Source organism: Danio rerio, chromosome 6 (assembly GCF_052040795.2).
Source record: "Danio rerio strain M-AB ecotype USA chromosome 6, GRCz13ab, whole genome shotgun sequence".
Taxonomy (NCBI): Eukaryota; Metazoa; Chordata; class Actinopteri; order Cypriniformes; family Danionidae; genus Danio; species Danio rerio.
This window is the reverse complement of record NC_141026.1, coordinates 26,495,686-26,616,713: the sequence shown is the minus strand read 5'-3', so window position 1 is coordinate 26,616,713 and position 121,028 is coordinate 26,495,686. Positions and strand designations below refer to the sequence as shown.

The following is a 121,028-nucleotide window of genomic DNA, read 5'->3' as shown; positions in this document are numbered from 1 at the left end:
AGAAAAATAAAAACAACAGCATCGACAACAAAATTAATAAAATAAATAAACAGGACATAATCAGGCTGAAGGTGAAAGTTTTATCACGTTTTTTAATTCCTTACAGTAGAATATCATCATTTAAACACTGATATATGTATCTGAACCACATCAACATTGAACTTGCTTGATTTAAAAAACTGTTTCTGACTTTCTGCCATTGTTAAACTTGTTTAAAAGCGATAAAACTTTACAACTGTTACTGATATTTGATTGTGCTTGAATTAGCATTGTGAAAAGCGGTGATAAAGGTGACTTGACTTGACTTCTAATTTTTGTTTTATGTATGTATTTAATTTCAAATGTATTTATTTAATTTAATCATTTTTATAATGTTGTATATTGTTCATTTATCTACTTTAATTAATTAATTAACCTAAATTATTAGTATTTTTTTATTTCATTTTTAAAACTTTAACCCACATACCCCTTCTCTCAACTTGTCATGGTCTGATCTCTCTCGATCTGTAGCTGTGACAGTGTTTTCTTGTATAACACTTTCTCATTTATGAGAAGTGACCCGTGTGGAATGTGGGGTTCTGAACTCTTGACCTTGGAGCCACATGGCATGATGAAGCCTTTCATCTGAAATATGAGCAAATACAAGGCATGTTTATGTATGGCTACTTAGAGATTCCCTTAAAGCTGTCTTGAACACAAAAATGAAGATGTGTCAACATGTATGACACGTTGTCATGCTGCTCTCTCTCTATAAATATTTATAAAAGCAAAGTTTAGCAGAGGACAGTGCTCCACCGTTATTTGGTGAAATGGGCAATTGTATGTAGTTACTTACATGCATTTTTGTAAGTTGTGTATGGCAGCACTGAAAGGTAGAAATCGATATTATGAAAGTTTTTATTTAATCCAACATTGGTCATTTGCTGCCCTCTTGTGGAAAGTTTGCTTTAAAACAAGTTACTTAAAGCAAATAAATGGATTGAGTATACTAGATTTGTGTTTAGTGATGCCTTTATTAATGTTTAGATGATATAATTTGCTTGCTTTTTGTACATAATTCTTCGAATATATTATATGTAAACACAATAATGCTGGTAACATACATTTACAGCACTCAATTAAGATTCTGATTTCATCTCCCTAGTTCAAAGTTAATTAAAATAATTAGTCTCCATTCACTTTTGATTGCTAATGAGTGGCTAAAAGTTTTTTTTTTTTTTTTTTTTGTATGATGCACAAAAAAAAATCTCAAATCTCAGGTTCAATCTCTGAGGTGTTAAAATATGAAGAAATATACAGTCCATTTTTTTCTGCTCATAAAAGTACTAGAAAGTGCAAATAGGAAATGGTTCAACCAAAAATATAATAATTTAATTGACTTCCCCTCAAGAGGTTCCATACCTTTGTGAGGTTCTTAAAACAGAAACTTTGAAGAATATGTTAATGTTTTAAGACAATCGATTTTTTGTTATTTTAGGTTTACTCACATTTATGAATGTAGCATTTGCAAATAATATAACTTAAATATTTACTAAAGCAAGCACTGTATTTATTACTGTTACAGATGCCTAAAACAATACCTTAAGACAACAAGTTTTGAATACATATTGCTAAACAGTATTATTAATCTATATAGTTTCAACGTGGATTTGAAAATCTTGTGTGATGATCTGTATGTCTGTACAGATATTTTTTCTTTAATTGTTTTTTTTTTTTTTAACAACAGCAAATTTACAATTTAAACCAGACATCCAAATAATACAAACGCAAATAACATAAAATTAACTAAAAATAATTACACAATCAAAATAAATAAAAACACAACTTCGGTATAGAAACTTTTACAATGACCAAGGAATTAACCTACAAAAATTGAAAGAAAGTTTACTATTCAATTAACTCAACTCCTTTGCAACTCGACCTGTATCTGGACATTTTTTTATTTATTTATGTATTTGCTATTAATATACTGGAGGGAGTCTATATGTTGAAAACCTTTAAACAAGGTTTAGGATTATTCAATTGAAATTTATAAATATGAATTTTGTAAGTAATATCAAAAGATTGATTATAAATTCCACAGATAAATTGTTTAAGTCAAAATAAAATACATCTTTGTGGGCAAATTACAGCTAAAACCTGATTTATTTTTGGACAACGATAAGTCATCCCAAAACTTCTTTAAATCAAATGTTGACATTCACAAAAAGATGAACCAAAGACTCTGGATGATCTACACAGAATGAGCAATTTCCATCAGTCTGCATGAATTTAGATAATGTATAATGGCTAACGCAAATGTTATCAAGTATTTTAAAACGTCTGTACAGAGATTCAGAACACAAAAGATGAGGACGGCGTCAGAAAAACGTCAACCATGTGGCCAATCACTGTCGAGAAAGTGCGCGTGCGCATTAGTTCATTTTCACCTCCCCTCAGCCCTGCTCAGTGCTTTATCATTTCATAGTTGTCTTAGTGAGAATTTTCAAGCTGCAGAGATGACCGATGTTCAACTCTCGTCAGAAGCTGTCAACCAAAGCCACGGAAAAGAGACAAAATGTAACCATTTAGCAGACACTAAAGAGAAGAATTGAGCTGTGGCGATCGACAGAATGTTCTAGAAGGGTCATGTGATGTCCGGAGACCAGTTATGTCGCACTTTTAAAAAAAATACTCTGACGTACGTCTGTGGAGTTCGACCGCCGTCGTACAAATAAACGTGATCAATTGTAAAACACCGTTTCGGGTCGAAGTCAGGTATAAAACGGGAATGTTACTAAGGGGTACGTTTTAAAACAATGTTTTCTCGGTTTTAAAGGTGCGAGGGGAAGAAGGGAGCACGTGAGGGGTCTTGTCCAATGGGACTGGGCGCTTTCAGCAGGAGGGTATAAATACCAGGCGGTTGCCGTGAGAGACGTCCGCCATTGATGACTAACCTTTCACAGAAACGAGAGTTATTTCAAACGTATACATGTTTATGGTGTTAATTTGGTCTGCTGGCTAAGAAGGCTTAGCTTAAAATCTTTAAATCGTTTTTCAGAGAGGTTTTTTTCGGGCTCAAAACATCAACAAGATCCTTCGGTTGGTGAAGTTTTCCAGCTGAGCTCCTTCTGCACTGCAGCGTCTGTCTCAGTTCGGCCGTTTAAACTTTCTTTGTTTGTGCTCGAGACGGAAAGGTAAATTTTGGGTCCAAGTTGAGCTAGCTTCATTTAGCTGGCGGAATGGCTATGGGAGGGACTGTTAGCTGAGCTCAATGTCAGCATCTGACGGGGCGGGGTAATGTGTGGCTAGCTATGCTAGCGTTAGCCGGGCGCCATTTTGTGGCTCAAGGCTTGCTAACACCATTATCGGTGAATTCGTGTAAACTGATCTCTAATTACTTGAAATGTGTTATATGGATGTATACGTTGCAAAGTGTCCATAAAGATGACGGTTTATGCAGAGGCGACACTTTTGTGGGGTTTTTTTTTGTCGAAACGGAAGTTGGTGTTGCGTCATCCAATGAGGTCGTCGAAATTATGTAACACGCGTTGTCCAGGATTGAGTAAAGGAACAAGCTAAATGTTGCGTGTAAACGCACCATATGGCATAACGTTATCTATCTCAAATGAGTGTATGGAGCCGTCTCTGATTGTATATTATCATATGCGTTAGCCGTTTTGTTGATAAACAGAATTTCTCTCTGCCTGATTTGTTCAAAGTTAGACGAATGTCATTCTCCTTTGTGCAGTATTCCATTTGTCCAATTTGCATGCGTTTGACTACAACAAAACAAATATAAATAGTCACTGCGTCAATACATTTGTCTAGACCAAATGCAAAAGGTTAAAAACAAACATGAACTTCTATTGTTTTTTTTCTCCAAATGAACATTGTCAAAGAAAATTTACAACCTTGCTTTCTCCCCTGTCCTCCTAAAAACATTCCCTCCCCATTCATAATCAGACCAGTGTGGAACGAAATGTTTTACGTTATAGCATTCAAAAATAAAATAAAAAAAAATGCATCTTTACGTTTTATTTTTCATAGTTTTTCTTGTATTAAATTTGTAAGTCTTTAGCCTTCTTGTACAATGTTTTTGTTTGTTTCTAAAACTTTTATATAAATAAAGTGCACTTAATGATCAATTTAACTTTTGTAAATGTTTTTGATTATGAGCAAAAGTATATTTTACTGAACAAGATGATGACCTTTTAGTTTGGGGTAAGTAAGAAAAGTATAACCTCTGTTGGTAAGCTAAATAAAGCTTGCTCACGAGTACATTAAAGAATGTCCCTTATCAGTTAGATGTATTGTGTTAAAGCATTGTCAAAGGTAAGTTAACGTATAAATGAAACTGAAATCCCAAGTATTTGAAAAGTAGTGAATTTTATTTGTGGATTATATTTATTGTGTTTAATTGACAAGTGGATTTGACACTAGTTTCAAAAGTAATATCTAGAATTTTTAATTTATTTTGAAAATGTTAAGTTGACAATTTAATTTGAAAGCACAAGTTAATTTTATATTGCAATAGATAAGTCATCTGTACTGTATAATTTGTACATAATTGCCATCATGTTTAGACTTGAATTTATGGGATTTTAGTTGACAAGTAATTTATACATTTGGTTATCTTTTATTATAATTTTCTATATTCAGTAAATGATTCGGATTAAACTCTAAAAGGTTTTTTTATTTTATTTCAAGAGTGAAGCTAAAAAGCATTATAGCAGTGTGCTTTTATTAGGCAATAGAGGGCAGTGCATACCACAAAACCTGCAGTAGTCCTGCATACTAGACTACTGTATGAGATTGACTGATTTGGCACTTGTGCATTACTAAAAAGAATTTGTATTTGATATGAGCTCCTACGTATATGCTTATCACAAAACGACTTGTGATTAAAACAGGCTTGTGCTCTGCTGTATTTTTCTGCTTTGCCTTTGATAATAAACAGCAGTGCAGAATGGTATGAGAATGTTGACACTGCTCTCCCTGTTTACAGTGGCACAGACAGTGGATCTGTAATGCTCGCTGAGCTGCCTAGGTGTAGCGGCGAAAACCCTTTTCACACCGATCAGCATCACTCCCAGGATCAGCTCAGGCTATGTCTGATGTGAAACCCCCACAGCATTTCACCATGAATGGGAATCCCCCTCCCCCAGAGTTCAAGAACCCCAAAAAGCCTGGCCGCCTCACCAATCATTTGCAATATATAGAAAAAGTGGTGATTAGGGCCCTGTGGAAACATCATTTCTCCTGGCCATTCAGACAGCCAGTGGATGCGGTCAGACTCAATTTGCCAGTAAGTATTAAGGTGCTTTGTCATTAGATTTTTTTTTCCCTGTTTATAGTTGTTTTACTGATTTATTTATTTTTTTTACTTTAAAAACAATAATAATATGCTGAAAATTATCTGTGATCTCATGATTTCTACTTTGATTTTTAGGATTATTATACAATCATCAAAAACCCAATGGATTTGACCACCATTAGAAAGCGTCTTGAGAACAATTACTACTGGAAAGCGATGGAGTGTGTTGAAGACTTTAACACCATGTTTACAAATTGTTATGTCTACAATCGGGTTAGTAATATGATGATACCCCCTTTCCCACAAACCCTTTGAAATTGGGGTTTCAATTAAAAAATTAGAATGCACTTGGTGTCTTGACATTATTTTGTGCATGTGTGTGATTCCAGCCTGGGGATGACATTGTTCTGATGGCTCAAGTGCTTGAGAAGCTTTTTTTGGAGAAGGTGGCAGAGATGCCTGAGGAGGAGTATGAGATTTCTGCTCTGACAACTAAAGGTCCAGTAAAAGGCGCAAGAAAGTCTACAATAGGTATATTTATCATAAGGATTGAAGGACTGATTGAATTTTATACGTACAGGTACACTATATAATTCAGACAGTTTACCTCGGAAGTAAACTTTGCATTTGCATATTTATGCAGGGTTAAAGAAGAGGCCACCGTCTCCAATGTCTGAGGTTGTTTTCCAGCAAACCGTGACCGTCATCCCTCCGGATGCTCTTCACACAATTCCTTCTGCTCCCCTGTCTGCACAGCTCACAGCAAAAGTAGGTTTCCCTCAAAAAGGACTGTCAAACACGTTGTCACAGCAGTATTCTGTTTTATAGTGAATTTGGATCAATTTACAAGTTAAATATTGTGTAATGGACACATGTTAATAACTGGTTTGATTTAAAAATCCCTTTGCTTCCTGATTTTAATGAAAAATATGATGAAATCCACAGCCAGTGTTTTTGTTGGTAGCTTTCTGACTTTGACTTCCTGCTCATAATGAGCTGAATTAGCAGATTTTTCTATTGTGCATGCTGGTCATGTGAATTTGCAATATAGAGACACAAAAACCTGTTAATTTTGAAGTTGTTAATTGTATGTTGTTACTTTATCAAATTGCCTATACATTTAAAATTAAATATAGATTTTTTTTTTTTTAAACCACTTCACAGATTTATTGTGATCATTCTCAGGTATAAATGCTTAGTTAAGGAGTAATGTTTGTTTGAAAAGGTTAGTCAATAGCTATGTTTCCATTCAAAAGTTCTAATTATTTATAGTTTTCATGCATAAAACTAGATTATCGCATTAAAGATGTGCAAATAAAGCATTGTTACCATCCAGTGAGTCAAACCGAACAAAATTGTCACTTCCTGATTAACTGGCCCCAAAAATCAATGGAATTTACTGAGGTAGGAGAAGCTGCATGAATCTTTTCTTCATTGATTTAAATGACTTTCACCTTTTGAAGGCAATCCTGACCAGCAGTGAACGCGGGGTGGTGTTTGAAGGCGTGAGACACGGAGCACAGACGCTCTTGACAGTTCTGGAGGTCATTAATAATATAATAACACTAATAAACAGTTAAATTGTTTTAGAATGACCAAACAACATTTCAGATGTTTTACAGTGTGCTCAGCCTGCTGGTTTATCCATTTTCACATTTTTTTTTTTTATCATCACATGATCTCTTATAAAAAAAATCAAATGACCTTTTTTAATGCACATACTGGACTTTGTTCAGTAAAAGTGTTTCCATTGGAGTTTATGCACATCTTTTTCTTATCAAATAAAGTTTATCCTACTCCGTTATGTGTATATGTTTTTTATGCGCATTTTCAAATTGTATGCACATCTTGGCGTTACCATCAACAGTTTTTTTTTTTTTTTTTATGCGCATAACAATAGATGGATGGAAACATAGTTATTGAAAGGTGTATGCTAAGGGTGGAATGCTTAGGCAAAAAAAAAAGTTTCTTCTGTTGATTACAAAAGAAGATATTTTGAAGAAAGCTTAAAATCTGTAACTATTGACTGCTGCAGTAAGAAAAGCAAATACTATGAAAGTGACTGATTGCAGTTTTTCATAATATATCCTACTGTGTTAAATTGATGAACAATGTGAACGGGCTTGCCATGAGTAAATGAGAGAAATCAAAAATTTTTTTAACCATCACAGGGCCAACTTGCATATTAATTTATGGTTTTGTTCTCTTATAGTTAAAAAATGGCGTGAAAAGAAAAGCAGACACTACGACACCTTCTGCCTCTTCCATCCCCAGCTGCGAGTCGTCACCTTGTGTAACAGAACCAAAAGTCCTTAAGTTATTCTCCAGACGAGGCAGTGGACGACCCATCAAACCTCCATGCAAAGACCTTCCTGAATCCCCACCACAGCATCAGGTGGGCCGAAGGACCAAACTCTCAGAGAGACTCAAATACTGCAATGCCATCCTAAAAGAGATGTTTTCCAAAAAGCATTCAGCTTATGCCTGGCCCTTTTATAAACCTGTGGATGCTGAGACACTTGGTCTTCTTGATTATCATGAAATCATCCACCAACCCATGGATATGAGCACCATCAAAGTTAGTAGCACTGTTGTCTTCATGTTTCTGGATTATCTTATGCTGACTATTATAATAATTTTTTTATTTTTTTTTTACAGAAAAAAATGGAAGCTCGCGAATACACAGATGCACTGCAGTTTGCTGCAGATATGCGGCTCATGTTCTCAAACTGCTACAAATACAATCCACCCGGCCATGAGGTAGTGAGCATGGCAAGGAAACTCCAGGTTTGTAATTAGGTGGTTTATCTTCCTTCAGAGTTTTTGTTTAACTCTTCCTGTTACTTTTATAAATAAAATATTTTTTTAAATAGTCAGTGACAATGTTTTTTTACATGATTTTTGAAGAAACTATAATTATATGCATCTAGCTTGATTTTTTTTTTTTATGTTTGAGAAAATATAATGGGTTACAATCTTACTATCAATTCTTTTATTTTATTTCTTTCTTTCTTTCTTCATTTTCTTTCTAACTGTAACTTAAAGGTTCAGTGAAGTACTTTGAAATGTGCTTTTTTTTATTCAATGTTTGACTTAATCTCAACTGATAAACAAAGAGAGGGTGGGACAGAGTAACTCCTATCCTTAAAAAAAAAAACAGCTAATAGCGTTCTGTTTTGTAACTGCTCTGTCAGTGAGTGGTTGAGCTCAAGCGCATCAAATGAAAAGCATATGAGAAGGTTCTTTAAGGGGGCAGTGCATGTCAGATACTAGGGAGCATTTGATTGGTCAAGGTTTAACAAGGAAAAATAAAGTATGTGGTGACAGAAAAAAAATGGTTTCCATTTAGGCAGAAGTGACAAGCTACAAGCTTTACATGTTACATTGCTTTTTAAAATTTCTAAATACAAACTTTGTCATCGTTTTTGTATTACACTAGCTTATAGATATCCTTAAAAGCTAACATACTGATACTAACTTCTAAAAAAAATTATTTTAATTTCACTGGACCTGTAACTTTTAATATCAGACCATTTATATAAAAAAACCAACTCTATAATTAGCAAATAGTGTAAGTGAATTTTTATTATTTTTTATTTATTTGTTGCTGTTTGTTGTGAATTTTTATTTTTTGATGGACAGTTATCTTCATATAGGGCTATTTATTTTAATAATAAAAAAAAACTATGACTTCAAAACAGGGTTGTCAATCACATCACAGCACAACAAATTTAAGCTTTTTGTAGGGGTTCCAAAAAAAAAAAGGTTTTACCATTTTGTTGCATTTTTAGGTCAATACTAATTATAATTATTGCCATGTTTGACAGTGAAAAATGCAACATAGTATCAACTATTCATATAGATTTCAGGATGTTCTAACTTTCCTAGCAGAGTAAATATTTAGTTTAAGGTTTGTTTTTAATTATTTTTATTTTTTTTGCCCAGGATGTTTTTGAGTTTCGCTTCTCCAAGATTCCTGATGAGCCGAAGAATGCAAACCCAGTCTCTAGTCACAACAGAGTAAAGAAAGAAAGAGCACGCAGACCATCCAGCTCTGAAAGCAGTGACAGTGAATCATCGTCTCCTGAAAACTCCTCTGACACTGAAGAGGAGGATGAAGAGGAGAGAGCGCACAGGCTTGCCAGTCTGGAAGAACAGGTAACTTTTGCAGTGCTTGAGTCCCATACACACATTTGCTGCTTAATGGCATCATATCTCCTGATGTGTCAACATCTCTAAAAAGCTTTAATTTTATGATCTCTTTTAGTAGTTTCGTTATCTATACTTTACAGTGGAAAAAGTCCTCTGTTCTTAGCCAACATAAAAATGGCATTTATAAAATTATGTAATTTGTTGGACTAGATAAAAGAAAATGTTTTGTGTACAATAATTAAATGAATTATTTTTTTTTGTAGCAATGTGGAAACACCCAAACAGACCCTCCATTATTTCATGATTCTGCATTTTTAATGCAAAATCAAGCAAATGTTGCTAAAAAAAAATTTATTTATTTTTTTTGCTGCAAATTTCCCACATATTTTGGAGAGTTGGGACCCTTTTCGATTTCCTGCTGCTCTACCAAGCACCATCTGCATATTTTTTTATGTTAAAAAACGCGAACAATGTGCTCGCCTGGTGTGCAAAGCCTGAAGTTGTTAATGCAAACGTCTCATCCTCTGTGTGATTCGAATTGCGACATTATCACAATGCCCATTCAAAGCATCTTTGCTTTATAGACTTCTACATATTGCAGATATGCATCATGTGGTCATATGCATATCCGAATTAAGATGTGTACATTTGTGTATATTTTCACAGCAACAAATTGGCTCAACACATAGGCATTCACCACATCAAGCATTTTAGTTACAAAAAAAAAAAAAATTTGGGGGACTGCCTAGGTCTATCGAATTCTTCGTTAAATATTTGGGTTTGTAAATTGCCCAGTTGTACAGTAGTTAGTGGTTTTAAACTTTTTATTTAATAGTATAACAGTCAGTGTTGACATATTTATTCTTATATAATGCCATTTTTTATTTATTTATTTATTTATTTTCTATTTGTCAGCTGAAAGCAGTACGAGAGCAGCTGCAGTTACTGACCCAGACACCTCTATTGAAACCAAAGAAAAAAGAAAAATCCAAGAAGAAGAAAAAGAAAGAGAGGGAGTCCAGTAAACGAAAAGGTGAAGAAATGAAGAAACCAGCAAAAATACTGAAGCGCTCAAGCAGCAGCAAGTCATCAGGGTAAGAACATTTTCTGTGTATGTGTGCGTGTGTGTTTTATATTTAAAGTTTGTACTATGATGAATTCTTTGGAGAAACCAAAGTTTAACTCTGTTCTTAGGCGGAAAGAGAGTAGAGCATGTGACTCTGAGGAGGAGATGAACACTTTACCTATGTCTTATGAAGAGAAACGCCAACTAAGTCTAGACATTAACAAGCTTCCTGGAGACAAACTTGGGAAAGTAGTGAACATCATCAAGGCACGAGAACCCCTGTTAAGGGACACAGACCCTGAAGAGATCGAAATCGACTTTGAGACTCTCAAACCATCAACTCTTCGAGCTCTTGAGTGCTATGTTGTGGGTTGTCTCCGGAAAAAAACTAAAGAAACCAACAGTGAGTAATGTTAAATAACATATCATATATTAACAGGATATATTAACAACTCTTTTTTTTTTTTTTTTTTTTTTTAAACTTTTTTGAAATATGTAAACAAAATGATCAGACGTACAAAAAAATTAAATTGCCCATGTATAAATAATTTTAAACATTAACTTTTGTCATTCTATGAAGAATTAGTATTGTAGTATATCATACTACAATGATTGATTGTAATATGATATACTATTGAGTATTGTCTGTATGTATATGAGTTCAATGAAGTGTATCATGAAGAGTATTGTAGTATATAATCTAAAGCAGGTGTGTCAAACCCTACATGATTTAGTTTCAACCCTGCTTCAATACGCTTCTCTGTCGATTTCAAATAAGCCTGAAGGACTTTGTTTTGATCAGGTGTTTAAAGGGCCATGACACCCCCCATTTTCAGTTAAAGTCTACTTCAGAATTTTTTCAAAAGATGCATGATTAATGGGCGTGGAGCTCCGCGAGCATCGGGCAGGAGTGGGCGTAGTTAGCAGGGGAGAACGTGAGCGAACAACTGTTGTCAGTTAGCTCACAAAATGAAACAAACCGTGAGGAGACGCATGCGTTTATAGTTTACAAAGTTAAAATGCAAAGAAATGAACAGTGATTTAATGCCCTGCTACACTTGTTATTCGTAATTTCATATACACATAACCACATTTTATATCATTATAAAGATAAGTGTGTTCATGTAAACCCTATAAATGAGGACTTCTCCCTCAATCCCCGTATCCAGCAGACTCAGTGCAGTTTTAATCAGTTTTAACCATTAGTCCTGCTGGTAATCTAGAGGATTTAGGCAAACACAGCAGCACAGTGATGTGTCTGAATGTGAACGAACTCCTGATAAAAGACAGCGTCCGCCATTCTCTAATTCTCGTGCTGCTCTCCCGACAAAAATGCTAGCAGCACACACACAGCTTTGCTGTATGATTGGCCCTGACAAGATCGCGGGGAAAAACATGCAGCAAACCCTGTGGATCATGGAAACAAACGCATATGAGCCTTCATGAACGGCTAAATTCTGTGTGCCGTGGGTCCTTGTCTCACAGCTCGGACTTGACTCTGGCAGGTCTCATGAATAATTAAGCAGCCGGCTCTTCTCATAGGATAAGAAAACTCCGCTATGAATAATAATGAAAAACCGACGCGTCATCATTGCACTTGCAGTACTGCGCTACGTCGCCGATTTTGATCCCGCCCCAAAAATCATTTTAAACCCGGAAGCTGAAATTAGCTGACAAAAGCTCAAAATTATCCAGTTTTCCCCACAATTAAAGCTGACAGGTGCTAACATTGTCTTAACTGATGCTCAACACACACAAATCTGTTAATATAAAAAAAAAAGTTATCCAGGGTGTCCTGAACCTTTAATTAGGGTTGGAAGTAATGCTGCAGTCACACTAGAGTTTGAGCATGCGAAATTCTGTCATACGACACTGTGAAAAGGGGCAAGATTACACAAGATGATTAGAGATTTAAAAAATCAAGCGATTGGTCCATATCTAAAATTTTCTGTCCAGAGAGGTCATGTTTTTATCTTTGATTGGTCTCACGCAGTCATGTGATGTGATTTCGCAGGTCAGAGTTCACCAAGCTTGAACTTTGCAATGCAGCGAACTACGAAACTTGTTTCACGAGCTTGTATTTTTGGTCTCGCATTCTCACACGTATGAATGGAAGTCACAGTTACAATTCTGTTATTTTTTACTCATCCTTTACCCGTTTCATACAAGTTAGAGTTATTATTTTTGTTAAACACAAAATTATATATATTGAAAAAAATTGGAAACTTGTAACCATTGACTTCCATAGTATTTAATTTTTTTAATCTACTCAGGGCGTCAATGGTTACAGGTTTCAACATTGGTTAGTATATTTTTTTTTGTGCTCAAAAAAAAAAAAACACTATGGAACCAAGTAAATGGTGTGTAGATGATGACAGTTTTTGATTTTCATGTATCCCTTTTATTATGACAGGGTCTCTTCTGTAGTTTCGGTTTTCGCCACTTAAACTCTTGTACCAAAAAATATTTAAGTTAATGTATAAAAGCGGAAAATGTAACTGATTTATGGGTGTTTCTTTATAGAAAACAAGCCCCCAAAGAAGTCTAAAATCAAGGAAAAGGATAAAGACCTACAACACGCAACTGGAGAACAAAACTCTCATAAAAAGACCAAAAGTAAGTATATACAGTTACATATATTCTTCGGGGAAGAAAATAAAATCTAGATGTAGTGTAAATGGATTTTCTTTCTTTCTTTGTGTGTGCAGTTGAAACTGATGGGGAGATTAAAGACACGACCCATCCATCTCGTCTGAGTGACAGCAGCAGCAGCTCGTCCAGCTCTGACAGCAGTAGTAGTGACTCTAGCTCCTCTGATAGCTGTGACTCTGATTCAGGTTAGCTGCTTTACACATACCCACCAACCCTTTTATTCACTTATTGCCTCTCAGGCCTTCGCTATCTATGTGGCCACTGAAGCAGAAACCAAAAACTGTAAAGCTTATTTGGAACTCCTTCACGATTTCACTTTTAACACCTACAGGACATCAAAACACACTACTGAGATCACCTTTTTTCCTTAAACCATAAAATAAAAGTGGGAGTATTTTTCTTTTCTTTTTTTTTTTTTCACAATCTGTCCCTATTCTCTTTTATTGTACTTCTAAAATAAATGTGCACTTTTGGCTTCAGTTGAGTAAATTGATTAGTCAACCAAGTCTGTCTCGCACTTTTTTTCTGTAGTTTTATTTGGGTGCTGTTCGTTTTATTTTTGTTTGTTTTCCAATGTTTAATATTTTGTTCATATTTTTTCTTTCATCATCACAGTCACTTATTTATGTTGGTGATGTAGTTTAAAACAAGTTTGAGACCAGCTGGCTCTTGGTGGGTTTTTTTTTAGTTGTTTTATATTCTTTAAAGTAAAATTGACTCTGTGGTAAGGTTTAAAGTATCAGAGCACAACAGTTTGTGTTGTTCTTTTGTCCCTGCTAAGAGATACAGCTGCTCTGTTTTAAACTGCTGCACTGATTCATTGCTTTGTGCTTCTCTTATTGAATTACTTTGTAACTTCACCCTTTGTACTTGTGTGATAGGTTATGCAGAAATGTGTATGTAATGGTAATCTACAATAGATTGTAAAAGCATACATCAATATGGTGTATGTGAGTTTCTCGGATTGTAAACTATAGTCGGAATATGGAAAGTATGACCAAAAGCAGCTGTCATAAGAGGCAACCTACTTGAAATATATTGTGTGCGTTTTATTTGTCTTAAAAGGTATACAGATCACACTTTGAGCTCGGTGTTTGACACCCCAATTTTAATAAATAATAATAATAAAGAACATTTTCATAGACTACTGTTGTTCAAATTTAGTGTTGTGTTTTCTTTTCTTTTTGTTTTGTCATTTCACGTTTACTCATCACCAAAACACTTTCCCACAAATAATGCATGTTTTACTGAGTAATACACAAATTTTGATCACTTGTATAAATGTATTTAGAATTATTCATGCCCCTGGGGTATAAATGATTTCAGGCTTTACGGTGTATATATAATTTGTATTTATTTTACAGTTATTGTGCCTGTTAAATTGCACACCATAGATCATATGTTAATTACAGAGCTTCCGATGAGCTGGAATTTCCACAGAAATGATCATGGGATGGGTTTGGCCTTTCCCACAGCCATGACTGAAGTGAAATGACCTCAGTGTGCGTTGTGCATGTCTTACAGAACAGAAAACTAAGAGGAAGCAAAGCAAAGGCCCTGGTCATGCCAACAAAATTAAAAAGAAGGTAAAGCACACAAGCTGTTTAGAAACATGCAATATTAAATGGCCCACTCCTGTTTTCTTAAATGGCACATGGAGCATTTCACTTCGTGTAGTGACAGATATTTCCTGAGTGAAATATTACCCCGTTGTCCCCCTCCCTGAACAGGCATTGCGGCAGGCCAATGCTGAGGTAAAGGACTCTTCTTCTGCCTCAGGCGTGATGTGCCAGTCTCGCCCATCCTTACTAGTCTCAGAGACAGTCTCCAAAGACCTGTTTGCATCACAACACGCAAAGCATCCTGTCGAGGACATCACAGCAATCACAGGTTAGGCTCAATGCCATTGTTCGTACTTCTGTTCACCTAAATGTTTTTTTTTTGTGGTCGCATAGAAATGACCTCCAGAAATAATTTTTTAATGCCTCGTGTAATTTTAAATCTACATGTGGAGGCTAATGGAGGTTGGCTACTTTCATATAACAATTGAATGCGTTTTTTGTCCATCCCTCTGTCCTCCTTCCATGGCAGCGTTGCACAGTCGGCTGCCTCCTCAGCCCTCCAGACCCAGCGGCAAAGCTGCCGCGCTACCTCGTAAAATCTGGACTACCCCTTCACCACTCAGCCTACCTCCAGACCAAGCCCTCAGCCCTTTATATAATGCTTCCGCCACCTCTCCCTGTAAAGACCACACAATCATCCCAGCTAAAAGTTCCCCTGAGTCAGTCACCCCAGATTCACCCAACTCACTCCCTAAAGACCCTTTGTTCCCATGTAGTCCCTTGCTCCCCCCTCCTGACCTGCAAGTATCTCAGGTTGGCCCCCCATCATCTGTTGCTGCAGAGATACCTCCACAAGAGTCTGAGAAGGAAGGTAAGAGGCCGATGTATCGACTCGTCGCCTGCTCGTCTGCCCCTCCCTTGCTCAACCTCCGTACATTAACATTGAGCATCTGCAGCCTCTTCTATTGTGGGTTGACTTTGTTTGTCTTAAGGCTGAATTATACTTCTGCGTCGAGTGCATATGGATGGTCTGGTGCAGCTTCCACACAGCAGCATACCGTTCGCACCCTTCACCAAAAAATAAAAGCAACTACATGACAATGCATAGCGCAAACTCTGTGATTGGTTGGCATTGTAGCATTGACGAGTGTGGATGGGGCCGAGAACCACAAGCCCGATGGAGAGAGTGTTTAACAAGCGTCAAGACTTGTTTATTTTGATTAAAGTTGTTCCTGTCTGTGAATAAGTGAATTTAATTACTTGTGCAGTAAGGTAGCATTACAGGTATTTTCTGTGCACAAAACATGTGTAGAAACTTGACTCAGAGGAATCTAAAACCCCACTGTCAGCGTTTTGGAAGTGTTATTGCAGACCAATGCAAACAAAATGCAGAAATATAAATGCACCGCTACACAACCATGTACCGTGAGTTTTGGCAATCTCTCGAGACACAAATATAATTCAGCCTTTAACTCGTGGTTTTTGTTTTTTATTTGGTTGGCTTGTGTTTTCCCCCAGCTGCATGTCATTGTCATCTTTCACTAATAGCTTTGATTTACATATCAAGCAGGATCTCATTGAAGGTAAACCCATCTCTTTTTCTTCTTCTCTCTTACTCTTTCTACCCCTCAACATTGCAGGCATCCCACCACTTCTGTCACCTTTGACCTCACCTTCTGCAGCCATGCCTGCCACAGGATCCCAGTCTACCTCCAGTTCCCAGTTTGAGGTAATTCTGCTGAACTTGTTTCTCTTCTTATGAGAAGAAACCCATTTGTACAGTTGAACATGCACAAGTGAACTTTGTAATGGAGCTGTAGTTTTGCTTCATTTTTTTTAAATACTTGCAAACAAAATAGATTATTAGATTATCAGAGATATTTGCACAAGCGAGTCCCACCATTGAGAGTAACAAGTACAGTGAAAATGGTACTAAACTCTGCTTTATGGTTTCTCTGAGTGCGTGACAAGTTCGGGTGTCCCTTTGTAAAATTATAAAACTGTTTACTGTCCTTTTTGGGTGTGGAAAAACACAATTGGTTTTTGTCTGCACTAGTCCTTTGGTGTCAGCTTGGTGTGTCTTGGGCCTAAAATCAATAACAGACCTGAAAGAATAAACTTTTTTTTAGTTGATTTAGGTATTTTTATACACCAGCACCACTTAATGTTTATTATGGTTTTCTATGAACCCTCTTCACATTTTCGGGTTTCTGAGAAGCGGAAGTCATCATGGATGGGTAAGCACAGTGAATAGTAGAGTTCAACATAATATATTTACAGTCCTGTTTGCTGAAAAAATAAAGAAAATCTCCATGATAGTGTTATCAATTTTCAGAAAAAATTTATTGTGCAAGACTGATAACAGCAGGGGCGATGCAGTAAGTAGTGCTGTCACCTCACAGCAAGAAAGTCGCTGGTTCGAGCCTCGTGTGTGGAGTTTGCATGTTCTCCCTGCTTTCGCTCCGGTTTCCCCCAGGTGCTCCGGTTTCCCCCCACTGTCCAAAGACATGTGCTACAGGTGAATTGGGTAGGCTAAATTGTCCGTAGTGTATAAATGTGTCTCTGTCTATGTTTCCCAGAGATGGGTTGTGGCTGGAAGGGCATCCGCTGCGTAAATACGTGCTGGATAAGTTGGGGGTTCATTCTGCTGTGGCGACCCCGGGTTAATAAAGGGAATAAGCCAACAAGAAAATGAATGAATGATAACAGCAGCCAGAAAAGAGAACAATTTTAAATTTACTGTCCTGCCCTTACACTCAGCAGTTCAAACAACTTAGACAAGGGGTAATTCGTTTTTTGTAAGGATAATACAATACATGCATGTAATACTTTTTTTTTTTATCAAAATATTTAAAACTTTTAAGGAATTAAGATATTTATGTCTGTTAAACGCATTATAACAGTCTTGTGAAAAGGGTCCAATAAAAGAGTCAGTGCTTGCTGTATTGACTATATAGGGGGAAAAGGTTCCCTAATCCATTCTAAAATAGTGCTGTCTGGAAACTAGGGCTACACAATTCCAATGGTGACCCAAAAATTGGAATATTGTCAAGCTGTGAGTACTTTGTGTGCAATAATTTTTTAAGCTTCCTCTCCTCTGTTTCTTTATAAGGCACGTGTTCACATGTTATAATTGGTTGCGCCTCTGAAATATAACCTAGGATGTGCCTGTGCTTTGTTTTAAACGAAGTAAGATGCTTGTTAGGCATCTAGAGATAAAGGTAACTTCACCATGCTCATAAACACTACATGCATAATATACTGACACTGAGGAGAAAAGGTTGTGATCAAAACTAAAAGTCTTGAATAAAGTTAATTTCTATGAATGAATATATTGACTCAAACCTAGTATAAGGAACAACTATTTATATGAAACGAGCACAATGTAAAAGGCCTACACAAATGTTTCACTTCATATAAAGCACATCATACAAATAACTGTATTGAGTAATAAGTGCATACAAGTATTGATTACAGAGAAAAATGTTTTTAACACTTACTCACACACAATATTGCTTTTTTCTCACCAATAACTTGACATCATAGTCTGATCACATTAAAAAAACCAATAGCTAAAAATTTAAACGGGCATTTTTCACACCAGTAAAATTTGAAAATGAACCATCCAAAAGAGCTCAATGCTATCAAGTTTACAGTTCATCAGACTCGTTCAATTCCCCACATGAACTGATGGCGGTGTTGAGCTAACGCACTGGTTACTAAAGTAACCCTCGTTCTGCAAGGGGGTAAACAGAAATGATATGTGGGTGAAACTTCCACTGTGAGGATTTCGTTCAGAAAGCCAATCATCTGAAAGATTGTGCAAACGGGCCAATGAAATGCCAATGAGTTGGCAGCTTCAGCTTGCACAGCTGATCCTTGTTGCAATCAATTTGGCAATATAAGCAGAGCGCATGTAAAGCTAAGCATCTCTTTTTTTAGCTGAAGAGACTTTCACCTCAACAGCTAAGGGGCCATCATTATGGCAAAGGAACATAGCATTTCCGTTCCCCCTTTATACTTTAGTAACCCGAGCGTTCCCTTTCGGGAGGGAAACTTCAATGCTATGTGTAAAAAACTTCCACTATGGGGAAATGTATGGAAAACGCCATAATGATTGAACCTTAACTTTGCCCCCAATGAGAGGTTTGCCAGGCAAAAGAGCGTGAGTGCACCTGCATGAGGTGTGGTCTTCCAACATGTTCCCTGGCCCTTACTTATCCCACTTCAACAGAAGACTAACGAATTTAGAAATATTTTTTTGGGAGCCACAAAGTGTTTAGGTAGTTCTAGGAATTTAAATACGACAGTACGTTGGGAAAGCGTCCAGTCCCGATAGAGGAGACACTGCGGAGTCCACCTGCTACCTAAGTGCGTAGAAATGTTGGCAAAAGAGCATATGGACTAGACCTGAGAAGGGGAGTACGCATATAAATATAAGATGGTTAGCGGTAAAGGAAGACATGATTCCGCCTGTAAGGGGGGACTGCACTGTGGCTGTATAAGCATATGGGATCATGCATCCAATACCTAGAACGCAGGCTGACCAGCCAGCAGAGTCACGAGTCATTGACTGAAAATGCCTCCTGGTCCCCGACCCTCTTAATTGATGCCAATGCGACCAGCAGAGCTGTCTTCAGGTACAGAAATCTTAAAGATACTGAGTCGAGTGGTTCGAATGGATCTGTACGCATGCTCATGAGAACGAGGGCGAGATCCCAAGGGGGCATGAGAGAGGGGTGGATTAATTCACCTCTGAGGAGCCAATTGATGAGGTTATGCCTTCCCACGGTGCTGCCAGCCACTGTGTCATGGAGAGCGGAGATGGCAGCCACATAAACCTTAAGTGTCGAGGGTGACAGCCAGCTCTCCAGCTTCTCTTGAAGGAAAGATAGCACAGCGCTGATCTGGCAAGTTCTGGGTTTTCTCTGCGGGAGACACACCGTTCAGTGAATAGACTCCACTCCAGGGCGTAGGCGCACCTCGTCCAGGGGGCTCTAGCCTGAGTGATGGTATTAACCACCGCTGTCGATAGGTTACCCTAGTCTTCCTCGCGTCTAAGGACCACACATGGCGGTTCCAAATATCTGGGCGAGGGTGCTAGATGTTGCCCTGTCCCCGAGAGAGTAGTTCCTCTCTCAAAGGGATCGGTCAGGGGAGGGCCGTCGCGAGGAGGGAAAGTTCTGACATCCAGGTCCAGTTGGGTCAGGGAGGCGCAACTAGCAAGACCTGCTTCTCGTCCTCCCTTACCTTGCACAGTAGCTGCGCAAGCACACTCACTGGGGGAACCTCCAGCCTGTTGGATCGAGGGGTCGTTCTAGGGGCTGAAGGCGCAGCGACACAGCACAGTGACAGTTACCCGGTGTGTGCCCACGTGCCATGCGCATCTGGGGACTCAATCGTGAAGCCAGTGCTGGAGTGGTGTGACATCGGCTGCGGATGCCATATGCCCCAGGAGCCTCTGAAAAGATTTCAGTGGGAACAATATTTTGCTGTCGAACTTCCTCAGACAGTTCAGTATTAGCTGAGCGCGCTCTCCGGAGAGGCGCGCTGTCATGGTGACCGAGTCCAGCTCCAACCCTAGAAAAGAGATCCTCTGCACGGGTTTGCTCTTTTCTCGGTTGACCTGAAGCCCCAACCAGTGGAGGTGCCAGAGCACCTTGTCTTTGTGCATAATCACTTGCTCCCGAGAGTAGGCAAAATCAGGCAGTTGTCGAGATAATAGAGTATGTGAATGCCCGCGAGCCGATCACCGGTCACTAGGACAACCTCTGTGAGCTTGGTGAAGACCTGCTGAGATGAAGAGAGCCCGAAGGGAAGGACTTTGTACTGCCAATCTTGACCTTCGAATGTAAACCGCAGGATCTGACGGTTGCGTGGGAGAATGGAGACATGGAAGTATGTGTCCTTGAAGTCTATTGCTGCAAACCAATCCCGTGGACAAACTCTCTAAAGAATGCGTTTCTGCGTGAGCATTCTAAACGGCAGCTTTTGCAGACAGTGGTTCTTTTTGGGCGCGATGAAGTATGAGCTGTAAATCCGCTCTCCATCTTGGCTGGACGGACCGGCTCGATTGCATCCTTCGCCAGGGGGACCGCATCTCCTCTCGCAAGACAGGGGCAGACAGGGCTGATCCTGGTGAAATACACACCCGTGAACTGAATCTCATAGCCGAGTCTGTACGTATGAGCCACCGCGAAGGGCTGGCCCACGCTAACCAGGCAGGCAAGTGCTTTCACTAATGGACTCATTGCTACAATCGCTGACATACCAGCAGTGGGGCAGCGTGGAGTGGGAGTGCTGATCTGAGAAACAATGGGGTCCCGCAGAAGAGCTGGAGGCGAGAGATTTACTCTAACCTCGCACCCAAACTCCAGAGGAGGGCCTCAAGGAGTGAGCGAAAAGAGACCATCCTCCCAGAACTCGTGAGCCACAGGCGAAATGCACCGAACCTGCGAGTCGGAAGGCATCGCATGGAAGTCATGGAATGGAAAAGTCATGGAAAAGTGCTCTCTCTGAGGTTTGGTGGCGTTTTTTTTTAAGCGCAGTTAAATGAAGAGCCTGGCCCCCCCACTGGGGACAGAGCAAGTTCCCTCTTCTCCAGATGGCCCATCTCAGGAGCGCTTCGTGGTCTGTTTTACTGGAATTAGCGGCACCCTGCAGCGGGCAGCACTGGTTGCCTGCAAGGTGCTCTGACCAGAGGTGGCGGCAAGGCAGCTCTCGTTGATGGGCGCTCTCGACGACAAGCAGTGGATGTGGATGGTTCGGGGGGAGCAGTCTTACATCCCTGCTGATAGATGACTCAGCCCATTGTATTCAACTGCACTGCCGTGAATTCCAGGGTGAATCCACTGACGGTGTCGCCGAACAGGCCAGCCTGAGATATGGGGGAGTGAAGAAAGTAAACTTTGTAGACTCTGCGCATATCTTTTGCCAGTTTTTAGCCTTAGGTGGTGCTCCTCGACCATTAAAGTTGCCATCGTCTTTCCCAGGCCACAAGCAGTTGAATTATGTTGGTTGCGGTGCGGGGTTTGTAACAAGCCTGGGTCGGAGCTTCCTTCGTGCAGCTGGGCTAGTGCGCGCGCATGGACCCTAGGGTGCAAGGTGGAATCAATCTGGCCTGCAACTGTGTGGGCTCTGGCTCCAGCTTGGCAGAAAACCGACATGCTATGGAAGGGAGACGAGGCTGACTCCAGCCGAAAGAGGCACCACGCAATCATTTGTGTGTATGTTTGTGTATCAATTACCTTGGTGACAAGCAGGACTGACCCAGTGCAAACAGTGATGTCTGCTTGTCTCCACCAAAAACAATTTCTGCATAACATTGCATGATGTTCGGAATTGTTTTAGCAGCAGATATATGCAAGTGGCTCTCTGTATTTTGGTTTTGGTAGCGCAAGCAAAAGATTCAGTAAAAACAGAATGACCATGATATGCAGAAGTCTTCATTTTGGCGTTTTGCTGTCGTGGCTGTCACCTAGTAGCAACAGCTGTACAAAAAAAAAAAGGAGTTTGACGCAAATGTAGCTGGGTTCAGAAGAAAAAAAGACAGTGTTGAACACAAACCAGCCAAGGGAGACAATCGAAATTGGGTTCGGACCAGGCTTTCGAACCAAATGTCTAGGCCACCTTAGTTAATCAAGGGTCTTTTGTGTAACAAAGCTACAGATAAGTGTATTTAATCTGGGTTAGAGCAAAATACTAAAGCTGAGTGGACCTTGAGATCGGAAATCTTTTATATATTTTAGGGCTGTGCAAATAATGGATAATCCGTTTACGATTTTGGCTTCTAACGGTTATGAAAAACCATTAATTGTGATAAACGATTATTGCATCATATACCGCCCCCTTTCAAGTTGTACATATTTGTTTCTCTTAAAAGCGCAAAAGACCGCGTGCTTATGTGTTTGTGCAGCGGGCTCACAGTCAGAAGCATGTGGTCAGCATTCAGTCTCATTCAAAGACAAGCAGAGCGCACACAACTAAGGTCGTTAATGTGAGCGCTTTAATGGTCAAATAGGTGTCAAAATGCGGTGTTCAGTGATTATTCATATTAACACTCATTTGTGTAATAAACAAACAAGTTAAGAATCAAAAGACATGTGAAAGAGAAACCATTAAAGTGACCGCGCAAAATATTCCTGCTGCCCCCTGTTTTTATCATTAATCAAACAACGAGAAAATCCCCCACTGCTCTTGACTGAAGGGCTTCTGTAGCGAAAATGTTTTTTTTACGGTGAAGATGCTTAAAGCACAGTTTGTTTCATATTTTTGTTCTATTGTATTTGTTTCTCTTTCCCTTGCAGGGTGGAAAATAACTGTGTATATACAGTTGAAGTATTTTCCAAATGATGTTTAACAGAGCAGGGAAATTTTCACAGTATGTCTGATAATATTTTTTCCTCTGGAAAAAATCTTATTTGTTTCAGTATGGTTAGAATAAAAGCAGTTATAATAAAAAAAAAACATTTTAGGGACAGAATTATTAGCTTCTTTAAGCTTTAATTTTTCTATACTATTGTTCTCTACAGAACAAACCATCATTGTACAATAACTTTGCTAATTACCCTAACCTGCCTAGTTAACCTAATTAATCTAGTTAAACCTTTTAAAAGTTATTTTAAGCTGTATAGAAGTGTCTTAAAAAATATCTAGTAAAATATTATTTACTGTCATCATGGCAAAGATAAAATAAATCAGTTATTAAAAAATGTTATTAAAACTATTATGTTTAGAAATGTGTTGAAGAAAAATCTTTTTTCCATTAAACAGAAATTGGGGAAAAATAAACAAGTGATCTAATAATTCAGGGGTATACAGCTGAAGTCAGAATTATTAGCCCTCCTGAATATTAGCAATCCTTTTCCTCCCCAATTTCTGTTTAATGGAAAGAAGTTTTTTTCAACTTATTTCTGAACAATAGTTTTGATATCGCATTTCTAATTTCTTATTTCTTTCATCTTTAATATGATGACAGTACATAATATTTTACTAGATATTTTTCAAAATACAAACATTCAGATTAAAGTGCAATTCAAATGCTTAATTATGGTAATTAGGCAAGTCATTGTATTACAGTAATTTCTTCTGCAGACAATCAAAAATATATATTGCTTAAGGGGGGCTAATAATATTGACCTTAAAATGGGTTTCAAAATATTTAAACCTAGGCTTATTTGTTTTATTTTCGTTAGAATAAAAGCAGAAGAATAAAAAAACATTATAGGAAATACTGTTAAAATTCCTTGCTCTGTTAAACATAATTTGGGAAATATTTATTTAAAAAACAATTCCCAGGAGCGCTAATAATTTTGACTTCAACTTATAATCGTTTTGAATAATAGTGATTACAATTATGACCAAAATTATCGGGATTATGATTTGTCCCAAAATCGAGCAGCCCTAATATATCTGTTTATAGCTACTTGTGTTTGTGTGTAATGGATAAACACCTTGGCTCAAACAGAAATAACTTATTGTACTCTCGCTCTTTCTGCAGCAATGCAGGTTGTTGTCACCCCTCCATGAGAGTCCATTAGCCAGTATGAGGAATGAGCAGGACTGCCCAGAGACACCAGAAGAGTCCTCCGTTCATCTGCATAAAATACATGGTCAGCATTTCTCCCGTCAGGTTCCATTAGAGCTCTTTCTCTTGTTTTTCCCAGTGTTACTTAAAATTTAGTTGTTTTTTTCTGTACATTTTCTAGGAGCTAAACATGATGACAACGAGCTATGCAAGTCTATTCAAGATGCCAAATCCAACCTGCCTAAAAAGGTACAGATATTTTATACGAGTAAATCGTATGAAATGTGAGCTCAGTCTTCAGCATTCTCCTGTTCTTGTGTATTTAAGGATATTGTTCTGAAGCATGCTGACTCTTGGACGAGCCTTGGTAAGCTGGCTACTCAAACTCCTTGCACCATCAAATCATCCAAGGAAAGTTTCCAGCAGTTTCGCAAAGTTGCCATGGAGAAAGAGGAGCGGGAGAGAGCTCGAAAGCTGCAGTTGGAGGCTGGTAGAGAGAAGAGCAGCACAGACAAAAGCTGGTAATAAAAGAGGAATCTTTTTAAGGCCACACTGTGTGTACTTTGGTTATGTAAGTTTCATTTTGGAGGAGTTTCAATTTCTGCATGACTGGACACTTGATTCCAGCTGACCACAGCCTCCCGTGGCTTAGTTTCAAAGCATTGGCTAGTTTGTTAGAAATGCATTTTAAGTCTTATTTCATTTCACTTATTATTAACATTCTGATCCTATTGCCAATATGCTAAGTTTTCAAATAGGACTGTTCTCACTGAACTAGCTGACAGTTTGGCCTTTAATGATTTGTAGTTTGACGCAGCAGCCCCAGAAGGCTAAGCTGGAGTGCCAGCCTTCAAAGCCAGAAGTGGAGTCAGCAGAGTTGCCTCTGATGGCGGCCATCTTGGACACCCCCAAAGCCCCTGAGCCCAGTTCTGTTCTGCAGAACTCTGTTGACCGAGAACGAGAGATGGCACGCAAGAGAGAACAAGAGCGCCGCAGGAGAGAGGCTGTAAGTATTTCATACATTTAGGCATTTAGAGAACCAATTAAAATTATATCCATATCATTTTGTAAATAGTAGGGTTTTTAAAGAATTCTTAATGAAAATACAATCATTCAATAAACTTGAAAAATATAAAGAAAAGCCCAAGATTATTCATACCTCTGGCAAATTCTGACTTTTATTCAACTAGCAGTTTTTTTGACACAGGCTTCTCCCAAAAGATAATACGACTGTGTACCTGAAGCATCGTTGTGGAAAAAATACATATTTTTCAGATTTTATTTACATTTGAACATAAATGTCATGTCCAAAATAATTCAAGCTCTTCTCAATAATCAACAGCTTTTTGAATGTTTCCTTTTGTGTTTTTGCCCATTCCTCTTTTGCGATGAGCTCCAACTCTTTCAGATTGGATGGTCTCCTTGCCATCACCCTGACCTTTGGCTCCCTCTACAGATTCTCATTTGGTTATAAGTCAGGACTCTGGCTGGGCCACTTTAAAGTGTTAATGTTTTTGTCTGCTAACAATTCTTTACCACTTTTGCTGTGTTTTGGGTGAGTCCATTGGTGTCCATGGCCAAGTTTTGCTGCAGACTGCCTGATGATGATGATGATGATGTAGTTAAGAATCTTGACCAATTGCTCCGTTTTCATGGTACCATTTACTATGATTTGGTTCCCTGGTCCACTGGCTGAATATTCAATTTCAACCACCATGTTCGACAGTGTAGGGTGTTCTTAGGGTTAAAGGCTTTTCCTTTTTTATCCCCTCTGGAGCAATGGTGCCCTCTTTTATCTGCGTCCGTGGAACCCAGTGATGTGCAGTGTCAGTTAGACTGTCTATCTTGAGATTGTTGCCACTAGCAGAGCCCAGATTTATCAGGATGGACCATGGTGGTGATCTTTGGATTCTTTTTTTTTTTTTCTACTTACTATCCTTCTGGCAAGCACAGGTGTCACTTTTGGCTCCCGACCATGTCCGCTGAGCTTTTTTTGTTATTATTTTGTACAGTGCATTATAAAGTCTTGTTTTTTTTAAATAATGCATTGCACTGTAGCCACTGGAATATGTGAGCAGCTTCACTGAGCCGCTTTGTCTTAGCCAGGACTGACCACAAACCAACAACTTAGAGAGCTTCTGTTTTTACCTGTTGAGTAAAACAGTTGTTCCCAGTGAATCAGGCTAATTGGGATGCTTTAGAACAGCTTGAACTATTTGCACTGGTGTAGCACTTTGAGTTTTCACATAGACTATGATAGTTTGCAAAGAGAATACATAATTTTGGACATGCCGCTTTTTGTACAAATGTCATCATTTGTATAATCTTTTGGTGGAAGCCTGTGTTTTTGGCCTGTGTTCAGGCCAAATAAAGAAAAACGCTCTGGGTTGAATGAAAGTAAGTAAGAATTAGGGATGCACTGATACCATTTTTTTTTAGAACCAATTTGATCCCGATAACAATAATCTGAGTATTGATTAATATAGATCCAATCCAGATACTGTGCTTTTTTTGTTTTCAGGCATAATATAGTTTCTATAGTTCTGGTAATAAACTCAAATTATATATTTCCTTTAAAAAAATAACAGAGTTATAAGCCTACTGTATATGACAGTTGACACAAACTAAAAACATGATGCTTGCTGTAAACTAGGATACATTATTTTAGCATTCGTTATGACATTGATCTGTTGTGGTCTAGTTTGTTTTCTTTTTCTTAATATTAAGATTTTTCTTTAAAATCTGCAATAGGCTACCACTGTTGACGCTAATCGCTTGTAAAATACTCAGCCTTTTAGCAAAGCGTGATATTTTCCTGCAGGTAAGACGCAGACTAAACTAAACTGTCTGAGGGAAGTTTTATTTAATAATCCCTTTCCAAATCACGCCGTGAGTGAGACTGCAAAAGTTCAAAACAAGGTCCGCTTATATGCTTTTGTGCCAAAACACAAACTAGTCTGTTAAATACAATATTGACAAATAATATTAAAGAAAAATATTCAGTTTTAGAGAAGCCTTAATGAGCCTAAATAATTTTCTGTTAACGTTTTTTAATTTCATTTACTACTTTGACCACAATAACCCAGGCTTTACAAACTATTTGCAGCACTGAATGTATTCACCTCTGAAGAATAAACTCAGTCGGAAGGGTGAGAGAACAAATTTTCAATGTTACAGAATTTTACACGTCGTGTCTACACAACTGGTGCGTGAATGAAGCACTTGATGCATAACTGAAGGCCCGTTTACACTGCCAGTTCAGTGTGACCCAATACAGTTTTTTGCTCATGTGACAGATTGGATCTGTTCTATGACCATGTAAACGAAAAAAATGTTTGCATTCGGATATTCAGAGATCGATTTCAGGCCTCCTTCACATGTGGAATAAATTGCATATGTGACTATGCAACTTAAGTAAACAGGCAGGTTGGATTTATTGAGGCATTCTGTTTTGTACATCATTAAACTTATGACAATGTGGTACTTTACGGCAGTTTAATGACGTAGAAGGAAGAGCATGTGTGGAGACGCCAATGCGGTAAACAGCAACAACAGAGGAAACATAGAGGAGGAAAATGTTTAGTTGCCGCAATTTGCTCCCACCAGACCCGAGATCTCTCTCATACCCACAAATTCCTCTGAATGATGGAGTATGTAAATAAATAAACCATAGGCGCAAGCTGCGATGACAGCCCTTTCCCCCTCATCCATCTCAATCATTTTAAATTTGGGTGTATCTAACATTTTGCAGAGTTAAAAGCAAGACAATTTCTTCCACCGTGGCTAGTGTGGCGCAGATGTTAGAACCCGCCTTTACGCATGCGTGACGCCATAAATTGAATAGCAAGTGTAAACGCATGAATCTAATATGGGTCACATTTAAAAGAACGTGTGAGCAAACAAACAAAAAAAAGATATAGGCAACAAAACAGAATTCAAGACCTGCTATGTAAAGGGGCCTGAGAGACAGCGCGCAGCCCTCTTGTATCTGCAGACACTTCCAAAATTTCAGGGAGGCCTACTTTATGTCTGAATAGCAGGTAATAATTCTCTTCACTCCAGTGATGTGAATGTGATCTGCTGATCTAACATTGCAACATGAGTTAGAAACCACAATTTATTCCTTGTTGCAGGTCAAAATGAACCCATTTAATGCAAAACTAAACGCATTTCTCCACTGATTACTTATATTAACAGGAACAATTAGTCTCTGAGAAAGTTTTTTGAGTTTTCATTAACGCAGCATGCAGTTTGAATTGTGAATGAATAGAGAATGATTAACACACACAGCGGCAGGAAGTGCTGAATTGAATATGAATTTACCCACTTGAATATTCATCTGTACTTCGCATTAAACTAAAGAATAGCTTTAGAACACTTTGGATATAGTAGGCCTACATGACAACTTTCTAGGCCATTATAATAGGATACCTTCAAGGTAAAGGCTTTTGTTTACTTCTAAATTACACATGCAAGATCAGCTTTGAATCGGTACTAACCGGCTGATATGCGATATCAAACCAATATCCGATGAAAGTATCTGAATCGGTGTATTCCTACTAAGATGTGTATAAGATGTGAATAACCTCAGCCTTGACTGTATATTCAAGTGAAGTTTATTTCTAAACTAATTTTGAGAGGATCACATGCTTATAATTGTTTGCGGATGGTCCTGCATTATCCAATTTATAATTCACCAATTAAGTTAGTTGACTAATCCAAATTGGCACCAAAGACATGCTCCTAGTAAGTAGTCATCTCTTAAGAGCAATCATTATCTGTTCACTAGCTACTACAGCAGATGAGTTCTCGATCTACCTGAGCTTAAACTCCCCTCTCGCCTTGCAAGCGGGAGGGAGCCCTGCTCTCGGATTTTATAAGCTTATGGCTCTCTCCCAGGACAGCATGCCAAACAAGGTTTATAATCAATCATCAGCTTAATGTGTACTTTTGAAATGTATTATTAATTAAATAGTGTTTGTTGCAGCTATTATGAGTTATAAAATACAGTAAAAATGTGTGTTTTATTACTACTGTAAATATTATTGTGTTTTTTTATCACATTGATCCCAAATAATCACATAAGCATTGCAATCCAATTCTACTGTTTGTTAATAAGTAATGCTTTTGTTTTTGATTGTGTTTCTTGTAGATGTCAGGAGTCATTGACATGACCATGCAAAGGGACATAATGGCGACCTTTGAGAAGAATTTGGAGTAATTTATGAACAAATTTAAAAAAGAAAAGAAAATGCTTGTTTGTATTGTGTTGCTGTTCAGTGAACAGTGTACGCTCTCTTTTCCCTTCCCTTACTTGCTCCACGAGTCCTGGTGACTGAAACGGGTGAAAATACTGCAATACAGCTGCATCACTTTACATTTGTACTAAAATAACTCTTGTAAAAAAAAAAAAAAAATGAAAACAGTAGTGGACTGTGTACGATGTTGTAAGACCAATATCTGCATCATTAATAGTGTTTGAGTGTGTATTCTTGAGTTTGTGTTATTTTGAAAAAATGCCTGCACTGAATTGCTGCCGAATGTGAGAAACGGAGGCAGTTGAGAATGAGAGAATGAGAATGTTTCACAACCCTTTCTTGTGTTCCTTAACTTTTGTTATTCTGCATTTGTTTTATACCGAAGAATGTTTACTTCTCTTGATTATTGTTATTGCAATCACAATCTTTGACACATTCCATCGACTCTGCTGTATGAATATTGCGTAGCTGGTCGTCTTGCGCTAGCTGTTGTCAGGTCTGTAAGGGATATTCCTGTGCAGGGCTTCGTGCCTGTTTATTCTGTTAGCTCATATGTGTTTGACTTGATGCAGCAATTTAAACCGGATATATGCTGGCTGCGTTAAGATTGTCCTGTTTGAGTTTCTTTTTATATAAATATATAAATGGTAAAACATTTCTCTAGTGTCAGAAATGTAACATATGCATGTGTATGAATATATAGCATTTTGTTGCTGGGGACAATTATTTTTCCCCTCTAGATGTCCGCCTTTTGAAGAATCAGACTTATTTAGAAGAGTTATTGCACTTCCTGTATATTTGTATCCACGTGGAAGTGCAGTGCCATAAAGTTTCTCTCTCAGAGATGACTAGGCAGTTCTCTGTGCCTGAAGTCTGTGTTTTCTCCAGAGCCGTGTTGATTCCGAGGTGTGATCTGGTGATTTGTACTGCACTGAAGACATGTTCAGAATCATTTCTCTTGACTGTAATGGTTGTGGCAGTTTTCATCACAAGCACTTTATTCATTAAACCACCATGCTGAGGTGTCACATGCTATTGAGGGAAATACTAATATATTATTTCAAAGAAATCACATTCTAAAAGTTAAATTAATTAAAAAAGTATTTTCATTAAACCATGTGTGCTGTGGTCATTGAGATGTGTGGCTGATATTGCAGGGTCTTGGTCAGTTTTGTTGTACTTGTGTGTCCATCATATACTGCAAAGATTCTCAACGCTGTTCTTAAGGATCGACCTCCCAATGCTGATCAAACACAACCAACTGATTAGAGTCTTAAGGAGCACTTGATAATTACCGACAGCTGTGTTTTTTTAGGTTTGGAACTGAACTCGGCAGGAAGGTAGATAACCAGGAACAAGGTAGAGGACTGATATTTTGTATACCCCATGACATTCAAATATGAGCAGTGGTGTAAAGAAACAAATTACAAATACTCAAATTGCTGTAATGGAGTTTTTTTTTTTTCAGAAACTGTCATTTACTAAGTAGTTTTAAAAATCAATCGCTACTTTTTCCTTCACTAATTTCCTTCAATCTGCAGTCAGTACTTTATTTTTATATGTTTATGGGGATTAGAAAAATCTGTCCTATGATTCCTGTCCAATCAAATTGCACATAGAAGGTAAATCACATAATGAACTACGTCAAGACATGGGTGATTTAAAATTGCAGCAAACTGTTTGAAAGAATTAAGTGTCCAAGAAGATGTCTAAAATCTTTACATGCATTCACCCAGAGACTTTAGATGCATGTCAGTGATGAGAAGATGATGGATATTTATCGTATGATGACCGAAATGGCCTTAAACACCCAGCAGGCACAAGACGTAAACATGACGTTGATGTTGTATCCCTCGTGGGGACGTTGCATTTTGTTTGGAAATGAAAATTGGGTTGACATCAGAACCCAACAATAGGCTGATGTCAATGTCCAACCTAAAATCAACCAAATATCAGTCTAATGATGTTACAGCTTGACGTTGTGTGGACGTTACCACTGTGACATCTATCAGAGGTTGGATTTTGGTTGCAATACCTGATGAATAAATGTCAATATTTGACGTCAATATGACCTTTGTTTTAGATGTTGGCTTGATGTTGAATTTTGGCCGCTTTCTAACACAACCCAAAATCAACCAAATATCAACATCATTTGATGTCTTTATTGAACGTCAAAATAGCAGTGTACTTAAATGCTGGCCAGACATTGAATTCTTGTGACCTGACATCACATCCTAAATCTAACCTATATTAACGTTTTAAAATGTATGCCTACTGGGCTATAACTAAATGCACTACAGAATGTTACGTTTACACACATCCACAAATGAAGCTCCATAAGTCCCAAACCAAGCAAGCCAGTAGCAAGAAACTTTACCAATTGATGAAAGTGAAGGGAAATAAAGCACCAGAGACTGGGGAACGCTGGACGACGCAGGATCAATGCACAGACTCATCTGTCACTTTGGTCTTACAGCAGGGGTGTCCAAACTCGGTGGGAGAGTTTAGCTTCAACCCTAATCAAACACACCTGAACCAGCTAATCTCTTTCTAGATACTAGAAACTTGGTGTGTTGAAGCAAGTTGGAGCTAAACTCAGCAGGACATCGGCCCTCCAAGACAAAAAAAGAGTTTGGACACCTCTATCTCACAGGAATCTTCTTGCACTCTCCGCTCCTCCATAACCACCTCAGCTCAGGATATGGCCTGATTCATTGGCATCAATTTTTCACAGGGCTTGGATTGCATCAATGGCACTGCATAATTTCTAGAGGACTCGAGATGAGTATCCTCAGGAGGAAATAGATTTAATTTCAATTATTTGATGTTTATGTATAGTGCTTTTTTACAATGTAGAATAAATAGAGAATTTTAAAAATTATTAGCGTAGCTGCTGTTCGAAGTGTATTTAAAGGAGATGCAAAAAACGTACTATAAATGAACATAGTAACACAAACAAACATGTAAAGCATGTGAGCGGTTCTAGCAAAATGTCTTGTGCATTAAGACACGAGGAGCGTGTCCTACAGGTCCCGCTCACCTTCGTGGAACACACTCATGAATCATATTGTTCTGTGATGCACTGTGTGTACGCTTTACTAGTTTTAAACTAAGATAGTGTATCTGCGCCTCGGACATTATCAGGAAGGCTAAATGAGAAGGCTGCTTAAATAAATTTAGCTATTTCAGGTACTACCCGAAGCCCTGAGTTTAGAGATCTTATAGAGCAGGTTGGATTGTAGTGAGACAGGAGGTTGGTTAGATAAACAGGAGCAAGATTATTTAAAGCTTTATAGGTAAGAGTCATATTTTAAAATCATGCTGAAACTTAACAGGTAGCCAGTGTGAGGAGAATCAAGGATTTTGTGGAATTTTTGTAATTCAACAGGTGCTGGAAGCATACAATAGCAAACGACTGCTGCAGAATTTCTCATTCCTCCACATTATAAAAGTTCCCTAATAGATTAGGATCGGGGACTGTGGGAGACATTTGAGAAGAAAACAGTTTGTAAATATATCTGTGCTTGGCGACATGGTGCTTTATCCCGCTGTAGGTAGCAATGGTCAAAAAAGGGATGGACATGGTCAGCACCAGTTATGCTCAATTGGCCCAAAAAGGGGAACAATGATTTCAATGTAAATATCCCCTCCATCCCAGCATTCAATTGTTTCCTGCGTTGTATCTGTTTAAACTATTACAACAGTACCCTATTTAATCTTAGCACAATGGTTAATTGTTTGAGTTTTATGCTGCGGTTACACTAGAGCAGGAGTGCCCAAACTTGGTCCTGGTGAGCTGGTGTCCTGCAGAGTTCAGTTCCAACCCCAATAGACACACCTGAACCAGCCAATTAGGCTATTTCTAGGTATACTAGAAACTTCCAGTCAGGTGTGTCGAAGGAAGTCGGATCTAAACTATGCAGGACCGTGGCCCTCCAGGAGCGAGTTTGGGGACCCCTGCACTAGAGTTTGTGCGTGCGGAAGTATGTAGTATGAAGCTGCGAAAAAGGGGCAAGAATAAACAAGATGATTAGCCATTAAAAAAGGTGAGCGATTGGTCCATGTTTTAAATTTCTGTCTAGAGAGGTCATGTTTTGATCTTTAATGGGTCTCAAGCGATGCAATTTCGCAGGTCAGAGTTCACCAAGCTTTAAACTTGAAGCACAAGCATGTGTTTCCAGTCTGACTGATTCACGTGCGTATGAATGGAAGTCAATGGGGAGAAAAGTCCAGACTGACCGCAGTTTTACTACAACCTTAATTAAACACCTTTATCAGCTAATCATTACAGTCTGTAAAATAGCTAGGATCTTTCTAAACATATGTTGGAGCTACACTATACACAGTTCTGGTCCTCTAAGACCTGGAGATCACTTTCAGAGCAATATTTTAATGTAACATATTAAATATGGACACAAGTCCATCTAGCACCAAAAACCATCTTATGTTTAACATCATTGGAATCCCATTTCTTCCCAAATCTATGGGAAAGCTTGGTTATAACTTGAATAGATTGTCTTGATCCTGCAATCCCGCTTTTGGAAGACCTAGTTCAGCTTCAACCCTGATCAAACACTCATGAACAAATTAATTAGGACCTGAACAGTACTTGATGCTTACAGGCAGGTGTGTTTGATATGAAATAAGCAGGAAGGTAGATCTCCAGGAACATGGTTGAGCACCCCTAATCTACATTATTTAACACACCTGATTCAGATCATCAGTTCTTTAAAGAATATCTCAATGAACTGAACCAAGTGTGTCAATTGAGAGAGATACACAAGTTGTGCAGAGCTGTGGGTCCCCATGACTAAAGCAAAGAATCACAGGCCTAAATGTCTCTATAGCATATACTGTCTTACTATTAGCGATAAGAGAATTTGTATTACTTAGCACTGGAAAAAAAAAAGAGTAAGAGCTAATAGCCTCTGATCATGTTCCCCTGCCAGAGCCACATTACCATTAGCCTTTATGCATTTTGGCTAAAGGTTTCAGGCTTGCCTTCCATTGTTTCTAGTGAGCCTGAAGGTCTTGATTAGCTGGCTAAGGTTTGTTAAATTAGGGTAGGAATGCAAGACAGTGGCCCTCTGGGAACAAGTTTGGGCACTCCTGAGGTGCATATCTGATGGGATATGCAGTATTGCTTACCAAAGGGCACTTCGAAGTGAAAACGATCATGGCCACCATATTGAAGCGTCATTCTAAACTGAAGTGCTCAAAACTCGCCTCTTCAAAAAGCCCTTCGGAGTGAAGATTTCAAAGGGTAAACCTGATGGACACTTCAGGCCACCATGATCCTTTGTGCAGGGAAGTTGTTTAGTGTCACGCTACATTTCCTTTGGATTGACTTATCCCTATGCCCTAATCCATTGTTTCTCAACCACATTCCTGGAGGACCACCTGCACTGCATGTTTTGGATGTCTCCTTTGTCTGCCACACCAATTACAGGTCTTTCAGTCTCTGCTAACGAGCTGAGGATTCTAATCATGTGTGTTTGGTTAAGGCGACATGGAATATGTGCAGAGCTGGTAGTCCTGCAGGAATGTGGTTGAGAAGCACTGACTTAATCCCTTCGAACTTATCATGAGGGTAAACCATTGGGCATAGTGGTGAACCCTTCTGGATAGTACAGTGCTAGTCTTGAAAACTGTTGCATTAGAATCACAACCTGACTCCCTGATGCTTTTAAGTCAAGTGTTGTCAAAGACAACTTGACAAATGTACATCAAGATGTGTGTGTGTGTGTATATATATATATATATATATATATATATATATATATATATATATATATATATATATATATATATATATATATATATATATATATATATATATACATACACACATATGGATGTACATTTATATATATGGATGCACTCTAAAAACGTTGGGTTTGAGTCAATGGTTGAGTTAAAAATATTTGGTGTGTGTGTGTTAGTTTTTTGGGTTATGTTTAGCCATTATTGGGTTATTTATTTAATAACAACCAGTTGGGTTAAAATTTTTGAAAATCTGTTTGATATAAAAACAGCCTTGGAGATGCCACTTTGGAGATGCCACTTTAACAAATCTGCCACCTATCCATTCTCCACCATACAGATTGTGCAGCAAGATGGTTTGTGACTTCTAGGTGCATTATTTATGACAATAAATTTTGGACAAATTCATGCATGTATACTTGTATTTCGTTCAGTACTTGGAGGAGAAGATACAGAGACAGAGCCCTCTTGCCCTGTTGCTTGTGGATGAACTAAACTGGCATTTATTCTTGTGGGAGGAGTGGCACTAATTGCATGCTTTTAAATAAAGCAATGCCAATGTATTAGAAGCAGTTTTTTTCTATTTATATATAATTATTACTACTACTATAATAATAATAATAATGATAATAATAATAGTTTATTATTTTCTAGCTAAATAACCCAACAAATGAGTTATTTTTGTTACCTAATTTGTTGGGTTAACCTCAGCGACCCAATGGATTGCATGGGTTAAAATAACCCAACAGCAGGTCAGTGCCAAAATTATCCATTATTGGGTTACCTGTCTGGTTATTATTTTTGTAACCCATATGTTATCATTAACTCAACTGTTTTAATTTATAATAAATACATTTAAAAAGTTAAAAGTAATTGCATCGCTCAAAATATTATAATAGAATTAGAAATGGCATATTTAATGTATGAATGTGGGTTAGAAATATGCTAAAATGAAGTAAATTTACTGTGATTAATTTAATACAATCATATGCTAATACTAAATATTTCACGACAATAATGAATAAGAATTACAAGTCCAAAAGTTATTTTAACTGCTCTTAACAATAATGTTGCAAACTATGCATGACAGCCACAAGAACATTTTTATAATGTGATGAATTTATAATAGCCTATTAGGCGGGTCTTACAAGATCTCATTGTTGTCTAGAAATCAATCACGCTTTTGCACCAAGCCAGCATTTTTTTTTTATTGTATCCATTGTAAAATATGATATACCCGCTAGCGCGCCAAAAACGAGACCTCACCCATTCCAAACAATGCTCCGGTGGCTCATCATAATATAACCGGGAGCGTTCACGAGAGTCCAGAAGTCTGCGCGCGGACAGTCTGTGAGCTCGCGCGTCGGTGCGCGGTGGGCCCAGACAGCATTCAAAACGAGCCGTTTAGTTCTGTCAGTGTTTACGGGGTGTAATGGTTCAGTCCAAGTGTGAACACCTTTGGGACTGAGCATCTCTCCCTTCATACGTAAGCGCGACTCCGTACCGTCTACACAGGGATCCTCCCCGGTCGGGATGCGCTCGTGACGATGCGTCGGGGCTATTATGATGCGCGCCGTTCTTAAGAAGCAGGCGTAAACAGATCAATAGAAGCCGTGATCAACAAGCGTATCCCCGCAGTAATGTAAAGATGGCGAGACTGCTCCATAACTTGCTGTTGTTGACAGTCGGGCTGACGCTGAAGATCAGAGTGATGGGATACTGGTCTCTCATCTACGGTTACTGCGCGTTATGCACGGGCGTAGCGCTGATCAAACTTGGCTGGAATATCATCCTGCGACCGTCAACAACCTTTCAGTGGACGGTTCGTGAGATTCCCCCCTCGTGCCTGAATGACACGTCCTTGGGAACCCACTGTTATGTTAGAATCAAGGTAAGAAATTGCTTGACAATGTTTGAAAACAGGATTTTGCCCTTCGATTTTCCCCAAAGGATGTATTTGCTCAGATGGTGTTAGCTTAGGAGTTCTCAGTTTTATTTCTTTGAAACAGGAAGTTTACAGTCTCAGAAAAAAACTGAAAACAACAACAACGAACATTTTTATTTATTTATTTTATAATAATAATAATAATTATTATTATTATTATTATTTGTTTATTTTTACAAAGTTGAAAACTATGCATAAAAAGAAATAGTTTGGTAAATTATAAACGGTTTGATGACATATTGTTTTAAGATCATACAGCTTCATTTCATTTTATTTCAATAAAGTACAAAAGAAAAAAAAACAAAAGTCTCAGGCTGAACTAATGCCATTGATGTGAAAGCGAAGTGAACATTTTTATTTACTTACCCTTTAATCTTTAAAATGCAGGTTCTTTATTGTCATACTTCTATGATGTTTTTATATTGTTAACGTTTATTTTTAGCATTCATCATGCCATTCCAAATCATATCACTTTTTTTTTCTGTTGAATATAAAAGAAGACATAATGAATTAATGTATACCTATTTATTTATTTGTATTTTATTATTATACAGTAAATGTCAAAAAAATTGTTCCAATCATAAAAAAGAAAATCAGATTTATGTTTTAATTAGATTTTTTTACAGGAACTATTTCTTTGATGATAAGTTTTCCTTTTTTTTGGAAAAATGTATAGTGTCCACCACTCAAACCTCATTTCAGCACTATTTGGGTGGACAGCGACTGATCAGCTTCCCACAAAACAATATTTGTAGCCCGGACTTCACCTTCCACGCTGTAGGTGCTGAAAACTGTTCATTTGGCAGTCTCAAGATAGCTGTGATGTGTAAATAGACATGCAGAGCTTTTAACAAAGTGCTAATACATCAGGCATTCTGATTCTGCCGCTTATTCTAAAAAAGAAGCATCTTTTAAAGTCTTAGACTTGAAAACAGCTACTTTAAGTTTGGTTTCAAAGTTCATAACCCTTTAGTAACTTTAGATATAAGGACATTTAGGGGGGAAAAAAACTAAGAATTGGCCTGTAGACATTAACATTAAGGGACTGGGTCTAAAAACTAAAATCTGATATTAACCTATGACCTTTATGTAAAAGTAATATGGCAATTGACCTTGTTGTTTTAAAGCATAGGTCTCAAACTCAATTCGTGGAAGGCCACTGCTCTGTACACTTTTGCTCCAAACCTAAGCAGACACGCCTGATCCAACTAATCAAGGTGTTCAAGACTACTCTTGAACCCCTTAATCAGTTGGATCTGCTGTGTTAGAATGGGGTTGGAGATAAACTGTTCTGCAGGAAGGTTGTTGCTAGATCAGATACGGTTGCGGGTAAGAGTTAGCGAGAATCATTTGTATTATTTATTTAAATTTACCATTTATTGTATTTTATTAACGTCTATTGCCCACCCCAACCCTAAACCTAACCATCACAGTAATGTAAAAACAGTAGTTGTACCAAGTATTATTCATGCTATCTTTTGAATTACCCAATAAATTGTTTTGAATGCCTACCCCAACCCTAAACCCAACTGTCACGTTACTGTAAAAATATTGATTATTGTTATAGACATGCTGCTATAGATATGCAAATCACACTTCCTGCCAGTTGCATATCCGATCTAGACTTTACCCTCTAGGAATTGAGTTTGGGACATATGTTTGAAGGGATAGTTCACCCAAAACTGAAAATTCTGTCATAATTGATTCAGCTTGTCCCAAACCTGCTTGCCTTTTTTTTCTGTTGAACATAAAAGAAGATATTAAAAAAAAAATAGCTAGAAATCTGTAACATGTGACTTCTAATTTTTTTTTCTACTATGGATGTCAATGATTACTGAATTTCTTCAGAATATCTGCATTTTAAACATTTAAACCACTTGTGAGTGAGTATGTAGTACTGTGAACCATTTCATTACTGCTTGAACTGTCCCTTTAAGGCATAGATCTCAAACTGGATTTCTGGAGAGCTGCAGCTCTGCACAGTTTTGCTCTAACCCTAATCAAACACAGCTGATCCAACTAATCAAGGTGTTCAAGACTACTAGCGACTATTAAGCAGGTGTGAGTTGGAGGTGGTTGGAGCTAATCTGTGCAGAGCTGTTGCCCTCCAGAAATTGCTTTAGAGGTGAACAAAAATGTATAATATAACCAGAACCCTAACATATTGGATTTATGAATAAATGATTTTATGTGTATTTAATTAAGTTTAATAATATCTAAGAGCTTGTTTATAATCTGTGATTATGTATTTTGTGAGATATCTTTTGATTGTGTTTGGATTCAAACTTTTAGAAATGTAGCCTTCACAAAAAAAGTACTTGAAGTAGCCATATAACCCGAGGATAGTATCACATGCGATTTGATGCAAGGCTGTCGTTTAACTGCGTATGAATTTCCCCCGTAAATGTCAGTGGAAGATATTGCTTTAATATCAGCTGAAGCCTGCGGACAGAAGTCTTATTTTATAGCTCTATCAAACAGAGAGTGATGTGAGAATGGATTTTACATCAGGATGGACAGGCCTGTGTGATTAAAGAGACTGGGCTGCGTTTATCATATTCTCAGTTTACAGTGACTGCCTCTGGTCTTTGTATGCTTTTAGGAGTCTGGACTCCGATTTCACTATGTTGCTGCTGGGGAACGAGGCAAACCGCTTATGCTGTTTCTGCATGGATTCCCAGAGTTTTGGTGAGACTTAAACACACTCGCATACACAAACACTTGGGATGCTGCCAGGCACAGATCACAATTAGGTTGTTGTGGAATCAGTCCATATTATACACATAAAGTCAAAGATAATGTCAGACAAACTTATTCATGTATTCTCTCATTTATTCCAACACATTAATGTGTGAAGATTTTTGTAGGCAAATCCACAGACAAACATTTGATAATTTTTTCCCCTAAATTTATTAAATATTCTGAGTGATGCAAGGCTGTAAATGAAAGGTTGTACTTTACATTAAGTTTAAAAGATGTTTAGGTGTTGTGTGTGTGTGTGTGTGTGTGTGTGTGTGTGTGTGTGTGTGTGTGTGTGTATATATATATATATATATATATATATATATATATATATATATATATATATCATAAATAAATTATAATATAAATTTAACAATAGAAATAAAATGATATAATCTAATAATTCTCAGTGAAGGATACCAATACAATGGGTGGTGACTTGAACATTTGAAGAGTTCAGATGCAAAAGAAAAAATCTCAGAAGTAGTCTTCTAAAATGAAAATTAATTTCTTAGACTCCTGTGTGCTGGTCCAGTAATTTCACTTTTATGGCAAAGAATATATTATTTTAATTGTCTTTTATGTAAAATAACTCAAAATAAATATAGGCGACTGAGAAAAAAATTGTAATTTCAGAAGAAAATTTCAGAAGGCGCTTTGAGGTTTTTGCATCTGAACTTCATTTTTAGTCATACATATATTCATGACAGCAGTTTATTTGTTGTAACATCAAAATGTTTGCTTGTTTGTTTAACTATAATATTATACTTTTTAAAGTTCTAATAATACTAATAATTAATAATTGTAATGCATATAATAACAGTTTGCTATTATTTAATAAAATTTATCAAAATAAATTGAACACATGATTATTATTATTATTTAAACAGAAAGATTACAAAAGTAATATTTGTAAAACTTCGAACATTTTTTAAAAACTTTTTTTTTGAACACATTCATGTAGGCTTGTTTGCAAATTTGTTGACACATTTTCTTAAACTTGTTTTTTTTTTTATTTACAAAAGATTATCAGTTGATATAAGCCTGTAAAAGTAAGCATTCATGAAAGAATTTAGAATAAAGCTTCAAACATTATGGCTATATAATGTAAATTAGGCTGACATTTTTTTCATTAGGTGTTAAAAATATAATAATTTATCATAAACAATCTTAAATTATGTAAAAACAAAATTCATATAATCAAATAAGTTTTATTGATTGCAATGGGTGGTGACTTGTGAAGGTTTTCAGTCATAGTTATTTTCACGACAGCCGTTTATTTGTTCGATCAATCCAAATGTTTGTTTGTTTAACTTTAATATAATAAATGTAAATTATCATAACAATATTACTACTACTAATATTATTATTATTAATAAAATAATAATAATAATTGAAATTTATTAAAAAATGTACTAATATTAATCAAGTTTATAAAAACTAAACAAATATTTTTATTATTATTGTTATTATTATTTTTACTGTAAGATTACAAAACTAATGTTTATATTTTTCTTTTCTAAAATCACTATTAAAGGGCACCAATTTTAGCCCTTTTTCAAAATTTAAGATAAGTCTTTGGTGTCTCCAGAATGAGTTTGTAAAGTTTTAGCTCAAAACACCCATCAGATTATTTATTATACCTTTTTAAATCTGTGAAATTTGAGCTGATAAGACATTGAAACTGTTTTTTGTTGCCTGTGGCTTTAATGCAAATGAGCTGGTTCTCCCTGCCCACCATTTCCACATGTGTGTCAGAGCCACAGAGATCGCTCATGTAGCCTTCACATAGATAAATAGCACAGTGACAGGCAAGAATAAAGCAGATCACCCTAATTACAGTAAGGCCTTCCCCAACAGTTATTTGATATATTTGTTGTGGACTTAATTCAAGCCTTTCTGCAATGATGAGTCACACACACAATGTCATTATAAAGTTTGCGTGCATGCACGTGTGCACACACAACCCACACACACGTTTAGCTTTGCACAGTTTTTGCACGACAAATGTGACAGCATACACATTAATATCCACTGCTGTATTGTTATTCATTATGTTAATGTACAAAATAAACCTAATTCACCTGAAACTGGATTTGAAGCATCATTTTTATAATTGTACTGACATGCGGCTGAGGTGATGAATTACGTAGCAATTTTACTGTATTTATAACATGTATATCCACTGTTTTAAAAATGTGTTAAACTTGTAAAACTCACTCTTGAGGTGCAGATGATCACAGAGAGCTGAACAGATTTTTTATTCCCAGTTGCTTTGCTCATGTCCTGTCTTGTGTACACGATTATACGCACTACTATGGAGACATGTTAATACCCATCTGTCAATCAAATGGGTGGTCAGGGAAACTGCACTCCTATGTCACGTTGCAGTGGGCATCAAAATGAGAGGGATTTTGGATCCTGTGGACACACTATACCTGGACACAGTTCTGTCCAAACAGCTTACAAAATATGATTTTCATCATCGGTTCCCTTTAAATTTTAAATGAGTATCCATTCTGTTAAAAAACCTGTGGAAAACGCATGTTGTGCAGTTCTTAGCTGCTAATGTGAATACATCAATAGCTGCCCAACAGATTACTCACTCACTCTCTCACTTACTTTTCTTCAGCTTATTGCCTTTATCAGGTGCTGTCATAGCATGTTTATGTTCATGTTCAACTTGGTTACATACTAAAGCATTGTTAGAATTAATTACAAAGATAAAAAAAAGTAATAAAAATGTTTTTACTAGCAGTTATTACCTGGCAAGTGTCAGTTCACAATCCTCTTTAGAGGTGCTGTATAATTGTTAAGATAATTAAAATGGCCTGTATATTGTATTACTGTTCTGAAATGTGATACGGACTGTGGTGACATTCAGACTGTCCCGGGACCAGTGAAGCTGTCGTTTCAGTGAGCTGCCAGACTGCAGAGCTGCGGTCAGGACAGGGCTGTGCCTAATTAATGTGGCATGGCTTCTTTCTGCTTCACTGGCCAATCTACTGCTCCAGAATCAGTGATGAACCCTTGAACGAGTGTAGAGGAGACCTGGAGGACGCCCCTTTCCTCTGACTTCTGCTCCACTTTAGTTTGGTGCATTCAAGTCAATGGTTTCGCTCACTGCTGAGCAAAAGGGAAACACGAAGGTTCGAGTAAAGGATATGTGTGTGTGTGCACATTAATTTCGAGCTCATTTATATTCTAGCATATTGGGTTTGGGTCCTGGGAGCTTCTGCTGCAACTGACTCAACAAAATCATACTCAAGCTGACTTCTGCTTTTTTCAGCTTTCTATTTTTTTTAACAACCTTTAAAGGCTCAATTGGCAAATAGGGAGTTTTACCAGTGTGCTATTATAATTCAACTGAATCAATTATGTGTTAACATAGTTATATGATGTTTACATTTATTAATAATCATATTCATTCAGCTGTTTCAATGCTATTAAAGTGCTAGCAATTGGCCAATATGGTTACAACTTGTGTCCACATTATCTAAATATTTCCCTTTTTTAAAAAAACAATTAAGAAAATAATAAACTAAGCTCTCCATTTTATTGGAACACTTCACTTTGCTATTTTTTACAACATCTCTATAGTTAAACAGATGACTTTAAGCATTTATTTAATCCATTCAAGTTTGGTGGGAGCACTTTTAGCTTAGCTTAGCATAGATAATTGAATCAGATTAGACCATTAGCATCTCGCTCAAAAATGACAAAAAAGTTTAAATAATTTTTCTATTTAAAGTTTGACTCTTCTGTAGCGATATTGACCAATGGAAAACCAAAAGATGCTTTTTTCTAAGCTGATAAGCCTATGAAATGTCCAACTATGGCTGCATTAGACACAGTAATATTATGCAGATTCTAACTGGATCTGCAAATAAGGCTTGGTCCTGTGTGGGGCCTAATTTCAGACACTGCAAAAATGATCAAAACTCTGTGGTAATTTTTTAATGAAATGCTAATGGTCTAATCTAATTCAATAATCTATGCTAAGCTAAGCTAAAAGTGCTTCCACTACACCCAGAGATCAGTTGAATGAATTCAAAATGGGTTAAACTCAAGTGAAAATGAGCCTATTTTCAAAGCAAGGTATACGTTGTTTTAACATTGTTGGAATATTTATGGAATATTGTAGGGATAATTTACAGATTGCACCCAAAAATGACCAGTCTGTCAGATGAAGAAGAAAGAGAGAGTCAGAGAGTCAAAAAAATAAAGTTTACTGGAGATAATTTGCAGTTTCCAGCTTCAACACTCGTCTGAGTTTGTAGGCCACTCTGCTTACAATCATACATCAACAACAATTATACTCTTACATAATGTCATTAACTGTGTCATACATATAGGTGTTATAACCTGATAGTTAAACACAGATAGACTAGGAAAATTTCCTCGTGGGTGCAATGTGTACAATTCGGAACGATATCTCAATATCTCGAGCATATAAACGTCAGACATCCACTAAGCTGTTAAAAGCTGACCCCAGACTTGTGAAAGGATCCACAATCGAATAGAACACACACACACACTCAAAGTGCAATCTGTTTCTTACGCAAGGCTGATACTCTCAGCCATCTATATCAAAACTGGTTAAAAACTGGTATAATCTACATTCAGGCTGCTATATTTTCACAACACAAAGTCTATCTTGAATAAAAGGAAAATCATTTTAAACAGAATTAACACATAATAATAATATCAAAATCACTTTAGACAGTATTAACACACAGGAAAGGAGTTGTTTTCAATCATCAAGCCCTTCAGTTCCACTCATGAAGTCTCCATGACCTCTGAACTGGTTTGATTGCTCCTGAAAATAGTTACATAATAGGTAAATGCACTGAACGTTCTTATATTAAGCAATTTCTTAACTTTATTCATTAGTCAAAATCATTTCAAGATTAAATACTGATTCAAATAATCATATTAGGCAATGAGAAAAAAGGATTGTAAGGATGCTAAGTATCAAATGGCTCGTTTTCACTGACTGGTACAGTACGGTATGGTTCAGGTCGGTACGGGTCACCTTTATCAGGCTTGCATTTGCACTACCAAGGTACCCTTTTGGTGGGCGTGGTGTATGACAGAAGGTTTCAGTAGACGTAATTTTCGCTCGAGAAAATGTCTACAGTAAAGCTGTACAGGTCGTTTACAAATCATATGAGAAGCACTTCTCACAAAACAGTTGCTTTATACACATAAATACTTCTGTATAAATGTTTATTACTAACTTTTCTATAAACATGAGTTGATTATAACTCTAGATCAATGACAAAAAAAGCCTACTGTTAAGTCTGAAATTAAAATTGATTTGAAATAGAAATACCTTAAAGATTATTAATTTATTAAAATATTAAATATTTGTAGTGACTGCAACCTTTTGAATAATAGTGTATAAAATTGAAATTTGCTATTTATATATTTATTATTACTTTTATATGCTTTCACAAACTCCCAGCACCCGTCGTCTAGCCGTTGTCCGATCGTCTACTCTGCCCTGTTAATGACCCCTGACCTACTTTCTGCTGAATCTGAATTTGACGATCTTAATTTCTGGTTTAGAATTTGATGTTCTGAATTTCTTCATCTTGAAAACTTGAAACTGTATTTTTACAAACTAGATCTCTGCAGTCTGTGAATTCAAAACACAAAACACAAAAAAGTTTGAAAATACATCTAAAAAATTCAGCCTGAAAAAAATTAGTTGTCTTCAATTTCAGATGTTCAATATTCAATTTATGAAATTTAAATTCAAATTTAAAAATTCAAATAAAAAAAAATTAAAATTAAAAAAAACCTTTAATGGCATATAAAAAAATCTGATTTATTAAATTACAATTGTGTCGGCGCTAGTGGTGTAGTGGTTAGTACGGTGACCTGAGTTTGATTCTGCCTTGCGGTCCTACGCCGATCCTTCTCCTCTCTCTGCCCCCCATGCTTTTCTGTCAATTTTCTCTACTGTCTTATAAAATAAAGGTGAAAACCCCTAAAGGTATTGTCAATAATTCAAATTAACACAATTCAGATTGTTTTGGAATATTTTTAACTCCATAGTTATTTACTATTTTATAAAACAAAATGTAAATGTAAAAAGCAAACTGAGGAATGACTGATGTCTAAAATGAGTAGCAAACATATTCAGTTATTTATACCAGTATCCTGTTGAAATCATCTTAAATCTTTATCCCTTATTTCTTTATTGATTTTTTGTTAGGTTCTCATGGCGTCACCAGCTCAGGGAATTTAAGAGTGAGTTTCGCGTGGTAGCAGTGGATATGCGAGGCTACGGTGAGTCTGACCTGCCCTCGTCCACTGAGAGCTACAGACTGGACTACCTTGTCACCGACATCAAGGACATTGTGGAGTATCTGGGTAAGAACAGACTGGCTCCATTATCTCAGCCCTATTTCCATTTCCACATCCCAGCCTGTCTGGAGCTTTTGATAAGGCTGTTGTAGTGCTGAATGCTAATGTAGCGCTCCTCCCAATAGTCTGTAATGTGAAGGTGACCCATTCAGATGCCCTTGGCTTTTTTAGACACGTGTTGACATCAGTTTGGGCTGCTTAAAATGAAGCCTAATGAACTGTCTGTAGATTTCAAAACACACAGTTGCTGAGCTCTTTACAGTGTGAATCAAGTACAATAGTAGATGAATACTTTATAGAAATACAATATATTGTAAACATAAAATATATATACAGTTGAAGGCAAAATGATTAGCCCTCCTGTGATTTATTTATTGTTTTATTATACAGATTAATAGTTTTTTCCCAGTTTTCTGATAATGTGGGTCAATAAGTTTAATTTAATAATGTTGGGTAATTATATGCGTATGTGGATATTTGGAATATCATAATTTGTTTAGCCTGAGAGGTCTGCATATGTGTGAGTGGTACATGTTGTTTCTGATCATTGACGTATCGTAAATGATTTTTTTTTCTTCAATAAAGCAAACAATAGTGGTGTCAAACTAATTTAAAGAATATATCACAGATGTCCTTGGCTTTTTAAGATACATATTACCAGTTTAAGCTGCTTAAAAATAAAGTATTTCTACTTTCTAGATTTCCAATACACTGTCATTAGTTAAGCTGGGTTATAGTGAGATTCCATAACATATATATCATGTTATAAGTAAACCCATCTGTCTGCTTGCTGCGTAAGTGACTGGTGCTGTATTATGACAGGCCGTCAATGACATGTTATTAGGATTCATGATGATGTCTTGCTCCAGGGCCTCAGCTCCTTGACATTGGAATCAGTCTATTGCAGACAATGGAAACATTCACCCTGCCTCACAGCAACGGTGTCATTCATCCTTAGTCAGTCCTTGATATGACACTAAATGAACTGCGGTGTGATATTATTACAAAAATAGAATGTATATATTTATATAAAGACACAAATATTTTGCAAAAGATCCTCCAACTAACAATATCATTGCCGTCTGTTTTATATTGTTAAAAATGAAATGATTATTTGAGATTACATAGAAATATATGGAAACAAACTAAATATTGTAGCCATGAATTAAGAAATGGTCTATGACTAAGAGCTGATCACATAAATCATGATAACTATAAAGTTACTGATAAAGACATTGTTCTAAACATCTTGAAAAAATGGTTTGACCATAGGAGAGAATGATTAAAGACATACATGGAGGCTACATATACAAACCAGGGCTGCGTTTCCGAAAACCATCGTTAGCCAACTAAAGTTTCAAGTTCTGTCATTACAAACTTAGTTCACTGATTTGTTGTTTCCCAAATCTGTCATTTAATGAACATTTGCAAACTGCATCACAAACTTGTATGCTTGCAACTACACCTCTGGAGCTGTAGTTAGAAGCATAGTTCCTGGCTGAGTTCTTTTCCCAGTTACCCCCTCTATGCCCTATTTATTTAGAACATTCTAATATTTAAACTTGGAATAATTTTAAAAAAGCATTAAAGTAATCTCTCTTAAGTCTAATTTGCTTTTAAAGTATTTTTACATTTCAGTTTTAGTGATCTTCATGTTTACAAGTGCGATTTGAAAACATTAATGGTATTTTGAACACAGCAGTGGCTCATGACGAAAGCTATAGGTGACCTATTATTCAAAAGTGGAATTTACGTTACGTCTTTAAAGCTTGTGAAAATAAAAAAAACATAGCATTAAGTATCTTTTATGTATATGACATGAGCCTGTTGGTTAGAACATTTCTGCAGTGGTTTGCATGTGTCAAACTGTAAAAGTAGACTTAAATAAAATAAATAAATAAATAAATAAATAAATAAATAAACAATATCCTTCTATAATAATAAAAAAAATCATTATCCTAATCATTATTATTATTATTATTATTATTATTATTAAAATAGGATTAGTTTTCTGACAAGTAAATATTAAATTTCATTTCTTAATAAATAGCCTCCTTATTTATTTATTTATTTATTTATATGATTTACATATGATATTAGAATACATGTTAGCTTTTGTAAGTGATTTTATGTTTTAGAATAGAATGTGGAATATTCTCAATAATATATGTAAAGGAAGCAAAGGCTCTATCTGTGCCATTTACAAATAATTTAATTAATATGGAAAATGAGTGCATGTTTTAAACAAAACCAATATTGGATTTTATTTTTTTAATGTGTGTTAAACAATATAATTTGCACAAAGAAATGATAGGGTTCTTCTCCAAAGAAGTTGTTACTCCACCCTGTTTAGAGTATCATTATGGATGTTTTACGTTATAACTAACGTGGTTAAAATGATAGATCTGCAACAGAACCACTATGGTTTTGGTAAACACTCTTCACTACATCGTTCTTTTCCCGAACGATGCATCGTACTATGATAGTTCAGCAGCGATTTACTGTATGTCCTTGTTTGGGAAACGCACCCCAGGCTAACAATTTGAAGCATACAAATAAAAGCATGTCAGACATTTTCTTTGTTGTTTTAAAATCACCACACTGACTGCATTTGCTAAATGTCCTGCTTGATTACATATATTACATGAGCTGGATTCACAGGTCAGATGTACTAGAAATGTAGCACAATAAGGAACCACAGGGTAATGAAAAAAGAAAAAGCATAAACTAAAAATAAAGAAATCTTTATTGGCCCTTTAAGATTAGAAAATGATGCAAGCTGTATTCAAACTTGTATTTTTAAAATAGCATGCCACAGTTCCAATTTGAATAAACATTTTGACGTTCAAATTAGAACACCAGATGTCAATATTTCTTAAATAAACAGATAAATAAACGAATGAATAAATAAATACATTTGTTTGTAAACAAATGTGACATCGCCAGCTACTAAGTTTTTAATCATTTGCACAGATGTGTGTGAACGAGAATTGTTTTGCTAGTGTTAACACTTCAAACTAATTTTTTAATGGAAAGAAAAACTTTTCGGATTTTAGTTACATCACTATAACATATAATTAAATGTTATTTAAGATAAACTGACTGTGTTAGTGGCTATAACAAAGACTTTCTGGGAATTTAATAAAGAATTTAAAATAAATGGGCTGGTAATGGTTCTTTTTGTTTACATAAATTATTTAATATGAACAAACAACAGAAAGTACAACAACTAAAGTACTTTTTGAAACCAATTTAAACTACTTGCAGATAAAATTTTATTTTCAACTTCTATTTCATTCAAAAACATGCACACATTCACACTTAACTGTCTGTCTACTATAAGTTTGTTATTATTTCTTGTCTCTCCACATTCAGTTATGAATGACAAAAATCGCATAAATAATAGCCATATTTCTGTTTTGTGTGGTGAAGCCAAAGATAAATTTCCACTTGTGGACAATAAAGAAAGTAAAGTAAACTAAATGAGAGACAGTTGAACAACATAACCAGTTACTATGGAAACATTTTTAATGAATAAAACAAAGGAAACATGAAAGCTTGAAATACTACATAAAAATGAACATGAAAATGGACAGTTTGACCACACTTTCGTTTTTATATGTGTTGTGATTATGATTGTTAGGTAAGAACACATTGGCCTGTGCTTATTTGTAAAATATGACTTTATACTGTTTTCGCTATCGCTTGCTGTCTTGTTTCTCACTTACTCCATTCATTTTGAGGCATACATACATAACTCAGACACAAACATTTCAGCTTCCTCCATCTGATCCTTTCCTCAGGATACAACAGATGTTTTCTCGTGGGCCATGACTGGGGTGGCATCATCGCATGGCTCTGTGCAATTCACTACCCTGAAATGGTGACAAAACTCATAGTGCTGAACAGCCCTCACCCCTGTGTATTCACTGGTAAGTGCCCCATACATCTGACAATCAGACCTGTTCTATCATATCAGCCCTGGAGGCTCTGGTTTGGTTTTAGGGCTCATTAGTATGACCTGCATCATTCATAGTGAAATATTGTGGTTAGGCTCAGAGAATAATGGGGCTTTGCCCTCCATCTGTCTGGTGTGCACCAGCCTGGAGGAGCAGGTAATTACATGTGGGCTTCTGGCAGAGACACGGTACCCTCTTATAATAACACTTAGTACCCGCCAAGAGTGACACGTACATGACTTTCTTGTTCTTTTGGAATTTGTCTCAGCTAAATGGGGTTGCTTCAGTTTTAACAATCTTTTGCATGTTTTATGAACCATCTGATTCAATGTTCTTTTTGAAATAGATCTCATTACTGAAACATCCTTTGCCTAGAGACAACACTGCAAGAAAAATACTGTTAAAGACTGATAATGAAAACTAACTGCAATATAACAGAGTTTGGCTTATCAAAGATAGCATACGAATGTGGGCCACTTTAGGCAGTTATGCGGCACTGGTGGTATTCCTTTGGCCCAGACAAAATAAATGTGAGCCTGAAGTGGCCCATGCACATGTACAATAGCAAAAGGGGGCCAAAGATTCAAATTCATATATGGACCATTTAAGGCAAAGATTTGTCACGTATGGCAAAATGTAATGTGAATGTAAGCCTAATGTGGCCCAAGTGGAAAAATATAAATTTGGCCCAAATGATGGAGGACAAATGTAGGCCAAAGTTGGCAAAATAGCCCTGAACTTTTTAATATAAATTTTCTTTTGGGCTGCTGTAACTTTTAAGAACTTTGCTTAAAAAGTTTATTCATTACAGCTAAGTAAAAAAATATATAATTAAATAAATAATAATAAAATTGAGTGAGGCACAACCTGTGATGAAAAAACATAATTCACTGATGTTAACCAATGTTTAATCCATTATTAGAAGTATTGTAATAACATGCTTGCACATGCCACCGAGTTATGAAGGTTTTATAAGCTAAAAAAAGTTCTATGGTTCAACTTCTGCTCACAGAGACTTCAATAATCAGCGTATGAACCTCAACAACAGTGGCAATTAACAAAATAAACAAAACCCACAAACATCACAAAAAGGATGCTAAAAGTGACAAAATCAACGTCAACATAAACAGCAGAATTAACAGCAAAGACTGAAAACTGTAGCATATAGAATGTATTCATGCTGCAGTGCATGCTGGGAATTTTGTACTTTGCCACATCCAGCAAGTGTAAAGTGTAGGCCAGATTTGGGCCAGAATAGGGTCAGTTCTGGTTCATTTGGTTGAAATCTGGCTGATATGTGGTTTTGCTTTGGCTTATTTTTGGCCCAGATCTGTCAAACAGGAGCGGACCACCCTAGAGCAATAATTCCATTCAGTTTGTGGTTCAGATGTAAGTGTCTGGTGTGGGCTGGATCTGGGCCAGAATAAAAGCAAACTGTGGCCCAGAATAGTATTCATTTGGTTAAAGTCTGGCTGAAATGTGATATTGCTATGGCTTAATTGTGGCCCAGATCTGGCAAACAGGAACGGAGCCACATAAATTTTGTTAGCTGGGATATCAGTTTTATCATAAAGAAAAAACATTAAAAGGTTGTTCACCCAAAGAAAATGAAAATTCTGTTATTAGTTACTCACCCTCAAGTCATACCAATCCCTTTAGATCTTTAGTTCATCTTCAGAAGACAAATTAAGATATTTTTGATGAGATTGGAGCGTTCCATCATCCTCAAAAGACTTCAACGCTCCTGAGATGTTCAAAGTACAGAAAAGTACAGAACTAAAAACATTGTCAAAACATTTCATAAGCCCTATCATTTACACGACACAAGTGTTTTTTGCTAGTTTCAGCAGGCACAGCTATCATTTTCGAATCCAGGTTGTTTAAATAGCAAATGAATGTGTGCCTATTTATGTGCCCGTGCACATGCTGATGTAAAAAGAAGGTGTGTTAAGGTGGATTGTTGGCATTGCTATTTGAGGAAATTGAAATATAATATGAAATGTGGAATATAATGTAAAGTCAATGGTGCAGTTTTTTTTAAGATTGTGCTAGTGATATGCCTTTAGGTGGGTGCACAATACACATTGCATATTACACACTCACGAATGCGCAGCAGCACACAGACATCTTTATATGAAAATGTTGCAGATCTTTTTCCTCGCTTGTGAAGCACTCTTTTTTTTTTTTTTTTTTGCTTACAAAACTTTCTCTTAAGGCATGGCTTTGTATCAGCCCTGTCCCGTTCCATACGGACCAAAAAAGCTACCCATAGCTGAAGTTTCACAAACTAACTTCGAGAGGAGCACATGATATGATTGACTGCAGCTGGCCACCCATCTACATTCAGTAGTTAGCAAATCAGAGTAATCCAAACTCAGTATAAGTACTACTCTCTTATCTTCGTTTTCCAATGAAACCCTCCATCTACCCCTTCTCCTCCTTTCCTCCTTTACTACGGGGAGCTCTTAAGAACCACCAGATCTCGTAGTCCCCTCACATGCTCAATGGACCAGGCGGGAGCCCTGGGCTCAACTATCTCCGACCTCAGAGATCTCTCCCGGGACAGCATGCCAAACCTGCTAACAGTTGTCAAACAATATATAAGTGCAAACTCTTGAAACACACCAAATGATCTACAGCTGACTGAAATGACAGCACACATTTTGCACCTGAATGAGAGGATGTATCGTTCAGCATGTGCAAGGGGAAGTTATCTGTTTTCTCATTTTACAAAGGGAAACTAATGAAGATTTTTTTTTATTCTTTATAAGTTTGCAATGAAGATGTCTACCTATATAACCACCTAGAAATGCTTAGACATGTATTTTGAGGAAAAAGGGCAACAACTGGTGGTGTATTTTGTGAAGAAAGGTGACAACTGGTGTGAGGTCATTATTGTTTGGAACTGCTGGAGAATGAGTTTATTTGTAAAACAATGTGTATGTAAAACACACATATGAAGTTATAACTGTAAGAGGCTTTCAAGAGAATGAGTGACATATTATGACATTAATGTACCATGCCAATGTATGTAAACACTCAGACGAGATTGAATCTATGAAGAGAGAACTCTGATGTGAAAACAGTTGTTTGCATTGTAGGGAACAGGGCCCAGAATAACGTGAGCACCTTAAGATGAACCCCCCAGTAAAGAGAAAAGAGTTACAATGAGAGTGGGGAGAGAAAATCTGTATAAATATTTTGAAGAACACAGACACTCTGGATTTGTCCTGGGGAGAGACTGAGATGGGTTTGTTCTGTCTCTGTTTTTTTTTTTTTTTTAAACTCCAGACTTAGTTTGATTCATTAAGAGAAAAGCCAAAAACCACGACAAAACTAGAACCTGTCATTTGCATTTACAAACCATAAACTTAACTTGAACCATTTGATTAGTTTTGTCACTTCCGTTTTTGCTCTTGTTCTCTGATTCATTACTAAAAAACCAATTATAGCACTCTCTTTCACCAATGAAGAAATGCCGATTTTACTATCTGAATTGGGCTGACTCTCTTCAATGTTAACCTGATGAGAAACAAAATATGGAACACACCAAACAAACTAGCCTGCCAGATACTCACCAATGGCCCAACATTACCCAATGACTGACCGTCTGCAGCCTATTTGACAATGTTTTTGGTTCCTTCTATAAACTTTTAATGTCTTTGGACCATTGTCTATGGAGGTTGAGGGAGCTCTCCAGTTTCATCAAAAATGCATTAAAAAAAATATGAGGGTGAGTAATTAGCAACAAAATTTTTATTTTTGGTTGTCATTTTTACAGTCTTAAAATGTAAACAATTTATAAAAAGCATCCCATAATGTAAATAAGTTGTCATTTAGTTAGAATATGTCAATAATCTGACAAAAAGCCTTGTAATTCTAAGGTGACGATATACAAAATGTCTGTTTTTGCTTTATCTTGAAAAACGTTTATCATTTGTTTAGGTTTATTCACTAACAGAAGAGCATAATTGTCGATGAAAATTAAAAATGAAAATGAGCTTTTCTGAGTGTAGTCCCCGGGAGCAAAAATGTGTGTCAGCCGCACAGTGCACCACGCCAGAATACAAATGATTTTAAGAAGACTGCCAAGAAGCAATCATTTCACTCATTAATTCAAAAGCATGCTTTCATTATTAAGCATTTATTGGCATTTTATCTATGAGCTATGTGCTTAGAAGTGTTGCTCAAAGGCATTTTACAATGGATAAAGGGATAGCTCTCCAAAAAACACTTCCAAATCCGTGTAATGCAAAAACAAAACAAAATCATATTATTAAGAATGTTTTTAAACAAATCATCTTAGTTGCATTTTACTTTTAATTAATTGAAACCGAGATATATTATTTGTCATTTTTTTACTTTTCTCTCTCCATTTTTCTCTTCTTTGCCTAGATTATGCCCTTCGACACCCAAGTCAGATGCTCAAGTCAAGTTACTACTTTTTCTTCCAGTTGCCATATTTCCCAGAGCTAATGCTTTCCATCAATGATTTTAAGGTAAGATCGATTTAATATGTTACAAAGTTGTTTGTTTTTTAATATGTTTTCTTTTATTCAGTATACAGATTCATAATGATGAAAATTGACAGCAAGCAATTGACAGTTACTATGGTCAAAAACAAACCAAAAATCACCTTTATTTTATTAAATGTATTTATGAACTGCCAAATTAACACTTTAATAAGAAGAAAGTTTAACAAGGTTTAAAAAATTTATAATTTACAGTTAATTTATATATATATATATATATATATATATATATATATATATATATATATATATATATATATATATATATATATATACATACAGCATGAAATTACTTTCAAAGATATCGTACTGTTAAGTAATTGTATGTAAACAAATATAAACTGAGCAATACTAGTGTGAAGACTATTTGATAATACAGAGTACTGATAACACAGAGCTGACTGATAAAATCAACATCAAGTGTTGTAATAACCCATCCTTTTGGTTTATTTCATTCATTTGACCTTCACAAAAGGTTAAATGATCAGAATCAGAAAATAAAAGTGATGGTGCTGTGAATAAGATGGACATGAAAGCTGTCAAGCATATACATTTTATAGATCATATTTCAACTTTGTATTTGGTTTATACTACATCCGTTGATCAGCTTTTCTGCCCAGCATAAATCTGTTTGTGTCTGAATTACTAATACAGAGTCAATCATGAGGCCAAGTTTATCCATCTGTCTTTAACACACACAACCGAGTCATTATGAATCAGCTCGTGACGCTCAGTCACTAGTGTTAGTGTGTTGATCATATCATTGATATCATGCATTCTACTTGGTAACTCTTCTTTACTTCTTGTATTCATGCCTTAAAAATACTTGCCCAGTACCTAAAAAAAGTTATATGTCATAAACATATACAAAGCAAATTATTGTTGCAGATTACATCTCTTATTCTTTTTAAAATTGGTTTGCTCTTTTAATCAAATAAATTATATGTTATGGTATCATAAAAATAAACAATCCAAATCAAAAACACACTTTCAGATGTCACTTTATTTTGATGGTCCGTTTGTTGAATTTAAGTTACCTTGCATCTACATGCTAACTAATTCTCATTAGATTATAAGTAGACTTTTAGGTTGGGGTTAGGGTTAGTGTAAGTTAACATGTACTTGCAAAGTTTCTTATAGTCAGTTAAATGTCTGTTTAGCAGCAGTATCAACAGATATTAAGCAGACAGTCTACTAATACTCAAATGGAACATCAAAATAAAATGTTACCCAGTTTCAATCATGGCATATTGTTATCCCAAATCATGTTTACTGCTGCACATAAAAGATTTTGCTTAAAGTCACTTTGAATTGTTTCAATTGCTGATGCGAATGCAATCAGGAAAATGAGCCTTGGGGAAAACGTTGTGCTCAGGAGATTACTTTGCTGGTTAGTTCATATAACCGAATTCCTATTTCTATCCATTTCGAAAGGCCCTAAGTACACCTAATATAAAATAAGACCAGAGAATGAAGATGAAGATGCATCTGTTTGATCAATATTTAACTGCATTTAGTTGTCAAGTACAAAAAGAAATAGTACTACCTATGTATTTGAACTGGACACTTTCTTATAAACAATTAATATTTCTGAGAAATGTGCAATTCTGAGCATGCTTCAAGAGTAATTGAGTAGGCATGACAAACCACCTATACGATTCACACCGTTTTTTTCCCCTCTCAGTATGCACCAGACACCTTACAAACATTCCAGATTTCTGAGAAAACATTGTGCAATTCTGAGTGTGCTTCGTGCGGGTGAGTAGAAACCACATGTAGGAAACACACTCTTTCCTCTTTCCTTTTATATCCACCAGAAACTTTCCTACAAACACTCAGGTACAAAGATTCAATCAATTAAAATAATGAATAAATGAAACCTGCTGAACTAACTTAAACTTGTTGTGGCATCTATATGTTGCTGCTCTCTAGTGATTCTTTTACCCTCATTTGTTAGTTGCTTTGGATAAAAGCGTCTGTTAAATGAATAAATGTATATGTAAACTCTGACTCAGCTTATTCAGCTTTCTCATCGCTCACTAATGTGTTTTCACAGGCACTGAAGAGTCTATTCACCAGCCGCAGCACAGGCATCAGTTGTAAGGGCCGCTGGCTCACCACAGAAGACCTTGAAGCATACCTGTATGCCCTCTCACAGCCAGGGGCCCTCACTGGGGCTCTTAACTACTTCAGAAATGTCTTCAGGTATTAACTGTGTCTTATTTAAAAAAAAAATATTATTACCAAACTGTGTGTTTCATCATTGATTTGTTGGTGTGTTGACAAGAAAAAAGTGGACAAAACAGACATATTAAACACCAGATGTGAACTGTAAGACACATCTTAAAACCTGGTTTTAACAGGGCCTCTTAATCTTCTTTGACAGCCTACTTTGCTCTGATTTGTCAAACTGTTTAGACTGACGTGACCTGAAAAACAAATACATCTCAACAAAAAATGAATTTTTACAATATCTGAATTTCAGTTTCAGAAGCTTTATCAGCATCACAGCAACAGTTGTGTCCATTTTACCTCATCAATTTGAGTCCTCATCCTTTAGTTCAGCAGGCAAAGTGGACTACGTTTTGAGGTCTCGAAAACATCCACAACATGAACCAAACACTTCCAGCCCTCATCTGTTACTGTTATACATGAGAAGATGAAGTTTGCATAAAGTTAGTGATGACCATAGGCACTGTGCATATCTTAAAATTGTGTAATCATTTCTTTATATTTGGAGACAATGACTTTTTATTATGCTATTTACATGAGTTAAATCTGAAAAAAGCACAATTTTGGTACTCTAAAGCAATAGCTCAATAGCCATTTAAACAATGTAATGACATTTTTAAGTTATGCAAAGTTTAACTTAATATTTTTAGTCATTTTGATTGATGCAAGTTGAAACGTTAAATCAGCAAGAAAACAGTGTATATATATATACATATATATATATATATATATATATATATATATATATATATATATATATATATATATATATATATATATATATATATATATATATATACTATGCTATTGAAGTTCTTTCCATTATCGGAATGGCATTGAATAATCCCTGTGTTTTGTAACCTCCAAAAGCTCAGGTTAATGAATGCATTCTGAAGCGATACAGCTGCCAGTGCCATGTATGAGTGATCATGAGATCATGATTTAAGACATATCATGTCATTGTACTTGAACTGAAACAGTTTTAGGTAAACATGAATGCACCATTTTAAGTGAAGTTTATTTATAAACTAATTTTGAGAGGATCACGTCCTTGTGATTGCTTGCAGCCGGCCTCGCATTATTTAATTTATGATTCACCAATCAGATGATTCCTAAGCCACTATAAATACCCTAAGTTCCAAATAACAGCCATCTTCGTTGTAAAGAATTCCCCCTCCCACCCCTACTCATCCTCCTTTCTTAGATGGGTGGCACGGTGGCCCAGTGGTTAGCACTGTTGCCTCACAGCAAGAATATCACTGGTTCTAGTCCTTATCAAGCCAGCCGACGTTTCTGTGCGGAGTTTACACGTTCTCCCTGTGCTCATGTGGGTTTCCCCCGGGTTCCCCAGTTTCCTCCCACAGTCCAAAAACATGCAGCTTAAGATAATTGACTAATCCAAATCGGCACCATAGACATGCTTCTAGTAAGTAGTCATCTCTTAACAGCAATTACTATCTGTGCTACTACAGCAGAGGAGTTCTCGAGATCTACCAGAGCTAAAACTCCCCTCTTGCCTTGCAAACGGGAGGGAGCCCCAGGCTTGAGGATCTTATGAGCTCAGGGCTCTCTCTCGGGACAGCATGCCAAACACGCTTTATAATCAATCATCAGCTAAGTGTGAACTATTGAAGGGATATTTAAATCCAAAGCCAAAACTCCAGGTTTCACTTTTGCTTCGTATCCACCTACGTTGCACTTTGTAACTCAATGTGTTCTATGTAACCTTGCTCTTGATTGAAAGATGCCCACTCAAATTCAATTGATCTTCATTGGCATGACTTGCACAGTATTGCCAGAGCATTGTCCATTACATTAATAATGAATAAACAATTATACAATACATGAAAAAGGAAAACAAGAACAGACAATATAATTAAGTAAACGGGGACATGTATTATTCCTGTAAAGTAAATAAGTAAATAGAATTAATAAATAAATATTTAAAACATTGTTTTAAAATAAATAAATAAATAACCTTGTACAAAAGTTTAACATGTAAGAAATGGTCTTGTTTTAGTTTTGTCCACTTACTGAGTCTTTATTTGTGGCCGGCTGATACATATCTGTTTATATGTCCACTCTTGAAGTCCTTTAATTTGAGGGATAGACCTGAAAAGTCTTTGAAAGATCCTTAAACTTGAAGTTAACCGTGTTGTGAGAACCCTGATCCTAATAACATAATTTAATTTGAATGAATGAATGAATGAATGAAAAATAAATAATAAATAATATAAAAAATGAAAAAAGTGAGAAAAATTATATTAAAAAATATTCATAGACATGCAGAAATAACATCAATAAATCTATATCATCATGACTTATATAGATAGAATGGGAAGTAATTTTGCAATTGCATATGTCCCTGTCAAGATGGAGAGGGATTGATTTCATGCTCCCTGAACTGTGCATGAACAGCCTTTAACTCGCTATCAAGCAGTAATGATATTCATTGAGTTCAGATCAGCATCAGAGGGTCTGCCGGGTGTATTTCTGTGGTTAATAAACAAATGGGTGTTTTAGTCTATTTTTAATACACCCCAAACAATTGTGGATGCTAATAGTCTTTAATGTAGGCTTTAATTTGCTGGCGGGGTGCATGTGGTTGCAGCATGTGAGACGTGCATGCATGACTGAGTCCTCCATCTGCTCCTGCAGCACACTTTGATTATGTCTCAGGACAGAGCTAAGCTGACTGTGTTTGTGTGTGTGTGTGTGTGAGAGAGAGAGAGAGAGAGAGAGAGAGAGAGAGAGAGAGAGAGAGGGAGAGAGAGAGTAAGTGAGTGAGTGAGTGTGTATGTGTGTGTAGGTGGGCAGGTGGGTGTTTGTAGGAGGGCACTGACGTAACATTTTCTACAGAAACTGTTAATACAGAAGTCCATATCAGAGATGTCTTGTACATGTTCTAACCTCTATTTAACTACACTGTAATCCCGAATAAGTTGACAAAACTCAAAAAATTTGAGGTAATCAGTTACGTCAAATTTTTTAAGTTATGAAATTATCTATTTTAAGTAAACAGAAACATTAAGTTTTGAGTTTGTTGTACTCATGCAAGACACTTCACCTAACTTAAAATAACCAAGTTACTCAGCTTATACGTTTTAATTGCAATTAACTTAATTGTTTTAATTTTTCCAAACTTTAAATACTTAGTCACCCAGCTCATACATTTTAATACCAATTAACTTAATTGCTTTAATTTCTTTCAACTTTAAATACTTAAATCACCCAGCTCATACATTTTGATAGCATTTTTTAAAATTAACTTCTCCATCGTCAGTTTCACAAATAAAATTAGCCATTATTTTAATCTTTAAACCCCATAAATCTGTCAAAATAAATCTGTAATTTAAAACACACAGACAATACCATTTTAGACATTTATTGTTAAAGAAAAAATGTCCAACAGTACTTTCAAATTTGTCTCCTATGCAATTACAAATGTCTTAAAACGATAAAAACTATTAGACATAAAGAGATTGAAAATGAACACTATTCTGAAATGAATAAAAATTACCCACAATGTAAATATGATATCAGACATAAGAGCCTCAAGAAAAAACAACTATAAGTTTGATAAAATTTAATAATACATTAATAAGTGTAAAACTTACTCTTAAGGCATTCGTTAAAAAATAATAATAAGTGCACATTCTGTGAAGTGACTCGTTTAGTGTAAACTACACAGAAACTGTATATATATATATATATATATATATATATATATATATATCGTTGAAGTCAGAATTATTCGCCCCCATTTATTTTTCCCCCAATTTCTGTTTAACGGAGAGCAGATTATATATATATATATATATATATATATATACACATATATACATTGTAGCGAAGCAGAGGGAAAACAGCGACACAGTTGGATAAGTTTACAGACAAGTCCCCGGAGGGTGCTTTATTTACAACGTGAATGGGGTGTAAACGGTGCTCTTCTTCAAGGTGAGGTGCTCTGGTGCTCCGGGAAGTAAGTGAAGGACAGTGAGTAGTCGGATGTGGGATCGTCACGAGCTGGAGTCTGCTGTGGAGAGACAGAGACAAGCGTTAGCGCATGGAGTCATTGGGTGAATGAAGCTCATCTTCTCCTTGCGTGGGCTTGGTTTATATGCCTCTCCACTTGATGACGTCCAGCTGTGAACGATCCTGTGTTGATGATGGTCCAGCTGGGTTGAATTAGCGACCAGGGCGACGTGGCATGTGTGCGCTCGTTACAATATATATATATATATATATATATATATATATATATATATATATATATATATATATATATATATATATTCAGTCTTGGTTGAACTATGATTCTGTCATTTACTTATTCCAAACCTGTTTGAGTTTCTTTCTTCAAAAAAAAAAAAAAAGCTGAGACCTGTAACCACCGATTTCCACAGTATTTGTTTTCCTATTAGAAAGTCAGTGGTTACAGGTTGTCAGCTTTACTTAACTTTTGTGTTCAAAAGAAGCAAGAAATTCAAGCAGGTTTGGGACAAGTGAAGAGTTAGTAAATGACAGAATTTTACATTTGGACAAACTATCCCTATATATATATATATATATAATTAAATGCATACTTACCAATTAAAGGTAAATAAATGTTTTGAAGTTACTACCCCAGAGACAGTCTTTATTAAGTTAAAAAAAAAAAAAAAAGCTCTACATTAACTCATTCTTTAAGGTTTCCATGCTACGAGACTTTTTATTTTCCATCATCCATGCCAAGCAAAACTTTTTGCACAAGTTCAAAGTCCTTTACTATATATTATGTGAAGAGCATACATTAATCCATACAAGACAAGAAAGGTCTGGAAGTGTGCTGTGGGTGGTGTCCAATTCATTCTTCAGGACAACAGAGACCCTCAGTGAATGCAGGGCCAATAAAGCATCTTCAGTCAGCAGGATTATCAATCTAAAAATATAATTCAAGGATATTAATGTAAGGACAGTATCAAAATGACTGAGCCAATATTATATGATTCATCAACTATTCGTGATTACAAATATGTTAAGTAAAAGTTTTCAAAACTTTCATCTTTTCATTAAACATGCCTAATTGTGAAAAGAATGAATAAAGTCTTACCATGGTGTTCCTAAAGAATCTTAAAGTCACGCTCACGCAGCAAGACCAAAAGACCTCTGATAACAGTAGTCCGTCATGAACTGACATCATTCAGTTCCTGGAAATCAAGAATCAATTTTTTAAAAATTAAAAAAATAATAATAATTCAAATTATATTTTAATGTATACTTTAACACGTGACCCCAAACATACCTGCTCATCATAAACCTTTAAAAGATTAGCCAGGGTATCTGCTGTCTTGCCAGTTTTGGATGCTGTTTGCCTTAAAATTGTCATCAAATGAAATAGGTGGTGGTCCAGTTTTGCAAAGAATTTGTGGGGAAAATTCTCATTTGTAACATGTTGGTACTCTGCAAACAGCAAAAAGAAACAAGAGAGAATTTCATAAAACAAACCCACACCACAAAATATACAATTCTAGAAAAAATGTATTAATGTTATTATTATGTTTCATTTAATAATCTATTTTTTACCTCAGATGAAAACCAGGTATTGATCAGATGTTGAAAGCAGGATCTTCATGTTGTAAATTGAACTCAAGGTCTAGCTGAAGTTTCACTTTCCTTGCTGCAAAAGTATCATTGATAAATACACTGTAATATTTATTTTATCTGGATATGCCAGGCATAGTAGTACAAAATAAATATTTTACCCACCTTTCACATGCCTCCATTTAAGAACCGATCTGTAGTCAGCAACACCTGACCTTCAATTCTGTATGTACACAAAGTCACAGTGTCATTTAGCTGAGAGTGGAAGTAGTACAATTGCCTGATGTCTAACGTTAACCTCCAAAACGGTTAGCAATAGAGCTGATTATCATGTTAGTTGCTTTAATTCGATGAACACGGATTTAATTTAAACAGTATTGAAATTTCTAAAACTGAATAGGACGACAAAGAAATTTAAGGCCTGATTTTAAAAGCTAGAAATAACAAAACTTACCTTATTGTCTAATGATGTAAAAATATATAGACTAAAATATTTATATTTTTAAGATATAAATATATTTTAAGCTACAAAATTTGCACATCAGAAAACTGTCTTCTTTACCACGTCTTGAATATTTTGTTTTGTTATTATTTTATTTAATAACATAATTTTGTATTAATGTGTTATAGATATGCATACTTTGTTTTTTAGGCTGTTTATATTCTCTCCAGAGTAGACATTTTAAAAAATAGATAAAAAAAAAAAAAACTTTTATCATACCTTTAAAATACATTTGACCTAAATGACATTTAAACTCATTTAACTGATCGCATTAATCAGGTAATCATTGATATGCAGAGATGTCGTCTTAAGCGCGAGGAAAAAAAGTGTTGATCAGTGCTGGTGATTGAGGTAAAGTTAGTTTTATATTTACACATTCAGACTTTCTCCCTAATAATATAATTTCAGAAAGGTAATTTTTTGCATATTCTTAATGGTGAAATCATATTAGCAGCCAATGACTTTCAAAGTACAACATTGTTCAGTCAAAAAAAATAGTGCATTTAGTGTAATGTTGTTTTCATGTCATACTTGCATGTGATTTCAGAACGAATAGACAAAGAACCATGGTAAACAATTTATGGAGCGAGTCACAAGTTGTTACTAAATGAATGTATGAATATAAAACCAACTTTACCTCAATGTGGTAGTGTAAAATGAAGCTCTGCTCTGTACCTGCTCAGGTGAGGAGCGCAGCTTAAATGTTCTCCGTCAGGCTATCCTCATACATGGATCAGCAAGCAACAAGCTGCGTGTGACAGAGTTAAGTTTTGAGACTACGTTTTTGCGCGTCATCAGAAAATACCGTTAAGTGTTTAGGCGGAGATCATTTGAGTTATGATTAACGTTACGTTTCTTGCGCCTTTCGTTTCCGAAGTGCCAACAGATCGCGAAGATAATACCACAATTCACATACTGGATGGAGTTCAGCGCAGCGCCATGACATGCGGTTGTGAGAGCGCACGTCTCCATGACAACTTCAGCACAGGCTGAGAAAAGGCATACTCGCGCCAAGATTTAAATTTTTTTGAAAAATGTAATCTGCCGATTTTAAATATTTTTGTCTTTATCACACTCTGTTAAAATTCAGAGTTAACACATTACAACTAACGCTAACATTGCACTGATTCTAACTTTTTAAACAGTAATGTTAACGTTAGTTAGCAACAAGTGAGGCTAAACATGTTTTCTGTAATGTACGACATGTAAACGCACCCTGATTAACTCTACATTACATTGAACTGTTACTGTGATTATATTAATTAAAACATACATTTAATATTTCTTGGATTTGTAAATATTTTACTTACTGTAGTGTGAAGCGAGGCCGATCCGCCATCTTGAAAAAACGAATGAAGCATGAGCACGTACGTGAACCTGGATGACGTCAGACGCAAAATCACTAGTCTGACAGAATTTGAGTTAATGAAACTTTAAAGAGACATTTTGTATAGATTAAACCCAGCAGAATTGTTCACCTTACTTGAAAGATTAAATTTTTACAAACTCAAAAATAAGAAAAAGTTCTAAATACTCATCAAGGTTAATTAAGATAAACGAATTTTAATGATTTAAGTTAATAGAACTCAACTCAATTAATTAGTTACAGCATTAGGGTTTACAGTGTAGATTTAACAAGTATATTTTGTTTGTGGTGGGTTTATAAGACTGTTAGAAAGCTGCAAACATGTTTTTAAATATTACCATGAAGTATAAACCAACCATCTTTACATGTTATGTTAAGTTTGAATATTACAACTGTAATGTGAATTGACACTGACAACAGGGAGTGAGGATCCAAACGCAGGGTTTATTATGTAGAGATGGTCAGACAAGCAACAGTCACAATCAGGAGCAAACAGATAAATGTAGGCAAATCCAAAGTTTTAGTCAAATACACAGGCGGATGGTCAAAAGACAGGAAGCAGACATAAATAAACAAACAAAACAAAGGTCAAAAATATGGCAAAACAAGGCAAGGAAAATATGTCTTAATGTTCACAAAACTGTTCAACAAGACTCATCAACAATGTGTGTGTTTGTGCTGTTTAAATAGTCCTAGTAATCAGTTCATAAGTAGCTTCAGCTGTGTCTGTCTGCAATCATGAGGATCTAGGCCAGGTGTGTGAGTGGTACATGACTGGATCTTGTAGTCCATTTAATGGTGGATTTCTATGTAATACAGTGTGTACCAGCAATCTGCATAGGCTGGATCACTGGTGATGGTGACAACACTTTTTTTTTTCTTAAGAGGACTGAAATATTTTTTAGATATTAAAAATGTTCAAGCTCATAAGATTTTCATGCGTATTTAACAATCATATTTTAATGAAGCCTGAAAGATATTTCTTCGTCCATTAAAACTCTATTCCCCAAACACTAATGCTTTAAGAGAAGTTAGTTTTATTAGTTTAATATACGTCTTCTGAAGAGATATGATCTCATGAGTTGTCCATTTAAAATGTGCTGAAATTGATTATTATCCTGAACATAAGTCATCATATAAAAATCAGCACCTAATAATCATCATCTTAATTGGTTTAACAATAAAATATAAAAAGCCCCTACAAGCTGAGGCACTTGCAAAATAGCTACAAAAAACAACAACTTGTGGTTGGTTAAAGGTTATAAAGTTAGGGATATGAATTATGGATGGCTTTCATGTACGTTGTTAGCAAAGCAAGGCAAGTTTATTTATATAGGACATTTTATACACAATGGCAATTTATAGTGCTTTACATAAACAGAAATAAAAGAGACAAATATCAGAAAATAAAAGCAAATTATAAAAGTGATTAAAATGTGTTAAACAGGTTATAAAAGAATGAAAAAGAAATGAAAGACATAATAGTGCGATCTGATGGATGTAGCACAATGCTAATTCAGCAAAGGCACAGCTAAACAGGTGTGTTTTCAGTCTTGATTTGAATGTGCCTAATGTTGGAGCACATCTGATCATTTCTGGAAGCTGATTCCAGCAGCAGGAAGCGTAGTAGCTGAAGGCCGATTCACCCTGCTTTGACTAAACTCTTGGAATTTCTAGTTTATATCATCCTAAAGGTCTGAATGATCTGTTAATTTTGTAATCAGTAAGCATATCTGTAATGATTTGAGGTCCTAGGCCATTTAGTGATTATAGGCAAGTCAAATTACTTTAAAATCCATTCTGGATGTAAATGGAAGCCAGTGTAAAGACCTAGAGTACAGGTGTGATGTGCTCCGATTTTCTGGTTCTGGTCAGAATCCTGGCCGCAGTGTTCTGGATGAGTTACAACTGTATGACTGTCTTTTTTGGAAAGGCCAGTGAGGGGTCCATTACAGTAATCCACCCTGCTGCTGATAAAAGCCTGAACAAGTTTCTCTTAGTCTTCACTGGAAACAAAGCATCTAATACTTGCAGCGTTTTTGAGATGATAGTATGCTGATTTAGTTACTGCTTTGACATGACTACTGAAACTCATATCTGACTCAAGAATAACATCAAGATTCTTGACCTTATTTTTTGTTGTTTGACCCATAAAGCCAAGATACGCATTCACCTTGAGAACCTCATCTCTGTTTCCAAATGCAATGACTTCAGTTTTCTCTATGTTCAACTGAAGAAAGTTTTGGCACATCCAATTGTTAATTTCATCAATGCATTGGCAGAGGGTGTCAATGGGGCTGAAGTCATTAGGCAGTAAGGCTTCTTGGATCTGAATGTCATCAGCATAGCTGTGGTAGGAGATTAGGTTCTTTCTCATTATTTGGCTCAGTCAGAGCAAATAAAGGTTTACACTAGTTTCCCAGCCTTTCCAGCATATTTTATAATTCTTTTAATAAATTGTTATTTTCAGTCATTTAATTTAAGTGTGTGACTCTGAAGGGAGTAAAGGGAGCATTATAATAGGCAAACAAAATGTGAGCTAGTACATTTCTAAGCTTAACTGTTGAGTGTTTCTCATAGCAAATGTGGTAAACTGCATTGTCTTTATTTTTATCGATCTATTATTTAGTGATTGAAACTGCTTTAAAGGGTAGTTTTAGATTGTAATGTTCTGCTCTTTGTTTAGTTATGTCTGTCATAAAACCAAATCTGCATGGCTAAACTAGTAGGCAATGGAAGAGAATCAGCAGGTAATATTGAAATCCGTGTTTAAGGCACAGAGCTTCTCCTGACCGTAAAACAAACAAAAAAAGCATATTTTTGCCCATTGTATCATGCTGCATCTAATCACATTGTGTGAAATTAAATTGAAATCAGATGATACTGCACCATAACAGGTGAATCATATCATTGTGCAGGGGTCAAAAAACCCTGTTACTGGAGAGCGCCTTCCTGCAGATTTCAGTTGCAACCGTGACCAAACACACCTGTCTGTAGTTACCAAGGACTGTTTCAGGTCCGAATTAATTGGTTCAGGTGTGTGTGATCAGGGTTGGAACTGAATTTCGCAGAAGGATAGCTCTCCAGGAAAAGTGTTTGTGACCTCTGTCATAGGCTGTTTTTTTAAATGTGCTCATCAGCGTTCTTGCGTCCTCATGTTCTAATTTCGCTTAATTTTGCCAACCAACAATCGCCGCTCGTTTACCAAGTATTAACGGTTAATTGTTCAGATCAATATTAAATTATTAATGAAAAAAAAAATTACGTGTCTATTTTGTGTCTGACACATTAAATATTGCATTTTTAAAAACTGATTTATTTTAGCATGTGAACAACAGCCTACAGAACATCAGAACAACAGCACCTGCAGCGTTTCCAACAGCATAGAAAAACAGAATAAACTAAACAAAAAGAATAAAATAAATTGTCCTGTCCTGGAAGTTTTTCACAAAAATTACAAGTTTAGATTACAAAATGAAGACACTGACTGAATCCTTTTTTAAGAACTTGCATATGCTGTTTGTCCAATGTTTTTCCGTCAAATAAAAATAGCAGGCTACCTCAAATCGGTCGCTCCACTGCAAATATGCATTTATTCAACGGAAACCCTGCCTTCACTTTCATTTGATTTAAGAATAAAAAAGACGTGACTAAGATATCATGCTTTTTTCACAAATCACGCAGTGCCAAATAATTATCTTCTGCTTTTAATACTATGAAGCTGCATTTGTTGGTTGAGAAACTAATTTCTCTTTTTAACTGGGATCTTAATATTTGTGGATGGATTCTGGATATGTTTAGTAGGATATCTGCAGTGTGTCAGAGTCAATGGTGCGCTTTCTGACTTTCAGTAGTGTTCCACTGGGTCCCCTCAGGGTTGTTGCCTCTCTCCTCTTCTGTTCAACATGTATACTAATGATTGTTGGAGTATGTATGGAAACGGTTATGACATAAAATATGCTGATAATTTGGTGAGTCTCCTCCACGATCAGGATTTGGGGCATTGTCTTGTGGTGGAAGTATTTACTTCACATTAAGACATGGTAATCAGTGTTGTAAAGTAACTAATGATTTTTTCTCAGAAATTGTAATTTACTGAGAAGTTTTACTTATACACTTGTACACTTGTACTTGTAAAACTTGTACTTTTACTTTCCTTTGAGTACATTTTTAGTGCAGTATCGGTACTTTTACTTTAATAATAATTTTATTTTTCTTCAACGTGCAGTCACTACTTTATTTTTTCATGTCTACGTGGATTGGCTGAGTATAAAATCAGCCCTGTGATTCCTGTCCAATCAAATCGCACATAGAAAGTACATTGCATCATACTGAACAACCTCACGACTTTATAAATGCAGCAAACGGTTGGAAAAGCATTAATAGTGTCCAAGAAGATGTCCAAAATCTTTACAATCAATGACCCAGAGATGTTTAGACTGTATTTTACTGATTAGAAGATGACGGATGGCTACTGTATGATGACTGAAATTCACTAAACAATCACTAAATGCACTACAGAATGTACATTTACACATGCATGTTAACACATCAGCTTTTTACAGTAATACTCAATACTCACTACTCTTGAGTACTTTTGAAAGGGTAACTTTTTACTATACTTTGAGTAATATTTACAAGAGATACCTTTACTTGCACTACACTTTTGGGCAAGTAATGGTACTTTTACTTGAGTATGATTTTTCAGTACTATTTCCACCACTGCTGGTGTTGGATTACAGGAAGGCTTCCAGTACCCCCAGCAGGTTAAAATTGTTGACAGCCATAAATATCTAGGGGTTGTTATCGACAACATGTTGACATTTCACCCTAACACCCAGGCTGTCTGTAAAAAAGACTGTTCTTTCTGAGGAAACTTAGATCTTTTAGGTTTTGCACCTCTATGATGACACTGATTTATAAACAATTTATTGAATCTGTTTTACCTTTCTGTATTGTAGCTTGGGACGGTAATTTGAGTCTGTCAGATAAGCATAGGTTGTGTAGCCTTGTGAAAATGGCAGTTTAACTAAACTGGTCCATTGATAATTTTACCGTAATCAACAACCGTTTTAGCTGCTGCCATCAGGACGTCGTTTTAGAGTTCCTATAGGCAGGACAAACCAAATTAGAAATTCTTTTATAATGGTGGCCATTAGGTCATTAAAGTCCAGCAGGGAGGGGGATTCATCTAAAAATTATTTTTTTTTATGTTTTGTGGTAATAATTTGGTTACGTGTACATGGAACTTCACCTGTGTTATGGCACATTGCTGCATTTTTAGTTTCCCTAAATGGGATAATAAAGGCTGATGTATACTTCTTCGTCAAGCGCATGCGTATGCTAAGTCTCATATCATTAGTGTGAAAAGGAACAAAAGTTGTTGGCATCATGCTATCTTGTAGAGAACTGCAGTCATACGTATGCTAAAGTATGTACTTGCTGTTTCACAAAAATGTCAGCTAATGCACATATTCCCAATGTGATGTGTTTATTTATATCCTGCAGTGTCCTCCCACTGAGTCACAGTGAAGTGAAGTCTCCAGTATTGCTGTTATGGGGAGAAAGAGACGCGTTCCTGGAGCAGGACATGGCCGAAGCCTGCCGTCTGTACATCAGAAACCTTTTCCGCCTCAACATCATCTCTGGAGCCAGTCACTGGCTTCAGCAGGACCAGCCCGACATCGTCAATAAACTCATATGGACTTTCATCAAGGAGGGAGAAGGCCGGAAAAACTACAGGAACTTATAATGGGGTCCTTCTCCCTCTAGAGCTCGTCTACAGAGGGGACCAGAAAAATGCCTGTGAACACAAACCAATGTAATGTTTAATGCAATCGTCGTTTTAAATTTGATACATCTAAGATATAGAGATGATTCAACCTTCAGTGAAGAGGAACAGAATAAAAGCACATTTTAATTGGAGGGGTTGAATAGAGAGTAGTGTGTTCAATCAGTTTTTTTTTTTTCTCAAGTTTGCACATGACATTCGCCTTAAGGGTTCTTGGTGATAGTGTTTAAAAGTGTGTTGCAAAATGTCTGTAAATTGTATTGTGTGGTGCCTTTTGACATACCATTTTGCAACATAAAAGATGTGCCATGTTTTTCTGAGACAGAGCTCTGGGTTGTGAGCCATTTGTATCATGAGTTTTGCTACTCTCTATAACACAAAATACAGGGGTCCTAAACCCCCTCCACTTCTCTATCAGGTAGTGTTGTCTTATAGTGGAAAGTATTGTTCTTCTTTTTTTGTATTTAATATATATATATATATATATATATATATATATATATATATATATATATATATATATATGGCTTAAATATTTGAGAATGTCATTATTTTGATCTTACTGTATGATAAAACAAAGTGATGTTTCAATATTGTACACTTTTTTGTATCTCTTCCTAAAAACTGCATCTAACAGTAGAACCAGCACTGCGCCATTTTGATTTTATAAGCAAATAAATGATTGCCGGAACTCACTGACTTGCACTTTCTTTTATGTTTGGATATTGATGTGAATCTACAACCCTATAGTCTTTCTCTGGAATAGAAAATCCTTACACTTCAATCTAACCAACCATTTTCATGTGACAATAATGTTTTCAGGAAACTTGATACAGAATTTGTACACACTTAAATTCACAGTGTGTAATTTTCCCCACTAGAGGGCAAATATTCACAACAAACAAAGGTGCAGTTTAATGACGCTTAAGAGTTGCCATCTTCACTACATCCTATGCCACTCCTGCAGAAATGATCTTCATGGCTAAAGTTTTCAAAACATTTTATCATGGTAGTTTGAAGCAACAAACCACTTTAAAAGAATTAACCGTAAAAAACGCAAAATCACTTTAGACCTTTTAGATCAGGGGTCACCAACCCTGCTCCTGGAGAGCTACCTTCCTGCACATTTCAGTTGCAACCCTGACCAAACACACCTGTTTGTAATTATCAAGGGCTGCTTTAGGTACTATTAATTGGTTCAGGTGTGTTTGATCAGGGTTGGGACTGAATTCTGGAGGAAGGTAGCTCTCCAGGAACAGGGTTGGTGACCCCTGTTTTAGATAGCATTAACTCATAAAAATAACAATAGAAACAGTTGCTTCCAGTCTTCAGCCCTCAGTTCCACTCAAGGTCTTTGCGACCTCTGACCTTGTTTAGTGGCTCATGACAATAGTTATAAAGAGACAGGGAAATGCACTGAACATTCTTACATAAAGAAGTGTGTTAACTTATCCATTAGTTAAAATCAATTCAAAGTTAAATACTCATTCAAATAATCATATTTAATCAAAATTATGAGAAACAGGATGATGAGAAAAGGGTAAACGTTGATCCATGCTGAGACAAATCGGAAGGTATAAATCAGAATCCTTTAATATAATACTAGTGTCTTTTGGATATCTTCATGAATTGTCACATTCATTAATCATTTGTATAATAATAATTAATAATAATAATAATAATTCCTTACATTTTATATAGCTCTTTTCTGGGCACTCAAAGCGCTTTACACAATGGTGGGGAATCTCCTCATCCACCACCAGTGTGCAGCATCCACCTGGATGACGCGACGGCAGCCATTTTGCGCCAGACCGCACACCACACACCAGCTGATTGGTGGAGAGGAGACAGAGATGAAGCCAATTGGAATATGGGAATGGTTAGGAGGCCATGATGGACAGAGGCCAGTGGGCAGATTTGGCCAGGATGCCGGGGTAAACCCCTACTTTTTTTCGAAGGACATCCTGGGATTTTTAACGACCACAGAGAGTCGGGACCTCGGTTTAACGTCTCATCCGAAAGACTTATTATAAATTAATAAGTAAATTACATGCAACGATGGCAATAGTAATATTCTATTATAAGACATTTGGAATATTTTAAAAAATGCTGCATATTTTACTGAATATACAGCTGAAGTCAGAATTATTAGCCCCTGAATTATTAGACCGCTTGTTTATTTAATCCCCAATTTCTGTTTAAGGGAGAGAAGATTTTTTCTATGCATTTCTAATCATAATAGTTTTAATAACCCATTTCTAATAACTGATTTATTTTATCTTTACCATGATGCCAGTAAATAATATTTTATTAGATATTTTTCAAGACACTTTTATCCAGGTTAAAGTGAGATTTAAAGGCTTAACTAGGTTAATTAGGTTAACTAAGCAGGTTAGGGTAAATAGGCAAGTTATGGTATAATGATGGTTTGTTCTGTAGATTATCGAGAAAATATATAGATTAAAGGGTCTAATAATTTAAAACTGCTTTTATTCTAGCTGAAATAAAACAAATAAGACTTTTTCCAGAGGAAAAAAAACATTATCCGACATACTATGAAAACTTCTTGCTCTGTTTAACATTATTTAGAAAATATGTAAAAGATAAGAAAAAAATTTGAAGGGGGCTAATAATTCTGACTTCAACTACATATATGTATATATATATATATATATATATATATATATATATATATATATATATATATATATATATATATATATATATATATATGTGTGTGTATGTAAATATATTTATTCATGGATGTGAAACAGCATAAAGACCCTATCAAATATAACACAAAGGGTCTTCAAATAAACTGCCTTTATTTTTTTGTAAAAAATAAATAAATAAATAAACTAAGGGGGAAAAGCTCACATGCTCGCAGTGAAGAAACAAGGGCACAGGTGTTGCCTGTGAAAAAGAGGTAGGCACTGGTTTTTCCTGGAGGAAAAGAGCAGAAACAAGTGTGCCATGTAAAAACAAGGCAGACCTGGGCACTGTGTGCGGGGACCTGATGTGCATGTGTGCTCCCTTTGGGGAATAGCCATAAATTGGATCTTCATGTGTGAAATAAGCTTGAGGCCGACTCTGCCATCCATTGTCTCTACGTCTGTGTCTTTGGTCAAACAGTTTTGCTTTTTCCTGTGAAGATGTCACAGCCAAGTTTTCTGTTTTTGTCCTTTACTGCAAAACATTCTTTGTTTGGATGCACTTAAATTCAGAATGCTTTTTTAGAATGCTTTCCTGCCTCATATCACAGGTGCACTTTTCAGAAAACCAATTGTTTACATGCATCAACGTTGGGTAAATTACTTAAAAAATGCAATTAATAACTAATTGCATCATTGAAGTTGTATTTAAATTACTTTTATAATTACTATGTTCAGTCATTTATTTTCTTTTCAGCTTAGTCCCTTTATTAGTCAGGGGTCACCACAGCAGAATGAACCGCCAACTTATCCAGCATATTTTTTACGCAGCGGGGACTGGGAAACACCCATACACTCTTGCATTTACACACATACATTTTAGGCAATTTAGATAATTCAATTCACCTATAGCGCATGTCTTTGGACTATGTGGGAAACCCATGCAAACACAGGGAGAACATGCAAACTCCCCAGTTACTATGTATATAAAAAAAATAAATGTCATTCCACAATAGGGGCATCATGGTGGCGCAGTGGGTAGCACAATCACCTCACAGCAAGAAGGTTGCTAGATCGAGCCTCGGCTGGGTCAGTTGGTATTTCCGTGTGGAGTTGCATGGTCTCCCTGTGTTCAAGTTAAACTCTTTTTATTGTTTACATATGAGTCAAACATAACTGTTTAAAAAAATCATATTTAAGCATATTTAATTACAAATGGTCAAACAATCAAATATAGTTTAACAACAAACAGCGGATGTTTCAAACCAATGCACCATAGTTCACAATCCTGAACTATTGTCTTACTCAATTTATGTTTCCAAAATATATATTCAGAGGACTATTAGGAAGGTAAAAAAATAAAAAATTCTATGAAAGTCAGTGGTTATTGTTTTTTCCAAATATGTATTGTTGTGTTCTTTTCTGTAGAAATACATTTTGTAACATGTGAAGAATTACATATTTACAGATGGTTACAGATGTTTTTATTTTTTATTTTTTTAATTTTGATTGTTACTTTAAACATGTAATTACCTGACAAATGTAACTTTCTTTAGTTGAAAATTGGAATTATTAAGCAACTGTGTGTTTGTATAATAAATAATACAATTACTCTGCCTCTCTGAATTGATTTATTCACCTTATTCTCAGCTGTCGAGCGGGCGCTGCCATTTGAATCTTTTTGTCTCGCGACTTCCGGTCACATTCACTTCCATTCATTTTTTGACGTTAAAAACTGCTCGTTACACTGCTTGATGTTGCAATTTAATATTTCCTTATTATATTATGCTACTTGGTCTGTGTAGTCATGCAAACATTTGTTTGTTGAGCAAGTAGTTTGACCGTTTTCTGCCGTTTATTATTCCTAGTCATTTCTCCCATAGGCGACTGAATCGGAAGTTCTAAGACAATCGCGAAAACAGGCGCACTTCCGCATTTTAGAATAAGGTCAATACATAAATTGTGAATTTATTTACAGTATTTATTAGGGGTGTATGATATTACAAACCGAACCAAAATATCGCGATACACCAACCACGATATGTATCGGGAAACTCTTGTAGCGTATCACAGTACTCTCACACCCCCTGCTGCCCGCTGAGGTTGACGTCACTTGTCTCTAAATAATTGAACCAACTTAAACACATGTTTTTTTTTACTATTAATATTATTATTTTTTATCACAAGTGACTTAAAGTACAAAGTGAAACTAAAATATTGTCCAAATACATAAAAAAACTATAATTTTTTACAATAATTAAAAGAATATAATAAAGTGACAAATTCAAACAAAGTATCAAACAAAAATTAGTTAAACTCGAGTAAGGGGACAATAGTGGAGCCAAACAAAAGAAAGAAATATAACAAAACAATTCTAATTCATGAAAAACCCCTTACCTTGCTAGAAACTGATGAAAATAAAGAAAAGGTCTTCAGCGCCGTATGCCATATTCTTCTATACTGAACTGTAGAATAAAAAAAAAATGACGTTAACCTCTTACCTGATGTCTTTAACAATACAGTTTCAACATGTTTGCAAAATAAAAAAATAAAAAAACAATATATATATATATATATATATATATATATATATATATATATATATATATATATATATATATATATATATATATATATATATTTCTGTTAGAATATAACATATAACATTAGGCTGGATTCAGCAAGTTCAAGTTCAACCAAGAATGTTGTTGGAAAACCGATTCTTAAATCTGGGAACATTTTGGATTCGTGCTGACCGAGAATTGGGTGATCCATTTAATTTGGATTAAGCTTTTTGTAGAGCTTAAAAAAAGTGTTTTGACAGGTAATTGCTTATTTTACTTTTTTTAATGGGTAAGTATTGTAATTTAATTATAGTAACTGGTTAATTTGTTACTTAATACACCCAACACTTTGTTTACATGCTGGGTGAAACTGGAATGAGGAAACAATGATGATCAGTTCATGTTTTATGACCTTAAACAAAGCATTTACATGAGCACATTCATTGTTTGCTTATAAGGCATAATTAGGTCATGAACATGCATGTCAATTACCCAGTGAAGCATCTCAGCATTCCATCATAACTAGTTCTAAAGTCCTAATTTTTCAATGAGTAACAGAAGTATTTGTTACACTATCAGCAGCTGAAGGTGCAGGTCAATACCTTAGGCAATCACAGCCATGCTGAAACAGAGCCATATTTAGAAAAAAGTATTTCTCATTTATTTATACCTCATTGTTAACTTTGTCTAGGAAAGTAGCATACAGATTAGCCTGCATGTGACCTTAATTGTTTTAATTGCTCAAGACAGGCCATGCAATAAATAGTTTTTTCCCCTTCTTCAGCAGAACATTAAGCACAATTTTGAGCTGAATCCACATTCTTTGTGATTCATAAAATGTGCTCCAGGCTGTCGTGCATGTAGGCCGTTTACAGGGGCTGTGAACTGTAAGCAAATAATGTTCAGTTCTTTCATAGATTATTTTGCTTCATAAAACCTCAATCTGGTGTTTGCATTCCAGCCTAATCTCACAAAGAAACATAATTATTTCATGTATAGTAAAAAAAAGTTGCTAATTTGTACAAATTGATAAAATTTCATTTGTATGGAAATGTATGATTTTTTCAAAGCATGTGTGCTCCAAAACCCCACCCTGAGTCCAATCGTCATTGGAGGATGAGCAAATGAGTCATGATGTCACAATTGAGTCACAACTTTAAACTACTTTTGTTAAACAAAATGGCAACATATGAATAAAGCATAAAACAATAGTATTTGGTCTACAAGAAAGTTACAAGAAATACTTATAAGCATCCAGCAGCAACTGATCCTTATTAGAGAAATTGTGCCTTTATTCTACAGTGAAAATAATAAGGACAAAAACAGAAAATAAATCAAATAGGCTAAACAAATAAACTTACAGAAACATTAAAAGGGCACGTATTTTAGCCCTTTTTAAGATTTAAGATTAGTCTTTTGTGTCTCCAGAATGTGTCTGTAAAGTTTCAGCTCAAAACAAATACCAGATTATTTGTATACAGTGTCAGACAGACATGAAGGAAGCAGATATCATGTAACGTTTGTGAAAAAAGTACAGTAAGACCTATTCCAATGATTATTTGATGTATTTGTTGTGGAGTTAATTCAAGCCTTTCTGGGATGAGTCACACACAATGTTGCTAGAAAGTTCACTTACACACATAGACACACACACTGCAGACAGAAATGCCAACTGACCCAGCCGAGGTCGAACCAGCGACCTTCTTGCTGTGAGGCGGCAGTGCTATCCACTGCCCATTAGATAATATTGAATATTTAATTTTTCTAGATATGTCTGTGTCAAAATAGTCAAGAACAAAACAAAAATGTTTTAAATTAAATGTATTTTAAATTAAAATAACTTGGATGAATACAGCAGTGCAACTGGGAGTTGTGAGTGAAAATACTAATAAAATAAAAAAGATTAATTAAAATAATTTTATTGAAATTAAATTTTACAAATATATGGAATTAAAAAAGCAATAAAAATAATTGAAAAATTATTAACAAGAAGTTCTTCAGATAAAATGCTTATAATGAAATAAATCCTTTATGAGAAAAACAAAAATATTATTTAAACAATATGCAAACAGTAAAAATGCACAAAAAAAATGATAAAGTCAATCAAAATAAAACAAAAATGTTAGATTTTATTTCTTTCAAAGTGAGGTGATAATGAGAGATTAAATGAAATGCTATTAATTCTTTTAAAAATGCCAAAAATAAAATGATTTATGTTGAATACAATTTTAAATAATAACACAAGGAATTACAATAAAACACTTTAAGATAACAATATATAATTATTTTGTCTGAAGAACTTACTGGAAGTTCATCAATTAATCAAACAATATTTTTTTAAAATAAATTATTCTATTTTAATAAATAAAAGCATTAAAAAAGAACAACAATCAACATAAAATAAAATAAAAATTGTTTTACTTTTATTTGCTTATTTGAATATGTGGATGCTCTGTAAAGTGATTCAACTATGAAATACATACTAACACATGCCAGTCATTGGTATGTGAAAATAAGGGATATGCCCACCATAATAAAGGATTCCCCCAACCCCCTTTACAAAAATCCCCAAATTACTAAATATGCTCATTTGGAGCTGTTTCATTGTAAATTAACAGTCAAATGGTCAGTAATATGTTTTATTATTATTATTATTATTTACAAAAGAACAAATAAATAGTATACATCAGCAGCAAATAAATTAACAAACAGTTCCGCTTATTAAAATGTATTGTAATGACTCAGTAGCCGTTTCTTCACTGTAACGTACACATAATGTACAAAGAGCAAAGAATTAATGATTTATTTAGAATTTTTTTTCGTTTGATTACATTAAATAACAGGTGTCACTTTAAAAATACACACATCTAACATTACAATGAAAGCATTCGACTGCTTTCCTAACTCATTTGGACGAAATTACTTTGAAAAAAAAAAACTCACCAAGATCAACATCTTTAGATATTAATATTATTAATTATGTGTATATGTCTGTTAAAACACGCACCCAAAACCCAGACTTTTGCTCTGCTTTAAATCACGGGTACAGAATCCGTTTGAGAAACAGAATCTGTTTATCAATATGGAGCGCGTCGCGAATCGGAGACGACACTTGAAAGGGTTTAAGGGTGACACAGGTGATAGTTATCTGGCAGTTACTAGTTATTTTTATGTGTAGCCTATAATAATAAATAGGGAGACAAGTTGGACCTACGCTGAGGACCAAATTTGAATTTTGCTTTTCCAAAAAATATCAATGATCTAGAACAAAATAGAGCTTTAGTATTGAGAAGGTATGTTAGAATTTAAATTCAGCTTAAACTAAATTAAACGTTCGACATCCCATGCCCGCCCAGAACAAACCCATAAAATTAAGGCACATGAGAGATAATTATAACATATTTACACTGAAGTGATAACTTACCTTGAAAATGTAGGCTATCTTACATTTATTACAACTTAAATAGTAAATGATGTATATTTTCATACTTTACCAATGCCGTTTAAAATATTATCAAATATATAATTTAAATAAAATTGTAAAAATATTTTAAAACATTATTTTTTTATTATTTTCACTTGTTTGGTAAAAGCATAATTGTGTAGTAACATTATTTCATTTGAAGATGTTATGTTAATATTATATGTAAACAATACATTGAAAAACTTAATTATATAAATTATAAAAATGATCTTAAAGATTACTATATTATTTATTTTTAGCTTTTATATATTTTGTTCAGCCTTGTGAACTTTGTTTACATGAATATAGGCCTATGTTATTTTTCTAGCTGTTTTGTAAATGAATCTGCCACAAATAAAATAACAGCCTATATGTTGGAAATTTTGGCGACTTTCACTTTATATGAGAAAACTATAAGCAGTTTGTTTAAATTTTTATTGACTAAAACTTTTCGTTTGCCTTTCATCATTGTAAGTAGTTTTTTTTAGCTTAACTTGTATGTGCAGTTTTTAAAACATTACAAATTTCTAAGATTCTATTTAGAACGCGCTTCAATGACGTGAGAGCCGCGGCAGGTTTATATGAACATTCTTTATTGAAATTCTTTGTTGGGTGTTCAGGCGTTTGTTGGTGTAGTGGTGTTTGTGCGGTTTGCGATTTTTGCTATTGATTACGGTTATCGACTCTCGGTTTTTGACACTTTTTTCGGACTTCGACTACGGCTTTGGATTTGCGTTTCACTCGGTTTTGGATTCTCGGTAACGACCCTTTTCTGTATTTGACAAACGGCTTCGGACACCCCTCGGATTGGTTCATATTCGGCAAAACCCCCATAATGGGAGTTTTATCAGTGTGTGTAAGTATTCGATTTGCACACATATAGAATAATAGTGAATTCACAAATGTTTACTGTTCAGTAAAGAATTTTTATTAAATTATCAATTATCAATGTATTGTCTTCATTATTAAGTGATTTAGCATTACTTTCCCTTTAAGTGTGTGTGTGTGTTTGTGTGTGTGTGTGTGTGTGTGTGTGTGTGTGTGTGTGTGTGTATGGAGAAAAATAGGCCTAATACATTTTATTTTTCCTCATACACTTAAAGTTACTAACATACTAGTCAGCTGGGTATGTACACTATTTCTCATTTGTAATTCTCTTTCTTGTGCAGGAGGAAACACCTAGCAAGGTGTTTGGTGTGCCCTTACCTCATCTAAGGAAGACCGGTCAGATGAGGCAGGGTCTTCCTTTGCTCCTCACACATTTAGTGGGCTTCCTGGAGAAGCATGGTGAGTACTGTGTATTTGAAAGTGTTTCCAAGTCACGTATGCTGAGACTGTATTTGTAAAATATGTGTTTGTTTTTAGGCCTCAGTACAAGTGGCCTGTTCAGGGTTGATGGTGCAATTGTGCGCCAGTATGAGCTAAGGAGATGTTTTGATCGTGGAGGCTTTCCAGAGCTGAACAGTGAGGATGTTCATTCCTCAGCCTCTGTTTTAAAGCATTTCCTCAAATTGCTTCCCGGTGGTCTTATTCCAGCACCACTCATGATCGAGCTACTGAAGGTGTTCAGGAGTAAGTGTAGTACAAATGCTGATTAGTGAACATTTAATGTACTTGCTCTATCAAATTCTAAAATTCTTTTAATATGTTATCTTGCAGTGTTCAAACTGAGCAAACGTCACCGAGCAGTGAAGAAAATCCTGGACAGCCTTCCAGAGGAAAATTTCAACCTCCTCTGCTATTTGGTTTTCTTCCTGTCCCATGTGGCTGCTGAAAGAGGTGTCAACAGAATGAGCACCACCAACCTGTCCTTAGTGTTTGGTCCAATCATCTTTCAGTAAGTGTTTACTTTTATATCTGTAATCAGCTGATGTTGTGTGTACTTCAGAGCACATATCTTCTGGACTGAAGGGTCTTACATGCTCCAATATTTAGAATCTGAAACGACAGAGCAGTCTGATAGAGCTGTCAATCATACAAGTAAGATGTCTGGTGCATTTATTAATGTGACATGTTTGGTTATCTGCATGTGCAGTGTTCCTCAAGGGCCCACAATGCTTGAGGAGCAGGAGATGTGGATCAGCTTTACTGAGTACATGCTGGACAACCTTAAACATCTACTTCCCAACATGTACACTTATGAATCTGCCAGCAACTCACCAGTGAGTATATACTTTCAATTGATGACATCTGTGTGTTGAAAACGATGATGATAATTATTTTGGTTTGTGAGACACTTAAAGATGTATTTTGTGTTTGAGCAGGCTGTCAATGTGTTTGTGGCGGGAGGAGACTCCACTATTGAGTGTGTCCAGCAGCTGCCTCTCACAGAGACCAGGTATATGTTAAACACAAACACGCACAGCAGACTGATGCTTGTCAGATCACAAACTCACACAAATTGTTTATGGCAATTAACATATTGTGGAGTGCTTGCAAGTTATCCATATTCATGCTTACGATGTGTCTGTCTTTGAAAGATCAAAGTCACCAAAATTTGGACGACTTGGGCGTCTAAGACGAAGAATAACACATTTTTGGAGAAAGTGCACTGGCAAAGTGGAAGCGATTGAAGAATCCTATGTGGCTGGAGATGGTCTACAGCAGTCGCAGCAGACAGTGAGATTTACTGGAAGAGAGTGAGGGCTGGTGAGGTCACCAGAAAACAACGGGGCTTGTGAAGGGCTGGTGAGGGTGACCAAAGACACAGGGTTGGTGAGGGTCACCACAGATGATAAGGGTTGGTGAGGGTCACCACAGATGATGAGGGGTGGTGAGGGTCACCATAGATGACGATGCACGCATATGATTATGAAGACAAAGCAGATGCTGATTCTGACTCTGAAGCTGATTGAAATAAAACTTGTCATCTTCATTCAATAAGTGTCTCTCTCCTTTTTTTTTTAAAAGTCTTTTGTGTTTAGTTATGTTGTAAGTTGTTGATTTTTCTGCACTCAAATGTTAACATCTTTCAATACATTCACAACAAATTAAACATGTATTACAAAATAGTTAACATCAGAACTTTACTCACATAACAATATAAATACAAATTAACAGTAACTTACTACATACTAAGTGCGCAAACTTAAAGTTTTTTATCTTTTAATATTTTGATGCATTTTTTTCTACTTTTTCAAGTTCTTAGTCACCTTTGCCATGGGATTGATTTGTACACAAAGACACACTGTAGCACAGTAAACATTTATTAGTCTGTTTATTTAAATTACACATAAAAAAAGTCAATTAAATAAATAATCAATTCTAAAACATCCCATTGTAAAGTAAAATGGCAACCACTACCTCAAAATACAGTGAGTAACACAAGAGACTGTCAATTATTCTCAGAGGTTTAATGTGCAGATTGTTAAAAAAAAAAAAATATATATATATATATATATATATATATATATATATATATATATATATATATATATATATATATATATATAAATATATATATATATATAAATATATATATATATATAAATATATATATATATATATATATATATATATATATATATATATATATATATATATATATAAATAAATATATATATATATATATATATATATATATATATATATATCATGATTTGTATAGATATTTCTTTTTCAATTTCAAATGACATGTAAATGTATAATATAGAAATATAAATATTTACATTTGAATTTATTGCTAAGTTTAATATATTTTAACAATTAAATATATTTTATATACATTAAACAATTAGCTATTTATTTAATATATTCAATATTTTAATTATGTTAATTATACTATTTCATAGCATTTTATGTAATTTTCTAGGTACTGTATGCAAATGTGTATTTAATGTTAAAACAGCATATTTGTAAAGGTGTGGTTATACAAATTGCAATCAATACACTAATGAATAAATAAACATGGTTACTACTACACCTTTAATGTACTAAATGATGATTTGATAATTTTTGTAGGGCAAAGACGACAAATTTAATGTTTGATAAAGCAAGGCCAGTTCCAGAATTAAATCACTGAAAGTGCTTGTAGAATGAGTGATGGTGCTCTCTTTGGCCATATGATACTTTTGTTAAAATATGTATAATCTACATCTTAAAATCTACACCTTAATGACTTCACCAATATTAAAAGACATGCTGTGAACTGAAACAGTCCAGTTTTTTTTTCCAATTTAGAGCAGCAGGATTAGAAAGCCAGACCCGTATCAGAGTGTGTTGCTATCAGAAGCCATCAAAATGACACAGTGGAGTGTCATGTTTGTCTCTACACTCACAAAAGAGAATTTTGTGGGTCTGTGTTCTCAAGGGAGAATTTTTATTATTAATTTATTATTGCATTATCAAATGTATTAAATAATAATATTTTTTGATAGGGCAAAAAAAAAATCTTTTCTATCTGGGCCATTTAAAAACCTTTAGCCCTTTATGAAAATTTAATTCATAATGGTCTTAATATTTTTAATCCTGTTTATATATATATATATATATATATATATATATATATATATATATATATATATATATATATATATATATATATATATATATATATATATATATATGCCAGCTACTCACTGTAATGGTTTGGTTACAGTGAGTAATTGGCAATAGTGTTGCCAGTGAATTACTGTAACTAAACAGTTTCTAACTGGCAACAGTGTTGCCAGGTAATTACTGTAACTGAACCATTACAGTGAGTAGCTGGCAACAGTGTTGTCAGTTAATTACTGTAATAGAGCAGTAGCGGTAACTAACTGGAGACTGCTTACAGTTACTTACTGTACTGTCGTGTTGCAACTCACAGGATTATACTGCGTAAACATTAATGGTATGTCATTTATAGTTATTGTAGTGTTACTAAAATTAATCAGTATTCTTAAGTGTTAAAATGCATATCAGTTGTTCAGACACATGTATTTTATTGTTTTGGCAGCAAACAAATATAAAACAGAAAATGTACAACAAAATTAAAGCAATCAACACATGCTGTGTATATAGCACAGTTGTCAAACATTTAAATATCATCTGACATATTACAGAGGGCCACAGAGTTTAGCGTTAACTCAAATTAAACACATCTGATCAACTAATTGAGGATTATTAGAAATCTACAGTTAATGTTGAAGCAGGGTGGGAACTAAACTCTGCTGGCTGCAGCCCTCCAGGAACTGAGTTTGACCACATTTAAGCAACTGCCAACATTTATCACAGTCACAAATGCAAAAAAATAATAATAATGAAATAAAAAACAATATACAATAATTACTTAACAAACTCCATCCAAAGCAAAAAATAAAAAATCGTTCAGCACTGATCCTCATGTTGTTCCAAACCTGTAGTAGTAAAAAAAATAATAACCTGATTTATGAATTTATTTAAGAAACACTTTATTCTACAAACACCACTTTCACTTACTTCAGTTGATGTTCAGTCAACTTTATTGAGCCTCTGCAAAAAAAAAATAATAATAATAATAAAATGGAAGTGTTGTTTAAGAGAGAGTTTTTTATTTCACCTTTTAATGCATGTCGTTCATATATAGTATAATACATCCCTTTGAAAAAGCTCTAATGTGGCATTACTTGAATCCTGATATACAAAGTTACACTAATATAAGGTTAAAAACAAAAAAGGATCAAAAAGAAAAAAAAGTTTTCTCAGGTTTCAAATAATTAAAACAAAATAGCATTTCAAAACAACACACACATACTGTATATTTGGTTAGAAACACGTTTGTCAAAAAACACAATACTCAATAAAAAAAGTTTAAAATAATTATAAAAACAAAAAACAAAACAAAAGTCGGCAACACAGAGAACCCAAAGGATCTAATCGTATTATTATTTACTTAAAAATGTTCAAGAAAACAAACATTTCTATTGTCCTTAGGAATTGATAATTGGAAACACAGCTCTGAAAAATACTTAGCAATACTTAGGACCTGAGAGTAGAGGTTTGTGAATCCCTGTGATGATTCACATTAGCTACCTAGCTGAGGAGATTGGAATTTAATGGTTTTTATGTGTATACAATCTGCTTATTTGCCAAAAAGTACATTATGGAAATAGGCAATATCCAATGAATAAATATAGTTAAATGAAAGTAATGTAAAAAGTTATATGAGGAGAGGCTAACTAGCTAACAATGTAGCCCTCAAGTACACAGTTCAAGACAACAACAATATAACTTAATACACAGACTTAGTTTAGAAACCCTGAAAAACATTTGAACACATTTTACTTACTCATTGTAGATTTTTGGATTAAAACACCAGACTCTGCATCTGAACTGCTAAACAGAGAACAGAGCACTCAGAAGTAAACAAATCAAACACCTGGCTCCCTTAAAGGGCCAACATATTTTGAAAACTTTTTTTCACAATTTTGTTTAAAATAAGACAGACATCCTGTGTATGTGTGTGTCAATGTCTAAATTATTGTTTTCTGCATTAAGATAAATGCACTATTCTATATTTAGCACCTTAAAGCATCAGAGTAGATGGGACAGTAATGGTTGAACAGTAATTTACCATTTATTATCACAGTTACTACCTGTAATGGCTACATAAAGTAAATTACTGTAATTTATTCTTTAGACTACACAATTTCATACAAATCCTGCTCATTTTACATTAAAATGCTGTTTCCTGTTATTTCAGCAAAACACTGGCTATTTCATATATATATATATATATATATATATATATATATATATATATATATATATATATATATATATATTATACTTTGTATAGATAGTTTTTGTTTTTAATGTCAAATAATATATAAATATTTTAGTATAGATATTATTAACAAATGAATTTATTGCACAGTGTAATATATTTATATTATTAACAATTAAATATGGGGTGAGATGGTGGCTCAGGGGTTAGCACTGTCACCTCACACTAAGCAATTTGCTGGTTTGAATCCCAGCTGGGTTAGTTGGCATTTCAGTGCTTGTTCTTACCATTATTGATTTAACCAATAGGCGAGGTAAGCACCTGCTTAGGGCCCCAGGTAATGGGGCCCCCCAATAAATATCTAGAAGTATAAATTATACTTATAAACTATATATAACATCGTACAAATACAATTTTAACATAATTAAATATTATTTAATATACAATCAAATATAATATGTAATGGGTGACGCAGTGGCGCAGTAGGTAGTGCTGTCGCCTCACAGCATGAAGGTCGCTGGTTCAAGCCTCGGCTGGGTCAGTTGGCGTTTCTGTGGGGAGTTTGCATATTCTCCCTGCGTTTTCCCTCCGGGTGCTTCAGTTTCCCCCACAGTCCAAAGACAAGCGGTACAGGTGAATTGGGTAAGCTAAAATGTCCGTAGTGTGTGTGTGTGAATAAGTGTTTATGGATGTTTCCCAGAGATGGGTTGCAGCTGGAAAGGCATGTGCTGCGCAAAAACTTATGATGGATAAGTTGGCAGTTCATTCCGCCAGATTAATAAAGGGACTAAGCCAAAAATAAAATAAATGAAATGTATTAATAATAATAATATTACAAAATAAATGATCTATCATGGAGCAGTCAGCAGTAAAATTATATCTAAAAAAAATATTTATTATTGTTAGTTGTAAATTCATTTTAAGAAAACTAATCATTTAAAAATACACACTCATTCACACACATATACTACGACTAGGGTTGTAACAATATATCGGTATGACGGTCTACCACGATTTGAACGTGCACGATTATCACACCATGAACAATTGCATATAAACGGTTTTAACCCTTAAAGACCGAGACAACCGCCCGCGGCTAAAAATAAGTATTGCTCTTAAATGTTTAATAACTTTTGATCCGCTGATCCGATTCATACAATTCAAAGATTGGCATAAAGAAGAGAATCTCAGCTTTCCAGTGCTGTATCACATAACATTCGCGGACTTTCAGAGGCTCCGGAATCAGTGCGGTTACTTCATCAAAATTTGACCACGCTGATTTGACAAAGAAACGCTCGTCACTGTGTCTCCGGACAAACCAGACACGATACATTGATGCATTGTCCCTCCTCCATGCCCAGATTGGTTCAAACTCGCTATATCACAACCAATAAGCATAGGTTTCGCTTTTGTTTGTGGACCAAAAACGAGCTTTTTGAACAACACAGAATGAGAGATAGGCATACATTTATGCGCGGCTAAATAAAAATAGAAAGTATAGAAAAAATAGAAAAAATATAAATAAAAGTACTTTTGCATGCACATCAGCACAGAAACATGACAAAACAGTGACACAGCAAAGACGAACTGCTGCTCTTGCTGTTTTCAAAAGACGCAAATGAAGGTGCAGCTGTTTGTCTGCATTGCAGACAACCATATCCAAATCCATATCCACAGACAACCATATCCATGCTGGCACATAAAACCTAAGGATGTTCCATATTGAATCTAGTTTCGTTATGTAACTATTTATAGTATAGTAAATATTTATATCTATTTTTTTTTACTGAGGATTTGCACCATGTTTATTTGGACTTTATTTGGACTTTGACACATTATTTATTATTTTCTTATTTTTTTATTTGTTCATTGTAAGTGGTGTTGTTTATAGTAACTGAAAATATATTATTTGGAAAAAGTCAAATTTGCTTCACTGTTCTATTATTTTGTAACATTTGTAACATACCGTATACCGCGAAACCGTCAAACCGTGGTATTGTTTTAGACGATTATCATACCGTAAAAAATTCATACCGTTACAACCCTAACTACGACCAACTGACCCAGCCGAGGCTAAAACCAGCGACCTTCTTGCTGTGAAGCAACCATGCTAAACCACTGAGCAAATGTGCCGCACCTATTTTATTTTCAACATTTTTATTGTTATAACTTTTGGAGAGAAAGGCACAAACACTAGACGGGGATGAATTATCTTTCTTCATATGTAAAGAACTTCTCGATATTTGGGGGCCCTAAACAAAACTGTTGTTTTATGGAAATGATTTGATGCAGCATTTAAAACTTTGCAGTTTTAATTTTGACTAAAGCAGTGACCTATTTTAATAACTAAAGTTAAATAAATAAAACGTAATTAATTAACCTTTATAAACAACAAAACACAATACAAATAACAAAAAACAGTCATATTTTTTTTTAAGTACACGTTAAAGCCCTTAAGCCAACTAACGTTACAGATTTTTTAACCCCGCTTCATAAGGTTCCTCATGATAATTTGTCATACAATGACAACACAAAAAGTCTAACGTTAACGGACTAGCGTTAATTCAATATCTTTTTCAGATATTCTGAAGACAATGTTGGGGTTCAACTACAGACAAGTGAATTACACATATAAAACAACAAAACAAAACAACAAAAAAAACAGAATGTACCTGATGTAAAACCACATTGGTGTCTGGGATTAAATAGTGAGGATATGGGCAGAGGTTGCTTTCTATACAAGTTTCTTCTTGCAGCACCGGAGCTTCATCTTTGCACTCCTTACAAACTTCACTTCCACACCAGATGTCATCTCGGAGATAATGTTCCCGTACGATTTTCAACACTCCGCCAGAACGGGTCTTTTTTACAAATGTTTTGGACTTGAACATGGTCAAGCTAATGGTAGCGACAGCGGTTTTGAAGAGCCGTTCCACCAAAACACAGCACACAGTGAACCCGCGTGTGCAGCCGCGCGCCGCCTCTAAATTGTTCCGGGGTGATTCAGCGAGATAAAGGTTCCTAGTCTTACTTACAACGAAGAACCAGAGTCACTTTAAGTGTATTCTATAATATTTGGCTGAACTCACACATGCGCCGATAAAATGGCTTACAATGTGTTTGAAAATGCTGTAAATTATTGGGAGGCTGTAAGCAGTTAGAGCATGTTAATCTTCTGTCATTTTACGTTAGCTGATATGTTCACTCTATTCAACACTAGATGGCGGAAAATTCCAAGTGGTGCTCGCTGCAGAGCCATTTGAGGAGAGCTGAGCTCCAGCGAGGGGGAGCTTAAGCTTGAGCTCCACCTTTTTTGCGCTTCTTCTACGAGTGATGTCACTGGGGGTAGGGTTAGGGGTGGGGTTGGTGTACGCATTAAAACAGCTTACAGGAGGAGGAGCGACAGCTCATGCTCCCCCTCGCTGGAGCTCAGCTCTGCTCAAATGGCTCTGCAGCGAGCACCCTCTCGAAAATTCCTACGATTTTTTTTATTTTTTATTAAACAGTAAATTATTACAGCATAATGAAACATTAGGAATTACATAAGGAACATAAAAGATGCCAGGGGGATAAAACAGTAAAGAAGGGGAAAAAATACAATAAATTGGAGATACATATAACGTAAAGCTTAAAATAAAAATACAATATTAATAGTGTAAGTAAATCAAAACAAAGTACCGCTGTTTACAGGGGAATTTTAAATAGGGCATGACAAGATAATGTTTTCCTAGCCTTAGTGTTTCCTGAACCAGAAAGTGTTTCAAAGTTTCAGTTCTTTTATGAATACCTTAAAAAGCGGTTTATTATTGGAGAATTTGCTTTTATGGATATGATATTTAGCAAGTAAAAGTAAAAGATTTATGAAGTAGAACACTTTTTCTGTACTACTGTCTGTATCAATAAAACCAAATAATACATTTTCCCAAAGCAAAGAAAAATTGGAATATATAAACTCAATTACAAATTTGCAAAAGTTACCCCAAAATGTTTTTGTGTAGGAACAATACCAAAATAAATGTACAGTTGTTTCTTCTTTTGAATTACAGAAAGTGCACATTGTGTTAATATTTAATTTAAATCTTTTTAAATAGCTACTCACTGGGTAGAATCTGTGAATTAATTTAAAAGACACTTCTCTGACTTTGTTCACAATAAGATATTTGTGTGGCAAAAGCCAAACTTTTCTCCAGTTTGAAATATTTGTAAAATTGCTCCAGTAAGTAATAACATAAGATTTTGCAACAACTTCTTTCTGAAATAAAATACGGATTGATTTGTTAGTTGAATTTGGAACAAGACAAGCTTTGCCCACTGTTGTTTCAAATGGATCACAGAGAGATGGTGTGATACATAGAGTTCTGTTCAAGCCTTTAAACAGTGTAATAATTCCTGCAGGAACAGCATCAAATACAATGGCAAATTCTTTTGGTGAGACAGGAAAATCGAACTTCTGTAAGAACTCATAATATGATAGCAAAAAACCATTTTCATTAAAGAGATCATGAACTAAAATAATTTTTTTATCATACCAACTCTGAAGAAATAAGGATTTGTTTTTGTAGAGTATATTGCGGTTATTCCAAACAAAAAAAGAGTGTTGAGAAAAGTTGTGTTTATAGATAAGAGACCAAGCAAGAAGCATTTGCTTGTGAAATGCCGAGAGCTTTACAGGTAACTTCTCAATATTATAATGACACAGGGAGAGAAAGTTCAAGCCACCCAGCTGTGAAAAAATATAATTAGGGATATAATTCCAAATCGATGTGGGGCACTTTAAAAATTGTTTCATCCAATTAACTTTAAAGGTGCAATTTAATGTATTAAAATCTAAAAAATTTAATCCTCCATTTTCATAGGTGTTCTTAACAACTGTTTTCTTAATGTGATGTGTACGATTTCTCCAAACAAAGTTAAATAATAACTTGTCTATTGTTTTACAAATTTTGTTTTCTAATTGCAAGACCAAAGCGGCATAGATTAATCTGGATAGACCTTCAGCTTTAGTAAGTAGCACTCTTCCATTTAAAGAGATATTTCTTTGAAGCCACTGATTAAGTTTTTTATGAGTTTTTTCTATAATTGGAGTAAAATTTTCACTACAGCGTATGGATTCATTTTTGGTTATAACAATTCCTAAATAAACTACTTTTTCTTTAATCGGGATATTGCAAATAGAGGGAGCATCACAATCTTTCACAGATAATAATTCACATTTGGCAATATTCAGGTGTAAACCAGATGCTTCTGAAAATGTATTTATTACTCCTAAAGCTATGGCAACTTGATCACTATTTTTTAAAAAGAGAGTAGTGTCATCCGCTAACTGACTGACAATCACTTCCCTTTCTGCTATATTGATGCCTAAAAGATCACTTTGCTTAATATGATCTGCTAATAATTGTGCAGCCAGTAGAAATAAATAAGGAGAAATGGGACATCCTTGGCGTATGCCCCTTTTAACATCAAATCTAGTTGAAGTCCCATTTTTCAGTTTAATTGAGCTGTTAGCATTACTATAAAGAGTTTGAATTGCGTTACAAAAAAATGGACCAAACCCAAACCTTTTAAGACTGAGAAAAATAAAATTATGTTCAAGGGTATCAAAAGCTTTATAGAAGTCTAAAAATAATATATAACTTTTCTCTGAAATCAAGTGGGAGTAATCGAGAATGTCCAAAACTAGTCTGATATTGTTAGCAATATGTCTATTCTTCATAAATCCTGATTGGGTTTGATCAATAACTGAGTCTAATATATCTTTAAATCTTTCAGCAAGAATTGCTGCAAATATTTTATAATCATAATTTAATAGACATATTGGTCGCCAATTATCAATAAACAAGAGATCTTTATTTGACTTTGGGACAAGTGTGATAAGACCTTGATTCATAGTTGGTGGCAATTTGCTATTGGAAATACTCTCATTAAATACATGCAATAAGAAAGGCGCCATCTGTTGGGCAAAAGTTTTATAAAACTCTGATACCATCCCATCTGTTCCAGAGGATTTATTATTTTTAAATGGTTGATTGCATCCAGTATTTCTTTACTAGTTATGGGCTTGTCACAAAAAATCCTATCTTCTAATGAGATATTTGTAGGATTTTTTTAAGGATGATAAAAATGAGGATGTTAATTGTTCTGAGTAGTTGGAAGTGTATAATTTACTGTAGAACATAGAGCAATATTTAGATATTAATTTAGAGTCAGAGGTAACTGTTCCATTAATATTAAGCTTGTTTATAGTATTGTGTGAAAATTCCTACGATTCACGAAAATTTCGACATCTTTGACGACATTTTAGCTCTAGTAACCTGAAAATATTTAATTACAGTAAAGATTTAGTCTACTAGCCAACGTCAAACGATTAAACAGAACAATAATTCGGCAATCAGCTTTTTTAAAGGAATTTGACTTGCTGTTAAGGAGAGCTCAAACAGAAAGTTTATTAAAACTGCTTGTATTCAATACATTTGTTTCTGTGTAATAGCAATGTTTTTAAGATATTGTTCTTTATTTAATGCTTAAGAATTGTATTGTTATTTATAATGCATATCTGTGCCCAACTGATATAGGATGTACTGTAATAAATCTATTAAGGTTATAACCTAAATAAATAGATAATAGATATACACTGTAAATTGCTGGGTTCCACACCATTCGTACATTCATATTCATGTTAGATTGAGCATAAAACAGTCAAGCTCCCCCACCCCTCACCCTTCCTTAAAAACCCTTAAAAATCAGGCCCGGCTCCAACTTGGAACTCTAGGGTGGGCCATGTGACATTTCGGGTGGGCCAACAAAAATAAAAAAAAAAATTTATATATAATGATAACAATTCCATGTCCCAAGAGCCAGTTTCTGTGCCCGACGATCCGGTTGTTGTGGTCCTAACCTTCAACAACCACCCGTTCTACAATGCACTGGCCCCTTACGGCTCCCCCTGCAGGTGGTGGGCCTGCGGGAGAATGGTCCCACGTCGCTCCTTCGGGCTAGGCCCGGCCGGGTTCCGTGGGAAAAAATCCGGCCACCAGGCGCTCGCATACGAGCCCCAACCCCAGGCCTGGCTCCAGGGTGGGGCCCTGGCTGCGCCATACCGGGCGACGTCACAGTTCTTGATGTTATAGAACACATAAGGGGTTTTTGAACCACACTTAGTCTGACCTGTCACCTAAGACCTGTTTGCCTTGGAAGACCCTACCAGGGGCATTAGCCCCTGACAACATAGCTCTTAGGATCACTCAGGCACTCAAACCCCTCCACCACGATAAGGTGGCGGTTCAGGGAGGAGTGGCAAAGCAGCTCGGGTGGATGAGATTCACCCTGTGTATCTTAGGTCTCTGGATGTTGTGAGGCTGTCGTGGCTGACACGTTTTTACAACATCGCATGGAGGTTGGGGACAGTACCTTTAGACTCGGCAACTGGGGAAGTGGTTCCCATTTTTAAGAAGGGAGACCGGAGGGTGTGCTCCAACTATAGGGGGATCACACTCCTCAGCCTCCCGGGGAAAGTCTATGCCAGGGTAGGAGGAGAGGAGGATCCGGCCAATGGTTGAACCTAGGATCCAGGAGGAACAATGCGTTTTGCGTCCGGGCCATGGTACACTGCGGTCTATACCATCACCAGGGTGCTCGAGGGTTCATGGGAGTATGCTCAACCAGTCCACATGTGTTTTGTGGATTTGGAGAAGGCATTAAATCGTGTCCCTCGCGGCATTCTGTGGAGGGTGCTCAGGGTGTATGGGGTCAGAGGCGATCTGTTGAGGGCCATCTCGTCCCTGTATGAATAGATTAGGAGTCTGGTTCGCATTGCCGGCAATAAGTCACATTTGTTTCCAGTGCATGTCGGACTCTGGCAGGGCTGCACCTTGTCACCAATTCTATTCATAATTTTTATGGACAGAATTTCAAGGCGCAGGCTTGGGCTGGAGGGGGTCCGGTTTGGGGAACACAGGATTTCATCTCTGTTATTCGCAGACGATGTTGTTCTGTTGGCTTCATCAGACATGGACCTTCAGCATGCACTGGGGCGGTTTGCTGCAGAGTGTGACGTGGCTGGGATGAGAATCCGCACCTCCAAGTCCGAGGCCATGGTGCTCCACCGGAAAAAGGTGGTTTGGCATCTCCAGGTTGGAGGAAAGTCCTTACCCCAGTCGGAGGAGTTTAAGTATCTCGGGGTTTTGTTCACGAGTGAGGGAAAGATGGAACGTGAGATTGACAGACGGATTGGTGCAGCGGCAGCAGTAATGCGGTCGATGTACTGGTCTGTGAAGTGAATTTTATACTTTTTAAAGGGTGAAGTTAATCTATATATTCAAATTGTATGTGTATAATCTGCTTGTAGACATACATACTATTAGAAGAATTAAGGTGTTACAAGAAATGGATAAGCTTTATGGTTAACCTAGGTGGAATTTGGGGTCAGGGGTTAACCTAGGTGAAAATTGGGGTCAGGGGTTAACCTAGGTGGAAATTGAGGTCAGGGGTTAACCTAGGTGGAATTTGTGTGACATATGTAGATCAAAGGGAAAAATAGTTGCAAAAGAAGTACATAAGCAGGCCAGAACATCAGTGAGACATAATTTTTCAGACAGAGATGCTACTGGGGGTCTCCTGAAAATTCTCCTTTGTTGTCGACAATAAAGTATACTCTTCTGATATTCATAACCTCCAGACTGAGTTTGATTCATTAAGAGAAAAACCAAAAACCACTACATCTGTTGTGGTAAAGATGGAGCTGAACTGAAAGGCAAAGCTCTCGATTTACCAGTCAATCTACGTTCCTACTCTCACCTATGGTCATGAGCTTTGAATCATGACCGTAAGGACAAGATCTCGCATACAAGCGGCCGAAATGAGTTTCCTTCGAAGGGTGGCAGGACGCACTTTTATGGATAGGGTGAGGAGCTCTGACACCCGGGCGGAGCTCGGAGTAGAGTCGGTGCTCCTCCACAGAGAGAAGTCAGCTGAGGTGGCTCGGGCATCTGTTTCTGATGTCTCCTGGATGCTGTTTGATGCTGGATGCTGTGTTCCAGGCATGTCCCACCAGGAGGCGGCCTCGGGGAAGACCCAGGACATGCTAGAGGCACTATGTCTGGGGATAGGGAAGTCTGGGGTTCTCTCCTAAGACTGCTTCCCCCCGGAAAAGCGGCAGATGATGAATGAATGAATGATAACAATTATTTTAAAGGTAATAAATTTATAGCATTTTAAAAATAATGTATTTATCTTTTTAAATGTTCTCTGTCATTTTAATCGAAGCAAACTAACTGATTAAGTGAAATTAAGCGATGTTTGCCAAGATGTAAGAAAACTCCAGAAAAACATGTTGCTCTCCATGAACTATATAGGTGATTCTATAGTTGCAGTTACATTTAGTGACCAAAGCAATCAGGGTATCTTCCGAATCAGGGTAACTTCCGTCCAATCCATATCTGTTTTCAAACCAAAAAAGGAAAATGAAGAAAACGGCCGTTTTTACGTTTTTCATTTGCTCACAGCAAAAGACGTCAAACTCTTTTTTGAATAGATTACTCTTTTTTCCTCCCTTCGCCACAGTATCCAATGGTGTTTATGTAGAGCCAACCACAGGATTCACATCAGGAGAGCTTGAACTCCACTCTATATTTGACCAGATAGTGTGAGGAAGGCTCCATCTCCTTCATCATAAACATCTAAAAGAACCTTTCTAAACAGTTCTGATGGTAGCTGAATTAAAGACAAAACGCACGCACACACACACACACACACACACACACACACAAACACACACAATAATAAATGATGAAAATTCATTCATTTTCTTGTTGGCTTAGTCCCTTTATTAATCCGGGGTCGCCACAACGGAATAAACCGCCAACTTATCCAGCAAGTTTTTATGCAGCGGATGTCCTTCCAGCTGCAACTCATCTCTAGGAAACATCCACACACACATTCACACACACACTCATACACTATGGACACTTTAGTCTACACAATTCACCTGTACCGCATGTGTTTGGACTGTGGGGGTAACTGGAGCACCCGGAGGAAACCCACGCGAACGCGGCGAGAACATGCAAACTCCACACAGAAACACCAACTGAGCCAAAGCTTGAACCAGCGACCCAGCAACCTTCTTGCGCCACTGCTTCACCCTAAATGATAAAAATTATGAATGTAAAAAAGTAAAGAAAATAAGTAAAAAAATAAAATGAACTATAAAAATAAAATAAATTAACATACAAGACATCTTGGATCTATGGCTGAAGGAAAAAAAAGATCAAGTGTATAACGTATGCATGCATGATATTGTAAAAATAAAATTAAATATGTATGTATTTACACACACACACACACACACACACACACACATATATATATATATATATATATATATATATATATATATATATATATATATATATATATATATATATATAATTATTTTTATTTATTTATTTATTTTATTATTTATTATTTTTATTTTATATGTATCCTAATTTGCACGTACACAATTGACATGTGTCAGATTTCTATGTGGGATCACTGTTCACGGCACAATGTTCACAAATGACCCAAAATAAAATGCATACTGCAAAATAAATAATACTTTGTGATGAACTTTGCAAATGAGTGTCTAGAGGTCTCAAAATATTGGCACAAAACAGACACCTAAACAAATTACCACAGTTTTAACCGAAAAACAAAACTATCTTAATTTACGTCTGTTTACAGCTGTCAGCAACACGTCTTACTGTCGCGTTTGGTGATTGCTGATTAGCCAAAGCATTTAACCGGGAATAAAACCTTTGACCAATGAAATACCTTTTGCCACGCCCCCACCTAGTGCCACGCCCATTGCTCCAGACTGCAGTTACCCGTACCTGCACGTAGAGCTGAAGCGCCAGCGGTTTCATTTACCCACATTGCTCATTTCTTACATCGAGCTAACAAATTATTCAACAAACACAGAAGCAGATGATGGAGGTTTCAATACCCTAACTAATCTTTTCAGACTGATTCTTATATAGATTTTGGTTTCTCATGCTATGCAGATATGCGAAGGACATAATCAGTTATAGCAACCCAAAATAAACTGTTGAACTAAGCAGCTGAAGAGCCCAACTAAAGCAGATGCTGACCTACATCATGGTGACTTCAAAAGAACAACAGAAATGTCATGAAGAGCTTTTGTCCACATGACAGAAATAAAGTCAGAGCTCAGTAATGAGTGAAACTCCTGATGTTAGTGAAGTTGTTTAATGATCTCTGCTGAGATCTTCATTTTTATTGTGTAATTATTTTAATTATTATTTTATTAAGAATTTTAATTTCAGTTGATTTCATATTTTGGCTGTAATTTGTGTTTTTCTTTCCTTCAGTGATTCTGTTTGTTAACAGTTGTTCATCAATTCATCCTTTAATTAGACTCTTAATTATCTGATTAACTTCATCACATCACTGCCTGAGTGTTCAACCCTCTGTAGTGAGGACACTAGTGAGGAGTTTGCACTGGGATTTAAGGGGTTAAGTGTTTGATGAAAAATACAGACTGTGGAATGTATTTGATGTAGCCTATTTGTACAGTAGATTACTGGCAACAGCTGCCGGCATTTTTCCGTAAATTTAACGGATTTTTTTAACAGTGTAAATAAATTAAAGATAAATTATAAATGTTGTGCTGATTGAACTAAACAACTTTTCATTTATGTAACTAACTTAAGTTCACTTAAATAAATATTTTTTCTTTAAGCTTAACTCGGTTACGTGGAACCTGTTGACATAAAAAAGTTAGAGCCAACATATCATTTTTTTGAGTGCACCATTGCGGAGGACAATAGCATCTGTGTTCAAGGCCAATATGAAGGATAGCTAATGTTGTGTTGTATCTTATTTTGTTTAAAAGTAACTGTGTAGTTACTAATGAAGTGAAAATATGTTTGCTAAGTGTACATATATGAACACACTGCATTGAATGACTTTATATTTTTGTGAGCTATAGATTTTTTGTGAACTGGGCATTGTATCAGTTGATGAAATACAGTTATTTTCTGTAAAATTAAACAGACCTATAAAACTTCCGTATTTTTACACAAAATTCCTGGCAACCACTGCCGGTATTTTTCCGTAAATTTAACGAATCTTTTAACAGTGTAAATAAAGTAAAGCAAAATTATTAATGTTGTGTTGGTTGAACTAAACAACATTGCATTACCTTTACGTAACTAACTTACATAATTCACTCAAACAAATATTCTTTTTTACATAAAAAGTATACATAAAAACATAAAAAATGTATACATAAAAAGTTATTTAAAGCCAACATATCATTTTTTTGAGTATAATTTGATAATTATATACACTCTCCTCTCTTTTTTTTTTTTGTTTGTTTTTGTTTGTTTGCTTCTCCTTTACTTTTTTTCTCACTTATTTCATTCTTGTTAAGAAATGTAAGGTGATTGTATTGTATTGGATAAGAAACTGTGCTGGTTCTTGTTGAACCAGCATAAAAAAAATAAAAAAGAGAGTCATGTCAGTGATATTTTGAGATATGCCAGTAGGTGTCAGTATAAGCACGTTATAAGCAATATGATAAGTTTCATTTTGCATTTATAATTAAAAATATTTAGGCTAATGACACCTATTATCCGCATATATGTTATGGATTAACAACATGCATTTTATTCTAACTTTATAAAGCATATTATTTAAAATATCTTAAAATGAAAATAAATAATTTAAATAATAAAATAAATTAATAAATTAACAAACATAGAGAAGTCCATGTAGCCAGCAAAGAAACAGCCATGATGCAATAATATACAGCACAACAAATCAGCATGTCACAAATTTGATATCCACTGATATGTAGCTTACTGTCAAATGACTAAATATTACGCATAGTAGCAATAAATACCGGAAGTATAGCTACGAATACGTCAAATAAATGCCTTTAAATTAAAACATCATGGTAGTTCAGCATATAAACTAACTTGCGACGCAATAAATCATGTAAAAAGTGACGTAATGATTAAATATGGTTTTGCGCATGTTGTGTCACTAAGCTTCGCCGAGTGTCGATATCACTGAAGTCACATGCAGCGCGACACTGAGTGACACAGCTCACTACGCATGCCACTAGTACCGAGTGACACATGACAGTGAAAACCGGGAGGGTTGGCGCAAGATGGCGACCTAGACGGTTGTGCTGGTTTGAGCTCTGAGCCATCTGGAGGAGTTTACATTGTTTGGACGAATATGTATCACTGAAATCAAGGTGGGGACTTTTATAAGTAGTAACTCAGCTAATTTCGATGTCTAAACCCCAGTTATAGACTGAACTATACGCAGATTCAAGAGTTCAGTGCACGTGCCGTCTGCAAAAATGCCAAAGAGTAAAGACCGAAAGTTGTTCTCTTCGCTTTTCGAACCTTCTGGAGACCACGATTCGTTGTCAAATACACCATCAAGCAGTCCTCTCTCAAAAAAACTTTGTCAGGATGAAGATGATCCTAAAGTGTCTAATGTTGACATACTGCGTGCTGTTAATTCCCTCAGTGATCGATTTGCGTCGATGGAACAACAACTTGCCCAGAATTCGATTACGATTGCTAATCTTTCAAAGGCTGTTGATTTTGTCGGAGAGGAGTTTAAATCGATGTCCACACGAGTTAAGGCAAATGAAAATAAGGTCACGCAAATTCAGCAGGTGGTTCAAGTGGTTCAAAGCAAATGCGATCAAGCCGAGATCTACAGCAGAAGGTGGAATTTAAGGATCATCAATCTCAAAGAAACCGATGGAGAAAATATCAGAAGCAAAGTGCTGGAAATCCTTAAAGTTCTCACTCCAGACGAAGCAGATGACATCCGTTTTTATGTTGACACCATTCACAGAATTGGTCGTCCCGGAGCAGGTGGAAATCGCCCTCGTCCGGTCATAATTCAGTTTGCGCTTTGAGTGTACAGGGAGAAAGTCTGGAAAGCGGCTAGGGATCATCCCGCTCTTAAGGAAAGAGGTGTTCGTCTGATGGAGGACTTGACGTTTGCAGAAAGACAACAGAGGAGGTTGCTATGGCCAAAAGTAAAAGAGGCAAGAGAACAGGGCAAGAGAGCTCACTTTCGTGGTGCAGATGCTTTTATTGATGGCAAAAAACTGTCCGTTGAGGAGTTTGAAGCTGAAAAGTGAACACTGACAGAAAACTACTATTTGGTCGCTGGCTCTTGTCAGTGTCAAAAGTTAACTCATTCGTTCAGTCTGATCGTCCGGGTAATGTGACTGTTCCAGGTTAACAACTGTTCAACACCGGCTGCTTTGTGAATTTATTTGTTTCAGGGTTCTTTATACATTTATACTAATTCTGACATCCAAATTTTTGTTTTATGTCTGATTTTATTTTCAGTAATTTTAAAATTGTTTCACTTAATGTTAGGGGTTTACGAGACAGCATTAAAAGAAAATCTATTTTTATTTTTGTTAGACATACTAACGCGAATATAATTTTCTTACAAGAGACACATTCATGTGAAAATGATGTTAGGTGGTGGCGATCTCAGTGGGGTGATCAAATTTTCTGTTGTCATGCTTCACATCATTCAGCAGGTGTCGCTGTTCTGTTAAATAAGTTCAAAGGTGATGTGTTAGAATCGGTTAATTCACCAGAAGGGAGATGGATACTGATAACTGTTAAGTTGGATAATTCAGTTTTTATCTTAGTAAATGTTTATGGTTATAATTCATCAGTCCAAGCCAAAAATATGTCCACAGAGTTATCTAACGCTATTTTAGTTTTACAGAGAAAATATAAAGACGCTTTTTTGTTAATTGGAGGCGATTTTAATGATGCCCCAGATGACTTCATAGATCGCTTTCCCCCTCATGCTTCATCCTCTTCAAAATTTAAAATTACAAATTTCTTGTCCTCTTATCTGTCTGTTGTGGATATTTGGAGATTTTTAAATTTTAGTGATAAATGTTACTCCTGGAGCAATTCCTCTAGATCGTTACAATCACGGATTGATTTATGGTTGATCAATCCTGAATGTATTCAATATGTAACAGAAATTTCATATACTTATGCTCCCCTTACAGATCATAAAATGATTGTTCTGTCTCTCTCTGGCTCTAAAATTAATAATAAAAGTCTGCGGGGATATTGGAAGTTAAATAATAGTTTGCTGAATAATGAAAATTTTAATATGCAGGTTAAAGGTATCGCACAACACATTTTTGTCAATAATCAAATGTCACATTCTAGCAAATGGGAATTATTTAAGTTTAAAGTTAGACAGTCAGCCATATATTTTAGTAAACAAGTTAAAAACAATAACTTGAATAAGGAACGGTCATTGATGAACGAGTTAAATATTTATTTAAAAAAAGAGAATCTAACAGAGGATGAAAAAGTTAGATTAGAAACTATAAAATCTGAAATTGACCAAATTTACGTTGATACTGCAAAAGGTGCTTTTATTCGTTCAAGAGCCAAATGGTTAGAAAAAGGAGAAAAAAATACAAGTTACTTTTTTTCACTAGAAAAGCGGAATTATAAAAGGCAAATGATTTCCTCACTTAAAATTGATGATGTTATTACTTCAAATCCTAAGTTAATTTCTACATATGTAGAGTCCTTTTATTCCCAATTATATAAATCTGTATTTCAAAAGGATAAATGTTATAATTTTTTTGAATCTGTTAAATCTTCTGTCTCTCCTATTTCACCTCAATTTAAAGATACTTGCGAAGAAAATCTGAATAAGCTTGAGATGGAAATAGCATTACGTTCAATGAAACAAAATAAGTCTCCAGGCTCAGATGGTCTTTCAGTGGAGTTCTATCTGCATTTTTGGAATATAATTGAAAATCCTTTATTTGAAATGTATAAGGAATCTATTGAGCTAAAGGAGTTACCAACCTCTTTGAAACAAGGATTAATAACCTTGCTTCCTAAACCTAATAAAGACCTTATGATTTTAGACAACTGGCGCCCAATAACACTACTTAATGTAGATTATAAATTATTATCTTTGATTTATGCAAAACGCTTAAAGGAAGGTCTAAATGAAATTATTAGCGAGTATCAAACTGGTTTCATGGCTGGGCGACACATAAGTTGGAATATTAGATTGATTCTGGATTTGTTAGATTATTCTAATTTGATTGAGTCTGAAGCATTACTACTTTTTCTGGATTTTCATAAAGCTTTCGACACTATTGAGCACCAATTTATGTTTATGGCATTAAAATATTTTGGTTTTGGGGACAGGTTTATTTCTATTATGGAATTGTTTCATAGAGATATCAATAGCTCTATAAATTTATACCCAAATACTTCTAAAAGGTTCCCCATATGTAGAGGAGTCCGTCAAGGATGTCCTATTGCTCCATTTTTATTTCTTCTTGTTGTAGAGTTCCTGTCCATTTATGTTTTAAAATCATCAGCAATTCAAGGTATTACCATATTTAATAAAGAAATAAGGATATCTCAACTTGCTGATGATACCGTTCTTTTTCTAAAAGATAAAGATCAGTTACCTGCAGCTTTGCAATTAGTAAATGATTTCTCTATTGCATCTGGATTAACCTTAAATGTGACAAAATGTGAAATTATATCACTTTATAATTCTGAAGTAAAAAGTTTATGTAATATACCTGTTAAAAAGACGGTAAAATATTTAGGAATAAGTATAACAAAAAATTTATCAGAGAGACAAGATTTAAATTTTTCCCCTAAAATAAAAAAAGCTCAAGGTATATTTAATAACTGGCTTCAAAGGGATTTATCTATTATTGGAAGAGTTTTGTTGACTAAAGTAGAAGGAGTGTCTAGATTTGTTTACCCGGCTTTATCCCTTTTTGTTCAAGATGCTATTTGTAAAAAAATTAATGATTTATTTATACAATTTGTTTGGAGAAACAGACATCATCATTTAAGAAAGGAAGTAATTCAAGGGCCAAGAAAAGATGGGGGATTTGAACTTTTAGATTTTTTTGACTTAAACTATACTTTTAAAGTTAAATGGCTTAGGAATTGTTTATTGAAAGCAGACTCAATTTGGTTTTTTATACCATATAATATTTTCAAAAAGGTTGGAGGATTGCGTTTTTTACTAACATGTGATTATTCTGTTAAGAAACTACCAGTAACATTGTCCAATTTTTATCAACAAGCTCTTAAAGCATGGAAGCTGTGTTATGTGCACAATTTCTCACCCCATAAAGCAATTTTGTGGAATAATTCTTATATAACTGTTAATCGGAAATCTCTCTACCTACAAAATTGGACAGATAAAGGTATTTTTTTCTTATCTGATATTTTGGACCAATCAGCTAATTTACTTTCTTACAAAAATTTTATGGAAAGATGGTCATTCCCTATTAAATTTAAAGAATATAACTATGTAACAAAAGCCATCCCCTCTGGTTTGTTAATGCTAATGAGAAGTCATATGTCTTCATATAGTATCAATATTAATAAAAATGATCCTGCTCTTTACTTAAATGGGGTAGACTTTTGTAGTAAAAAATGTACAAACAAAGTTATTAGATTAATATTTTGCAAAAATAGAGCATTACAACCTAGAGGAAAATTTTTTTGGAATGTATATTTCCATGATGTTGTGTGGAAAAAAGCTTGGATGCTTCCTTTTCGTTTTTGCTTAGGTAACAAGTACAGGGAATTACATTTAAAAATTTTACATAACATTTATGTTTGTAATCAAACATTAACTAAATTTACGCAGACGGATGGAAACTGTTCATTTTGTTTACATCTCCCAGAGACGTTGATTCATCTTTTTTATGAATGTGAATATTCAAAAAAATTTTGGGAAGATCTATCATTATATGTAAAAAAAAAATCAGGTTTTAGTTGCAATTTGACCCCCAAAGACATTATTTTTTATTTTGTTTCAAACAATTTATCTGTGGAATTTTTATTGAATCTTTTAATTTTGTTCGGTAAATTTCATATTCATAAATGCAGGTTAAATAACTCTAAACCTTGTTTAAAGGTTGCTATTGCAGACTTTCATTTGTATATAGAATCGCTCCAATATATTAAGAGCGAAAAATGTATAAATACAATTATTGTGGCAAAGGAGCTTAAGTTAATTGATTAGTACTCTTGCTGTTAATTGGTTAAGTTAAAATATTATCAATGTAAAGACCTCTATGTTGTATTGTCTGTTTCATTTGTTTAATTTATGTAATTTATTTTAATTTATGTTATTAGTTACTTTTGAATTTTGGATGTCATGTTAAAATTGTATATTTGTTGTTCAATAAAAAAAAAAAAAAAAAAAAAAAAGACAGTGAAAACCGGACGTGCACCGGAAGTGTCACTACACTCAGTGGCATCTGTGCGTCAGATGTCGTGTCACTTCATGTTAAAACTGCCTCTCAATTATGTAGCATTGAGATTATGGAGAAATAATTGTGGTGTGCAGTGGCCTTGACCATTTGTCACTGAATAGCCTAACAGATGCACAACAACAAACAGATCAAATAAATATAGGTAGGCCTACATACATACAATGTTTAATTATAATGCACAAGGACATGTTTTTGAAGGACATGCACAAAGTAAAAATTGCTGTAGCCTATGTAACATTCAATGTTGAAGCGATTTGGATGATCGAATTCACAGTTTTAATTTATCAAAATGTAATGATCGCATGCTGTTAAAAAAACATGACGAAATGGGATTTTTTTGTAGATACTGTTCATATGATCTGATAAAATCACAATAACAAAATTAAACAAAGCAGAAAAACTATATAGGCTAATAGTAGGCTAATTTTTTTCTTGGCTCATTTAAATAACAATACGTTCAAACAAACAAACAAATAGGTTAAATAACGTGGTGGCTGGTGCTGTCGCCTCACAGCAAGAATTCGAGCTTCAGTGATTCAGTTGGCGTTTCTGTGTGGAGTTTCCCCGCGTTCCTCCGGCCGGGTGCTCCGGTTTCCCGTAAGTTCAAAGTCAAAGACATGTAGGTGAATTAGGTAGGCTAAATTTTTCGTAGTGTATGAGTGTTGTATAGATGTTTCCCAGAGATGGGTTGCAGCTGGAAGGGCATCCGCTGTGTTAAACATGTGCTGGATAAGGTGGCAGTTTCCGCTGTGGCGACACGGGATTAATAAAGGGACTAAGCCGAAAAGAAAATGAATGAATGAATGAATAAGTTTCTGTCATTTTTCATGTTATTACTTTTCTAAGAAGGTTGGTTAGGGCTAGGCATGCCCCCACCCCGGCTACGGGCATGATGTAGTGGAGTAGCAAGTAACATGCTATTAGGTTATGTGACCGCTAGATGGCGATCTTGGATAATAAGAAGCTTACCACCACTAGGAGTTTGTCAGAGTCATTGGTCTTTAATTATAATCATCTGTCTCCCTATTCTACTGCATCCCAGAATAACACACGGCACCAAAAAAAAAAAAAAAGTAAAAATATATATTCAGTATATTTAATATGTTTTTGTCCGCAACTCGCCGTCACGCCGTGACGGAGATTCCCGAGCCTGTTTGGTCCAATGGGAGGCGTGCTCTCCTCAGCGCTCACCATGACAACGAGACTCCCAGCAGTGACGTCGCCATGTAAACATTTGCATATGCATTCCTATAAAGCACGGCGGTTCTCGCTCGGTGTTGTCAGTTCTCTCGGGGCTGCTCCTAGAAATTGACCAAGGTAAGTTCAAAATAAACTTCTCTTTCAAAACACCTGTCTCTTGTTTTTATTTGTCATGTACAGCAATACACTGTCATACAGGTCTGTTGAATGCATTTGTACGCAACGTGGTTTGACAATAAAGTAGCCTAACAAGTAAATAGTTGTTAAAAATGTACCTTCATTAGTCAACATTTGGGGAAGGTAGTAAAAAGTTAATCAAAGATGTCCTAAGACATAATGGTAATGTTATGGATGTTACATGACTGTATTTATTATTACGTATGTATGTTTAAAACCAGCAGAATATACTATATATTTAACATGTCATGAACTTACTGTTCTTCAAAAAATTGCTCAATAAAAATTTCCTTAAGACAAGAATGGGTATTGTTTTGGTCTTTTTTTCTTTTTTTTTTTTGTCAAACTACTGTAGGTTTTAAGTTACTACAGCAGATATAGGCTACCTATATCATTATATTGGTAGTCAGAGTTATTTTAACTACCCAAATCGAGTAAAATGTCTCCTACTCAAGTACTTTTTGCATGCAAAAGTCAAATTTACAGTTTTCAACAACAAAATTTTGTCTCGTAAAAATGACCAGTGGGGTGTGAGAAAAAAGTTAATGTCAAGTTATATAATATATATAAAAGAAGTGGAACAAGTTGTCATAATATTTAGTCATAATGCATTTTTCTGTACATTTCCATTAGACGTTTTTTCTAAATCTATAATTGGTAAATTGCTCCCAGGTCAATCTGGACTTTGTCTAATGAAGGTGAGGTGTATCTGAAAGGAGATTGTCCTATGTTCACATTTCTACTTTTGTTTTGGGTTTGTTTTCTTTGTCCTATGGAGTGCTGTCTTTTTCTTTCTGTATCACAATGACATGATCTGGCAACGAATCACAGTACAAGCCGCAAAAAAATGAAATAAATTAGCCGTAGCTTACATGAGGGCGTCCATCCAGAGTACGCTGTTACATTGACAACATGAGTAAGTAATTTGACTGTCTTATCCGTACACAATGACACAAGGACTTGTCATTCTGACGGCACTGACATGTTCATTGAGAGATGAACCAAGGACTTTAAGCAAGAGACTGGCCTTTGCAGGTAATCCATGCTGTTTGGCTATTTGTATGTGCTGTTTTGAGAAATGCACTCACTGCTCAGCAAATTTCAAATCTGAGAAGTTTACCAAAGCGACTGAAAAAAAACTGTAATACAGCACAAGTTAATGCAAAGATGAAAAGTCTGCAAAGACAAAAGTGTGTATTTTTATTTGCACATATCACTTTATAAAAATAGTAGCGTATACATAATTCGGTTTTATATTTTTGGCTTAATATTTAATACTCGTTTTGATGTAACCATGTCTATAGTGGAATGGAACATCACAACCATGGTTTCTGCAGGTGTCAGTCACTATTTCAATTGTATGACTTTTTAAGTCTTTTCTTAAAACCATTGTGACCCCGACATTTCTCAGAGGTGGCTATAAATATACAAATGTTGCACACATAACAATAGGCCTATATAAACATGAGCATATTGCCAACACAAAGAGTGCAACAGTCTTAACAGTCATGGGCTACATAGTGTGTATAATCATTTATTCATTTCTTTAATTTAATATTAATAACCTAACCTCAAGGAGACTGGTGGACAGCATGTGTTCAGGACAAGTCCATTGGTTTAATTTTGGAGATCATCCTCAATGGTCAGTTGTGGCCTGTGTTCACTTTCAATTTGATTACCATAAAGGGGTCAGAAAGTTTAACCTGGTGCTATAAGTTCAGTCTGTGCTGTGGATCTGACGTACAATCTAATCTAATACACAATTCTATGACAAAAATTAAGGGCCGACGGCTCTTTATTTGCATGCGATCCTTGCATGCATGAAATATTGCACATCATGACAAGTTTTGCTTGCTAACTGAAAACGTGCTAGATATAATGCAGTTTTTCGTTCAGAATTGTGGTATTTTTAAAGTACTATCAAGTTTTCTAACTGGCGAGCGACATGATCTTGTGGGTCCGTCATCTTTAGTGTGCGCGTTGGTGATTTCAGGAGGCGTGGCTTTGGACAGCAGGGGAGGGATTGTATTTGAAATATTATGCTAACCAGTTAGCATTTTGGCAGATCACCTAGTGCAGCTTTAACTGATGTCACACTAAAGCTCCGATCTGTCAGAAGTCAAACTGTGGCATTTAAATATGGTCAGTAGTAAAGTAGAACTTATTGTGGTATTTTCAGCATTTTTTGTTAGCATGATTTGGAGGGGCTCAAAAAAATAAGCCAATGTTGTTCTTGAAAGTACCTTTTTGACCTTTGAAAAAGTACATAGGTCATGGCATAAAGACACACTGAAGGGGAGGTTTTCACTCATCAAAACAACTAATTAAATAAAAGACACCAAACATCCCCTAAAAGGTCATTCAGGGTGACAATAACAGTTCAAGCATCTGAAAAATATTTTTCCTTCATTTTCTTTTCGGCTTGGTCCCTTTATTATTACACGCCACCGTGGAATTAACCTGCCAACTTATCCAGCACAATTTTTACGCAGCGGATGACCTTCCGGCCGCAACCCATCTCTGGGAAACATCCACACACACACACACACACACACTCAGTCACACTCATACACTACGGAAAACTTAGCCCACCCAATTCACCTGTACCGCATGTCTTTGGACTTGTGGGGGAAACCGGAGCACCCGGAGGAAAACCCACGCGAATGCAGGGAGAACATGCAAACTCCACACAGAAACGGTAGCTGACCCAGCTGAGGCTCGAACCAGTGACCTTCCTGCTGTGAGGCAACGGCACTACCTACTGCGTCACCTAAAAATATTATATGTATGGCAAATTTATATCCTAAATAGAGGGTCTCATCACTACAATTTATTTGTGTCTTTTTATTTTTGACAACCAAAGAGTGCTTAAACGGTCGGACGTCTATAAAGAGAGAGACGCTTGCTTAGCATGGCACAAGGTCCATTAGACCTGGTTTTATTGGATTTGGCAACCAAAGTATGGAGTCCCTAAAGAGATAGTTCACCCTAAAAAAAATGAAAATGCACTCACCATTTACTGACCTACATGCATGTAGTTCTACACGTTTATTCATACGTTTGCATTACTGAGAGCAGGAGAGAGACCGGCTGCACTAGTAGGCGGTAACGTTATCTTCATAATATTGTTTAATTAGCATAAATGATTAGCAAATGAATCTGTCTCGTCAGCCTTTACAAGTGAAGGAAATATCTACACACAATCTGAATTCCCAATTAGAATAATACTACAAACTATATAATACTATTCATGAAAACACCTAAATAACAGACTAATCCAAATGCCCAACACGAGCGAGCTGCGCTCCAGACCAGATCAGCTCGATGACGTATAATGTCTCCGACGCCGCCTGTAGTCCCATTTAGCAACTTGATAGCAAGCGTCTTTTAAAAGAAGCATAACCCATTCAAAAATTCAAGAGTGTGCTGTAAGTGATGTGTTTTATGTCGCAGAACAAAACGTGAAAGTATTTTGAGTTTGTGTTTGCCACGAACCTTATTTAAGCGATTTTACTGAAACCCCATCGAGAAAACCCATTGACTTTGGGACGAAGGAACCGGAACTGCTAAAATTCTAACTCGCTTCCGGGTTTTTGCATACAAATTGACGTCATAGTTCCTCCACTCAATTAGGAGTAGGCTAGCCTCAACAAGACTGACTGCTCATTTAGTCTACATCTAGGCCTATTGAACTACGTGCTTTAGCATAGGCCAACGAACTGCAGTGCAGACACCAATTCTCACTTACGCTCATTTCAGGTTATGATTAGACCTGTCCAGTTTCATCTGGAACGCATCCCAGATGACCTTCTGAAGTGGTTTGAGCGATCGGATGGATATCTGATCAGAAAAAAAAAAAAAAAAAAACGAATGAAGTGAGCAAACAGCCTCAAAAACACAGACGTGACAGGAATATATATTGAATATAAATATATTATATTCATTATTTGATAAATATATAATATTCAATTACATAAAATAATTAAAAGGACAAATGCTGGACCTTTTGGCAACACTTTTTCAGTTTAGGTCACAATTCACAGCATTAACAAACAATTAAACTAACACTACTAGCATAATAAACTAACTAGCTGTTTGTTAATAATTAGTAAGGTACTAATTGGGTTTACGTTTAGGTTAGGGCTAGGCATGCCCCCACCCCGGCTACGGGCATGATGTAGTGGAGTAGCAAGTAACATGCTATTAGGTTATGTGACCGCTAGATGGCGATCTTGGATAATAAGAAGCTTACCACCACTAGGAGTTTGTCAGAGTCATTGGTCTTTAATTATAATCATCTGTCTCCCTATTCTACTGCATCCCAGAATAACACACGGCACCAAAAAAAAAAAAAAAAAAAGTAAAAATATATATTCAGTATATTTAATATGTTTTTGTCCGCAACTCGCCGTCACGCCGTGACGGAGATTCCCGAGCCTGTTTGGTCCAATGGGAGGCGTGCTCTCCTCAGCGCTCACCATGACAACGAGACTCCCAGCAGTGACGTCGCCATGTAAACATTTGCATATGCATTCCTATAAAGCACGGCGGTTCTCGCTCGGTGTTGTCAGTTCTCTCGGGGCTGCTCCTAGAAATTGACCAAGGTAAGTTCAAAATAAACTTCTCTTTCAAAACACCTGTCTCTTGTTTTTATTTGTCATGTACAGCAATACACTGTCATACAGGTCTGTTGAATGCATTTGTACGCAACGTGGTTTGACAATAAAGTAGCCTAACAAGTAAATAGTTGTTAAAAATGTACCTTCATTAGTCAACATTTGGGGAAGGTAGTAAAAAGTTAATCAAAGATGTCCTAAGACATAATGGTAATGTTATGGATGTTACATGACTGTATTTATTATTACGTATGTATGTTTAAAACCAGCAGAATATACTATATATTTAACATGTCATGAACTTACTGTTCTTCAAAAAATTGCTCAATAAAAATTTCCTTAAGACAAGAATGGGTATTGTTTTGGTCTTTTTTTCTTTTTTTTTTTTGTCAAACTACTGTAGGTTTTAAGTTACTACAGCAGATATAGGCTACCTATATCATTATATTGGTAGTCAGAGTTATTTTAACTACCCAAATCGAGTAAAATGTCTCCTACTCAAGTACTTTTTGCATGCAAAAGTCAAATTTACAGTTTTCAACAACAAAATTTTGTCTCGTAAAAATGACCAGTGGGGTGTGAGAAAAAAGTTAATGTCAAGTTATATATTATATATAAAAGAAGTGGAACAAGTTGTCATAATATTTAGTCATAATGCATTTTTCTGTACATTTCCATTAGACGTTTTTTTCTAAATCTATAATTGGTAAATTGCTCCCAGGTCAATCTGGACTTTGTCTAATGAAGGTGAGGTGTATCTGAAAGGAGATTGTCCTATGTTCACATTTCTACTTTTGTTTTGGGTTTGTTTTCTTTGTCCTATGGAGTGCTGTCTTTTTCTTTCTGTATCACAATGACATGATCTGGCAACGAATCACAGTACAAGCCGCAAAAAAATGAAATAAATTAGCCGTAGCTTACATGAGGGCGTCCATCCAGAGTACGCTGTTACATTGACAACATGAGTAAGTAATTTGACTGTCTTATCCGTACACAATGACACAAGGACTTGTCATTCTGACGGCACTGACATGTTCATTGAGAGATGAACCAAGGACTTTAAGCAAGAGACTGGCCTTTGCAGGTAATCCATGCTGTTTGGCTATTTGTATGTGCTGTTTTGAGAAATGCACTCACTGCTCAGCAAATTTCAAATCTGAGAAGTTTACCAAAGCGACTGAAAAAAAACTGTAATACAGCACAAGTTAATGCAAAGATGAAAAGTCTGCAAAGACAAAAGTGTGTATTTTTATTTGCACATATCACTTTATAAAAATAGTAGCGTATACATAATTCGGTTTTATATTTTTGGCTTAATATTTAATACTCGTTTTGATGTAACCATGTCTATAGTGGAATGGAACATCACAACCATGGTTTCTGCAGGTGTCAGTCACTATTTCAATTGTATGACTTTTTAAGTCTTTTCTTAAAACCATTGTGACCCCGACATTTCTCAGAGGTGGCTATAAATATACAAATGTTGCACACATAACAATAGGCCTATATAAACATGAGCATATTGCCAACACAAAGAGTGCAACAGTCTTAACAGTCATGGGCTACATAGTGTGTATAATCATTTATTCATTTCTTTAATTTAATATTAATAACCTAACCTCAAGGAGACTGGTGGACAGCATGTGTTCAGGACAAGTCCATTGGTTTAATTTTGGAGATCATCCTCAATGGTCAGTTGTGGCCTGTGTTCATTTTCAATTTGATTACCATAAAGGGGTCAGAAAGTTTAACCTGGTGCTATAAGTTCAGTCTGTGCTGTTGATCTGACGTACAATCTAATCTAATACACAATTCTATGACAAAAATTAAGGGCCGATGGCTCTTTATTTGCATGCGATCCTTGCATGCATGAAATATTGCACATCATGACAAGTTTTGCTTGCTAACTGAAAACGTGCTAGATATAATGCAGTTTTTCGTTCAGAATTGTGGTATTTTTAAAGTACTATCAAGTTTTCTAACTGGCGAGCGACATGATCTAGTGGGTCCGTCATCTTTAGTGTGCGCGTTGGTGATTTCAGGAGGCGTGGCTTTGGACAGCAAGGGAGGGATTGTATTTGAAATATTATGCTAACCAGTTAGCATTTTGGCAGATCACCTAGTGCAGCTTTAACTGATGTCACACTAAAGCTCCGATCTGTCAGAAGTCAAACTGTGGCATTTAAATATGGTCAGTAGTAAAGTAGAACTTATTGTGGTATTTTCAGCATTTTTTGTTAGCATGATTTGGAGGGGCTCAAAAAAATAAGCCAATGTTGTTCTTGAAAGTACCTTTTTGACCTTTGAAAAAGTACATAGGTCATGGCATAAAGACACACTGAAGGGGAGGTTTTCACTCATCAAAACAACTAATTAAATAAAAGACACCAAACATCCCCTAAAAGGTCATTCAGGGTGACAATAACAGTTCAAGCATCTGAAAAATATTTTTCCTTCATTTTCTTTTCGGCTTGGTCCCTTTATTATTACACGCCACCGTGGAATTAACCTGCCAACTTATCCAGCACAATTTTTACGCAGCGGATGACCTTCCGGCCGCAACCCATCTCTGGGAAACATCCACACACACACACACACACACACTCAGTCACACTCATACACTACGGAAAACTTAGCCCACCCAATTCACCTGTACCGCATGTCTTTGGACTTGTGGGGGAAACCGGAGCACCCGGAGGAAAACCCACGCGAATGCAGGGAGAACATGCAAACTCCACACAGAAACGGTAGCTGACCCAGCTGAGGCTCGAACCAGTGACCTTCCTGCTGTGAGGCAACGGCACTACCTACTGCGTCACCTAAAAATATTATATGTATGGCAAATTTATATCCTAAATAGAGGGTCTCATCACTACAATTTATTTGTGTCTTTTTATTTTTGACAACCAAAGAGTGCTTAAACGGTCGGACGTCTATAAAGAGAGAGACGCTTGCTTAGCATGGCACAAGGTCCATTAGACCTGGTTTTATTGGATTTGGCAACCAAAGTATGGAGTCCCTAAAGAGATAGTTCACCCTAAAAAAAATGAAAATGCACTCACCATTTACTGACCTACATGCATGTAGTTCTACACGTTTATTCATACGTTTGCATTACTGAGAGCAGGAGAGAGACCGGCTGCACTAGTAGGCGGTAACGTTATCTTCATAATATTGTTTAATTAGCATAAATGATTAGCAAATGAATCTGTCTCGTCAGCCTTTACAAGTGAAGGAAATATCTACACACAATCTGAATTCCCAATTAGAATAATACTACAAACTATATAATACTATTCATGAAAACACCTAAATAACAGACTAATCCAAATGCCCAACACGAGCGAGCTGCGCTCCAGACCAGATCAGCTCGATGACGTATAATGTCTCCGACGCCGCCTGTAGTCCCATTTAGCAACTTGATAGCAAGCGTCTTTTAAAAGAAGCATAACCCATTCAAAAATTCAAGAGTGTGCTGTAAGTGATGTGTTTTATGTCGCAGAACAAAACGTGAAAGTATTTTGAGTTTGTGTTTGCCACGAACCTTATTTAAGCGATTTTACTGAAACCCCATCGAGAAAACCCATTGACTTTGGGACGAAGGAACCGGAACTGCTAAAATTCTAACTCGCTTCCGGGTTTTTGCATACAAATTGACGTCATAGTTCCTCCACTCAATTAGGAGTAGGCTAGCCTCAACAAGACTGACTGCTCATTTAGTCTACATCTAGGCCTATTGAACTACGTGCTTTAGCATAGGCCAACGAACTGCAGTGCAGACACCAATTCTCACTTAAGCTCATTTCAGGTTATGATTAGACCTGTCCAGTTTCATCTGGAACGCATCCCAGATGACCTTCTGAAGTGGTTTGAGCGATCGGATGGATATCTGATCAGAAAAAAAAAAAAAAACGAATGAAGTGAGCAAACAGCCTCAAAAACACAGACGTGACAGGAATATATATTGAATATAAATATATTATATTCATTATTTGATAAATATATAATATTCAATTACATAAAATAATTAAAAGGACAAATGCTGGACCTTTTGGCAACACTTTTTCAGTTTAGGTCACAATTCACAGCATTAACAAACAATTAAACTAACACTACTAGCATAATAAACTAACTAGCTGTTTGTTAATAATTAGTAAGGTACTAATTGGGTTTACGTTTAGGTTAGGGCTAGGCATGCCCCCACCCCGGCTACGGGCATGATGTAGTGGAGTAGCAAGTAACATGCTATTAGGTTATGTGACCGCTAGATGGCGATCTTGGATAATAAGAAGCTTACCACCACTAGGAGTTTGTCAGAGTCATTGGTCTTTAATTATAATCATCTGTCTCCCTATTCTACTGCATCCCAGAATAACACACGGCACCAAAAAAAAAAAAAAAAAGTAAAAATATATATTCAGTATATTTAATATGTTTTTGTCCGCAACTCGCCGTCACGCCGTGACGGAGATTCCCGAGCCTGTTTGGTCCAATGGGAGGCGTGCTCTCCTCAGCGCTCACCATGACAACGAGACTCCCAGCAGTGACGTCGCCATGTAAACATTTGCATATGCATTCCTATAAAGCACGGCGGTTCTCGCTCGGTGTTGTCAGTTCTCTCGGGGCTGCTCCTAGAAATTGACCAAGGTAAGTTCAAAATAAACTTCTCTTTCAAAACACCTGTCTCTTGTTTTTATTTGTCATGTACAGCAATACACTGTCATACAGGTCTGTTGAATGCATTTGTACGCAACGTGGTTTGACAATAAAGTAGCCTAACAAGTAAATAGTTGTTAAAAATGTACCTTCATTAGTCAACATTTGGGGAAGGTAGTAAAAAGTTAATCAAAGATGTCCTAAGACATAATGGTAATGTTATGGATGTTACATGACTGTATTTATTATTACGTATGTATGTTTAAAACCAGCAGAATATACTATATATTTAACATGTCATGAACTTACTGTTCTTCAAAAAATTGCTCAATAAAAATTTCCTTAAGACAAGAATGGGTATTGTTTTGGTCTTTTTTTCTTTTTTTTTTTTTGTCAAACTACTGTAGGTTTTAAGTTACTACAGCAGATATAGGCTACCTATATCATTATATTGGTAGTCAGAGTTATTTTAACTACCCAAATCGAGTAAAATGTCTCCTACTCAAGTACTTTTTGCATGCAAAAGTCAAATTTACAGTTTTCAACAACAAAATTTTGTCTCGTAAAAATGACCAGTGGGGTGTGAGAAAAAAGTTAATGTCAAGTTATATATTATATATAAAAGAAGTGGAACAAGTTGTCATAATATTTAGTCATAATGCATTTTTCTGTACATTTCCATTAGACGTTTTTTTCTAAATCTATAATTGGTAAATTGCTCCCAGGTCAATCTGGACTTTGTCTAATGAAGGTGAGGTGTATCTGAAAGGAGATTGTCCTATGTTCACATTTCTACTTTTGTTTTGGGTTTGTTTTCTTTGTCCTATGGAGTGCTGTCTTTTTCTTTCTGTATCACAATGACATGATCTGGCAACGAATCACAGTACAAGCCGCAAAAAAATGAAATAAATTAGCCGTAGCTTACATGAGGGCGTCCATCCAGAGTACGCTGTTACATTGACAACATGAGTAAGTAATTTGACTGTCTTATCCGTACACAATGACACAAGGACTTGTCATTCTGACGGCACTGACATGTTCATTGAGAGATGAACCAAGGACTTTAAGCAAGAGACTGGCCTTTGCAGGTAATCCATGCTGTTTGGCTATTTGTATGTGCTGTTTTGAGAAATGCACTCACTGCTCAGCAAATTTCAAATCTGAGAAGTTTACCAAAGCGACTGAAAAAAAACTGTAATACAGCACAAGTTAATGCAAAGATGAAAAGTCTGCAAAGACAAAAGTGTGTATTTTTATTTGCACATATCACTTTATAAAAATAGTAGCGTATACATAATTCGGTTTTATATTTTTGGCTTAATATTTAATACTCGTTTTGATGTAACCATGTCTATAGTGGAATGGAACATCACAACCATGGTTTCTGCAGGTGTCAGTCACTATTTCAATTGTATGACTTTTTAAGTCTTTTCTTAAAACCATTGTGACCCCGACATTTCTCAGAGGTGGCTATAAATATACAAATGTTGCACACATAACAATAGGCCTATATAAACATGAGCATATTGCCAACACAAAGAGTGCAACAGTCTTAACAGTCATGGGCTACATAGTGTGTATAATCATTTATTCATTTCTTTAATTTAATATTAATAACCTAACCTCAAGGAGACTGGTGGACAGCATGTGTTCAGGACAAGTCCATTGGTTTAATTTTGGAGATCATCCTCAATGGTCAGTTGTGGCCTGTGTTCATTTTCAATTTGATTACCATAAAGGGGTCAGAAAGTTTAACCTGGTGCTATAAGTTCAGTCTGTGCTGTTGATCTGACGTACAATCTAATCTAATACACAATTCTATGACAAAAATTAAGGGCCGATGGCTCTTTATTTGCATGCGATCCTTGCATGCATGAAATATTGCACATCATGACAAGTTTTGCTTGCTAACTGAAAACGTGCTAGATATAATGCAGTTTTTCGTTCAGAATTGTGGTATTTTTAAAGTACTATCAAGTTTTCTAACTGGCGAGCGACATGATCTAGTGGGTCCGTCATCTTTAGTGTGCGCGTTGGTGATTTCAGGAGGCGTGGCTTTGGACAGCAGGGGAGGGATTGTATTTGAAATATTATGCTAACCAGTTAGCATTTTGGCAGATCACCTAGTGCAGCTTTAACTGATGTCACACTAAAGCTCCGATCTGTCAGAAGTCAAACTGTGGCATTTAAATATGGTCAGTAGTAAAGTAGAACTTATTGTGGTATTTTCAGCATTTTTTGTTAGCATGATTTGGAGGGGCTCAAAAAAATAAGCCAATGTTGTTCTTGAAAGTACCTTTTTGACCTTTGAAAAAGTACATAGGTCATGGCATAAAGACACACTGAAGGGGAGGTTTTCACTCATCAAAACAACTAATTAAATAAAAGACACCAAACATCCCCTAAAAGGTCATTCAGGGTGACAATAACAGTTCAAGCATCTGAAAAATATTTTTCCTTCATTTTCTTTTCGGCTTGGTCCCTTTATTATTACACGCCACCGTGGAATTAACCTGCCAACTTATCCAGCACAATTTTTACGCAGCGGATGACCTTCCGGCCGCAACCCATCTCTGGGAAACATCCACACACACACACACACACACACTCAGTCACACTCATACACTACGGAAAACTTAGCCCACCCAATTCACCTGTACCGCATGTCTTTGGACTTGTGGGGGAAACCGGAGCACCCGGAGGAAAACCCACGCGAATGCAGGGAGAACATGCAAACTCCACACAGAAACGGTAGCTGACCCAGCTGAGGCTCGAACCAGTGACCTTCCTGCTGTGAGGCAACGGCACTACCTACTGCGTCACCTAAAAATATTATATGTATGGCAAATTTATATCCTAAATAGAGGGTCTCATCACTACAATTTATTTGTGTCTTTTTATTTTTGACAACCAAAGAGTGCTTAAACGGTCGGACGTCTATAAAGAGAGAGACGCTTGCTTAGCATGGCACAAGGTCCATTAGACCTGGTTTTATTGGATTTGGCAACCAAAGTATGGAGTCCCTAAAGAGATAGTTCACCCTAAAAAAAATGAAAATGCACTCACCATTTACTGACCTACATGCATGTAGTTCTACACGTTTATTCATACGTTTGCATTACTGAGAGCAGGAGAGAGACCGGCTGCACTAGTAGGCGGTAACGTTATCTTCATAATATTGTTTAATTAGCATAAATGATTAGCAAATGAATCTGTCTCGTCAGCCTTTACAAGTGAAGGAAATATCTACACACAATCTGAATTCCCAATTAGAATAATACTACAAACTATATAATACTATTCATGAAAACACCTAAATAACAGACTAATCCAAATGCCCAACACGAGCGAGCTGCGCTCCAGACCAGATCAGCTCGATGACGTATAATGTCTCCGACGCCGCCTGTAGTCCCATTTAGCAACTTGATAGCAAGCGTCTTTTAAAAGAAGCATAACCCATTCAAAAATTCAAGAGTGTGCTGTAAGTGATGTGTTTTATGTCGCAGAACAAAACGTGAAAGTATTTTGAGTTTGTGTTTGCCACGAACCTTATTTAAGCGATTTTACTGAAACCCCATCGAGAAAACCCATTGACTTTGGGACGAAGGAACCGGAACTGCTAAAATTCTAACTCGCTTCCGGGTTTTTGCATACAAATTGACGTCATAGTTCCTCCACTCAATTAGGAGTAGGCTAGCCTCAACAAGACTGACTGCTCATTTAGTCTACATCTAGGCCTATTGAACTACGTGCTTTAGCATAGGCCAACGAACTGCAGTGCAGACACCAATTCTCACTTAAGCTCATTTCAGGTTATGATTAGACCTGTCCAGTTTCATCTGGAACGCATCCCAGATGACCTTCTGAAGTGGTTTGAGCGATCGGATGGATATCTGATCAGAAAAAAAAAAAAAAAAAAAACGAATGAAGTGAGCAAACAGCCTCAAAAACACAGACGTGACAGGAATATATATTGAATATAAATATATTATATTCATTATTTGATAAATATATAATATTCAATTACATAAAATAATTAAAAGGACAAATGCTGGACCTTTTGGCAACACTTTTTCAGTTTAGGTCACAATTCACAGCATTAACAAACAATTAAACTAACACTACTAGCATAATAAACTAACTAGCTGTTTGTTAATAATTAGTAAGGTACTAATTGGGTTTACGTTTAGGTTAGGGCTAGGCATGCCCCCACCCCGGCTACGGGCATGATGTAGTGGAGTAGCAAGTAACATGCTATTAGGTTATGTGACCGCTAGATGGCGATCTTGGATAATAAGAAGCTTACCACCACTAGGAGTTTGTCAGAGTCATTGGTCTTTAATTATAATCATCTGTCTCCCTATTCTACTGCATCCCAGAATAACACACGGCACCAAAAAAAAAAAAAAAAAAAGTAAAAATATATATTCAGTATATTTAATATGTTTTTGTCCGCAACTCGCCGTCACGCCGTGACGGAGATTCCCGAGCCTGTTTGGTCCAATGGGAGGCGTGCTCTCCTCAGCGCTCACCATGACAACGAGACTCCCAGCAGTGACGTCGCCATGTAAACATTTGCATATGCATTCCTATAAAGCACGGCGGTTCTCGCTCGGTGTTGTCAGTTCTCTCGGGGCTGCTCCTAGAAATTGACCAAGGTAAGTTCAAAATAAACTTCTCTTTCAAAACACCTGTCTCTTGTTTTTATTTGTCATGTACAGCAATACACTGTCATACAGGTCTGTTGAATGCATTTGTACGCAACGTGGTTTGACAATAAAGTAGCCTAACAAGTAAATAGTTGTTAAAAATGTACCTTCATTAGTCAACATTTGGGGAAGGTAGTAAAAAGTTAATCAAAGATGTCCTAAGACATAATGGTAATGTTATGGATGTTACATGACTGTATTTATTATTACGTATGTATGTTTAAAACCAGCAGAATATACTATATATTTAACATGTCATGAACTTACTGTTCTTCAAAAAATTGCTCAATAAAAATTTCCTTAAGACAAGAATGGGTATTGTTTTGGTCTTTTTTTCTTTTTTTTTTTGTCAAACTACTGTAGGTTTTAAGTTACTACAGCAGATATAGGCTACCTATATCATTATATTGGTAGTCAGAGTTATTTTAACTACCCAAATCGAGTAAAATGTCTCCTACTCAAGTACTTTTTGCATGCAAAAGTCAAATTTACAGTTTTCAACAACCAAATTTTGTCTCGTAAAAATGACCAGTGGGGTGTGAGAAAAAAGTTAATGTCAAGTTATATATTATATATAAAAGAAGTGGAACAAGTTGTCATAATATTTAGTCATAATGCATTTTTCTGTACATTTCCATTAGACGTTTTTTTCTAAATCTATAATTGGTAAATTGCTCCCAGGTCAATCTGGACTTTGTCTAATGAAGGTGAGGTGTATCTGAAAGGAGATTGTCCTATGTTCACATTTCTACTTTTGTTTTGGGTTTGTTTTCTTTGTCCTATGGAGTGCTGTCTTTTTCTTTCTGTATCACAATGACATGATCTGGCAACGAATCACAGTACAAGCCGCAAAAAAATGAAATAAATTAGCCGTAGCTTACATGAGGGCGTCCATCCAGAGTACGCTGTTACATTGACAACATGAGTAAGTAATTTGACTGTCTTATCCGTACACAATGACACAAGGACTTGTCATTCTGACGGCACTGACATGTTCATTGAGAGATGAACCAAGGACTTTAAGCAAGAGACTGGCCTTTGCAGGTAATCCATGCTGTTTGGCTATTTGTATGTGCTGTTTTGAGAAATGCACTCACTGCTCAGCAAATTTCAAATCTGAGAAGTTTACCAAAGCGACTGAAAAAAAAAAACTGTAATACAGCACAAGTTAATGCAAAGATGAAAAGTCTGCAAAGACAAAAGTGTGTATTTTTATTTGCACATATCACTTTATAAAAATAGTAGCGTATACATAATTCGGTTTTATATTTTTGGCTTAATATTTAATACTCGTTTTGATGTAACCATGTCTATAGTGGAATGGAACATCACAACCATGGTTTCTGCAGGTGTCAGTCACTATTTCAATTGTATGACTTTTTAAGTCTTTTCTTAAAACCATTGTGACCCCGACATTTCTCAGAGGTGGCTATAAATATACAAATGTTGCACACATAACAATAGGCCTATATAAACATGAGCATATTGCCAACACAAAGAGTGCAACAGTCTTAACAGTCATGGGCTACATAGTGTGTATAATCATTTATTCATTTCTTTAATTTAATATTAATAACCTAACCTCAAGGAGACTGGTGGACAGCATGTGTTCAGGACAAGTCCATTGGTTTAATTTTGGAGATCATCCTC

General features: G+C 35.9%; 3 protein-coding genes, 1 long non-coding RNA gene and 1 other non-coding gene across 24 annotated transcripts; 3 read left to right on the top strand and 2 right to left on the bottom strand.

The window, feature by feature from the left end:
- The first annotated feature begins 2,409 nt into the window (after positions 1 to 2,409).
- brdt (bromodomain testis associated) lies at positions 2,410 to 30,626 on the top strand. 16 transcript variants are annotated; one of them, XM_087255060.1, is made up of 21 exons: positions 2,475 to 2,559; positions 4,988 to 5,287; positions 5,432 to 5,569; positions 5,686 to 5,827; positions 5,940 to 6,064; positions 7,509 to 7,874; positions 7,955 to 8,083; positions 9,242 to 9,454; positions 10,364 to 10,542; positions 10,643 to 10,917; positions 13,038 to 13,130; positions 13,223 to 13,351; positions 14,691 to 14,752; positions 14,897 to 15,056; positions 15,258 to 15,599; positions 16,369 to 16,457; positions 24,228 to 24,339; positions 24,436 to 24,503; positions 24,582 to 24,775; positions 25,062 to 25,260; positions 29,407 to 30,626. In XM_087255060.1, the coding sequence occupies exons 2-21, from the start codon at positions 5,090 to 5,092 to the stop codon at positions 29,473 to 29,475; spliced, it is 3,282 nt and encodes a 1,093-aa protein (XP_087111186.1). In that variant the 5' UTR covers positions 2,475 to 2,559; positions 4,988 to 5,089; the 3' UTR covers positions 29,476 to 30,626.
- Positions 30,627 to 36,602: 5,976 nt separating this feature from the next.
- ephx4 (epoxide hydrolase 4) lies at positions 36,603 to 70,997 on the top strand. The gene is made up of 7 exons (XM_087257200.1): positions 36,603 to 37,166; positions 39,823 to 39,908; positions 46,186 to 46,343; positions 50,141 to 50,269; positions 54,692 to 54,795; positions 56,885 to 57,033; positions 70,020 to 70,997. The coding sequence occupies exons 1-7, from the start codon at positions 36,924 to 36,926 to the stop codon at positions 70,261 to 70,263; spliced, it is 1,113 nt and encodes a 370-aa protein (XP_087113326.1). The 5' UTR covers positions 36,603 to 36,923; the 3' UTR covers positions 70,264 to 70,997.
- LOC147843520 (uncharacterized) lies at positions 60,943 to 64,499 on the bottom strand. 5 transcript variants are annotated; one of them, XR_015493640.1, is made up of 8 exons: positions 64,456 to 64,499; positions 63,821 to 63,893; positions 62,809 to 62,866; positions 62,626 to 62,719; positions 62,345 to 62,502; positions 62,153 to 62,249; positions 61,852 to 61,981; positions 60,943 to 61,096 (listed from the first exon to the last, which is right to left on the bottom strand). It is a non-coding gene; the product is annotated as an uncharacterized LOC147843520 (long non-coding RNA). The 5 variants fall into 5 exon arrangements; XR_015493641.1 differs by having other exon boundaries at positions 61,864 to 61,981; XR_015493642.1 differs by lacking the exon at positions 63,821 to 63,893.
- An 8,223-nt stretch (positions 70,998 to 79,220) lies between the features above and the next one.
- Positions 79,221 to 81,855, top strand: LOC137490209 (protein FAM13A-like). The gene is made up of 7 exons (XM_087257201.1): positions 79,221 to 79,836; positions 80,150 to 80,267; positions 80,346 to 80,552; positions 80,640 to 80,817; positions 81,016 to 81,142; positions 81,245 to 81,318; positions 81,461 to 81,855. The coding sequence occupies exons 1-7, from the start codon at positions 79,816 to 79,818 to the stop codon at positions 81,621 to 81,623; spliced, it is 888 nt and encodes a 295-aa protein (XP_087113327.1). The 5' UTR covers positions 79,221 to 79,815; the 3' UTR covers positions 81,624 to 81,855.
- A 2,023-nt stretch (positions 81,856 to 83,878) lies between these two features.
- LOC103911231 (exosome complex exonuclease RRP44) lies at positions 83,879 to 88,625 on the bottom strand. Its single transcript, XR_015944646.1, has 4 exons — positions 88,338 to 88,625; positions 85,228 to 85,274; positions 84,399 to 84,431; positions 83,879 to 84,316 (listed from the first exon to the last, which is right to left on the bottom strand). It is a non-coding gene; the product is annotated as an exosome complex exonuclease RRP44 (transcript).
- Between the last annotated feature and the right edge of the window lie 32,403 nt (positions 88,626 to 121,028).

Bases quoted from the DNA above. Each gene is read 5' to 3' on its own strand.
- brdt (XM_087255060.1), top strand. From the start codon at position 5,090: ATGTCTGATGTGAAACCCCCACAGCATTTCACCATGAATGGGAATCCC. The intron at 10,543-10,642 runs GTAAGAACATTT...CTCTGTTCTTAG, and splicing joins AGCAGCAGCAAGTCATCAGG to GCGGAAAGAGAGTAGAGCAT. The intron at 13,131-13,222 runs GTAAGTATATAC...TTGTGTGTGCAG, and splicing joins CTCTCATAAAAAGACCAAAA to TTGAAACTGATGGGGAGATT.
- ephx4 (XM_087257200.1), top strand. From the start codon at position 36,924: ATGGCGAGACTGCTCCATAACTTGCTGTTGTTGACAGTCGGGCTGACG. The intron at 39,909-46,185 runs GTGAGACTTAAA...ATTTTTTGTTAG, and splicing joins CATGGATTCCCAGAGTTTTG to GTTCTCATGGCGTCACCAGC. The intron at 54,796-56,884 runs GTAAGATCGATT...GTGTTTTCACAG, and splicing joins TTTCCATCAATGATTTTAAG to GCACTGAAGAGTCTATTCAC.
- LOC137490209 (XM_087257201.1), top strand. From the start codon at position 79,816: ATGGGAGTTTTATCAGTGTGT. The intron at 79,837-80,149 runs GTAAGTATTCGA...TTTCTTGTGCAG, and splicing joins TGGGAGTTTTATCAGTGTGT to GAGGAAACACCTAGCAAGGT. The intron at 81,143-81,244 runs GTGAGTATATAC...GTGTTTGAGCAG, and splicing joins AATCTGCCAGCAACTCACCA to GCTGTCAATGTGTTTGTGGC.